This window comes from Mya arenaria, chromosome 12 (genome assembly GCF_026914265.1).
Source record: "Mya arenaria isolate MELC-2E11 chromosome 12, ASM2691426v1".
Lineage (NCBI taxonomy): Eukaryota > Metazoa > Mollusca > Bivalvia > Myida > Myidae > Mya > Mya arenaria.
The window spans coordinates 22,834,382-22,938,647 of record NC_069133.1 but is presented as its reverse complement, the minus strand read 5'-3'; the positions used below and the strand labels follow the sequence as shown (position 1 = coordinate 22,938,647).

Sequence of the window (104,266 nt, the reverse complement as noted above, 5' to 3'; positions counted from 1 at the left end):
TTTAAACACGCGCGAAAGTTGAAATTCTTAATGATTAAGTCTACTACCTAATGGTTGCCTATCTGCAATATTATTGGCTGAAAATGTAGGTTGTATTCTAAATATGAATAAATAACGTTTGTTATTTGAGCCTATTAGTATATGACTCGGGCGGAGCGAGCGAAGTGAGCCACACAGCATTTCATAGAAATTAAACAATAACATTATATGCGTGTGTGTGGTTGGAGGAGGTGTGATGTATGTTTGTTTGAAAACTCCACTAGTGTTTTCATTGGCGTCGGTAACAGTGAGAGACTTAGTCATGTATGGCTGTACATACAGAATGATTAAAGCAACCCTGCTGGTTGTTTAACGTCCATCAATGTATAGCGCACGGGAACTCATTTTATCAAAACGCAGCACTAAGAACTGTTATAATATGTATACATTACATGTATAAATCACTATAAGGACACATTTTTTATTATAAATTTCATTTCTTTGTCGCACAATCTTGTTTCATGACGTCATGTTAACATCGCGCAATGATACTTGTAATGATGTGTCGTCAGCAGAGTTGAATATTGCCTTATTGCACTATGTAGAATACGGGCAAATGTATTTTCAAGTTTATTTGGCTTGCAGTTTTATACTGCCTATATAATGAAGCAAGTAATCTTAATAAATCCATATCAATCTTATGCCGTTTTCTGCTTCCTTCATGCTAGTTTATGCGAAGTGGCGTGGCGAAGATACACCAGTTGGGGCCAAAATGCAAAATTATAATCGCCCGGCCTCTTTGCACATTTTCTGCCCGCTACTTGGGGGCTTTTCGACCTGCCACTTGTCGTATATTTTTGCATTTTCAACCTTATGCCTTCGGCAAATCTTACCATTGCATTTTCATGCTTACCAGAAGAAGAAAATGTAGTTGCGAAAATTCGCTTAGAAGCGGGGGAAATGCGCCCCATTTTATTCAGAGTTTTGTCCCGCTACTCGGCGCATTTTCGCAGCGCCATATGATGCATTCGCCGGCAAAATAGCGTAAACAGGTCGAAATGGCAGAAACCACCATGTGACAATATATAACAGCGTATACATTAAAATATAAGAAAAAAAAAAAACAGTTAAAAATAACGTATTTCAATTCGTTAATGGATTAATTATATTCGTTAATTGATAAATTATACTTAAAGTGAACATGAAGTACATATTAATAAACACGTTCTATTACGTGGTTCTAATGCAATTCTGAGCATCTACTCACGTTTAAGTGCCCTAATAATCGCATCACGCATTATCATGCCCATCTGAAGGCAAAAATGCACCAAAGAGGGGCCAAAAATGCGCCAAGCTGTGAGGCAAAAATGTGCCCTATTTTTATTTCGCACTTTCGCCGCTAACTTGAAAAAAACACACGAAAAGACATGTATCAACCACCATGCCACATTACAGCTAATACAACAAAATTATGTAAAAGAAACTCAACTTACAATAACATTATTCAAATTGAAAATAATTCAATATTCGTTAGTGAACATGCAATGATCGATAGGCCGTATGACGTAGTTCTCGTATGGTTCACAATGCAGTTCTGAGCAGTGCTCTTATACTTAATTGTAGCCATTGTATTATAGATGAGCCAAGTAAATGGACTTACCACGGGAATTTTCTATCAATATCATAGTTCGTTATGTGCACGTATACCTTGATAGTCGTACGTCTGGTAAGAGTCGAGCTTGGCCAAATTCGGAGCCGAGGCCGTGTACGTTGCAAGAGATATACTTGAAGGTTGCTGTTACTCCAAATATTGTTGTTTTCCATTTAAACAAGAATCTTAACTTATACAATATTAAAGAAAGAGTAATGGTCTATGCTATACATGTGCGTATTGTGTCTGGCAACGTGTCTTCCAAGATTTAATTGAATATCTTGAATTGTTTTTGAATTAAGGCCAATGTTGTTCTTTGCTGGACGTCGCCGACGTATACAAGGACACAAAGGCTATTACCACACTTCGATTCTAATCCCATACGAACAGACGAGTTAAAGTAATAACTTCTTTCTCCGCAACCCAATTTATTGAAACAATACCCTAGATCGGAGTACGAGTTTTATCATTTTACGGTAATAAGTAGGCGGAGCTTAATCTGCGAAATAACTAGCGTACAGACTATGTGTAACACTATTAACTTAGAACATACTCTAGTTATTGAACGATTTTGACAACATGGTACAAAACAGTTAGGTCACCAACTATACTGAAGCGCGTGGTATTTTTTTAATTACTCGTTTTGCTGATACATTACCTATTACCTATTTCAATGCACGTTTGTCCACATTTGTCAGTCTGTTTACCGTCTCCTGGAGGGTATTTGATGCTTTAAAGGAAAAGGCCGTCGTTCGAGTTGCCGGTTTTGAGATAAATAACACGGTTAGAAATACACATTCTAAAAAAAGTACGTCAAGTAACGAATAAAAAATAGATGCTTAAAAATAGCTCTGCTAAAATATGTAATTCCCGTTTAGCAGTAGGAATGGGACTACTGTAATAGTCTTGGACTTGCCATTTAGCGATCCTTGTAAGTTCCCGGCTACGGCTTTTTAGCCATATGTATATTTCACAGGACTTGTCTCCTTAACATTTGTGTATACTAGCAGAGCTGTCATTGAAACGAAGCAGAAATCTTTTGAAAAGACAATACCGAACATTTATTCGATTGTAGACATAAGTTTTGATAACATTTTATTGAAATCACAGTAACAAAGATAATCCCATTTCTATCAATATGTTAAAATACACTTAGTGCATCTTTGACCACACGTTTGAGGTGTTTCAATGATTACTGTACGTATATTTATAAGTTAAAATAATATCTTCTTTTTACACAAGATTTGAGTCACACAATGGCCCTCGCCAATATAAATTCACATCCGTTAATGTTATCTCTCCTATCGTGGTCGAACGCCATAGCGTTTATTTTCATAGGAGCTTTATTATTACCATTTCCGGCAGGTGTCGATTAGATATTCTGAGAGGATAGGTGAAAAAGTTCATGGCTTTAGTCTATGTTTAGGATGGCCCTAAGACTAGAATAATAATTATAAAAGGACGTGCCTTTTGCTAAACTCATATCTTACATGATACCACCGAAGATCAATCGACTTCGGCCCAGGGTAACCGCTTATGGCAAATTTAGATACTGCAAAGAAAATATTTTAATGACCTTGTTTACTAAAACTCTGACAAAAGAATGTTCCGTCACTAAAACTATTGATTAACATGTTTTTTTTGTGACGATAGCCAGTAAAATCCTTTCATTTTTCCACGATAGGTTAAAGGTATCCCATGAAGTCATTAAACTATTAAGGGGGAATAAGACACATAAAGCAGTCTGTCTGGTTGAGATATGAGAGTTAGCTTTTTCAAGATTAATATAACAAAACAATTGGCAGCTATGAAATAAAAAAATGCTAACAATAAAACTTGTATCATTGGGAATGGTTGTTTTGACTTTATAAATATACGATTGGATTGAACGGCTTAGTATATTAGAACGCGGATTTGTGCGAGGGTGCTACAGCAGTAAACGTCGTTATGAAGCAATGGGGATCTTGGTCGGAAAGGAGTAAAGAAGGGTGCGTAAATTATACCCAAACAAGAACGAGATTATTAAGTGAAAACAATGTCGCCATGCAAAATGAAACTCAGCGACGGCCGTGTAACGCTGTGCAACGTAGTAACTTGTGGCCACAGCTTAGGATCTTGTGGCCATAATATAAATGAAGTGTTGCGGATGTCACCTCTGTGACTCCGTCGCTTGGATCATTTCTATCCCGCCACTTGGTGCTTCCTCAACCAGCCATGTGACAGTCCTATAGCGCTTGTCCTTTACCCGCTATAATCACGTTAAAGTGGCAGAAATCAGCCACCGTATAATAAAGCTAAAAAACACAATCATTTCAAAACCACAATCGAAAATTACGTTATTTAACTCGTTTATTGGTTAAATTTGCTAAACGTGGACATGCAATGATTGATAGACTGTATAACGTAGTTCTCTTATGTTTTACAAAGCAGTTCGGGCTATCTGCTCAGACGTTACCGTGCTTTATATTTAACAGTAGCCATTTTTTTAAAGTACATTCTTTTAACATGAAGATTGTTTTGAAAGCCGGATGTGAGCTGAACACTGCGTTTTCATAAGCGCAAACCATAATTATCAGAGCTCGTTAAGAGGACGTTGATAGTTTTGGGGGTTTAATGTAAGAGTTGAGCTAGATAAACTTTCTCCATCCACGCCACTAGCCTAGTATTCTATTCATCCTGTTTATTAAAACACTATCAATTACCTTAAAATTGTTTGACAGATGTTCAATGGATTAAATTCATTTTGATAATAAAGATTAAATGTTGGATGTTCAGAACTGCACCGGCAAAAAGAGAATTCATTTCTTTTGTAAGTGATATTTTGTCATTCACCATTGAAATGGAATTCACTATCGTTGAATGCTGCACATTTTCCAGCATTTGCGGATGGGGTAAGCGCACATGACTTTTGTACATCAGGTTGATTTTCTAGCCGATTTTCGTTGCCAGTGTTTCATCCTGCAGAGTGATGCAATTTTCTGGGTGAGTTGTTGTTGAGGTCGGTTGTTCACGGATTATTGATAAGATACTGAAGCAGTATTTGTGCTTTTCCTCTGACATTTCAGAACAGGAAAGAAGTTGTTATCGAGATCATATGACCACCTGTCTGTAGATAAACCTCACGTAGTCTACTATCCTTATAAACTAAAATATACACGGCGCCTTGTTATTGAGCCGATTTGTATGCAAGTGACAGGATAATACAATTTTATTTACAGAAAGATCTTGTAACATTGTGATAATGCATATTTAAAATCTGTCAGGGCCTATAAAATTTGAATACTTTCTTTGTATATAATACCCTTTCAAATGAAACCAAAATAACATGGGGTCACCAGGCATCTGTAATCCACATAGTTTTGTAACGGATACCTTATCTTGATATCTCTAAACAAATGAACAGAAACACGTACCAAATACGAAAAAAATGGCATTGAATAGTGGCCACTTTGTAATTTCTGAAATCACGCCACATGTTGTAAAGTGTTTCTTCCTCTTCTTCATCTTTTAAAAACGCAAGTCGAACGAGCTGATATTTACATTAGGTACAGTGGTAGCATCGTAACATCGGCTCGTATTGGTGATGAAACGATAATCGAGTACAATCGATAAATCGTAGCTGACAGTGCTTTGTCGGTGACAAACGATAGTGGTTGCCCAAAATCGATATCGCTAATGTTACTGCCGGCAACTACGTATTTTTTGTTGAGGTAAAAGTCGAGTTAATGTCAATATTTGTGTCCGGTAAATTCTCGTTGAAGTCATTTTAACATGGAAGGTCACCCTCTTACACAAATGCGGTGACTGTAAACACTTTTGCTTAATAACTTATAAACTTTCCCAAAATTACAAATTGTTTTTATTTGTTTATATATTTCACAAAACCTTCTTCAATAACCTGTTTCTATGGTGTAGTGAGTCCGGTCTTACCTGGAAATACCGTTGATCCCGGCTCGATGCATTCTGTTTTTAAAACCTTTTTTTTGGTATCGTTTGTAATTAACTAATTTACTTTTTGTGAAAGTTTTATGAAATAATGATATTCTAATGAAATGTTCAATATAACAGTTTATTGAATGTTAAGCTGGTTCACAAATATTTAATATGTTTTTACATGGATAACATGCTAAGATAACTTACTTGATGCGGTGTGCATCATTTTGCAATTAATGTGCAATTATTAAGCATGTGTTGTGTTGTTATGTTTTTTCGTTAAGATATTAAAGACAGAAAAGGTTATGGATATTTACTTGCTGTTGCAAATCACACTTACTGATTCCAGGTTTAACCATTTAAATGATCATGATGATAATATTGATAAAGAATGTATTGCTTACTGATATTATGAACTTTCGATTATTGTCCGATAGTAAATCGAAATGCTTGGTCCGATTCGATTCGATTATTGATAGCAAATGGAGTCCGATTTTCAAACACTAGAGCCTCGTATGCTAAGGTATCTTAATTCTTGCATCGATGATCAGGTTTTTTGACTTATGAAATATATTTTTAAAGGAAACTATTACCTAGTTTATATATCCAACATTTGCCCCTGGGATTAATTTGTCACTGGAGTGGTACAATATGGATTTATGCCAAACCTACTTTTTCATTTCAATGAGTTGTTATGTTTAACTCGCTTGAATTGAATGATAAAAAAAAAAAAAAAATAGAGCAAAAGTAAAAAAAAAAATCAGACGTATTTTTTTTGTATTAAATGTATGCGTTGCGTTATATAGAAATGCAGAGGATTTTTGACAAAGTTTTTAATAGATTATAGAATAATTTCTTTCATGCTTTACGATGAAATATGGGCTTTAAACAGTGAAATAACAACAGTGAAAATATCAATTTTGATATTTTCACTGCAAAATAAGGAGTGAAAATATCAACTTTCAGGACTACTTTTAAATTCCTTTGTAGTTACTTGCCTTGATCAAAACAGAACACTGAACCAAATGTTAAAAATTATAGAAATGTTTTATAAATTTAAATATATATATATTTGGAAATTAACAACTTACCGTTTATTACCGGTTATCCCGTTTTTAAAACATTTTCCTGATCTTTGAAGCTGAATGTTCGAACATTTGCTTTCTTATCAAACAAATTACAGACAAAAACAACTGTTCGAACATAAATATAATTTTATATCATCGTTCAAATGTATTTTGAACTGTTTGCCGATGTAATACGTAAAATGAGCTTCCTGGGAAATTCACACAACAATTTACAGATAATTCGATATTTTTTACCCCACCCACATCTCAAAATTTGTCAACAAACTAGCGTGGCATTCACTTTTTATCTGGAAAACGAACCTGTTTTCAAGCGAAACAGACTGGTCTCTGACAGTAAGATGACTGAATATTAATTTACTATGAAACACATGCAGTCTTAAAACTAAGAAGAATGTTTAAAATCTAATGAGTATGTTTTGCTAACACATTTGACCTTCCAAATGTTCATTCTTTAAATAGCGGCGTAGTAATTTGGTTATATATTCATGTCCAACTTAAAGTAAAAGTGTTTTAATTATTTTTTGGAACATATGTGCACTTACAAAACTTCATTGTTTACTGTTCATAAAAACTCTGCACTAAAAACGAGCGAATAATAAGCTATAAGAATGAATAGCAGAGAACTATTTCTCAGCAAACCGAAAATAGAAATGTTGACAGCTATAATTTTGCATGAGGGGCACCCCACGAGTAGCGGCGTAAAAACCGACCTTTTCAAAAAAGGGGGTAATTCAGAAATAAATAAAAAAAAACTAATAAAACTCCGAAAATAAGCATAAAAGAAACAGAAAATTTGTTTATTTCAGTGTAAGATCGTATTTAATTTCACTCGTGAAATATAATTTTCTATGACACTCGTCATAAATGCTACGTCAGAAGGCAATATTTTAATTAAACAGATTAAACTTAGATTGACATTGTTGTACATTGTAAATGAACTGTATATGCATTGTGTTATGTGTTTATAACGACAAAATAAAATTTGATGCAATCATATCACTTAAATGCTGTGTACTTCTACACGAGTTTTAGTAATTGTCATACCACACAGTTGTCCGCGGATTGAGTTTAAAGGGATTCATTCATATTTTTCAGAGCCAAATAACAAAAAAAACCACAACACTACTGGTGAAATGTGAACAAAAATCTTGTCTCAAAACCAGAAGTCAAAATTAGAGCTGTATTATTAATAATTTCGTGTACATCTGATAAAAAATACTTTAGTTTGTCAAACAGAGGTAGTAACGCTATTAAAAGTTGAACGATTTTAAGTCTGCTACTCAACTTTTTGACGCCGTTGGGAAACAAAAAGTAATGTAAAAAATACATTTTAAAAAGTAAGTAAGACGAAAGTCAATACCATAATATAAAAAACAAGCAAATGAAAACATTCATTCTTTTTATTTCATTCTTACATTATTTGGTAATAACAAGTATATATTTAATAGTATTTTATTATTAACGGAATCAAAACATTTTAATGAGATGATGGATCTGGTACGTATAAGAATGACGGAATAGGTTGTGAACCCTAGAGGGTAAAGAATCAAAATTGTTGACCTAAAATACAAGGCAGCACTTCGTATTACGAAAAAGAAATGGCATTTGGTAACAGCAGACCTATCTTATGATAAGATGAAGGTTTCTAGGTGAAGCTACATGATTTATACTTTTTTTTTTCAACTTATTCTTCTGTTTACAAACAATAATGCCACCTAGCGATATTTGATTCCGAGATTACATAATCGATTATTGGTGACTTCAACCGTAAACGAGCGATTTTTGCCAATACTCTATCATCGTTAAGTACCAAGGTAAAGTCGGAAAGCTTTGAAATATTTATGTAAACTGACATTATATACTTGAATGGACTTGGCATGAAAAGGTATTGGATGCAATGTATGACTGTCACGAGGATGTAGGTAATTAATCAGAGCTCATCCTCTAGTCCTTATATGTTTACAAACTTAGCTAGTACAACTTTTTAAACATGTTTAATACATGACAACATAGTTCGCCCTTCTTAAACGTACGAACAATCTCGTCGAAAAACCTTAAGCGTTTAGATTATTATAATCGATTTTACAAAACATTAATTTTATAGCAAGACATCGACAACGGCTGTAAATCGCTCACATGGTTAATTTCCCTTCCATAACATTCATTCATATTTAACAATTTTAAGATGAATCTCAATATCATCAAACTCATAAATATCTAGCAAACTTTAAGGTTAATATCTTTGCCATCACACTTATTCGTATCTTAGTAACTTTAAGATAAATATCCCTTATATCACCCTCATTCAAAGCTTACAAATTTAACCATTAATATCCCTTAAATCACAAGTATTCATTTATGTTAAATCGTGTATTTTGTTTTTCTCACGGGCTATGTGGCTTATTGAACATGTTTTCAAAATAAACTATCTATCTATCATATTAAGCAAACCCTTTTACTTAATCCGCCTTCATCACATTGTTATTTAACAAATTCTACTTTTTACAACTTGTCTCTCCTCCATCACAACTATTTAAATTGAACAAATTTCCACTATCAACATTTATTCTATGGAACAACATTTAAAATGATTTTAAACAAAGTTTACTATTCTTCTCTCAAACATCACAATGACTCATGATTATATGCAATCGTTTAACCATCACACTAATTTCTATTCCACAGTGTTTAGTACAGAACAAAACAGACATTTTATTCAGACTTGTATAATGCACACATCGTCTACATATACATAGAGAATACTAAGTTAGTGCCGTGGATGGAGGAAGTTTATCTGGCAAGGCGGAGGAATTTATCGGGTGAGGCGAAGGCTTACACGATAAAATCCGTAGCCGAGCCAGATAAACTTTCACCGTCCGCGGCACTTACCTAGTATTCTATTTATCCGGTTACTTTGTTTAATTACACTCTATAAATAAAAACTACGGGGGGCAACTGTGTATTCCCTGTTGACGTTATCACTCACTCATCACACTCGGTATCCATGTTTAAATCGCCTCCAAAATAGTTCTCAAAATTATTCAACTTTTTTCTCTACGTTTTTATTCAAAGTCATTGCATTTTTATACGTCAATATCAATTCAAAACATAAAAATGCTTTTAAAAGAGCACAAACATGGATCAGTCTCCAAACAATATCTGATGATGTAACAATTATTCCGCAAGTCACAGAGTACAGTACACAGGTCATGATTCAAGATCACGAGTGTTTACAAACAATCGCCACATGTTAAATGGATTTAATTCATGTTGATAATGTTGGATGTTTATAACTGCACCAGCAAAGAGATCATTCATTTCTGTTGTAAGTGAGATTTTGTTATACATCACAGAAATTGACTAAACTATCGACGGGTATCGTTGAATGCTGTTTCACAGTTTCCAGCAGTTGCGGGTGGGTTAAGATTTTCCCATCACATATAATTTTTCAGGTCCATTGTTTTGCACGTGTCATTATTATGCAGATTGGTGGGAGTTTATGGGCGAGTGATTGTTGAGTTTGGTTGGTGGCGGTATATTGATAAGATACTGAAACACTATGTGTGCGTTTCCTATGCTATTGCAGAATGTAGAAAAGAAGTTCGTTTTTGCGGTCACATGACTGTAGATAAACAGCACGTGGTCTGCTATCTTAATAAACTTAAGTTTACACGGCACCTTGTTATTGGACCGTTTTGTATGCAAGTGACAGGATAAATACATGTTTTCATATATAATGTCAACATGTGAATTAAATACTATTACAATAAGTACAATTACGATTTTCATAAACATCAAGATTTATCTGCACTCTCTCACGTCGATTCATTCTTTCGTAAATAATATAATTATCGTTACTATTACAAACAGGTATTATCGTAAAGTATACAATACAAATCGTATATACATATACATGTGTATAACATGTCCAATTTCAACGAATATGACGTGCGTAGCACGTTAAGTGGACATGTGGTTATGAGCAGGTTATATATACTATAATGATTATACGAAGTCTGTCGCCTATCCATACGAAATCAACATTTACTACTTTAATAATACATTGCTAGACAGATATTGGTATCAGCTTTGAGATAGATATGAATGATACTAAGCGACGCTAAGTTATAAAGTACTTTATTTATCAACTATTACGTATTTGACGAGATACAGAGACAATTGCTGTACCAATACCAGACAATTGAAGACAATATATGCCAGAACTCGCTTAATATCGACCAAACTCGGCCAATATCAACCAAACTCGCCTTATATGAGTTTCCTCCGTTTTGATTGGCTACAAAACTCGCCTAATATAGGATTTGAGAAATGGGCCATTTTCATTGGCTGTCGAAACTCGCCTAATATGAGAAATATGCTGGAAATTATTTTTAAAGGTAGCCATTTTGTTTTCCGTTTTCTGACTGTTTTGAAATTCTTGTGCTTCGTATAACTCTATTTGGAATGATTATGTAGTCGATAGTAGTCCGAGGTAAGCTGTATTTGGCTTCGCCCTTTCGGGCTCAGGCAAATACAGCTAACCTCTGACAAATAACTAGGCCAATATGAAATCACCTAATTAATAACATTATATTCTTACATTCCGACATTAAACTTACGTTATTTCAATGTACAATTCCGTGAATGAGTACACAATTACAGTTTTGATATTATTTTCTTCTGTATATTGTTGTATGGTGAAATGGCATATAAGCAAATGGTATGAACAAACAGAAATGACACACAACGGATGCCTGAAGGGCTGAAACTGGTATGCTGCAAATACACCCATTAATGCATGACACGTGCCTAATTTTTTAATGCATGCATACCAACTGTATCAACACGAGACAGGGTTTGTGCGCAAAATATAGCAATAATAATACAATAGCAAATACAGGATCAAGCCTAGTAGTTACCAATTTAAACAAAACATGCAGCTGAACATATGTTTGTTTTGTCATATACACATTAACGGCATGCTCTCTCTCTCTCCCCCCCCCCCCTCTCTCTCTCTCTCTCTCTCTCTCTCTCTCTCTCGACTACATAATTATTAATATTAGATTCATGTACCATCTACTCAGTTCAATAAAAGAACAATTTAATTATCAACATGGGAAAAGTAAATGAATTGCAGACACCATTTACCTAAGTTCATGTACCATCTACTTAGTTCAATAAATGAACAATATAATCATTAACATTGGAAAATTAAATGAATTGCAGACACCATTTACCTAAGTTCATGTACCATCTACTTAGTTCAATAAATGAACAATATAATCATTAACATTGGAAAATTAAATGAATTGCAGACACCATTAACTTAAGTTCATGTACCATCTACTTAGTTCATTAAATGATCAATATAATCATTTACATGGGAAAAGTAAATGAATTGCAGACACCATTAACGTAAGTTCATGTACCATCTACTTAGTTCAATGAATGAATAATATAATACACCATAACAGTAACAATAAACTATAGAATTAATGTACATGCATGATACAAAAACACAATTATTGTATTCTGGTGCAATTTGTATTAAACCGATGAAGTTTTTGTTTGGTCAAAGTTTTCCAAAATGTTTATTGATTGGTCATTATTTATCCAACAATAACTACTAACCAATTAAACCGTTTAAATGAGTCAACTAGTCAAATAACCTGTTGACAACTTTTAAAAGTGATGCAATTGGCTTCTGATGTCTAACCCTATTAATCGTGAACGAGTTCCTTTCAAATGTCTTCATCATACAAAGCATACATGTGTGTGTAATAAATGAAACTCTATTTACAAAAAAAAATCTGCTCTGAAATAACTACAACTTGCTTGGCATATACAAACAGATCCAAACTATACATACAACAACAAAATCATTATGACTCTGTTAAGAAATGAAACTCTATTTTCAGTAATAATCTACTCTGAAATCACAACAACTTGATAGGCATATACAAACAAATCAAACTCTTTAAACAACAACAGCATACTTTATAATCATTATGACTATGTAAATAAATGAAACCATATTTACAGAAAAACTACTCTGTTAAGAAATGCAACTCTATTTACAGTATTAATCTCCCCTGAAATCACTACAATTTGCCGGACATATATATACAAACAGATAATTTTTTTACACACAACCACAGCACACTTTATAATGAGTATAACTTATAAGACAATAAGATGGTACTTGTTTGGTTCAGTGTACGAAAGCAATATATTTTACCGAGTGAGCACCAAAAGCAAATTATTTACTTTGGTGTTCACGGAGTGAAGTATATTCCAATCTTACTCTGCAACAAACACCTTTCCTCTTTATGAAATGATTTTATCCATTAAAATTAATTATTCTTTACTTTAAAACTATCTCCAAATGTTAGCAAAATGATGATATACGGGAAGTGACGTCATTGATGTTTTCATCTCAGCACTATGTGCATTACCGTTTAATTTCTTACAGTAAATCGGACATTAATGGGAGATATAGTGATATTATCCAGCGATAGTTTTCTATAACAACTAACAAACATGAAATGAAAGGTTTGATTTCTATCAAAATATTTTGTCATTAATCATCAAAGTCAATCTCCTTTTATGAGCTTTCTATTCGAGAGCAGGTTTCTTCTTTTGTACAACTTGTACAAACCTATAAGAAACACATCAGTCATTCACTCTGATCATAGGCGTTGGGTCGTCAACGATGACCCTATGTATAACACGTTGGAATTAAAGTTCCTTTGAAACTCATTTCACTTCGATTTCTTCCTTCCACAGAATATAAAAAACCTTCGTACTTTCTGAAAACGCGTCACCTTAGCTTTCTTCACATTGTCGAAACCTGGAACAAAACTTTCTACATTCACACATGCATTTAATTAGGCAATAATTCTGGTGAACATGGTTATTAAAAATAGTACTCACATAATAGTAGTAAAAAAATAAATAAATGTAATAAGTCATACAAGAAAAAGTAACTAATACTGCACTTTTCTCAAAATAATTCGAATAATAAAAGTATGCATCAATTTAAGGTTTTTATATCATTTGGCATAAACACAATTATTGTAAACGTAAAGAAAGTAAAATCATTCAAACAGAATTAAAGGAGAGAAAAAACAGTCAGACAATTTTCGTCATTATCATCATCATCATCATTATCATCATCATCATCATTATCATCATCATCATCATCATCATCATCATCATCATCATCATCATCATCATCATCATCATCATCATCATTATCATCATCATCATCATCATCATCATCATCATCATCATCATGATTATCATCAGTTTAAAATCCAATCAATTAATGTTTTGTTTAAATCAAGTACGGCCACTTACTGGTAGAGGAAGGTTCATAACTTCCATCTGAAAAATGGAACATATACATGTGCGTTTATTTAAAATAAACTTGATATACGAAAATTAAATTTTACGTCTTAAGCATAGATTATGAATAAAGGGTTTCTGTACCATTAACGAGTTTTTCCTTGTCTCTGATTTCACGGCCAAACAGATAACGGGTAGGTCGGAATTTATTTAAGTAAAGTTGTGCCCAACATCATTTTCACACAAAACAACGCCAAGATTTGATCTGAATACATTAACGCTTCTGTCACGAACAAGGAACTAAAACAATGTATCCCTAAGAAAAAATAGGAGAGAAACTAGCTGGAGTGCTATTTCAATTAATGGTGATTTATTATTTTTTATTCTCGTTTTTGTTTAAAAATCCGATCCAGCAATGTTTTATTAAAATCAACCCAAAACCACTCACCGATTACTTGAACAAAGCAAGGAGCACTTTGGGACCTTTGGTAACTTAAATTAGCACAAATCTCACGTCTGTAAGTATCAATTTCATCATCTTCACTATTATCTGAAAATGGAATATATGCATGTGCTTTTATTTCAAATAGACTCTATATATCAAAACTAAACAAGCAAGTCTTAAACATGGGACCAACAAAAGAGGTAATAAACTAATTAATCATATGCTATACTTGTACACAATTTGTTAAAATTATAGTGTCTTTGTTGAGATTCTACCTGGATATCGTCTCAGTATTTTATTTTACGGAATTAAAACGTTCGGATATATATCTCGTGTTATTCCGGATAGTACAAGGGCGGGAAGTGATATTGCTCTGACAGTGTGTGTCGTTTGGCACTTCGTATTTAAACTGGTAGATATGCAAGAAATAACACACCTAGAGTTGAACGATATTGTCAATGCTGTAATTCTTTGGATATCGAAGACGAATTTCAATTTATATGCATATGTTCTTATTTTGATCCTCTTAGAAGGAAATATATAAAGAAATACTATTTTGTAAAGCCGTCAGTATTTAAATATATCCAGTTAATGAATTCAACTAACAGAACGGAACTTTTAAAACTATGTATCTTTGTTAAAGAATCTCTTAAAATAAGATCAAGCTTACTAAATGTCAATACTTAATTATATATAAGTAACATGTATGTTCACTCTCTCATTTAATATTTATTGATATATATATATATATATATATATATTTTTCCCCTACATATTTGTATGTTTTAATGTGTATTTATTTAAGGATTAAAATTCGACATGTTGCATTTTATTGGGGTATGGTATGCAATGGCGCAGTTCAAAATGCTGGTGGAGTCCTTCGGACTCCACCCATTTTGAACAGCCCCATTGCATACCATACCCCAATAAAATGCAACATGTCGAATTTTAATACTTATATTTACATTTATTTAAATCTACATTTCTGCTAAAATGATTCAAGAGCATTTTCTCTTTTTTCTTTCTCTCGTTGTTTTCAACGGTGGGTAAATTAGAACAGCTATCGTAACCTAATTTAATACAACAATGAATGCGCAGATAAAATAGTTCCTTATTTATATGTTTATTTTCTATATTTTCAAGGTCAAGTATATTATAAATACGTACTATCACTGTATTACAACTAGAAATGTACAGCTTGAGTTATGAAAAAATAACATAACAAGAAATCAACAAAAATACCGCCACCTACAAAGTTCTCATTATATCTCACGTGATACGCGATTATCAGCGTTTGTTATATCACGAGTTTTTAAATTGGAGAGAAATTCCAGTCAATTTACTTGTTAAGCGTTATTTTGAAGAATCAGTTGGCGTATGAATCATGTTGGAATACGGTGTTGGACAAATCAGCAAGTGCATTGTCATTTCTTTAACATTAAATGAGGATAAAACGTCACTGTGGAAACGACAGTGGCGGTGGGTGGGGTAACGTGAACTTTCGCGGAAGGAAAGCCAGAGGACGCAAAAAGACTTAGTGTTGAACTGAGCTCTTTCTTCTGAACGTTGCTTGGTGCACTACAATATGTTATTGTTTCATTTCCTCGATTACTACGATCTATGACCCAGCTCAACCGATTCATATTTCCGTTTTATTGTCGATCTACGATTTATGATCTAGGTCAACAATGCATTGTCGATCTTCGATCTACGATCCAGGTCAACAATATGTTTGATATTGTTTTACTTTTATTGTCGATCTACGAGTTATGATCTAGGTCGACAATGCATTGTCGATCTGTGATCTACGATTCAGGTCAACGTTATTTTTGATGTTGTTTTACTTTTATTGTCGATCTACGATTGATGATCTAGGTCGACAATGCATTGTCGATATACGATCTACGATCCAGGTCAACAATATGTTTGATGTTGTTTGACTTTTATTGTTGATCTACGAATTATGATCAAGGTCGACAATGCATTGTCGATCTGCGATCTACGATCCAGAACAACATTATTTTTGATGTTGTTTTACTTTTATTGTCGATCTACGATTGATGATCTAGGTCGACAATGCATTGTCGATATACGATCTACGATCCAGGTCAACAATATGTTTGATGTTGTTTGACTTTTATTGTCGATCTACGAGTTATGATCTAGGTCGACAATGCATTATCGATCTACGATCTGCGATCCAGGTCAACAATATGTCTGATATTGTTTTACTTTCATTGTCGATCTACGAGTTATGATCTAGGTCGACAATGCATTGTCGATCTGCGATCTACGATCCAGGTCAACATTATTTTTAATGTTGTTTTACTTTTATTGTCGATGTACGATTTATGATCTAGGTCAACAATGGATTGTCGATCTACGATCTACGATCCAGGTCAACATTATTTTTGATATTGTTTTACTTTTATTGTTGATCTGCGATTGATGATCTAGGTCAACAATGCATTGTCGAAATACGATCCAGGTCGACCAATTTATTTTTATTTTTATGTTGATGTATGATCTACGAGCTACGCGCCAACTTCACACACCTACAAACGCAGGCGATTTTGATGGGAAATGCCATACTTTGATTGTATTACTTTCTGCAATTTGGCCATCAAAGAGTAATATAATTATAAGATAAGTGTTTTCATATGCATTCTCGGGAAAACTAATTTTTGGTCCAAAACATGAGCGTGTTCCTTTACCAACCATTGGTAACTTTGTTCCCGAACAACCTATCAAATTATAGTTATTTCGTACTTATCGATCGGTAGGGTACAAGGTAGCCAACGGTAGATTTCGAAGTGACCGATGAAGGGTACAAAATGACAAGGCTACGAAATGCTTAGATCCATTCAAGCCTAAAATAATTTTGCAAAAGGGCTGTTTACTTTGGCCTTACGCGGGAAACACTAATTTTACAACTTAGTAATATATAGTGACTCGATAGAGCTCGATAGAGCTAGCAAATAATTTCTAGCCGAAATTTCGAAAAGCAGAATGAAACAAGCGGAGAATGACGGAAACCGTAATAACATATAACACGCGCAATTTGCACAGTCATTTTGGTGAGAGAAAACAAATCAAATCATTTTCACTCATAACAATTGAAATAGCATCACATTCATTTTAGGAAACTTAAATAACAGGAAGATCAAATGGAATTGCTCAAATCAGCAACTGGAGTTTAAATACGTAGATTTACGTTTGCACCTACGAGGAATAACGATTTTCAAAAATGCGTAAATTAAGAAATGACGTAAGCATAATTTCATTGTTTTCTGACATATAAAACCCCCCACAGTATTCGCAAAAGAAACGTCCAACAACATTTTTTGAAAATGGTGATTAGAAGTGAGTGGTTTTCAAATATTTTATAGTAATAATAAAATAATACATGCATGTACTAAGCCATACAAGAAAAAGAAACTAATAATGCATTTTTCGAATAAAAATCCGAATAAAAATGTTTGCATCAATTCTAGGTTTTTTCTTCATTTGGCAAATACACAATTATTGTAAACGAAAAGAAAGTACAATAATTCAAAAAAGAGTAAAGGAGAGAAAATCATCATAACACTATCATCGCCATTTCAATTAATGATGTTTTTAAACTTATTATTCTCATTTTAATTTTAAAATCCAATCCAGCAATGTTTTGTTTAAATCAAGAACAGCCACTCACTGGTAGGGCAAGTTGCATAACTTTCGGTTGAATCATCATCACCGTTATCATTAGCATCATCTGAAAAAAGGAACATATGCATATGATTTTATTTCAAATATAATTAATATATGACCATTAAATAAACAAGTCTTAAAGATTTGAATACAGGGTTTCTGCGTTTAGGCATTAGGCGTTAACAAGTTTTTCCTTGTTTCCGAGTTCACGGCCAAAAAGATATAGGGTAGGTCGAAATTTATTTTAGGTAAGTTGTGTCCAACATAATTTTCACACAAAACAAAAATTTGATCTGAATACATTAACGCTTCTTTCACGAACAAGGAACTAAAAACAATGTTTCCAACAAGAAAAAGAGGAGAGAAAAATATGCGTCAATGTTTCTGCATCATTTGGCATAAACCCAATTACTGTCTATCACAAGAACGAACAAGCATTCCATAAAAAAGAGATAAATCATCATCATCATCATCATCATCATCATCAACCGTTGCTGGAATGCTACTTCAATTAATGGTGTTTTATTATTTTTTATTCTCATTTTTGTTTAAAGATCCAATCGAATGGATCCAGTTTGTTAAAATAAAACCAAAGCCACTCACTAGCGAAGCAAGGTGCACGCTGGGACCTTGGGGACCTTCTATTAGCATAAATTTCACGTCTGTAAGTATCAACGTCATCATCATCATTAGTTTCATTAGTATCTGAAAATGGAATATATGCATGTGCTTTTATTTCAAATAGAATCTTTATATAAAAAATAAACAAGCAAGTCTTTAACATGGGACCAACAAAAGTGGTAATAAACTAATGCATCATATGCTATACTTGTACACAATTTGTTAAAATTATAGTGTCTTTGTTGTGATTCTAACTGGATATCGTCTCAGTATTTTATTTTACGGAATTAAAACGATCGGATATATATCTCGTGTTAAGTTATTCCGTGTACTTCAAGCGCGGGAAGTAGTATTGCTCTGTCAGTGTGTGTCGTTTGGCTCATCATAAGCGCATGTTAAACTGGGAGATCTATTTTGTTATGTTTAACTGGAAAAACAGCATGTAATAAAAAAGATCGCCATAAGCTCGCTTACTAACCCCTTTTTTAAACTCGTTGGATAAATTTGTGTACTATATGACAGCTCGCTACATACCCTATATTGATAACACAGAAGTGTCACATGATTCCAAGTATTCTTCCATAGAAATATTCATTACATAGAAGTGCCACATTTTTGCAAGTAATCTTCAATAGTTATACATATTAAACAGAAGCGCCACATGTTTTGCTTGTTTGAATAATACCATACCAAATTGATTCATTGTTGAGCGTCAGGGTCTACAAATATCAAAGTCTACATTTCCGATAGGAGTAAACTACGGAATGCGGTTAGGGCCATCGCCTGTAAATGTGTTGATCTGACACGCGATACGCGATAGTACGATTATGAAAACGCGAAATCACGAAACTACAGTGGTGAAAACGCGACAGTACGATGATGAAAACTCGATAGTACGATGATGAAAACGCGATTATATGACAGTACGATAATGATAATGCGATCAAGTATCGCGTTTTCATCATCGTGCTGTCGTGTTTTTATCATCGTACTGTCGTGGATAATGGATATTATATTTCAATTAGTTTTTTCCCAGTTTTTTTGTGCTTGGTGAACAGAAAATTCTAAATAAATTCAGGATGATGCGGAAAACTATCATACACGCTTCTAGCTTGGCTCTAATAATGTAATGTAAATAAATGCGTTTAAATGCGACTTGCTCTCGTTATTGTATATGCATTTACAATTTCAACAATATATGAGATAATATACTTTATTTATTTAGTACTATAAACTGGCGTGTGTTTACATACCTTAGCGACAGACCATAGAGTGCCGACCTCAGTTAAACTTATCAGTTGTTATACTACAATGGCGAAATATTTAAACACCGCTCCGCGAATGTGATTGATATAGTTATGAATGACTACAGTAAAGAGTTTAAATGCTTTGCAATGTTAAACAACTTGAAGGTAAAAATCGTCTGCTACAGAGTCTATCCCGCTATAATGGCGGATTAAAGGAAAGTTCCGATGACGGTATGAGGGATCAGCTTTAATAACTTAAAATGAAATTATCTTCCTGTGTTAGTTTAATTTTGAACAAAAAGCCTTTAACATAAGATTTCCAAAAATCATATGTAAAACACACACTTCTATGGTTGTTCAAATTAAATTGCCATGGAATAAATTGCAATTAAACGTACATCCTTTTTAATTTGTCTTAATATTTTAGATTTTGTTGTTGCCTAATTGTCATCATTATTACAAACTATTTTCTAAACAGGGTAGGATTTCCCGCAGAAACTTAGTTCTTGTATAAACTTTCTTCTTCTCCTTCATCTAATTTACCATTATGTAATAGTAGTCACTTAAGCCGGCACGTACTATTACATCATGTCGTATTCATAGGACTTATTATAAATGCGCGTAAAAAAATACGCCCATTTGTGACTACCAAAAATAACTGTGGTCGGGAAAGTTCCCGATATAAATTGCTATAGGAAATAAGACTAAGTTTTTAAGGGTCCTATGGTTGCCCTTATTATTATTATTATTATTATTATTATGAAAGTGACAGGTGCGCTCATCAGGTTAATATGACGTCACGTCATTTCAATTTGCTTTTGAACTGTAGTGCGTTCAGTAAGGAGCGTTTACAAAACGCTCGCAAACGTTCTGTTTTGTATCCCTGTTGCAACACATGGAAAGGTTTGACTAGGGGTGGAATTGTTTAAACACTCAGTGTTTGACTCGCTTCAAAATAGTCTGTTATATTTGCTTGTAAAACTTCAATAGTCCATACGCCGACGTGCTCAAAATTACGCCCAGATATGAAAGTAAAGGAGATATCGTTACCGAACTATTTTCGATGCAATGTATCTACCAGACAGATGTACGAATTTGAATGTAATACATATACTTCACTCTTTATATCAACGACTTAGTAGCAATTGCCAAAATGGTATTTTTATTACTATCATATTACAGATTTGTACTGTCTACTGCACGCAGACGATGTGGCAAATTGCGTGGATACAGTAAGCAATCGCCAGTAACAACTCAATGCAATTACTACCTTTTGTCAACATTCTTGTATGCAAGTAAATTTAAAGACGACAGGAATTACTGTCTTTATTAATGACGTACCTTCATGTCCATACAAAAAACTGTTCCAACACGTAAATACTGTATCCGTATAAAATGTATGGACTTAGTATTTAAGTCCTAACTATTATATTGGGTATTAAGCCGCTGTTAAAACTTAATTGGCAGCACAGGCGCGCAAATCTGCTCCCTCCATTAAACAAAACAATTTTTTTTTGATATATTTAAAGTTTTTGATTTAATAGTTCACGCCATAGTCGCATTTTGGTCTGAAATATGGAGCTCATATTGCAGAATTCGGCATTGTATATTACTCAAAATCCATTAAGTATTTGTGTAACTTATTTCAAATGCTAAATCATAGATACCAAATTAAAATACTGAAATCGTTGGGCGATATGGATAGGCGGACATCGGTAACTGGTGATAAAGATTTGCATTTGAGATTCGGGTTTGTATATGTTTTGTCTCTCAAGATGAATGGGATGTTAACATGTTTGTATACAGTTTCAAGCAGCTGGTTACTTATTGCATTACGCAAAACTGGCGCAACGGTATGAATATATTCTCTCGTTGTGACACGTATAATATATATACTGTAAATCACTGTAAATCCTTGATAAATATTTGATCAATCGTTTACGATAAGACGTGCACTGGCGCGTTTTGATGTTCAAATAACAGATTAAATATTTAACTTGGCAAACATTATAATGTGCAGCGCGATGCAAGAATTTGTTTGTTTTGTTAGACAGACTAGTTATTTCAAATGAGTATCAAGCCATTTTCGATTGACCCCAATCTGAGGAAATAAGAATTAACCATCTTTGATTCTTACGGTAGTCAGAGAAATCAAAAAAATAATGATAAACAATGCTTCATCTATAAAAAACCCAGACAGAACAAAAAGGTTTCTGCTATGATTATGAGTTCATGGACAAACAAGTTGATTCTGGATAAATGTTGTTATTAGGTTTAAACAATTCCAGTCTGACAATCTCTCTCTTTAGATGGTTAGTATACCAATACAGCTTCAAAACTTTTCCAAAACTTAGGTTAAATGTAGAATGCAGCAAGAAAGCATGCCATTTTATCATCTCTTATGGATGCTTTTTTGTTCTCTACATCATCATTTTCTATCTTCTCATCAAACACAATTTCTTCATCTTGATGCTTTACCAAGAGTAAGGGGTTGCGATGTAATGTTTGTTCCCTCCCTGAGGCTTCTATTATAACCTTAAGAACCTTTCTATTTTGCCTTGGTTCATAACTAAATATGATACTTCTTTTAATTTATCGATCATCTTTTGTTTTTCATCATATGCCATTGTCTTTCTTAACACTCTAGCGCACATCTCTACATTCTTAGGATTTTTTTTATCATTACATTTCTTTGGTTCTCTTCATATCGTTTGGTTTGGAGTTGGACAACCTGACGATTTTTCACAATCCTTTCATGTGAATTGTCAAGATACTCTTCAGCAATCGTGTCCACTGGCTCCTCACTAATCTGTTCAAACATTACATCAATGGCCTCCCTCTACGAGCATCGTATAAGGTGTCATTAAAGTCAGTTCATACGGCATGCAGTTCTACGAATATACATGACTGCTGACCTACTTCTTCCAGTCCGCCTTCTGATCTTCTTTCAATGAGCCCAACATCTCCATACAGCACGGTAAAACTGCTCAGGTCCTGCTTAACTCTGCGGGTGATAGGGTGTGGTGTGACTTTTCTAAATACCTGTCTAACGACAAAGTTCAGCATTGAGCTGTTTTCAAAATTGGCCCCATGATCGGAGTGCAACTGGTATTGGTGCCAAATGAACAAGGAACTCATTGTCAAGTGTTTCCGCTTTTATCTTCGCAGTCTGAGTCTTAGTTAAAGCAGCCTTAACGAACTGAGTGGTGTAATGGTTAGTTACAACAGTTTACTACTGACGTTGGCCTTCGATGGTTTTAAGGTACGGTAGTCGATGCGAAGGGTTTCTAGTGAGTAAGATGTGTTCACAAATGTGACCTGTCCCATACATCATTTTTTTCAGTCCTGGCCAGCAAATCATGTCCCTCTTTAGACGAATGCTTCGCTTCTGTCCTATGTGTCCTGACTAATCATATGTTCCAGTAATTATATCATGTCGGAATGCTTTCGGTATAACTAGCTGAAGTTCTTTGGCAGTGTTTTGTCGATGACCGCTCTTTTCCACTTCTTTATCAGTGGATCTTCCTTGTGTGCCCTTCTTATGTCCCCAATATAAGGTCAGCAACTCTAACTTAAAGGCACTGTTCTGCGTTCAGACTTGTTCAAGACCCTACTAGTGAATGAAATGACCCTCTTCTTACCATCCATCTAGTAATTGGTACAAAAGATTAAACAAGTTACATCGTTTCTAAATGAGTTGCCTTTATTATCACTGAATTGTTAAATATGTAACTCCCTCGGCCCCTATTTCCACCACGCCATTTCCCTTGGTATCTACCTCTTGGCTTACATGCTTGTCTGTGTTTAAATTCCTGTTGTTGTATGTGTTGCTGCTGTTTTTGTTAATTCTCCTACTGCTGTTGCTGCTATTGTTGCTAGTCCTTTCTATCTTTTTCAATCCGTTATCTGAGCTATCTGGGTAGTTTTAGTGTCTCACTGTATTCTTCCTGCTGTACATTTACAGGGCTTCTATTTGGACTTGCCTTCATGTCAATCTCAATCTTGATATGTTTCCACCTGAACTGGTCGTATTCAATGATATTAATGCATTGAAAAACAGACTTACGTCTTAGGTATTCCTAAGTTTGGAATGTAAAACTTCCTTTGGTACCTGTGTGTCGCTGAAACTGAAGCCGCCAAGTTCAACAGCTTTGTTGAAAAGATCTCCTAATTCACATGCAATGCATACCCGGATTTCAATACACATGTATATTTCGATACACATGTATATTTCGATATACATGTATATTTCGATACACATATATAAAACAGTTCCATGATAATCTTTATGTTGTCAACAATCCTATAGGAACTATCCAGTTTCTCAAATGCCTGAACTCTCACTTGTGTTCCTATTATTCCTATCGAATCAGCTACAGGACCCTTGGCTGCTCTTCTTCATACCAAACATGACCTGTTCATCTGCATGTGATCTAGCTTCTAAGGCACAATGCATTTCAAATTTAAAGGTACCCAAAGTCGCCTCCCACTTTCCCTACTTACCCAATAGAATATGGATAATTTTATATAGGATTCCCCATTTATGTTTGTGTGTCAGGTCTTCCATAATCCCTTACTATGGTCGGTTTCAGTTTGACTCCACTAAGGATCTCAAATTTGCAGCTGTCTATGGATCAGCACTTTATGAATATTTCACAAGTCCATTTCGTGTACTGTTCGTTCAATCGCTGTAGTTCACTTATTAAATTCAAAATCCTATATCAATTTAAAGGTTATAAAAAAACACCCAATGTTCCAGGAGAAATCAAAATGCTCAATATTATCAGCACACCAAAAATAAATCAGATGTCGCGCTTATTATTAATAATTCAATTTAAAATAGTAGCTGTGAAATTTTCCTTCATTGCCAATGTTAACAAAATAGTTATCTGGTATTCAAATTACATTAACCTTTTTCCTTCATTGAATTATATTATATAATATTATGTTTTTAAGTTTAGATACGTGACATGTTTACACACACACATGTATATATATATATATATATATATATATATATATATATATATATATATATATATATATATATATATATATATATATATATATATATATATATATATATATATATATTGTATTACGACGAAGTTTTGTTGTTTAAGTCGAATAAAATGTCTGTTCTGTTCTTATTCCCTTCACCAATAAAAAACACTATGTGCGCATCTATTATGTATCATAATAACGCAATCCTACAAGTTTCCTTTTGTCTTTAAATTCATTTTCATTTCGCACCATATGAAGAACCAGCATTGATTCTCCAATTTCAAGTGCAAGTACAATTACACTTCACTAACAATCACAAAGTCGCTCGATGAATGTCTCGATCAATGCCTAAAAACTTTGTAAGTGAAATAACTACTATGTAAATTATAATATCAAGCCACACAATGGTATTTTTGTTATGTTTTAAGATAATTTTGAAATTTGTTCACAAACAAAACCCGTGTTCGATACTATGCAAAGTATCAAAGTATTTAAATTATACAGACATATCTCTGAAAATATTTAACTTAAAGTGGCATATATATATCACGCAACTAGACACAAGTATTATCGGCTTTTTTTCAAGCAATGATTAAAAATTAAGTAATTAAATTACACTATTTCAAACAAAAATGACAAAGCACTGATTTTAATCAACTTTATCTCAAAACAACAAATTATGACAATAAATTTGAATAATTAAATGATATGTAAATAAAACAAGTAACACTATATGTATAGGTACGGTATATGTCTGTATAACCAAAATAATACATAAAGGCAAAAGCAATCAAATTCGATCAAATATTTGTTGTAAATTCAAATTCAAGAATTATATAACACCTATAAACCTATATAATAACGTCTAAATGGTTGTGCGTAGGCTAGAAACTGATATTTAAATTTAAATACTACAATTAGTTGCTCTCAAAAGCAGATTTCTCAAAATAATTTTCAATTTCGTCCAATATGTACATCGTAGCAGGTGTGCTGTCAATGTAAGTCAGAAGTCGCTAAGAAACGAGTGACATCACAGAACACATGAGTTTAGAACGACCAATCGGAATTAATTATTAAAATATTCAGAGCCTAATAACGCATTCATACAAAACAGTACAACAGCCAATTGAACTTAGCTTTTCGCATAAATATTGCAACTAATTACGCATTCATAAACCTCAAGAAAATGACAGAAAAGCTTAAAGTGTACACTGGCAATGAACCAGAATAACAGTATAAATATGGAAAACAATCATAAATAGATATTGCAAATATACAGCCTTAAAAAATTTGGAATCACCGGAATGATTATACCACAGGCGTGTTTGGCCGTACGTTCAATTAATAACCGGGGCTTGAAATTGGCAAAATGAAAACAAACAGATGGTATGTGTTTTTACCAAACAAAAGTAACGGTTCCTAGAAAATGAATTAAACAAAAGAGATATGGTAGTGGCCGAGAAGCAGTTGATCACCAAAAATTAAGTAGATTTTACCAGTCACCATGTTAGTTATCGAAAATTATAGTTTAATTGACTGAGAATGATACACAATAACCCTTACTTTTGTGATTGAAATCTCAGCCTGTCACCAGATTAACAAACTCTACCTCAAATTCGTCAAAAACATACTGTAGTTCATGAATCCCGCTTATTTGAGTGACAATGACACAATTAAATGTTAATTTACCGGAAAAGCTGAATTTTAGAGTTATTATAAGAATGTGTTTTTAAATGTAATAAAACGTTGTTTGAAATTAGCTATTCTGAACCCCCTCTTGACACTATCGATCGAAGCCCGCGACGGGAGATCCTCCGGAATTCTATTCAACGCGTGACAAAGACGACAGTGTATCTTGTCCGATTTCAAAACAGCATTTATAAGACATGAATTGTACCACTTTAGAACTCGTGTAACCATATCCCATCTATACCTGAGCGACTGGGAAAACGTCAACTATCTTGTTTCCTTTCATATTAGTTTTGTCAAAATTTAATATTTTATTGCTAAGCGACGCTTCCGTTTAGTTTCGTTCTTAATTTAAATACAATGTTTTTTTACTATACCGTATTATAGTTTATACATGTATGCTTGTTAATAAAGATATAACTGCTAATAGAAATTGAGCAAATAAAAAACACTTACGGCGTCAACGCGTTTGATACATTATAGTATTTCGTGTTTTGTTTTTCAAAGCAATATTCTTCTGTAAGAGCAGGGTTGTGTTCGAATCATGTCAGCTCACGTCTCATTCTTTGCCCTAATTTCATAAATCTCTTGTTTTCAGACACTCAACTCGGTTATCCGTTTAAATTGTATTTTGATATTTTATCTGTAGTCTTAAAATGACTCATTCTGAGTGTCTGATAAATATAGTTGCTATTGGGTTACAATCAACCAAATAATGAATTCATTCAACACATTTGAAAAAACCCGTTAATTTCAAAACCTTATATCGAGTAAAGGGGGGGGGTCTATAGTTTCGCCAAAACACTTCGTTATGGAACTAAAGAAAATTGTAGCTTAATAGTTCATGAACATTACCAGTATTTAATCACAAACAAGTTAATTCGCATTTTCAAATCTGAGGCATACAAACAAGTCGTAGCTTTAAGATCTCAAAAAATAATAAAGATGATCAAATATAATTTATTTTACATATTAAAAATCCTATGTAAGTGTTAGTGAATTATAAGACGTGATTGTTTTGAAAGGCATCTAGATCATATATATCTTACCGCCATGCTAGTATAAATTACATAACAGTTTGTAAAATTTGTTTTCGCATAACGTACTATATAAATTCAAAATTCATTTCAGAAGCGTGCATTCAATAATAGAAACTTTAACTTACACCTAAGCATTGGGGTTATAATAACCTACCTATGCAGTTCTACAAGGTTTTTTAATTTAACTATGGAGAGAAGTTTCCACATTTATTTAATTCATTATAAAACCAATATTTTTAGTTAAAATCAATTAAATTTACATAAATTTAGCAGCATGTAAAGCAACCTTTGTCTGATAGTTCATGCACCCCAAATTTTAGCGCCCACCGCAGTTGTTAAGTTCTTTTAATTTGCTATACATGAATTAAGCCCGGCATGTAGCTTGAGCATTAATTTAGCATAATACTAGGAATGAACTATACTACAGTTGTATCGTTTGCGTATTATCTGTTTATCATAAATAGCGACCACCGCAATTGTTCTTTTAATTCGCTATACATGAATTAAGCCCGGCTTGAACATTAAGTTAGCATAATTCTAGGATTGAACTATAATACAGTTGTATCGTTTGCGTATTATATGTATATCATAATTATGCACCGTTTACCTTGTACTTCATCGTCATGCATTCATCTCTCCGTTTTAAATATGCTTTTGCACCGCTAAAGATTTTACTTTAGTCTGTTGCTGTGCTTTTAACGGTGCCATAGCTCTAACGGTGCGATACCGCTAACACTAACTTTAATGTCTCCCGCACATCCTTGTGTCTTTCATAATGGTTTTGACTATAACCTATTGTATAAAAGAACTTTGTAAGGCGTTAAGAGTAAGTGGAACCTTGGGCTAGCTGTTAATCATTGAATATGTGGCGAAATGTGTGATTATAATGGTTAGAAACATCTTGACATCTGGATTTAAATTAATAACTTACTGTATACTATTAAGGACATTAGCTGAGAATTGTTATGGGACTTAAATTAGTTTAAACTGTATAAAAAAGTAAAGAAAACAGGTAAAAATGATGTTTGAGCTTGTTTATAAAGATAAAGACGTTCAATCTAATGCGGCTAAAAGATAAATCCGCCACATGAAATGGTGTTTAAACCCGGGGGTTTTGGTTTATACTATTTCATTTTTGCTCGCTTGTAAAAATGAAGATGAAAGCTGAATCACTCTCGAGCCCATTTCCCGTACTGTATCCCTCTTGAGAAGCCATGAGAAAGTTCCCCTGGTGGGTCTCAAAACCACAACCTCTTGGGCGAAAGGCGGACACCTATACCAGTATAATACCACTAGATCACAAGACCACTCTCAATATGGAAGTAATACGAATTGAAACTATCAAAGTGTAAAGGTATTGTTCAAATGCACGATTGGAACTGTAAAAAATGTAACAGTTCTGTAAAGTGTCCTAGCGCAAAAGTTTTTAACGTGTGAAAAAGTGTCAAAATGTTTGTAAATAATTATGAATGAAGCAGTGGGCACGACAAACCCTTTTCTACGCTGGTAAAAGAGGTACGTAATGCAACAGCGTTTTTTATAATGACAATATGAGAGTGCCTGAACTAGATGATTCCGTTGGAATATTACAATCTAAAATTGATAAATTTGAAGCTCTGCCCGAAAAATTAAAAGCCGCTATCGGAGAAATTGACCTTGAATTAATCAATGAAATAGTTGAAGATGATTTACATGTGTTGAGTGTTGCTGAAAACCTACTTAAGCGTTTTAATATTTTTTGAAAAAAATAGTGCAGATAAGGAAGAAAATGTGTGAAACGAACACACTAGAGAGACTAAACATGAAAATATAGGTGTGATAAAGCATATATGTTTGAAGCTCAAATGAAATAACACCAATAATGTTTAGCAGCCCAATGTGACAAAAAGAAAAACGCAACATGTACAATCTGTCAAAATACCCGGCCTGGAGATATGTTCTTCACTGGTGATAACATTAAATAAATCAAATTCTGGGACAACTTTGAAAGCGCAGAGAAAAACAATACAAACATTATCAAATAATGAAACATTCAAATACTTAAGGAGTAAACATAGAGGTGAAGCTCGTAGGGCTAAACATACCTATTTTTTATATATATAATATGTATGCACTGTGCTGTTTGCGGAGTTTTGTGCTGTTTTTCTATGTTTCTTGTTTGTGATTTGTGTTCATTGTCTTTAGCGTTTGCCCAGTGCCACTAAACCGGGTTTATTTCTAAACGTTTTGCTACTGAGCTTGTTTCTGTAGCTTTTTTGCATAAATATTGTCGCCTTTGAACAAAAGTTAAAGGGTGGCAGTTAACATTCTCAAGAAGCGTATATGTGGCACATGTGAAGTAATAGATATCCACTACAACAAACTAATCAACATCAAGCAAGCTGGCTATATTGTCAAAAGCTTCTGAAAAATCCTAGGAACAATAGGTGAACACCTAAAAAGCCTTGGCATACTGGACAAAACATTGGACAACACATTGATCAAGATGTGTGTACCGATTTTGTTATATCAAAACTTCCTAGCAACATAATTCGACATTTTGATCACCAAAAATATTCTTGAGAAAAGTGGACAACAAAAGAAGCTTCAACATGTACTCTTTTTATACAGCGTGGGTGGTGAAAAAAACACAGAAAATACTACAAACCAAAACAGTTAAAGTACATTATTTTAGTCAAAGAAACGTGAACACCCAGTCAATACGCTCAGCGGAAGCGTTATCTGCCAAAGAAAACGGGCAAAGATAAAAAGCACCCGTTTGTGATAATACTGATTAAAGATGTCAAAAGTGGCCGTTCTGTTTGGCTGAAAAGGTTTAAAATCAAATTTGAACATTAAGTAATATTTATAAAAAAATGCTTCTTTGAATGTTTTTTATTGCTTCCACAACCATGCGTTGGGATTCATAGTGTGTACTTGTATAACTGTTTATCAGATCTTAATTTTGAAATATATTTCGAATGTCATGCACTACAAGTTTCCAAATATATTTCAACAAATAAAATATAGATATACATTATTTACTAAAACACAACCAGAACTTTCGTGTAAAATCATAACACAAGCGCTACAGAGCACTATAGAATTTTCGGGCATATAGTAAGTTTCTCTTCAGATGGAATTTGATTTTTAAAACTCATAAAAAATTAAAAAAATACATCAAAGCGGCAACCGCAGTAGAGTTCTACTTATATTTTCTTTAAAAGATTCGTATTAAAACATATGACTTACTTCCAGTGACAAAAAAATGACTACCACACTATTCGCATTTATTTCAAATGATTTGACTTTCATTATCTTTTGTCTTGGACAATCCCTTAACCAGGAACGTGTTCTCTATATGTGCTAAACAGAAAATTTAGTGGTCACTTTACAACTCCAATGTGCACCTATTAGCTATAGAAATTAAGCGTTGCTTCATTTGTATCAGATATAACTCTTCGATAGAATAAATTAAAACAACTGACCTGACATCAATTTGTTATGTTTAACATTCCAATACTCTTTAACACCTTCTCATACATTAGGTTATGTCTCACTACTGAACAATTTACTTCTGTGTTATAGGCAACTGTGAAGTATGTAAAATCCAGAACAAACAATATATATCGTCGAGTGAAAATTTTTATCACAGTTATTCACTGAACAAAGGCCATTTAAGCTTACATGAGCTCTTCGCTAAGGGGAAAACTTTTGAGACGTTTTGTCTACATTTGCTTCAAATATATTTTCATTCTTTATGGCTCAAGACCACAGTTATCTGCCCCCCGTTGACCAAGATCCGGATGTGAATACAGAAAAAAGAGTGCCTGTGTTCAAGTATCAATATTTTATTAAAATTGAATGAAAAAGAAGCAAAAAATGTTCTTTTTGCAGAGAACTTGACTGAATTTGACACTCTATTGCAGAAATTGATAGTTTTCAGTGTAAATATTGGAAAAATCATAGCTTGTGGAAGTCTGAAAAATAGTTGTTTGTAGCCGATTGACTCCTTGGCGGAAGGGTTATTTATTTGAACTCAATTTTGACAGTCGGTTCAATGGTCAACATGGTGTTTTCTTGTGATTATATTTTGTGTCTTGAATTGTTCTAGAGATACCATGTCCTTGTTTTTCAATTGGGATTTGTATAAAGTCAAAAGCCAGGTTAGTGTCTATATGAAACATATAGTAAAAATAACTGTGGTCTCACGCCTTATCGCAAGGAAATGTTCAGACAGCAATTAGGAAATTGACTTAAATGCTCTATGTTGTATTTTAAATAGACTGCTCATAGGTAACACTTTTTGCTTAGAACCTTACAGTGATAAATTCTAGATGTTTTAATTATTTGGAGTGTATTATCGTTATATTGCCCTTTAATAAATATTTCAAATTATTGCACAAGAAATGGGCACAAAAATGCCGAAAAAAATATCTCGGCTTCACCAATGTGTCAATAATTCGCTTTGATACCAAAGATCTTCCAACAATTACTCAATATTACGTCTTCAATTGGGAAGATCTTTACCTAGTTATAATTATCTTAACGTTGTTAGTTTCTATACACGTATTTACTTGCCTTTGAGCTTGAATGAATAGGAATAATTGTGTATTGAAATACTTGATTTGGCCTCGCAGTGCATTGTGAATCGTTCTATTGATATTGTACAACTATCCGCTGTTTAAATGCTCTAATTCAAAAGATTCATTACAATATATCAAGTATAATTTTCTTGTTTGCATGTCCTTAATTTGAATTTTAAAGTCACCATGCCATCACAGTGCCTTTTCGGTGCCTTTTCGGCTAGATTTAACTCATGATGCCAAAAATATAAAAAATGGCTTAAATGACGCATGTCGTAATCACTATTTCCTGATCATGAAAATAATCAAATAGCTATTTGATTACAGTTTAAACCCCTGTATTTAAATATCACTAATTCGAATCAATATATATTAATATATATTTCTCACTATCTATGTTTAGACTGCGTTTAATCCCGATCGATCGTAGCAATGTAAAGACTGGTGAGTCGGCTCTAATTGTATTTTCATACGGACAGCAACGGATGCTCAACGACGGAAAAATAAATACTGACGATGCTGTTATGACGTAAAGGAAGTATTTTGAAATTGTACTACGATACGTTACGAATATAAATTAATTGTGCATGCACTTTTGAAGTATTTTACCTCTTTTTAAAGGGATTCGCTCAATTGTTTTCCCTATAATGCTTCTGAAAACACTTATATCATAACTATTTCACTCCTCGATACCGAAACTGCAGAAACAAAAACACTGAAAGTATAAAACATTTCTTGTTTAAGCGGGAGCGAACCCACGCCGGCACAGTCAATGAAAATTCGAAAACTTAAAATTAAATTTTTGAACTTAAATATAAATCTCTGCGATCTAATTTTTTGTCAGCAGTTTTATATCACTGATTTCCATGGATTTTCGCAAAAATTGGCTCATTCCAAGACAAAAAATAAAAAAAAGTTGTCAAAACGTTCAATCTGTAAGAGTGCAGCTTTAACTACCTTATTTGCAACTCAAAGCAACAGGCTTTTAGCCGGATTGAAACACAAGGAGATGCTAGCGCCTCCTCCCTGACTCAAACCTTTTTCTCTAGCAGTCATACCACACCGCATATGCGTACTATACAGGTTATGTAAAGTCCATACATCTAGAAAGCCGATACGCGCCTGGGGTGTGGTATCAGAACAATAATGTCAAATGTTACAATTGGTTAAACTAAGTCGTGGCCACGATTTACTAAGTTGTGGCCAAGATTTAATAAGTTGAGTTAATTAATATTATGGCCACAACTTAGTACCTTGTGGCCACAACTTAGTATCTTGTGGCCAGAACGTTTATCTTAAGGTCATAAGTTACTAAGTAATGGCGAAACGTGACTAAGTTGTGGCCATAGTATTAATAAGTGTTGACGGTGTCACCTCTGTGCTACCGTAGTTTGGAGCATTTCCGCCCCGGCACTTCGTACATCTTAACCCAGCCAGGTGGCCATATTTTTTGCATTTTCGTCCTTTCCCGTGCATAAACACGCCAATCAGCAACTATCTATTACTGCTAATAAAGCAAATAAATCAAAACCACAATAACAAATTACCTTATTCAACTCGTTAAATAATGAATTATGCGAAAAGTGACATGTAAGAACATGTAATCATTGATAGACTGTATAACGTAGTTCTCTTATGTTTCACAAATCAGTTCTCACCGTCTGCTCAAACGTTACAGTGCCCTATACTTTATTGTTGCCATTGTTTTAAATATGAGTCAAGTACATAAACTTACACCGAAGAATATTTTGAAAGCCGGATTTACATGTGAACTCAAAACCTAGCTCATATTATTATTATTGTAGTTCGTAATGTGGACGAAAACGTTGATAGTTGTGGGACTTGTTTGAGTCTGACTAAGCCAAAATTTGGAGACGAGCTCGTGTACTAGGCACCAAACAAACTTGAAGGGAAGTTGTAATTACTACAATTCAAATAAAGGTATTATACTTTTTAACCCCAGGGGGGACTTTGATATAGCGTCCTTAATTACTTCCATCCACCCGGAGTACCTGGAAGTTGGTGAGCGTATTTATTGTGGAGGATGCATAACTATAGAAAATGTATGCACGAGCGCGTTTGCTTAATCCAGCCAATGATAGATAATATAGCTGACCTGACTATCATCAATAGTTCCATTGCTTGATTCGGGGTTTGATTATTCATTTCGAAAGATTTATTTTCTTTGATAGTCTTTTAACATTGACCTTACGCACGTTCACCTCATAGTCCAGGGGTCCGGTAAGAACTCACATAAAAAATAGCGCCTCGGAGCGAACCACTAAAGAGTCTGTTGCTGATGTTTCTTTTTTATTACTCCAGCTGTTGTTTTTTCTAGTCAAACAAAGACCTTTACTCAAAAAGTATTATTTTGATATGCTAAACATGTGTGTATTTAACAAGTTTTCCAAGTTTCATTATCTTGAAAGGTGTATGAGTTTCAGTCAAGGTTTTTTTTTTCGTTCCAGCTTAGGTTGTTTCAACTCCCTACATGTGTACACTCCCCGGATTTCAATACCATGTGGCGTTACTGGAAAGCAGAGTAGCCTCATGTACCGGTTAAACAGCTGTGCGGGATCCTGATCTTTGTGGAACGAATTTCTGTTGCTGCCGCGGGTAACCGAAACAGACTGGATCAACATTATACAAATATATTGACCATCAAAACATTTGATCGAGGCGATAGACGAGGATAATAATGAATTTCCATTCCATATGCACAGTTTATTTTTCAGTTTACAATTATATACCTGATTAATTATATGAATAATTTTTGCTTGTTATTTGAGCGAATTAGTCTATGACTCTCGAGGGCGCATCGGGCGGAGCGAGCGGAGTTGCCGGAGCTAGTAAGCCTTTCATAAAATATAAAAGTTAACATGATATATGTGTGTTTAGTAAGTGGAGGTGTGTGTTTGGGGGAAGGGAGGGTACGTTTGATTGAACGAAACCACTAGCCAATCCATGGGCGTCGGTACCAAAGGGAAACTCAGTCATTCAAAGTTTTGTATACAGAAGGTAACCCTGATTAGAGCCACTCTGGTTGTTAAAAGTGTGCCAGTGTATAGAACACGTGCGCTCCTATGATCAAAACGCAATATTAAGAAATGTTAGTATATACACTAATGGTTTTAATCACTTTAAAGGCATTATAAATTTTATTTCAATGACGCACACTTTTGTTTTATGACATCACATTTACACCGTGCAATGATATTTGTTATGACGTACCGTCAGCATATATAAATATTGCCATAATGCACTTGGTAGAATAAGAACAAATGGATTTATATGTTTATTTTGCTTGTAGATTACTGATGCATAGTTCCTTTATGCTAGTTTATGCGAAAATGCTGCAAGTGGCGAAGCGAATATACACCAAGTCGGAGACCAAAATGCAAAATAATAATGCGGTGTATTGTCGCTCAGCTATTTTACACATTTTCGGCCCATACTTGTCGCATTTTGCCCGGCCACTTGGCGCCCTTTTGCTTTCGACAAATCTTGATCTACCCTCTACTTTCCATGTTTTCCGGAAGAAAAAAATGTTGTGGCTAAAATAAATTTACCAAGAAGCGGGTGAAAATATGTAAAATATCGTACACACGCCGAATTGGCCATAATCAGCCACCCTGTAACAATATATCACAGCTTATACAGGAAACAAAGAAAAAAAAGAAGAAATGTAAATAGCGTATTTCCATTCGTCAATTAATAATTTATGCTGAAAGTAAACATGCAATGCTTATTCATACACATGTAAATTCACCAAGAAGCGGAGGGAAATACGCCCTATTTTTATTCCGATTTGCGTCCTGCCTCTTGGCGCATTTTTGCAGCGACATATGTCGCATCTTCATTCGCCGGCAAAATAGCGTATACACGTCGAAATGACAAAAATCAGCCGCCTTGTGACACTATTTCACAGCTTATAAATAAAAAATGAGTAAAAAACCATATGTTGAAAATAAAGTATTTCAATACGTAAACTGATAAATTATACCGCTAGAGAACGTACAATGCATATTGATAAACATATTGTATTACGTGGTTCTAATAAAATTATGAGCATCTACTCAGACGTTGAAGTGCTCTTATAACCACACCACGCATTTCCATGCCTACCGGCAGGCGAAAATGCTCTAAGGGCAGAGCGAAAATGCACCAAGTCGGAATAAAAATGCGCAAAGTTGAGAGGCAAAAATGAGCGCTATTTTTATTTCGCCATTTTGGCCCTAAAAATGCAAAAAAGAGAAAAAAAGGCATATATCAACCACCATGTCATATACCAGCTAATACAACAAAATTATGTAAAAAAAATAACTCAACGGCTAAAAACGTTAAATTGAAAATCTATTTAATATTGTTAGGAACATGCAATGATCGACCGGCCGTATGACGTAGTTCTCGTATGTTTCACAATGCTGTTCTAAGCAGTGCTCTTATACTTAACTGTAGCCATTGTGTTATTTATGAGTCAAGTACATGCACTAACCACGGGAATTTTCAATCAATATCATAGTTCGTTATGTGCAGGTATACGCTGACAGTCATGCGGCTGTGCCAAATTCGGATCCGGGCCCATGTACGTTACCGGAGCTATACTTGAAGGTAAGTTGATGTTACTCCAATTAGTGTTGTTTTCCATTCAAACAAGAAACGTACCTCAAATAATATAAAAGTAAGATTTATTTTCTATGTTATACAAGTGCAACGTGTCTACCAGATTTCATTTGAATATCTTGAATTGTAATTGAATTAAGGCCAATGTTGTTCTTTGTTGGACGTCGCCGACGTATACAAGGCCAGAAGGCTCTGACAAACACTTCGTTTCTAAACCCACACAAACAGACGAGTTAAAGTAATAAATACTTTCTCCGATATCCAATGTATTAAAAAAATACACGAGATCGGAGTACGGGTTTTATTATTATACGGTAATAAGTAGGCGGAACTTAACCTGCAAAATAACTTGTGTGCAGACAATTTACAACGCTGTTTACTTAAAACACGCACTAGTTACTGAACGGTTTCCTTGACAACATGGTGACAATCCGGGAGGGTATTCTATGCTTTAAGGGAACAGCTCGTTGTTCGAGTTGGCGGTTTTGAGAGAGATAATCCGGTTAGAACTACAAATTCTAAAAAGAGAACGTCAAGTAACGAATAAAAAAAGAGGTCTTAAAGCTGCACTCTCACAGATTGAACGTTTTGACAGCTTTTTTATTTTTAGTCTTGGAACGAGCCAATTTTTGCGAATATGCATGGAAACCAGTTTAATAAAGTTCAAAAATTGATGTATTTTCTATAATTTTCTTTAACCGTTAGTAACGGTTAAAGCCATAAAATATTAATTTTCTCACGGAAATATGAAAATCTGCGATCTGATCTTTTGTCAGTAATCTTTTATTATTGGTTTGCAGTTATTTACGCAAAAAGTTGCTCTGTCCAAGACAAAAAAAAGTTGTAAAAACGGTTTATCTGTGAGAGTGCAGCTTTAAAACAAACCCCGATTTCTCGAAACTTAAGTCCCTTATGACAGGATGAAGCTAAGCTCACTATTTTGGATTTTCAATAAATTGCATACTATTAACTTCTTTAAGAGTTGTTATACTTTAGATAGGAATTGTCATTATTATAATCACAATAAACCTTTTTTTATTTATCAAAATTCAGTTTAAGTATGTATTTTGGCTTTTTGAAATAAGCTACTTCAGCCTGTTAAGCTTAAGAAGTTTTGAGAAATTGGGGCGAGCTCTGCAAAAGTATATAATTCCCGTTCCCAGCAGTAGGAATGGGGCTGTTGTAATAGTCTAATGGAAACAGACTTGCCACCCAGCGACCCTGGTAAGGTCCCGGTTGCGGCTTTTTTGCCTTTGTATATTTCACAGGACTTGTCTCCTTCCAATTTGTGTATACTAGCTGAGCTGTCACTGAAACGAAGGATAACTCTTTTGAAAAGACATTTATTCGATTGTAAACAAAACTTTTAATAATATTTTGCTGAAACCACAGTAACAAGAAGAATCCCATTTCTATCAATATGTCGAAATACACTTTATTTATTTTTATAGTTAACATGGACAGTGCTTTTTATATCACACGTCTGAGATGTTTCAACGATAAGTGTAGGTGATTTTTCCAGTTAAAATAATAACTTCTTTTTACACCAGATTTGGTGTAACACAATGGCTCTCGCCGATATTTATTCATCTCTGTTTAGGTCATCATTCCTATCGGTAAAAATGCCATAGCATTTATTTTTATAGGAGCTTTATTATTAGTTACCGGCAGGTGTCGATTCTATATTCTGAGAATAGATGGAACAGTCAATCGCTTTAGCCTATGTTTAGGATGGCCCTAAGACCCGAATAATAATTATAAAAGGACGTGCCTTTTGCTAAACTCATATCTTACATGATACCATCGAAGATCAATCGACTTCGGCCCAGGGTAACCGCTTATGGCAAATTTAAATACTGTCAAGACAATATTTTAATGACCTTGTTTACTAAAATTCTGACAAAAGAGTTTGGCCTAGCACATTTTACGTCACTAAAACTATTGATTAACATGCTTTTTTGTGACGATAGCCAGTAAAATCCTTTCATTATTGCCACGATAGGTTAAAGGTATCCCATGAAGTCATTAAAATATTAAGGGGGAATAAGACACATAAAGCAGTCTGTCTGGTTGAGATATGAGAGTTAGCTTTCTTCACGATTAATATAACAAAACTTTTGGCAACTATGAAATAAAGAAAATGCTAACAATAAAACTTGTATCATCGAGGATGGTTGTTTTGACTTTATAAATATAAGATTGTATTGGACGGCTTAGTTTATAGAACGCGGATTTGTGCGAGGGTGCTACGTCGTTTTAAAGCAATGTGAAACTTGATCGGAAAGGAGCGGATGTGCATGTGTAAAGAATGGTGCGTCATTCGGAGCTCCTCGGCCATTATTTTCAAAAACAACCTCGGATGTATGCCGGTACATCTGTTGAAGTAGTCCGTATTTTTTTGAATAAAAGCATTAATTAAATGTAGTGTTTAAGAGTTGTATTCATTGCTCTCAGTTTAAATTGATTGCCAGTGAAGTGTATTATTGCAAACATAATTACGATTCCCAAGAGTTAAGTCATAAATTTTAACTACTAAATAAGATTACTACGCGATCTATTTGCAGCGGACTTAAACGTACCACTTTTTAAGTATGTAAACCGTCCATATACATCCGAGGTTGTTTTTGAAAATAATGGCCGAGGAGCTCCGAATGATGGTGCGTAAGTAATACTGAAACAAGAACGAGGTTATTAAGTGAAAACAATATCGCCATGCAAAATTTAACAGAGCGACGCCCCTGTAACCCTGTGCAACTTAGTAGCTTGTGGCCACATCTTAGTTTCTTGTGGCCATAGTATAAATAAAGTGTTGCAGATGTCACCTCTGTGACTCCGTAGTTTGAAGCATTGGCACCCCGCCACTTTGTGCTTCTTCAACCAGCCATGTGGCAGTCCTATAGCGCGTTCTTCGCATTTTTGTCCTTTCTCCGCTATAATCACGTCAAAGTGGCAGAACTCAGTCACCGTATAATAAAGCTAATAAAACAAAATTAAATCAAAACCACAATAGTGAATTACCTTATTTAACTCGTTGGCTGATAAATTATGCGAAACGTGAATATGCAATGATTTATATACTATATAACGTAGTTATCTAATGATTCACAAAGCAATTCGGACCAACTGCTCACACGTTACAGTGCATTATACTTAAGTATAGCCATTGTTTTCAATATGAGTCAAGTACATACACTTACAACGAATAGTATTTTTAAAGGCGGATTTACATGTAAGCTCATTACTACGTTTTCATTAGCGCAAGCCATAATAATCAGAGTTCGTAATGTGGACGTATACGTTGATATTTGTGGGGCTTGTAAGAGTGGGGCTTGGCCAAAGTTTGGAACCAAGCTCATGTACGTGGCACGAGACAAACATGAAGGTAAGGTGTATTTATTCCAATTCAAATAAAAGTAATATACTTTTTATCAACAGAGGGTGGAGGCTTTGTTTATTTCGTCATTAATTACTTCCATCCACCAGGAGTACCAAATGCATGGAATTTGGTGAACGTATTTATAATGGAGTGTGCATAACTATAGAACATTGATGCACGCGCGCTTTTTCCTTTTGGAATCGAGCCAAGGAAATATAAGATAGTTGACTTGATTATGAACAATAGTTCCATTGCTTAATGCGTGATTTGATAATTACTGTTGAATAAAAAAAAAACCTTTTATTTGATGGTAGTTTAACATTGACCCTACGCAAGAACTTACATCAAACAAGAGCGTCGCGGAGTAAACGACTTCGTAGTATGTTGTTGTTGGTGTTGCTTGTTCCAGTCTTACAAAGACCTTAACTCAGAAAGAATTTTTAAGCCAGATTTTTTATCCAAACATGAGTGTATTTAACTTGTTTTCCAAGTCAAAATATGTTTAAGTTTAGTCTAAGGTTTTTTTTGGCTCGTCGATGCCAACATTGACAATGACACCAAGGCTATGGCAATACTTTTTCACGAAAAAAACGCCAAACACAAACCGATCCATTTAAGTAATAATAGATGCAGCTATTTCCACAGTTACTGAAATTATACACGATCGTGGAGTGCGGATTTTGTCATTTTACGCGAATGAAGCGACCGAGTGAAATTTATTAATTCGGGAAGCGAGGGTAGTTACTATACCATTTATTTCCTTGGACGTTTCTCCTTATAAGTCTGTATATGATTGTCTCTGGAAGGGACTTTTATGCTAGGGACAGGTGATTGACCGAGTTGCCGGTAATGGGTTGGTAATAGAGCGTCGAAGTCTAACAATATAGTTAAATTGACGTAACAAGCTTAAAATAGATCCCTCTGCAATAACTCTGCAAAGGAATATTCTTCCTATTTAGCAGGCGAAATGACGTCATTGTGGTGATCTAATGGATTTGGTAATTGATTGACTATTTGTGGTTTGATGGTTATGGAAATTGATGAGCAATTTGTATTCTATTCCCGGTTGCGGCGCCTTATTTTTCTATGTGTAGTTCGTAAGATGTGTCTCCTTTGCATTTGCATATATATGGTTAACGTAAAATTCTGAAGATGTCCAATAACGTGCAATATGGGTTAATTGATACTTTATTTCTAACACAGGTAATTGAACGACTAGCCATCCTTGAAACTAAGCAGAAATACCTTGAAGAGACAATATCCAGACAACAACATTTCATTGACGGTAAACGTTACCTCCAACAACATTTTATTAAAATCACAGAAACAAAGCTTATTTAATTTCTATCAAAATGTGAAGATGAATTTATAACATTTAATTTTAAGTTCAAATGGACAGTGCATCTTTTTCTAGACTTTCGGGATGTGTATAATTTAGTGTGTAAGTAACCATTTAAGTTAAAATTATATCTACTTTTCACACCAGATTTGATTAACGTTGTTATGAAACAATGGGGATCTTGGTCAGAGTGGAGCGCATGCGCATTCAAGTGTAGTGGAAATGACGTAGATAATGGGCGCACCCAAACCAGAACGAGGTTACTTATGAAAGACAATGTCGCCATGCAAAATGAAACTGAGCGACGGCCGTGTAACGCTGTGCAATACGCAGGTACGTAAGGTTGAAGTGTCATATCTGAAATCGATGAAATAACTGTATCTAATTTAATAAATGTATCTTATTGTCTTCATCAAATTCCTTTTGTGAATTGGTGAACAATGTTTGTAATCAATGAAATGATGTTATATCAAGGCTTTTTTTACTGTGTTTGTTTTGAGCAATCGTTCAGGTTGAAAAAAATATATTTGTCAACTAAAGACGTTTTAGTCTTTTGCATTCACCCCATAAATGCTTAAGCTACAATCCGGAGCAAAAGCTTATATTTAAAAAAAACTTATATATATTCAGGATGTGAGGCGTCGACCGGTTCGGACGACCAGTACGGTGTTGCCTATGACTACCGTGACCAGATGGCACAGGCAACATGCACCGCGTTATTAGACACCGGTAGTACGGATGTGTACGCCGTTAGGCGCGTATGCTCCAACATGACCGTGTCGTGTGCAGAAGTCTGCTCAAGTCTAAGGTACGTTTTCAGTTTCTAGTATTTTTTATATGCTTGATGGGAATGTTTTATTGTTTAAAAAGCACAAACGGCAATTTAGGATTTTGGCTCAAAGGTACAGGAAATACATACTATTTTGTATACAGTGTCCTTGAATAGCAATTTGTTTTTGTTTTGTTCCCGCTTTACTTGTTTCAACTCCTTACATGTGTACAATATCGGAACTCCGCTACCATGGGGCGTTACTGGAAAGCATAATGGCCGGATGAACCGTTACAACAGCTGTGCTGGATCATATTGTGGACCGAACTTCTGCTGCTGCCGCGAATAACCGAAACAGACTGGATCAATATTATAAAAATATTTAATATAACCTATGAAGCATGCTGGTATAAAGATTATATAACGACGCGGTCTATAATGATTTCCAGGTCCATATCAACAACATAGTTTACATCTTACAATTAAATAACTGTTTTACCATATGATTTTCTTCTGTATGATATTTGGTCATATCGGTCTTTGACCTTTTTATAGGTACATAATCAGTTCTATTATTATATCATTGTTTTTGTAGCACATATAATGTAAACGGTTAAGAAGGGTGCAGCGGGCGGAGCGAGAAAGTTTTTCAAAGACACTAAAAGTTAACATATCATGCGGGATTGGTTGGCTGAGTGAGATGACGGCTTTTAATGACGTCATTAGCCTATCCATGGATGTCGGCTCCAGTCTCAGACTCAATCTTGTAAGTCATAATGCACAGAAAAAATGTAACCCTGATTGTAGCTACCCAAGTTATTAAACTTGCGCAAGTTTATGGGATTGTCACATCCGCTCCGCTTAAAGTCCCTCCGAAAAGGAGATTACTTTTGTTAGTGGTGAAGCGGAACTTGCGACCCCTTGGTAAACATTTAAATGTATTACTACAATACTGCGGGACCAAAAATGTCCTTGAGTATAACATTTTTTTTCATCAGGCGGGGAACCAACTTTTGACGCCAAGTATTGAAACTGAACTTCATAAGCGTGATTCTTTTTGAAGGCCGATTGATTGAAGACATTCATGTGATGTATAGACTAGTATACAAGTTATTTTCTAAAGAACATATTTTTAAACAAGTCAAGCTCAGAAAACCAAATAATAAAATGTTTGGATGTTTTAAATTAAACTATATATGTGTATCATTCTTTTTCTGTTTTATATCCAATAGCAGCAATACAATAGGGTTATTAGTACTGGTGTTGTATTCTGCAAAAGTCCATGAGAGCAAAAGACGACCTCCCGTATGAAGTTGTTATACTAAGAACTGTGTTATATACTTGTTATAATGTTTTAAATCACTTAAAAAATCTTTATTTAAAAAATCATTTAAAAGCACTTTTTTGTTTGTTTAATGACGTCATTTGACATCAAGCAATGATACTAGTTATGACGTGACGTATACAGAATTCAAAACTGCAGAATCGAATAAGGTTGAATACGGACAAAAGAATTTTTAATGTTTGTATTGCTTGCAGATTCATGATGCCAATATAAAAATGCTAGTTATCCTAAAAAAACATATCGCGAAAATGCCCTTTTCGGGTGGTATCACGCTAGTTTATGCGAAAATACCATAAGAATTGGGGGAGAGGCGAAAATGCACTATGTGATGGGCGAAATTCAAAATTATAATATATTTTCGCTCAGCCACTTGGCACTTTTTCATCCCGCTAATTGGCGCATTTTCGCGCCGCCCCTTGCCGCAGCTTTTTGGATTTACACCATGTCGCCTTCAAGCGACATGTGCAGAACGCTATCAAGATTTATCTTACCGCTGTATTTTCATGCCAAGTGACGGGGAAAAACCTGGCGCATTTTCGCCCGCCATGTGGCGGCGATGTGGCGGGTTTTCAAATGTGCACCCTTTCGTCGCCAAAATGTAAATACACATCGAAATCGCAGAAATCAACCATCCTGTGACAATATTTTACAACTTATACCACAAAAGTAATTATACAAGTGCAGTTGAAAAAAACCTCGTAAATTGATGATTTATGCTGCATGTCAATAGCATTGAATATTGTTAAACACCCTGCATTAAGTAGTTATCTTGTGTTTCAAAATGCTTTTCCGAGCATCTGCTCAGGCGTTTCAGTGCTCTTTTAATCACAAATCGCATTTTCATGCCTGCCGGAAGGGGAAATGCGCTTTAAAGCAGGGTGAAAAGGCACAAATAGCGGGGCAAAAATGCGCGAAAATTAAGGAGTGAATTGCGGGATTGATGTCATTATCGGGATATGAACGCAATTGGGCTGATCTAAGTGTGTGGAGTCCGAAGGAATGACGTCACAATAACGCGGGAAAAGATCAACCACTTGAAATCACCTTTAAACGTAAAATTGAAACACTTTGAGCAATAAAATGTTTAAAAGATAATAACTTATCAATTTCTAAAATGTTGATTTATATTTTACGGGACCTGCTGACACAATACAAACAATAATAAGATCAATAGTTTTCATTTATATTGTTATGCGATGAATTGCAATCCGAACATATCCGAAGATGTTGCGTTCATCGATTGATGAATGCAATTGCCGAGAGGCAGTTCATTTAAGGAATGGAAGTTGAGGTGTAAATATTAAGAAATGGCAGAAATTATACACTATATTTTACAGCTATTTAAACAAAATCAAGCTTATAACCACACATAACATTGTTTTAGTAAACATTGAATGATGGATAGGCTGTATAACGTAGTTCTCATATGTTTTGCAATGCAGTTCGGAGCATCTGCCCATGCGTAAAAGTGCCTTATACTAAACAGAAGCCGTTGTTTTACACATGAGTAAAATAAATGCAATAACCACAGGCATTATAATGAAAGCCGTATACATGTGCGCTCATCCTTTCGTTATAATAAGCGCATATAATAATTATCAGAGTTTGTAATGTGGACGTATACGCTCACAGTCGTGGGACTTTTTAGTGTCGGGCTTTGCCATACTTTGGAGCCGAGCACGTGTACGTTGCAGGAGACAAATTTGAAGGTAAGTTTTTACTACTTAAAATAGTGTTATACTTCTATCCCTAGAGGGTTATGGATTCACTTCTATCATTCCGTATATATGTCTGGAGTTAGAAATACAATAAATTTGCTGAAACTTGGTATCTTTTAGTGGCCAAATTTGGCGATCTACAGAAAATGGAGTCCGCGATCAGTCTACAGGCTGAGCAAACCAGCTCAAAATCTTGTAGATTGCAAAAATTGAACAATAACTGATTTATTGGGGGATGATATTGTGTACCCTTCCAATTGAAAGTCGTTCGCAGATGCAGTAGATGGACTTTTCATAACGCGCACCACCGCACTAGCTACCACGGAATGTATCCCCACGATTCACTGCGTAAATTAGTTGACACACACAGCATGCCAGTTTTGTAAAATTTATACGCCATCATCATTTTTAAGTACCGAGACTCTTTTCACTCATAGGTTTTTTCCATAAGACTCATCACTATTTTTTGTTAACGCTTGCGTCTCTCAGCAAAAAATCAGCATTGTGTTAACTTTCCATATGTTGTCTGCAATCTCCTTGATAAATGATAGTCTATGTATGCTAACCAGTGTTATTTAATGTCGTCAATTGGTCCTCGGCCTCTGGTTAGACAAAGTTATATGTAAGTAGTTGGAAAATTAGTATAATTTTACATTTGCCATCCCAATTCTGTGCAGCGTTTAAGCTCTGTTTTTCCTTAAAACATACCACGTTTTACACTTAATGCCAACCACTGGTATAAAAGATCCGACCATGTGAAATAAAAAATCGTTGTAACGGAGTATGGTTTGCACTTGTCTGCTTAGTTTTCGCTTGTATTGTTGTTCAATTATGGATTGTAAAGCATATCTTGTTATCTGATGATGTTTACCGAAATCCTTGCCCCGATTCATATTCATCAAGTTCATCGGAGTTTAGATAATTTAGGTCCAAACTCCTCTTGTCACAACATCACGTTATATTCATCCATTACAATGTCGAAAGTCTGCAAAACAAGGTTGAAGTACATGTCTTTGAACCGAATGGAATTTATATTATAGCTTTCTCTGAAACATGGCTTAATCGTTCAATCTCTTGCGAATTTATATCTTTCACTCGATCGAGAGACGTGATTGATCAGGAGACAGTCATGGTGGTGTTTGTATTTTTATCAAGAATAGTAATCACTTCTCTCGCCGTCCAGACGTAGAAGTCCAGTATCTAGAATGTCTTTGGGTCGAACTTACCATGAAGAGTCGTAAGCGCAGACATATTATTATATATACATCATTAATTACAATCCAGTGGTGTGATTGCTTAATACAAATTGTATACATTTCAATACTAATCCGCCATTTTTAACAAGTAAAAACTAAAAAGTGTCACTTGTCTAAGAACAAAACTGTTATTTGACTGTAGGAGTCTGTAAAAGGCATGTAGGTCATATCGACCCCTGTAACAGCTATATAAAAACTGTTATTTCTTACAGTAGAGAACCTCGGGCATATGAAAAACGCATGGAATCCATCTTCTTACATCTGTTCTCGTTGATTAAGCAGGACGCACATATTCTGTCATTTCTTTCTATGTTCTTATTCGCAAGCGTAAACGTTCCTATGAAATAGCTAAGAGTCATTGAACTCAACTTTGGGATAAGTTCCGAAGGTTTCGAAACGAAACAACAATAGCCAACCGGGACGCAGAGGAGCCGTGCTCTTCTATTTCAAAGTATTTTTTAATCCTCATTTTAATAAACGTATTAAATGTGTTTAAGTGATCCCTAACTGAGAACGCTGTGTATATGACGCTGGTAAAGCGTATATCCTCAACACCTATTTAAAAATCAGTCTTTATTAAACGATAGTGGTCATGTCGTTCCACCGGCTAACAACGTTTGCAGTACATCACAATCTTGAGTATTGTATTGCCATCAAGTGAAGCCACTTACATTTTAACTTCAGTCCCCATTAAAAAGCCTCAAGTACTAATGGCATAAGTAACTGAATCCTCAAAGATTGTTCGCACTCCTTAGCCCGCCCGCTGCGTTCCATTTGTAATACGTCTCATTCTTTTGGTAAGTTCACAAAACAGTGGATTGATGCCAATGTACGTGCATGTTTTCAAAACGAGAGATCAGATACCTCCTGTTAAATATTTTCCTATATATCACTACTAAGTACAATGAAAACTGTACTGGAACGGGCAGAACGTAAACACCATTTACACATTTTCGTGACATCTTTTAACCCATTTCAGTTATACTCTCGGCCTGGTGACTCCACTGTTAATCAACTGAATTTCCTTTACAACTCCTTCTGTAATGCGTTAGATAATAGTATTGAAGTTTGAACAGTATTTTATATCAGTAAGATGTTCGCTTAAGTTTGTCACAGTGGTTTGCTTGTGAAGCTACGAGAAACATAAGTCCATGACAACTCTTGTAGTTTTGTAATTATGTCTGTAATCGTAGACAGCGTGTAGTTCTCTATGGCTCCCTTTTTAGCTGGGTCCTACCTGAGGCTGATGTATCATAAGGTCTTTTCGTGGTCCCCTCTGTAATTCATAAATGGCATCGTTGTTGGAAGTAACGTTAGGTTATTTGCAGTACCAGTATATCAGTACAAGTATTAACATAATCGTCGACGAGCCCTAACGTGCCACTGAAATAATCCAGAGGGACATTGATAGCAGAAGTATCTGGGCCGTTAACTGGTTAGTAACATTTCACCCTGCAAACTCTATGTCAAGTTTATTCTCCTGGAAACGACAACCTCGTGTCTATCCATAGTTATCTATGTATGGTGAATACTTTTCAGACACTAATTAGCACCAACATATTTGTGTGGTCTTTTTGTGACTGTAAATGACATGAGCATTTTGAGTACTTTAGAAGTAAAGCCCTCCAACGAATATGCATAATGCGAATACCTGAATTACTCACTACGCAATGCATTTTATACAAGAAAGCTTTTGACACGTACTAGAGTTTTCTTTTCCTTATTCCTGTTTCCTTCTTTCTTCTATACGCACAGGGAATAAATATCCACAAAAAGTGCGGGATAGGCTTTCTACCTGTCAACCTTCATTCTGCCCCACGTTTGCAAATATTTCACACTCGGCTGCGTACGCAGTATTGTGCCCTTAACTAACACCTGTTTTGCAAAAACATTATAAAATATGCTCCTTGCGCCACACTTCTACCTGCATTGTCTCTTGTACACGAATATTGGATAAACTCTAATTCGTTATATGTCAAGAATCACAGAAATGAACATGATCCCACCCTTAACAACGAGAGCAACTCCAAAATATTCAGCATTGTACACTACTTCTTGAAAGACTCCAAACGATTCTGATCATGCCATGTCTCCTAACTTGACGAAGTTCCACCAAAGGATATTTGCACCCAGCCATCATCAATCTAACTATCATCAATCTTACATGCATTCTCACTCTCTCTGTTTTCACCCATGTTTTCATTGTCCATTCGTTCTCTTTATTTGTTTTTTTTATAAATCATCATGTTTATACACATAAACACGCGCAATCTTTAGTTTTGTATGTATAAACAAATTTTCATAAACACTATATATACACGTATAGCCTTCTCATTATTAAGCAAAACGTGTCATTTAATTCCCATGGAGAAAAACTATGATTTCGTTTCAATCAGATTTAGTAGATCATTTGTAAATGTTGCTGATGTATTTAATGTGAACGTTGATTAATATATGTATATCTACATGTTGAATATAATATGTTTAAACTAACGTTATTTTAACGCAGATAGTTGAACGACTAGCTGTCCTTGAAACGAAGGTGTCTAGACAACAAGATATAATCAATGGTAAACTTTACTTGCAATACGTCTTTAACAGTAACAAAGATACTTTTATTTCTTTTAATATGTCAAAACACATTATTTTTATTTATTTAGTTCACATTGACAGAACATCTTTAACTGCACTTTTCAATGTAAAGGGTGACGCAATTGAAGTTAATATCTACTTTTTACACCAGATTTGGTTAACATTGTTGTAAGGCAATGGGGATCTTGGTCGGAGTGGGGCGCATGCGCATTCAAGTGTAGTGGAAGTGACGTAGATAATGGACGCACCCAAACCAGAACGAGGCTTTTAGTGGATGACAATATCGTCTTGCAAAATGAAACCGAGCGACGACCGTGTAACGCTGTTTTATATATAGGTTCGTAAGATTACAGTTTTAATATACTTAACCAAAGACAAAAGTGAACCTATTTTAAAATTGTTTTGCCATCGTTGAATAATGTTTGATGAATATTGTATTGAACACCGAAATAATAATATAATACCAACACATATTGACTGTGCAAGTTTTCAACTATAAGGTGGGTTTCATTAATGCAATCTAAGTGCTAAAAGAGCGGAGAATCGATAAATAGTAATATGATATATATTCAGTTTATAGTTTTTTCCCAAATTTATCTAGACAAATACGCCCATGCGTTCACATGATGTAATAAAGAAACAAGTCCAAAACATAATGCATTCATATAAGCAACTGAACAAAATATAAATATAGCAACTCATGCGACAAAACGATATAGCATCAATATAATTTCATTTAGGCGTGAAGTAGTTAATGTTGACAATATTACCCGTAATACAATAAATATACCTCTCTCCATTATATTGCTTTATACACTACATGACAAAGTTCACGTTTATAATAACATTTTGCGATTTATAAGTAATGCAATACCTTTAGGTATTCGCTGTGGTATCATCATGTGTTTTCAAGTATTGCTTTCATAGATCTCTATACAAATGACAGTCAAGAATTAAATGAAGTTCATCGTCTGATAAATTACATTCAAGACATTTTAGATCACAGTGTGGTATTGCTACTGGTTTATGCTATCTACCGGTTTCTATGTGCAGATACCATAATACTCGACAAAGCAATCCTATATTTTGCTATGTTAACATCTGACAAATAAGACTGAACATGCAAACAAGTATGATCTAACTCTTGTGGACTCACTTAACTCGAATATCTGCGTTTGTATAAATATATCAGTTATTCGCTGATTAACTGAAGACATAAACTAATTACTATTTCTAACACTTTGGTGCATCCTCACATGATTAAAGCCTAAAGATTAGAGTGAATGACTCACCAAATATACCCTTGATTTGAACTTAAAATTTAAATTTTCATCTATATTACAATACATTTGATCATTGTTTTTACATTTTTTATCCAATATCTTATTACGTTTAAATACTGTTTAGCTAACAATGCTGTTCTTTCTCACTCTCAATATAGAAAGTTGTTCCGAGTCTGTCTTCTAACACAAAATATATCCTGACAAACATTCAGATGTACTACTTCTTATTGTTCACTGTTCTGTAATACCAATACTTTTTAACCGTAACTTAAAATTTGAAAAATCAGTTTAAGATTAAATCTGGGCTTAATGACAAAGTAGGATATTCAGTAAGAAATCTATTCAGTTTAAAATTCGCTTGTAGAGCGTGTCCTGATAATGTATTAAACGTGGTAGAAAATGGGGAATCCCCAGGTGTAAAAAATACACACATAAGTAAATTTATTTTCTATTTCCAACTCATGACCATTATAAAAGAAATCTTAAATTTCTTCTCAATTTTTGTTCTTTTTAAAAAATCAAAACTTTTGTTTTAAAAGAATTTATACATGCATCTATCGCAATAATCTTCTTATACTAATTATATAAAAATGCTAACATTCAGGTTGTGAGACGTCGACCGGTCCGGACGACCAGTACGGTATTGCTTATGACTACCGTGACCAGATGGCTCAGGCGACATGCACCGCGCTATTGGACACCACCAGTGCGCATGTGTACGCCGTCAGACGCACCTGCTCCAACTTGACCGTGCCGTGTGCAGAAGTCTGTTCAAGTCTAAGGTACGTTTTCAGTATCAAGTTTTGTTTTATTTTTAATTGTTTTGTATAATTGTACAGAAATCACAAAAGGCTTTTTTATTCGGCTCAAAGGTAAAGGTAAGACAAGGTATATTACTTAAAAAAGTGGTTGCCCTTTTGCAAGCCTCTAATATGTCTTTTTCGCCGACAAAACATTATGCATGATACATTCATCGCTATTAAACAATGCCTCCCTTGATTGAACTTCTTTCCCCCTTGACAACGACCTCCCATAAAAGAAGACCAATTGCAGACCTGAAGCTTTAAGACAAGACTAGTAGGATTGCAAAAATGCTTTTGATACAAGGGCCATTCAGTATATAGGCTCGAGTTGTTGTATTACATTGCCTTGTTCGACATATCTCATAAGTATTCCATTAAAAGGCTTGCTGAGTACTAACTAGAGGTTGTTGTTTTTTTTTTATATAAAACGTCTTATCAAGTATATCACCTATAAAAGTCCCTTGCACTTCTAGGTCTACAACTAGAATTAAAACATGACAACAAAGTTTATCACGTAAGGAAGTGAAACTGTTCTTGGTCAAGCCTTATTTTGTTTTTCATATACTGTAAGTGTACACTTGCACTCACACTTGTTTGACTTTGCGACTTTCCTTAAAAAAGGGAGTTAAAAAGCGACGATATAGAGGATATTTTCTTATTATTATATGCTTCTGTAATGAAATAAAAATTATTTTTCCACAAAATGTTTGCATCAACCCCCCCCCTTTAAAACTTTTTGTTTTAATGTAGCGCTAACAAAATAGTGCAACTCTTGAATAAAACTATTCAAATATATTGTAACTTATCGCTTAACACAAATTTATTATGTCAAATTAAGCATTTTCATTTATCTTTTATAAATAAATTACAAAATACAAGACATTAAAATCAAACAACCATATGTGGCGTAGTTATTTGAAAAAACACGAGATCGCAGGTGCTCTTTTTATCATTGAGAATATTCTAATCACACAAACCATAGTACACGCCATGTTTGCAAGTATCGAGAGAACACGTGTACCCAAAATGATAGCACAATGGATTTAACATGGAACTACGTACTGGAAAACACTAGATACACTTGAAAGCTTTTAGCTGTGTATGTAGAGCTTGAATCATTCACTGTCACTTTTTGAGATAAGTCTAATCACCTGTCGCATCAAGCCCGAGCAAAATGTCGCCTCCGGATAGTCCACCTAAATGGCCGTCAGCGAGTCTTTGACGATTTTGTTTTACTATGGCAGACTCGTGATACATAAGAAATGTCAAAATAATAAAAAGTATCCCTGATCGCTCATTATTGTAGCTAGCCTCCGGACAGCTATAAACCTCCTGACCGGTACGCGTGCCAAAGTATGAGCAACATCGAATAAACAAGGGTTCTTGTAAATGAAACACCTAAAGTGTCGGCTGCACCTTTTCTAGTTTTTCTGTTCATTAAAAGTACATCTGTTGTTGTTGTTTTCAGCTGTTTTGGGTTTGCTACCGAAACACTGCCTTTAAATAGATTTCTGCTTGTTTAAAAAACATCTCTAGCCTTCGCAAACTGAATATCATTAATATGGGACATTTTGGATTGGTTTGTCGAAGGTTGCGATCAATGGGCATAATGAGCCCCTGTTTATACTCACTACCATCCTTGTTTCAAAGAAAAGCATACATGCCAAATTCAAAACTTCAGGTGAAAGCAGTTCAATTTATGCGGAGAAGAAGCATGTTTCAAGTTATTTTTCGTTTTATTTTTGGTGTAAACATTTATCTTTTGTCTGGAAGTTATCCAAGTCAAGAATCATAAACTTGCGGCCACAATCTATGTGATGAAATTAAATTTAGATGGTCTAAGTGATGCGTCTAACACTCTTGGTGACACTGTAGATGATTATGTTGCTGTAGTATTTTCATTTGTTTCGAAATCACTTACATCAAATACATTTCTATAAAGAAGATGCAAATCATTTCCATTTAATTAATCCATTTCTGGTTTTGACTTTTGACATACGAACTTAAATTATAAAAAGGTACATGTATGTTAGGGAGTTAAATTTACGCAGTTTTCTCTTTATTTCATTGCAAAGGGAGAAAAATGCAACATTTTGTAATAAATTCATTGGAATTAATCGGCACATACTTTGAAAGGAGTACAAGTGGGGTAAAAACTTGGTTCCAACAATCGAAAATGTGATAAATACTTGAAACAGTGAAACTATCAATATATACTTTAATGATAAATCTCTATAAACCACCTCAAAGCATGTGCTAAATTATGATACTCATTTTATTGTAAAACAAACATCAGTAGTCAATATCATATATGAAGCAAAACTTTTACACCTTCGACATCAAAACCAAAGAGTTCAGATACGTAAGTGGTTAACGAGTGTTTTTTAACCATTGTTACAGCAAGATTGTTTTGTAAACAGTGTTCTTGAAAAACAATATGAACTTTTTTTGTTCCAGCTTGACTTGTTTTAACTCTCTACATGTGTACACTCCCCAAACTTCGCTACCATGGGGCGTTACTGGACAGCAAAGTGCCCATACGTATCGGTACAACGGCTGCGAAGGATCCTTCTGTGGACCGAACTTCTGCTGCTGCCGCTCGTAACTAAATAGGACTGCAACAATTTTATACAGTTTTTTACTTATTATCGTCCATATCATGATCAGCATATTTGACAACTAATTAATTATTAATAATTTGTAAAACCTGCTTAATTATATAATTATTGTATGTACGATACTTGTTGACATGAGTTATTTTGACTAATCAATGTATTTCTCATAATCTTTAAGATTTAACTTACTGTGTTCGCGTTTATTTTACAACGCCTTTTGCATCATCACGGGCATCCGCCTTGTTATGTTATGGCTCATAATGCGAATACAGAATCTAACCCTTTTAGAACTTCCGTTGTTATTTAACGTTCGACATTGTATGACACCGCCTCATGGGACGGACGTCCTTTACGGACGACGATTGCTATTGTTAATGCGAGGCGGGGAACGAGACCTTGGACAAACAGTCAAGTGCCTAACCAATAGACCACGGATCCATCAACTATCTTAGTCAGTTTGTTATGTGTTTTCAACAGGCGGATTATCAAATGATGACGTAATGTCTGTTCAGTTTCAAAACTGAAATTCTTTAAGATTTGTTTAAAGCATGCGATTTATAGAAGAACGAACGTTCTGCAAAAACAATCATGTGATATAACTACGTGAACGTCTACATTCCTTTCTAAAGATAATATAATTAGGCAAGTCATTCTCAATAAATCAATGAATGAAACATAGAGTTTATGTTTATGTTTAAAATGTTGGCTATTGAGCTTGTTTCTGTATTTTTTCATATACATACTTTTCTGAATTAGATCTATATGATTATAGAGCGAAGGTCTATAACTTTGCTAAAGTCGTCGTTGTTAACTCTCAAATCGTTACTGCCAAGGAAGGTTAATGGATACACTTGTGATCTACTGTATTTCTAACAGAATTTGAGACAAGTGTGTTAGCTCATCATCAAAGCTATCGTTATCCACGCTGTTACATTTTAAAGGACTAGACACCAGATGATAAAATTACATAAAAGAAAGTTGTCATAATATTACGTAAAATTTAAATCGTTGTGTAAAACGCATTGATGTATCACGTCGCTAACAACACATATATCTTTTGTAGTTTTTGCGTATTCTTCCATTTCGAACTAAACTGTTAAAAAAAGCATCACAATATGTATTTTTACTAATTATTTGATAATCACATGCTTAAATTTTAAACGGGTAAACTCAGCTTAGACAGCGACAAAATATTATTTTTAATCATTGTAAGTGATGTATTATCGGCCTCATACTAGATTATTATTTAGAATTCTAGGCTTGAGTTGTTAAAAAAAAGTATTTGTCGATTTTGGAACCAGTTAGTGTCTAACCCCTTTAAAATTTCTAAACAATCAGACCTATGTATAAACTTCCCTTTTATATTTGTTCTGCGTTTTGATACGGAAGAGGATATTCTGAAAAACAAATCCACGACAATGGATTACGAACCCAGGATAAAAAATCCTCCCTAAAAAACACTTTATTATACACATTACTCGTTTAAATTACTCAAAAACACATCAAATAATTAGTTTCACCTTTTTGACACACATTTTGGTTTTATAACGTCATTTTAACATGGTCTCATGATAAATGTTATGATTGTACATTAGCAAGGTAGATAATTATTCTAATGTATTCTGATACGCATGCAATGCTTGCAGATTTATAGTGTGTATGTATTAAAGCAAGTGTTCTCCCACCGAAGATAAGTAAATCCAAATATGTGGTCATGCTGGAAATCCTAACCTTGGCCGAGGGCAAGGATAAAAATGTACCCGTATGTAAAACATAAATTAAAATATAGTTTTACAATAGTTTGTTTAACAGGGAATCAAAAAGGATCACCCATGGCCGCTCGCTCAAACCCCGTTTCCGCAAAACACCCGACGCTCGGGTTGGGATGAACCTATATTACACGCTCGGCTTTGGAAAATACTTATAATCTCACGTTAATGCCGTTTTCTAGTGGTATCATATTAATTTATAAATATACCGCAACTGGGCGTCGAAAATGCAATATTAAAATGCGGTGCATTTTCGCTCCGCCAATTGGTGGATCTTTGCCCTGACATGTCGTGGATGTTCGCATATACCCTCTTTTTTGCGCCATACACGTCGTCAATGGCAGAAATCAGCCACCTCATATTGCAGCTTTAACTACGAAATAAAGTCTTATACCACAATTGAAAATAACATTATTCAACTCGTTAATTATTTAGTTATGCTTAAAGTGAGCATGCAATGATTGATAAGATGCGTTGTTTACTACTTTTGTGTTTCAAAATGCTGATCAGAGAACCTGCTTAGACATTGAAGTGTTCTAATACTTAACTGTTTTAAGGATGAGTAAAGTACATGCACTTACCACGGGACTTGTTTTTAAAGCCGGATATACATGATATATAATAAAACATATAAAAGTATATGCTAATCATATTACTAATTCATACACAAAATGCAATGACAATGGGCAGTGATCGGCATATATCAACTGAGACTTCGCGGTCTAATACATAAAGCATTCTAAGACAAATGAATAACAAATTTACCAAGCACGTCTAAATAATTATTACATAAACAAAACTTCATTATAACTGCTCAAAGATAAGAGCGAATATGCTTATGAAATAAATCAATAAGTAACTAATGTTACAAATGTAGTCGATGTCTTGCGTCGTTGAAGATTCAGAGTAGCATGATTTCTTTGTATATGTTAATAAGGGCTTGTGCAATGAAGCGGGAAAATGGGAGAATGGCATTATCATCCAATCAATCACTCTCATAAATATAGATTTACTCGCGTAACCAGTATTTACGCTCTGACAAACTGGACATCGACGGACATTGACGGACAGTTACGCATACAGGACAATAACAACGTAGCACGACACTAAACACGACGAATCAACTAATACACAAACAATACAAGACAATTTACGATACGGAACCATACCAAACATTAAAACTGATAAAATACGGAAATATGCACCTTGCTACATAAATAAAAATTCAATAGAAATTGTAAATGTCAAGAGCAAAGGCTTTGACAATACCTCAACTTTTTTTCTCCGAAAAGACGAGCTTAAGCTTCACGCAATTGTATTCTTTACTTTATATACGAGCGTGGATAATTTGCAGTTCGTCTTTATGTGACACTTTAACCATAATTGTAATATTCGTAAAAATGTAAATGAATTTAACACAGTCATGACAAATCACATTTAACACATTGCGCAATGATATTTTTTAAAATGAAAACTTAATTCCATTTTGTTGTAGTAATTTCGACACTTACAAGAACGTAAAATAATCTCTGTTCTTCCAAATTAGACGCATGAACAAAGAGAAGAGCAACTGGTACGAACTTTAGTGTGTAGGATACTCGCATAATATTACAAGAACAGTTATAAATGTATTGTAATAAGTAGTGTTACTCTTTTCTATTTTCAGGACGTGCTCGCTCTTATATTATATGGATTACGTTTATTGAAACTACATGTTCATGATAACTGAAACGGTGCAATAAAGATTCAAACGAAACCGTGCCTTTCTAACATTCTCATAAGAACTATTTCATTGGCGTGAAAAGTTTAGACTGGTAATACAATCACGGTAGAACGTTGTAGCAGCCACTTGAACGTCGTAGCAGCCTCGAGAACTTTGTGGCAGCTACGGGAGAACGGGAGTCGAGCACTATACCCGGTCCCAAATACACAAATCATGCACAAAACCTTATGGCTCCCTCGAGGTCATAATTTTATATTTTAGCCCAAACGCATGCTCCAAAATAAACAAACGATTGATATGTATTTTCGCAAGTTGTAAAAAATGCGATGACAGTTAAACGGAAATTTGATAAGGTGTGATAAATCGTTTATCACTGTTTACGCATGGCCAATGACAGTTGATAAGGGCATTTGAGAAGACAGTTATGTGTTTAAACACAATCTGACTTATGCTTTAATATGTATTGTCATATTTAAATGTTGCTTGTTTAGAAAATGTGCTTTTTTGTAAAATATAGACATAACTATTTATTCATTTATATTTTTTTCTTCTACATTTCGTATACGACAACCTTTGAACTTATGAGCGATTTCCACTATGCAACACATATTCGGTGTCGTAGTAAACACTCGGTTTGACGTCTTCAAACTTAACATACACTGACAAATATTTCATTACAGACTGGAAAATTGAAACTCGGGTCGTTCGAAACATTGGTTCCCTCGAGGTTTCAGCTCGGACCCAGGCGTCCTCGAGCGATCACAAATTTACTGTATTATCTTCAGAAACCATTGACACGATTTCAAATCCATTCACAGAAATGTTAAAAAGATGACCATATATCAAATAATTTTACCCATTGTGATTAAAAAACCTGGTCACCAGGGGCAGGGCTAGTCTTCACAATTTGTCTATTTGGAAAGCTTTGCAAATCTCCTCTTCAGAAACCGTTTGCCCGATTTCGGAATATTTTCGCACAAATGTTCCATCTGTGTTTCATTGAAAGTATTATTATAGTTTATTTGCTTTTTATGTCTGTTTAATTGATTAATTGTTTTACAATCATTAAGATATCAATCTTGATGAGTTTATTGACATTAATGAGCTATTTTGTGACAAGTTATGTAACTCCAAATTAACAAGAGCTAAGGCCCTTTGTACTTTTATAAGAAATACATTTTTTCTTTTTTTTTTATAATCCCGTTTAAAGTACATGCCATATTATAGTTTCACCTGCGGCGGACGAGTGTGCGGGCGTTTGGTCGGTATCCAGTATGTTGGCCGATCAATTACTTTAAGATAGTTTGACCTGAGCGATATAGAGCCAGCTTGACCCTTTTGTTTTTCATTTTGTTACATGTAAATTCCTCGACTAATGAAATTAGTTTAAATGTATCCAGCACAAAAGTGTTCAAAACACAGTATTTAAAAAGGATTATGCCTAGTAATACGTACTCGAATGCATTTAATGCATAAATTTCTTTCTAATATGAACAAATAAACAAAAACGATCCAGCGATATCCTGCAAATTATTTGGTAGAACATGCATACCATCAAATAGTCCTTTACAAGCTCATACACAATCATGTCATGTGTATCCATACATTCATGTATCCGCCATATCTTAAACATGAACATTACTTTCTAAGATTATTGCTTATTCAACACGTATTCATAACGGTCTGGTAAAAACAAACTATGTTTTAGTTTTCATTAATCTGATTATTTATATACATATATAAATAGATATATACAGGGACAATTTAAATTATTTAAACTTTTCACTCTAACCTCGAAGAATCAGTCGCATTAATTATCATCCTGTTCTTTAATGTCCGGTTTAATGGATTGATTATAATTATGATCACTATTTCAAACTCAATCACAATCTGGAAGTGCTACACACTCAAGAGTCATTGATGTTTGTGGATCAGAAGAGTTACACGACCCAATTGCTATGGGATGATGTTTCATTAAACAGATTGCCTTCAACTCTCCGATGCATGCATTGTGTGTCGTCTTGCATTCCCCAGAATTCTTCGAGAACACTGTAACGTTTTCCTTTGATGTAATATACAGATTTTGTTGGTCGAACACCATCTGATCAGGGACAAAACTGGCATCATTGCACGCGATTTTCCATCCAAACTTGTTTTTTGCAAACAAAAAGCATTTTATTGTCTTGTGTGATTTATTTAGTATGTATACACAATTTCTTTCAAAGTCATACTGTGTTATATACTCATCAGGGCTGCACGTATGCCGTACTGAATACACTTGGAATTTACGGATGACATAGTACCTTTCATTGTCTGTGGTGGTTATTAGAATCAATAAAACCTCATCTCTCTCAATCCAGTGTAAAACAAATTGTTTGCAATTGATATCATATGCAAATCCAAGCGCATGAAACGTTTTCGAAACAGGTATGAAAAAGTCCATATCCAGTGTCGCTGGATGTTTGTTTTCGACACAGAAGATTCGAATCGTAAAGTCATTACAATTCAATATCGCAAAGGAGTTTTGTTCATACTGTGTGATTTTCAGTGGAGCTTTTGAAAGTGTGTGTTTAATTATGATTTCTCCTGAAAAATTACAAACAATAAGTCCATGTGTGTATTGATCAAACAATACAAGCTCATTATGATCCGTTACTAAAACGTGAGTAAATGACGCTGTGGAAAGTTTGGCCTTTTCAGATCTCTCATGAATAACAATTTGATTGTTTTCCAACCAAACTAAACCAGAGAAAGAAGGGAACCCTAGCTCCTTGTTGGGAGCTTCTTGAGTTTTTGAAATGTCTTTTTCCCAAGAACTAGTGCAGTTTTGCCATTCCTTTTTATTTTTTCTGACTCTAGAAGTGATCTATTCTTATTATGATTTTCTTTTCCATTCGATGGCACTGTCATAACATATACGTCTTCTTCGGCGTTTAAATCAGTCGTTTCTTCAGATTCTAGGTTATATTCAAAAGGTTCTCTTTCAAATTTTTTTTTTGTTTGAACATCTTTTATATCTAGCATATTGTCTGGATCGAGTATTTCCACAGTTCCTAATTCATTTGTGTCTGAATAGGATAAAAAGTGTTTTAGTATATCTACTCAATACTGTATCGTCTTTCATAATCACAATATTTTCTAATTTGTCTTTTAAGCTTAAAACCTCTGATTGCTTTATGTTACCATCTTCCGCAGAGAAACACTTAGTAACTACAGAAATGCCATTTTCTAAATCTAGAATCTTTTCCATTACATCATCATCCGTGACAACCAGAAGCTTAGATTTATCGTTAAGATCCCTAATCGTGTTCGCTTCATGTTCTTGCACTTTCAGAATCAATTCCTAAGCGTGGTATTTGATTTTACTTTTCAATGTATCGAATTCTTCACGCACAGTTTCAGTGTGTCTCGTTACTAAACGTTTCCGTTCAGCGAGGCATTTCTCAATTTTCAACACCTCAATCATTTGATTCTCACTCGACGATAGCTTGTTTATACGTTTCAACTTACATTCCGATTGTTTCTTGTTAATTAAACAATCAACACAGAGAAGTTCTTGATGTACAAGACAGATGGGGGCGGCTGTTTTCGGTATTTCATGTTGTCCATCGCATAATTGTTCATCTTTCATTTCACATGACATTTTCATCCACTTTTAAAACGTCCAATCAGTTTAACGACAAAACCGACATTCTTCTTTTGTTCTGTTGAATTTAATAAAAAGAACTGATTTGTCAAATAAACATGACATGAACACACAGTAATACTGTATATCGGTTCATTCATTTAAGATAAGAATCATTTTGGGTATCATTTCGTTGTCAAGTTGACTAGAATTGCACGAAGTGCTCAAGGTGAGCTATTGTGATCGCCCTGTGTCCGTCGTCAATCGTCGTCCGTCGTCCGTCGTCAACAAGTTGACTTTTAACACTCTAGAGGTCACAATTTAGGCGCAATCTTAATGAAACTTGGTCAGAATTTTACACCCAATAAAATCTTGGAGGAGTTCGATATTGGGTCATCCGGAGTTAAAACTAGGTCACCAGGTCAAATTAAAGGAAAAGTTTGTTAACACTATAGAGGTAACATTTATGATTGTATCTTCATACAACTTGGTCAGAATGTTAATATTAATAATCAATAGGTCAAATTCGAATCTGGGTCAAAAACTAGGTCGCAAGGTCAAATTTCAGGAAAAGCTTGTTAACACTCAAGAGGTCACATATATAACTGTATCTTCATGAAAGTTGGTTAGAATGTTAATATTTAAGTCAAGTTTGAATCCGGTTCATTAGAGGTCAACAACTAGGTCATTAGGTCAAATCATAGGAAAAGCTTTTTAGCACTCTAGAGGTCACATTTATAAGTGTATGTTCATGAAACTTAGTCAAAATGTGATTACTGATTAGCTCTAGGAAAAGTTCGAATCTGGGTCATGTGCGGTCAAAAACTAGGTCACCAGGTCAAATAATAGGAAAAGCATGTTAACACTCTAGAGGCCACATTTATGACCATATGTTCATGGAACTTGATCAGAATGTTATTCTAGTTGATCTTTAGGTACAGTTTGAAATTGGAAAATCAGGGGTCAAAAACCAGGCCACTAGGTCAAATCATAGAAAAACTTTGTAAACACTGTAAAGGTTACATTCTCTCTTTGATCACCATGAAACTATGTCAGAATGTTTGTGTTTATGAAGTCTATGTCAAGTTTGAAACTGAGTAACCTGAGTTCAAAACTAGGTCACGAAGTCAACTCATAGAAAACATTGTTCAAACACTGTTGAGGCTATATTTTCTACTTAATCTATATGAAATCTGGTCAGAGTGTACTTATTACAGAAAGGTAATTGAATTGGATCAGGTGAACGATCCAGGGCCTTCAGGACCCTCTTGTTTAATATAGAAGATAAATCAGTCCGTAACGGTTAAATATGCACATATGGGGGCCATTTATTTTCTGTTATGTTATTTCAAGCTATTCCTAATGGATTTTTGTTATTGGTATCGAGCTGTTATAAGTTAAAGTTTTCGTAGGACTTAGTCTGATGAATTGTTGTTGCCAATTACGTAAATGATTGCATCATTCTGATTGCTTATTTCGTACGCAGTATGTGGGTACATTTGTCAGGGATTTTTTCTAGCAGTTTATACCTTTACAAAATGTCAGATATAAGGGAAGTGCTTTATATAATATTGCTGTAATGTTAATTCATTTTGCAAGTATTTCAACCTGTTGTTTTAGCCTAATGTCCTATTTTTTATTTGCACGTTTTGAGTGAGTGAGTGAGTGAGTGAGTGAGTGAGTGAGTGAGTGAGTGAGTGAGTGAGTGAGTGAGTGAGTGAGTGAGTGAGTGAGTGAGTGAGTGAGTGAGTGAGTGAGTGAGTGAGTGAGTGAGTGAGTGAGTGAGTGAGTGAGTGAGTGAGTGAGTGAGTGAGTGAGTGAGTGAGTGAGTGAGTGAGTGAGTGAGTGGGTGGGTGGGTGGGTGGGTGGGTGGGTGGGTGGGTGGGTGGGTGGGTGGGTGGGTGGGTGGGTGGGTGGGTGGGTGGGTGGGTGGGTGGGTGGGTGGGTGGGTGGGTGAGTGAGTGAGTGAGTGAGTGAGTGAGTGAGTGAGTGAGTGAGTGAGTGAGTGAGTGAGTGAGTGAGTGAGTGAGTGAGTGAGTGAGTGAGTGAGTGAGTGAGTGAGTGAGTGAGTGAGTGAGTGAGTGAGTGAGTGAGTGAGTGAGTGAGTGAGTGAGTGAGTGAGTGAGTGAGTGAGTGAGTGAGTGAGTGAGTGAGTGAGTGAGTGAGTGAGTGAGTGAGTGAGTGAGTGAGTGAGTGAGTGAGTGAGTGAGTGAGTGAGTGAGTGAGTGAGTGAGTGAGTGAGTGAGTGAGTGAGTGAGTGAGTGAGTGAGTGAGTGAGTGAGTGAGTGAGTGAGTGAGTGAGTGAGTGAGTGAGTGAGTGAGTGAGTGAGTGAGTGAGTGAGTGAGTGAGTGAGTGAACGAGTGAGCGAGTGAACGAGTGAGCGAGTGAGCGAGTTTTGCGAGTGAGTGAGGTAGTGAGTGAGTGAGCGAGTGAGCGAGTGAGGGAGCGAGTGAGGGAGTGAGCGAGTAAGCGAGTAAGCGAGTCAGTCAGTGAGTCATCCAGTCAGTGAGTGAGTCAGTCAGTGATTGAGTCAGTCAGTGAGTGAGTGACTCAGTGAGTGAGTGTGTGCGTGAGTCAGTCAGTCAGTCAGTCAGTCAATCAGTCAGTCAGTCAGTCAGTCAGTCAGTCATGCAGTCAGTCAGTCAGTCAGTCAGTCAGTCAGTCAGTCAGTCAGTCAGTCAGTCAGTCAATGAGTCAGTAAGTGAGTCAGTAAGTGAGTTACTGAGTCAGTAAGTGTGTCAGTGAGTCAGTGGTTGTCGCATTATAGATTTTAAAATTAATCATATTATAGATGGTACAAATAATTCAACAAATTCGTCAAGCTGACGGACGAAATTTCCCCATATGACATTCAACTTCTTTTGCCATTTTGGCTGGTTATACACCATTCACAGTTTTCGAAGAAACGCAACAAAAACCAATTCACAACTGTTAGTAATATGAAACGTTTTCAGAGCACATCATAATATTACTAAGTTATGCATTAAATGCTACGTACTTTAATTCCAATCTTTATAAAACGCTGGCAAAATAACAGTTTCTATAAGAGGAGAATGCCCATTTTGGGTCGTGTTTCATCACCGAGTTAAGGAACGGTTAATATATCAACAATCATATTAATAAGTATACAGAGTAGCAAAACGGTGACCATAGGCTCCAAAAGAGAGATACTTAGACAAACAGTCATTGTTGTGCAATTCAATACCTATATCAGAAATGTGATATTGCCTCGTATCTTACATGTCCGTTGTAACTTTCAATTTACACCAAAGTCGTTGTGCTTGAAGAGTTTATATTCAAGTTATTTTCGTTATTAAAAATGCTTTTTGAAAATTTCCTTTTAATATCTTACGCTAGAATGTTTACTGGGGGCAACGGGATCTGAAAAATACCTTCACGTACATATATTGGTCTGCCTGTATTTTAGAACTAGCGTTGAACGATATTAATACCATTAATTCCCTATAGTATAGCAAGTACAGTAGACGGATGACAGCTCGCCTTTCTCTTGTTTTTTTCATGCTTCAATCTCGACTAATAAAAGGGTAATAATTTATCAAGAAGGAGAATGTTAAAACATGTATTTAACAGGAAATACATCTGTCAACATGCAGAACATACACAATATCAAACAGTATCTCGCAGTATCACACATCAACACTGCATTAAACTAATACATTGTATCCGACACGTTTTAATCATAAATATTATTTGCAAAGATACATTGACTAGAAATGCTAATGAACATCATGTCAATCAAAAGTAATACCTCCATCAAAAATAAGTAAGCATCGAGCACATTCTAATAAGTTTAAATCTATCTTTTTGTGGTACTAAGTATACATATACAGTGGTCATTCAACTACTTAAGGTGTTACAAGTTTTAATTTATTTAAAAATGATTGTGAAACAAGTCATTACAACATCATATTTATCACTTATTATTGCGCGTTAGAACATTAGATTGTGTTGTTGTGTTGTGCGGAAACCGGAGTACCCGGTGGAAACCCATTTGTCCGGATTGGTGCCACAAATCAAACTCCCATGCGCCCGGGCCGGCAATGCACTTAGATGCGACGCGAGTACTCTGACCACTGCGCTAACTGGACAACTAATAATAATAAACTAAAATCTAACTTAAGGGAAATAGTCTCTCTTTGAATGTCCGTTTATAGGACTTTATTTCAAATATGAGCACTCTTTCAAATTTAGCCACAAGCTAGAAGGGCTAAACATTCAAGGTCATTAATGATCCTGGATCAGTAGAGTCACGTAACACAAATGCTATGTGCTGATATTTGCAATATGTGTTGTCTTGGTTTATCCAGAGTGCGTCGGGGAGATAGTGACGTTATCCTTTGATGAAATATACAGATCATTTTCATCGAGAACTAGCCGATCAGGGACAAATTGGACACTATTGCACTCGCTTTTCCATTAATCTTTCTTCTCGTAAAAGATTAGCATTTGTTGTCTCATCATTCTTTTCAATATCATACAGAGTTTTATATAATCACCAGGGGTGAATTTCTTCCGCAATGAAGACACTTGGAATTCAGAATCAATAAACCTTCTCAAGGTTTCACAATGTCATTATTTGTAAATCCAAGCAAACCAGTTAATGTCGATCAATCTCGTGCCTTACTATCAATTTGTTTTCCATCAAGAGGTTTCGTTTAACATGTTCCGCATCATAAGCGGATTAATCGGTCGCTTCCTCAGTCGCAAGACTATATTCAGAAGTTTTGCGAGGCCTGAGCTTAAATAGTTGACGGTTTTGATCTAGAACTTGTGGAACTCTTCCTCGTTTGTTCATTCGCACATCATTTATCTCATGCACATCGTCATAAATGGTATTTTGATCGAGTATATCCACTGTACCCAATACATTCGTGTCCCCAGACAATAACAACAACTTTTCAGAATAACTAACCGATACTGTTTTGTCTTTAATAATCGCAATCTTTTCTAATTTTTCATGCATTGTTTTACCTCTATATTCTTTGAGATCATATTCTTCAGAGATGTATTTGGTATCTATTGATATGTCATCCTCCAAATCTTGTATCTTTTTCACATCATAAACATCCATGTTAAACAGAAACTTTGCTTTGGCCTCGAGATCATTTAACGTGTTCGCCTTATGTTCTTTTACTTCCTGTATCAATTCCTGAGAGTGACATTGAGTTTTAGTTTGTATTGTGTCATTTTCTTCACTTACACTGTTAGTATGGCTCATTACAAAGCTTTTCCGTTCAGTGAGGTATTTTATAACTTTTAAATATATATGCGAAAAACCACAAAAACGAGCTCAGTAGCAAAAAGGTTTAACCATAAACCCGGAGTAATGGCACTGGGTAAACGCGAAAGACATAGAACATAAAAACAAAAAATCATAAACAAAAAACATGGAAGAACAGCACAAATCTCCACAAACAGCACAGTAAATAATACTATATAATACTATACCGCCTTAAAACGGTCAGTTAAATGTAAATTTACTAGGGGTTTAAACCAGTTTAAGTGCACAAACCTCACTCTTATCCCAGCAATTCTAAATAAAGAAAAAACGCAAAAGGTAAATCTATCAAAGTATGCATTAACTTGAGGAAACTTAACAATAAAAAAAAAAAATATAGGTAAACCCCAAGTACTTCTATGATAAGAGATCCCAACTCTATCTACAGACGGAGAAATACAATTCAGAGCACCTAATGCAGAAAAAATTCAAAGACACGATGCAGTCATTGTTTAAAACTAAGAGCATCACACACAGTCTGCCTTATAAAATAAAAGGTTTAAAACTGTGTGATCATAGAGTTTCATAATAAAAAGCATCATTGAACTAAAACTGGGAACAAATAAAGAAAATATTATTTAAAAAAAGACATATATTAGCTAGTCTTTTCTTCCAATTGATTACCTATGTAAAATATTTGAAGAAAATGACGTCACATGCCAAAACACTTCAATATAGCCAAAAAAGGTTTTAAGGTATTAGCCATGTAATACAACTCGGGAAACATCGGGTAACATCGACATATATCGCCACTCGCCGTAACAGATCGCGACGAACATCGGGCGTATTCGGCCTGTACCGGATGTTGCTATTTTTAGAAACAGAAGGTATTTCCCGGCTATTCATAGGTCAATAATGGAATTTCTACATCGTAGGATTTGGAAACATTGTGATGTTTTTCTCATAAATATACGTTTAAAATAAATTAACACTAAAAGTACACGCTGAGAGTTGATTACGATACATCAAACAATTTGAGTCATTACAGTAAAACATGGATTATAAGTGAAATATACGCGTAAGAGAAGATTTTCTCTCGAAAAAACGAACTGTCAACAATCGGCATGGAACTGGGATATTTGGTTAAAGCTTTTAAAAAAGTGTGTATTACGCGGCTAATACCTTAAAGATAACATGAATTAGCAAAAGTTTTATAAAATCAAAGGACTGAAAGCTTAGTTATGTAAGAATGCTATATTCAACCCTTTATTTTATTTCAGGAATACATCTTCAAAAACTAGAAGGCAAGTACTCCTCAAAATATTACATTTATATCCACGGTTTAAATAAAATCCAAGTAATTCATTGAGTCTATCAGCCCAGCTACCTGCTTGAAACATTATAATTTTACGAATTTTTTTTAAAACATCACCAAAACAGTCGGGATGAGCGATACTATTAGCAATCAGCGATTTAAGACTACTATTGTACTTTGATAAAAGATTATAATGACCATTAACGAATTTTGAGAAAGTTTTCCTTAATTAATTATATCTGAAACCCAGTTTTAGAAGTTATTTTCGTCATAAGTTTACTGCGAGAGCTGATATTTTAGACATCTGTACATATTCTAGCAAATCATATCAACTTTGCAATAAAAACACCATATGATGGTGAACAAGGAACATCTCAATCTAAAGAAGGGTGATTAATTATATTAAAATTAAAATAACTTTCCAATCAATCGGTTTTCACTCGACGAAAGCATTCCTAAACGATCCACTTTGCATTCCGATTGTTTTTGTGAATTTAAAATCAATTCAAAGAAGATCATGATGTACAAGACTGCCGCGGCCTTTTCCGGACTTTCATGTCGTTTGTCGCATAACAACTCGTCATTCGTTTCCCACGACATTTTTATCTGCTGCAGCGGGATGACTAGTGTCCGAATGGTTTTAATGTTCGCCATTTAAAAGAGATTGCTTTTTTCCGGAGTCAGAGCAGGTTTTTGAATGGAATATTTTGAAACCATGCACAGTATTACTTGTTATTTTCCTATACAGTTAACACCATGTGCTATATTATTATATTTATTGTAGGACATCAATATTTACGACCAGCAGGAACTGAGTTCTTAAGAACTTTCGTTCGGACTATAATGTTTGACCATGAATGTACAAGGTAGTTAGCCGGTTTGCTTGTTGCTTTAAATTAAACGATTTTATAATATCAACTTTGAAAAAATATCATGATAAAATTAATATTTAACAAACCTGTTGTACATAATGAAACATAACTTAACTCTTATATGGGCTTGAAGTCCAACGTAGCTGGACGAATGTCCTTTTATGGCAACAACATGAAAGGGAATTTTTCAAAATGGAAACCAGAAAAGATTATCATTCATTGCTCAAATAAAGCGCGTGCAGACCGGCGAGCAATTTGTACATGTTTTAAGCAGTGTTTTATCTCTTTCAATCAATGAATACCAGTACAGAATTTCCGAGGTACACGTGCTTTTTTAGATCGGCACCTCCATATATTGACATGCGTTCAAAATAATTCTACATTTGATGGAAAAGTTTGTTTCATTACTGTGCAATACAGTACGTCGTAAACTGCTTATTGTCATTGAAGCAGTTATAACACCCGTGAAATTCACTACGTATTGTTAAAACATAATATTGATGGAATGAACTTTGCATATATTAGTCCGCATTGCACTTTACAATGAATTTGATGAAGATTTCAAGTGAACATTGGACGCCATTTTGTTTATATGGAACTGGGACTAATAGCAAATCCTACTCCCAATTTGGAAGCAGAGCAAAAAAGTCTGAGTAAATATTGTAAGGGGGGGGGGGTAACTGAAATGCATCATTATTATTTCTTCATTGAATGATACGTGATATGAACACTTTTCACTAGAAACTTCATGTTTAATCGACCTTGCGATCCAACCGAGAATCTGATAACTGGGTACGGGTTTTTCCCGATGTACGGAGACTTCGTACCAGTATAAATAACTACAATATCGTTCCAAAAGCATCCGTTACATTCGACGATGATTTGGCTTGAAAGAATTACCAAGAATGGTTAGATATAAAAGTGGTACGATATTGAGGTTGTACGAAATCTCTGACATCCGTCTTCCCACACGCGTTTGACTTAAATATTGGCATTTTAACTTTACATTCACATACTTTTCTTTAAGAATATACCTTAAAATTGAATTGATTGATCATTTGATGTTTGATACCATTAGTTAATCCGGTTAAGTATCGATTTACTGTTTTTGTTTAGGTTAATAAGCTGTTAAAATATATATAATTGATCAGTAGTTGTAATTATTGTTGATGTGATGCCGACGACCGCGTCTATTTCACAAATTCTGGACGATCTGCAATATGACACCAAAACAAAACAGTACTTAGTTTGTACTTTTAAACAATGTCAGTTACATTGCTGTACTTGAATGGAGGATATTGAATGAAATAGAGAATGAAATTTGATATAAAAGAATCATTGAGCTAGTTGCCACATGAATTTCATAAACTGAGGTAACATGTCTTACTTATTGATATTCATGTGTTTTACTGGTCTCGTCAAACAAGTACTAACTTGCTTGTGTTTTGTATATAAGGGCTTTAATGGTTGTAATATTTGGTTAGTACTATGTGGTTGTCTAAATTACCAAGCTTAACCCCTTAACGTCACCCCCCCCCCCCCACACACACACACATAATCACACTCAATGAGTTAGTAGACTCACTATCCATTATCAGCGCCAATTTTCGCTATTGCGGCCAACACAATGACTTTATCTATTCTGCTTTCATTGAGTATGGATTTTTGGCCCTCAGAGACCGAAGAAAAGAAAATACGAGTTCCTAGGAGGGGTAAACTATGCGATACTCCGCGGACACTTGGTAAGATTCTTCGCTTAGGTTGTTAGGATAAAAGTGTCAGTTTCAAATGTGTTTCTGCACTTTTTGAATGAATAATAGCTATTTTTTAAATTAAAATGATAAGGACAACTCAAATGTTGATATACAGTTTAATGTTAAACATATAATGATTAGAATATTATTGTAGATGTTTGTGTAAGTGTTACAAAAATCAAAAGCAGCAGAAGTGCTCGTTATTTAAAATGAGGCGAAAAACTTCCAATTTGTAAAAACATAATGAAAAACTAGTATATTTTAATTTTTCATTAAGATAACTTTAACCATAACATGCGCGCCAATAATACTACAGGCCCGTAGAGGCATCGCCTTAGTTCATATTACTACTTTCATTTCAATAGGTAATATAGCCTTTTCTATATTGGTCAGCAATTGGTCAGCAGTATTGCTCTATTTTAATATCGTCAGCTAATTGATACGCAGTTTACCACGAACCGAAATGTGTTTTTGATAAGAAGTTCACTGAATGCCACTCTATTATCTCCTGTAGAAGCAACAAAATCAATACTATTTCAATGTTACTATTTTGGAAGTCTCAGAGAAGCACTTGGTAAACCGATAAGTACATACAATATACACTTACAGCATGAGCAAAGTATGTCTTGGTAACAACATGCTTGACGAAAAATGGAGCTTACAGATGCGGATGACTGGCCGGGGGAAAAAAAGATAAAACCCTCCTTCTGGGGAAAACTCAGAAACCTCTGCCCGTTTGGCATCCAGTTATACAGGATTTATCTTGTAATACTTGGTGTCGGGCCTGATCACCCATAAGCTCCTTAACAATGATGTATAGAAAACATACCACTTTCATCAGTTATATGATTAATGTATACGTACTATATCAAGTTATGCAAGTGTATTTTACATCGCTATGTTCTTTGTAGACAAGTGAATATATAGGTTATTCACATACTTATATAAAAATGGAGAGACAAGCTCAGTAGCCAAAAGTTTAACATGATGAACAACATAATAACTACAATATTTTACCATAATCATTTGCTTGTCAAAAATAACAATAAATTGAATCGATGTGAATGTATCGGTTCCAAAATGCTAAATGCCTTGTCATTCTTAAGCGCACGAAATACTCGTGCGTATGAATCACTCGTGTTTTTAAAACGCCAACTGGCAGTTATTCCATTATAAACAAGGGAAATTATTTTTTGTTCTAATTCGTTTTCCGCAAACGAAGAAAATTAGAAGTGTCAATGCAAGGAAGGAAAATAAAAACAGAACCGTATTACAACACAAATAAGCATGTCGGGAACAAGAATGATTAGTGTTTAAAAACGGAAGTTTTTTGTTTTGTGTCTGGATCGTGGACCAAAAACCATTTCTCTTTGAATGTTTGTTTGTGGTTTGTATGCGGTATCGATAACTTTCCCTCGCATAATGTCCGATAAAAGCCCTAGAGTCTTGAATACTCATTTCCTTTTCATGTTCCTTCAGAAGGCTTAAATTCAGATGTAAAAAAACGCAGTGCACCTTGTGGTGGCCTTACTTTTATATCTCCGTAAGTTAGTTTTTGCCATACTTTAAGAGTGAGTGTTACCTTTGTGGTGCAGAAATGTTTAAACTATAAATTACAAAACACCTAAAATTACTCAATTTAATAACAAACATTTTGAGAAAAGGAGAGAAGAACACATATAAGTCTAACGAAACATGGCGACTTTTTGTCACTGTTTTATACGCAATTGACACCAGCTAAGTGACGAAATATTCAACTTATTGTATGACAGTTAATAAATGATTCGAGTAACTTATACGATTTTTTAATATTGAAACATTTCTTTGCTGACTTGTACACTTTCACTGGCGAAAAAAGGCACCGTTTCGAACTAAAACACCTGCCTTCATTTTGAGCCAAATCAATTCCGGTTCTGAGTGAAGGGCGCAGGTCAATTTATTCATCCTTTAACGTCAAATCATGGAGCTGCCCCTGACTTCAGTTATTAAAGCATACTTCTGGTTATTAGGCTCATATGCAGGGGTCGCGTTCTCATGATATCAAATAATTTTCAGAGTTTGCTTGTACACAGGACAACATGTATTTTTAAATGGCCCTTTTTCAATTATTTATGTATGACCCAAATATGTTTTTATTTATCATTAAACCGAGTAAAAGTGTTGGGTGGGTGGGTGGGTGGGTGGGTGGGTTTTGGGTGGGTGGGTGGGTGTTTGGTTGGGTGGATGGATGGATGGATGGATGGATGGATGGATGGATGGATTTATTTCAGCATAAAATGTACATAGCATGGAATTAAACACATGATAAATAATATCAGGAATAAAATATATCCATGATAACTACATTATATATCTAAGGATAACACAAAAAAGGGATTGATAATCCCTTATTTCCATTGTGGTCCTTATATAACAAACTAGTTGACATAGGAAGACATGCTATTAAGAAATTATAATTGAAAAAAAAATAGATTAAAAAATAAATAAAAAATATCACAGTAGAAGACTGATTATGTATTAATTGTATTGCATATTTAAATATAAATAATAATATGTTAGGTAAAATAAGAAGTATCACAGTGCATCACAATTGAAGTGCTGTTCAAATACTAGATTAACAGAATGTATTCAACAATGGACATAAAACAAGACATAAATATCCATGAATAATAGGTATGCTAAATTAAAAATGTAAGATTACCTTGGACATGAACCTATCTATTACAATATAAAATACATAATATATGAACAGCCCTAGTCCAACAAATATGTTTTAAGGGAAGATTTAAAAGACTTCAAAGACTTGCTGAACCTTATTTCCTTAGGGAGATCATTCCATAGTGAGCATCCTCGGTAAGCAAAGGATTTCTTACCAACACTATTGACCTTTGGATGTGAAAAACGCCTACTATCCATAAAATCAGTGCCCTGAGATGTAGCGGACATTCTGAATCTAGTTTTATAATTGTGTGCCACACTAACGGGGTTAAAATGTTCACTTAGATATGAATGGGCCAATTTGGAATGAATCTTAAAAACATGACAAAGAGTTATAAAATCAACCCTTTTGTCCACAGGTAACCAGTTAAGACAATTAAACTGAGATTTTCCAATGTGGGACCTAGATTCTAAATTTAAAACAAATCTCATTAGTTTGTTTTGTGTGACCTGAAGCTTATTACGCAAGTCTTGGTTAACAGAATAAAACCAGATGGTAGAGGCAAAGTCTAGATGGCACTGAAGAAGGGACATGACCAGTAACCTTTTTGTGTGCTGGGTAAGGTACTCACGCTTCCTAAATAAGAATTTTAACCTTGTATTTGCCTTTTTCATGACCGACCTAGCCATGTCCTCAAAAGACAAGCAATTATCAATGGTTGCGCCTAAATATTTTACTGAAGTTTTACATTCCATTGGCAAACCTTTGCAAGTCACGTTTAGATTGCCTTTAGATTTAAGCCTCTGTTTTGACCCGAATAAAATAGTTTCTGTTTTACCCAAATGCAGAGATAGCTTATTACAGATAAGCCACTCACTAACAAGTTCTAATTCTTCAGAAAGGCTAGACTCTTAATCTTCTGTACTTTTGCCTGACACTAAAATTGCGGAATCATCGGCGTTTAGGAGCAGCTTATTTCTGACAACAGCTGGCATATCATTCACGTAAATTAAAAATAAAAGTGGACCTAATATTGATCCTTGTGGGACACCACATGTGACCTTTGATTGAGAGGATAAAGTACCAGAGACTGAAACAAGTTGGTGACGGTCGGACAGGTATGAGGAAAACCATCGTGTTGTTGACTCGTTCAGACCAATGGCTTTAAGTTTCATTAGAAGAATATCATGGTTGACCGTATCAAACGCTTTCTGTAAGTCTATGAGCACCATGCCAACAAGATTTCCTTTATCCATATTAAAACGTAGGTAATCGGTCAAATGAATGAGGCATGTCTCAGTAGAATACTTGCGTCTAAAACCGGACTGTAAACTATACAGCAGTTCATTGTTTGTCAAATATTCCTCAACTTGGTCATAGATAAACTTTTCTAAGACCTTAGATATGATGTTTAAAATGGAGACTGGACGATAATTCCCAACTTCAGTTTTGTCGTTTTTCTTAAACAAAGGAACAACACGTGCAGACTTAAGGTCATCTGGTACGACTCCTTGAATGATGGATAGGTTAATTATATGTGCAAGGGGGTTTGCTAAAATGTTTGATGAGTCCTTAACAAACTTCGAGGGAATACCATCAAGACCAGTTGCCTTGTTGGAGCTAAGGCTGTCCAAGAATTTCGATACTTTACTTTCTGTAGGTGATAGTTCCTCGTCTGATGAAAAATGGTATAAATGTTTCAAGCACTAGAATGTTTAAAGCACGATATTTAAAAATGAATATTGTTAAATCGAATATATTTATTCAAGACAAGATACATGAACACATTTCTAATATTATAGAGTTATAAACAAACCAAGAATATCGAACACATTTTTATTTAAATAAAGATAAACATATGTCAAAACGAAGAACATACATATTATCTAACAGTCACTCACATGTCATTTATACATTCATGTATCCACCATATCTTAAGCATGAACATTTCTTCTAAGAATAATGCATTAAGCAGACGTATTCAAAAAAAGTATTGTGATAAAATGGATTCTGATTTCCTAGAACTAGGTACAAATAAACAGGCCCAATTCAATCTAACTTAACCGTTTAAATCTTACTTATATGAATCATTTTGTTTTTGTTATATCTAGTTATATGTCTTTATTTAAATACTTAGCACTTCTTCAAATGCTATCACAATCTGGAAGGGCTAAACATCGAAGGGTCATTGATGTTTGTGGATCAGTTGAGTCAGACGACACAATTGCTATGTGCGTATTTTTTATTAAACAAATTGCCTTCAACTTCCCAATGCATGCCATGCGTGTCCTCTTTGTATCACCAGAACGCTTCGAGAATATCGTGACGTTTCCCTTCGATGTTATGTACAGATTCTGATGGTCAAAAACCATCTGATCAGGGACGAAACTGACGTCAGTGCACTGTTTGTTCCATTTAAACGTTTTTTTTAATGAGAAGCATTTTATCGTTTTCTTAGATGTATTTAGTACGTATACAGCATTCCTTTCAAAATCATATAGTGTTCTTAAGTCACCAGGGTCACACTTTTGTTGTGATGAAGATACTTTGAATTTACGGCTGACATTAGACTCTTCTTTGTCTGCTGCGCTTTTCTGAATCAACAAACCTTCATCTCGGTCAAGCCCGCTTAACGCAAATTGTTTGTAATTGTTGTCGTATTCAAATCCAAGAACCTGGAATGTTTCTGAGACAGGAATTAACAAATCTACATCCGATATTGATATGTTTTTGTTCTTGACACCAAAGATTCGAATCTTAAAGTCTTTACAATTCAAAATTGCAAATGAATGTTCTTCATACTGCGTCATTTTGATTGGATCTTTTGATAGCGTGTGTTTAATGATGATTTCTCCAGAAAAATTAGAAACAATAATGTCATGTGTGTTTTGATCAAACAATACCAACGCATTTTGATCAGTTACTAAAATGTTAGTAATGGATGCTGTCGATTGTTTTGCCTTAGCAGAACTCCCATGAACAAGAATATGATTATTTGCCAATCCAATCAAACCAGGGAATAGATGAAACTCTGGGTCCGCCATGTTGTGGGTTTACTCGATCTTTGAAAGGCCTTTTCCCCGGGAACTATCGCAATTTTCATTTTCCTCTTTATGTGTGCTTGACTCTAACAAGTTAAGGCGTTTCTTAGTTTGTCTTTCACCTCCATCTAAATGCACCTTTTTACCATCAACCTCTTCTGAAACGTTCGATTCCGTGGACGACAGGCTATATTTAAGGGTTTTACGAGGCGTAGACGCTGGTTTAGATGCGGATTTAGATGGTTGAACTTGCGATACTTGTTCTCCTCCACATGTGTTCTTTGTTTCTTTTTTCTGTCCCGCCATATCATTTATAAGAATTGGGTTGAGTATTTCCACAGTACCTAATTCAATTATGTCGCCAGACGATAACAACAGTTTTTTAGTATAACAACTCGAAACGGTATTGTCTTTCATAATTGCAATATATTTTAACTTGTCTTCCAATTGTTCAACCTCATTTTGTTTTAGGTTATCATCTTGTGTAGAGAAGTGTTTGATTTCTTCAGATGTTTCATCTTCCAAATCTATAATCTTTTTCATTTGATTCTCATCTCTGTCAAACAGTACCTTCGCTTGGGCTTCAAGATCCTTCAGCGTGTTCGCCTCATTTTCTTCCACTTTGTGTATCAATTCCTGAGCCTTGTAATGTATTTTAGTTTTCAAAGAATTGATTTCTTCGCGAACAGTTTTAGTGTGCCTCATAAGAACACGTTTCCGATCAGCGAGGCATTTCTTAACTTTCAACACCTCAACCAAGCGTCTCTCACTAGGCAAAAGCTTATCTATATGTTTTACATAACATTCCGGTTGTCTGATGTTAATTTTTTTATCAATCAAACAATCAAGACAAAGAAGATACTTGTGTCTAAGACAGATTGCCAAGGCTTTCTCTGGAATGTCATGTTGTTCGTCGCAAAACAGTTCATCTTTTGTTTCACATTACATGTTTATTCACTGTTTAAATGTCCAATCAGTTTCCTTTTTAAACCGACATCATTCTTTTGTTCTGAATTAAACGAATAGTTCAGATTTGAAGCAACTGGACATGTAAACATATTAAGTGTTTATAAAACATTTAAAAACTAAAAAATCTTAATCCGAACAAAATATTGTGAACTAAGAAATTAGAAATACATATATTTACCGACACACTTGTTTTTAGTTTTATTATCCTTGAAATCTCTCGCTTTAATACATCTGCATAAAGCATTATATCGCCGTCATAAATGTCTTTAATCTTTGCAATGCAGGGTATGATTTTCGTAGAATCGATTTAATTGTAACCTGAGTGTTTAAGCTAACGATTGACAAAGGGTTTTGTCGTTCCGTTTAAATAATAAATGCGCCTGCCAAATTTTGTGATTGATGTTCTGCAAGTCTTTGTTTTCCAAAAATTCGCAAATATTAATATGTTATACTTTATTTATAGACAGTGTGTCACATCTTTTCTAAAGTATGACACAAAAAAACACAAAACTGGTTGCTCAGATCATTTCTAAAGAATAATCATTCATGACAAAACTTCGTTACTTTCATGTATTTTTTAATTTACATTTTTTTGACATTTAAACAGAATGGTGGCTTTATGTGTGCTCTTATCGTGACAGCTTTAAGAACTTGGATATAGAAACAGAAACGATAATGACTTATAACAGTTTGGGTTCCGTTAGAATATGACCATCCGCCATTTTATTGCGATTGTCTATTTCGTCAGATAGTAAATCACCATTATCTCAGTAGAAATTGTTTATCACCACATAAGTAAATATGTCAAACTCATTTCTGGGTCATTTCAGAGAAGACTATTTTGGGTTATCATTCTGTGCGCATGTCAACCAGAATTTAACATGGCATGCAATTTATGGTTTTGATTGTGGAACATACATTTTTTTAAATATATGGAAAATATGTGCATTGTTTTGAATTCTGTAACAAAATGCGCAACAAATTTTTTCATCATCATGATTAATACGTTATTCATTGTGTACTGTCTTATGTTATATTATGGTTATTTTTCTGTCACTTGCATCGCTCCTGCATTGTTTGCATAAGTACACTTTTATTACTAAAAGTAAAAATTATATATTATGAGTTTAATGACTGTATGAAATGAACGTGCTTTCATTAAATTATATACTTAAGAGCGAAATAGTAAATCGTGTTTTAGGAAAAATATATTTTAAAACCACACATTCAAAGTGTTCCGGACACTTGACGTTCAATCATTATTGAAGTCATTTTACATCGTCATGTAAATGTACACACGTAACGCCATTACTCTTGAAAACAATAAAAGTATATTAAAGGCTTCAAACACAGTGCTGCTTTAAACAATCTTCTGATTGACCACTGAGTTCAAGATAACATGATTATGCGTTTCAATACAATCCATTGACATCATTTCTTTAAGTATACAGTACTTTCAGTGCGGTTGTCAATTTACCATTCAAACAGCTTTATCTACCCAGGATAAATATTTACTTTGGTTTAAATATCGAATAACGCAGACGACAAGCGTATTCATTTCAAACAAAACACAGTGGAAGATCCTAATTTAAACGGTAATTTTTGCAAAACAGGTGATTAAACAAAATAACATAAGACCACTGTTTGTCCTTGATTCCTATTAACTAGCTGAAATAAAGCGGTGCCTAAGTTTCGATTACTTACATATTTTCTGAACTCGTTAAATAAAATTGTGTATGTTTGACGGCTGTATATTTATCATTTTGAAATACCGAGGGAAATTTGATTTCTATAAGGAACGCATGCCATTTGGAACAAGGTCAATGTCAGAGAAAAGTAGAATCAAACGGTAGCATACATTTTCAACATGGCAGACAATTGCATCTCGATTTGCACTTCTAAGCTTTTTACCATTGGTCAGCCTTAACAACAACTACATTTATTGCATGTGGCTGAATATTTAATAAAATGTTATTCCCAATTTTAGTGGTAAACACCCTTACTCAAATTATATTCTAAACATCTTGCACAAGGGATAATTGTAGGACAATAAACGTTTCGACGACAGTCATCCGCAAAGTCTTCAGCGAACAATAATTTTTAACTCATAAATGTTTGTTAGCATATACAGAACATAAATGATTCTGTTGATGTTGCATTTGTAGGCTTTTACTATAATGGACGTACTAATGTACAATCATAATAATATGATAATTGAATCATAAATAAATAAACTACGTAAATAGTCCGGGGGAGGGGTTCGTTTCGAACACTATGCACTCGGTCGCGCCTTCTTTTCACTATATAAAACCGCCCTTTTTTAAAAAAGTTGTTGTTTCGGGCTCTCTTTTGAGTAACGTAAGCGGATTCTGAACATACGCCATTTTTTAAAGCTGACAGAGTTATACCGACAATGAGCGGTCAGCAAGCATGTCACGCTACGTATTCTTCAAATGCCGCTAGTTGTCAATCCGTTCGGCGATAGTGTTTTATCGATATGATTTACAAAATCCTCTTTAACATTTCCGACAGCTTTAAATTTCGACTAATAGGTGTAGAAATAATTCAGTTGTTTATCTAGATTTGTATCTATTAACAAGATTGCAAAAAAAGAATCCTTAAAACCGCCCTTTTATAAAAATAATAACTGGTTCGGGCTATCTTTTGCGTAACTTAATCGGATTCTTAACAGACGTCATTTTAAAAGCGGACCGAATTAGGCCGACAATGAGCGGTCAGCAAGCATGTCACGCTATGTATTTTACAAATGCCGCTTGTTGTTAATCCGTTCGCGCGATAGTGTTTTATCGATATGATTTACAAACTCCTCTTTAACATTCCGACAGCTTTAAAGTTCGACTTATAGGTGTTAAAATAAAGTTGTTTATCTAGATGTGTATATAGTTACCTATCAGATTGCAAAACTAAATCACATTTGTGTATTGTCTTAAAGAAGGAGCCTCCTTTTTGAAACCTTGCTTCGACGGATTTCATTAATTCAAATGGATCAGTGATGAAATTGCCTAATATACAAATAATTAAGTTGTTTACCTAAATCTGTATCTATTTCCCTATCAGATGACAAAACTCTTTATTAGCTGTTCATAATTGGGGTTTTATTCAACGGCCTTTAGAGAGTAAGTATCGATACATTTCATGGTTTAGATTGTTTACAGACAAAGAGCTACTATGATATTAATTTAAATGAAGTGTGAAAAACATTTGGTTTAATGTTCATTTCATACCTGGTACCCTCGTCACATATCAGGTGCACTCATTAAATTGTTTTGAGAAGACCGTGTTTCACATGTCTATAAAAAGAATGCACAATTTAAATAATTTGACACTACATGGGTATGTTTGAACAGCTATCACAATGGGTAACCAAACATTAAAGCATGATCAGTTAAATACTGTACATTATCACTGAAGTGTACTCAAATATATATATGGGTGAGTGAGTGAATGAGTGAGTGAGTGAGTGAGTGAGTGAGTGAGTGAGTGAGTGAGTGAGTGAGTGAGTGAGTGAGTGAGTGAGTGAGTGAGTGAGTGAGTGAGTGAGTGAGTGAGTGAGTGAGTGAGTGAGTGAGTGAGTGAGTGAGTGAGTGAGTGAGTGAGTGAGTGAGTGAGTGAGTGAGTGAGTGAGTGAGTGAGTGAGTGAGTGAGTGAGTGAGTGAGTGAGTGAGTGAGTGAGTGAGTGAGTGAGTGAGTGAGTGAGTGAGTGAGTGAGTGAGTGAGTGAGTGAGTGAGTGAGTGAGTGAGTGAGTGAGTGAGTGAGTGAGTGAGTGAGTGAGTGAGTGAGTGAGTGAGTGAGTGAGTGAGTGAGTGAGTGAGTGAGTGAGTGAGTGAGTGAGTGAGTGAGTGAGTGAGTGAGTGAGTGAGTGAGTGAGTGAGTGAGTGAGTGAGTGAGTGAGTGAGTGAGTGAGTGAGTGAGTGAGTGAGTGAGTGAGTGAGTGAGTGAGTGAGTGAGTGAGTGAGTGAGTGAGTGAGTGAGTGAGTGAGTGAGTGAGTGAGTGAGTGAGTGAGTGAGTGAGTGAGTGAGTGAGTGAGTGAGTGAGTGAGTGAGTGAGTGAGTGAGTGAGTGAGTGAGTGAGTGAGTGAGTGAGTGAGTGAGTGAGTGAGTGAGTGAGTGAGTGAGTGAGTGAGTGAGTGAGTGAGTGAGTGAGTGAGTGAGTGAGTGAGTGAGTGAGTGAGTGAGTGAGTGAGTGAGTGAGTTAATGTTTTATCGATATGATTTCAAGCAGATTAAGCAGACGACTGTGTATACGCTGGTGCGTTTCATAAACCTTTGTGTTATTTGTTAGCGTTAGCGTCAATTTCTCATTAAAAAAGAAAACAGGCTTAGGTTAAGGCTTCTTTTAATTAATTTAAACAATGTATTGACAAGTGCAAATACATACAATATATTTTATCTTTCTACTGTAAAGGAAATACATTATATAATTCTATATATATCGTACAGTATTATAAATATAAATGCAATAAAAATATAACTTGTCGTCAGTGCGAATCTTTTCAATATTGTATCGAGGAGGAGGGGGAGAAGGATAAGGAGAAGGATGAGGAGAAGGAGGAGGAGGAAGAAGAAGATGATGAGGAGGAGGAAGAGGAGCAGAGCATGTTTTTGCCGATCATGCTTTATTTATTGTTCATCCCCTTAACATAGATATTTGGCGTTTTTTTTGTCCGGGGCGTTGGTAATGGCGGTTCCGCACCTTGTTATAATTATAACCTGATGTGTTCATGATCTCGTTCCTGACAACATCTATTAGAAGAATCCTTTGTGTCTCATCTATAGCTCTATGTATGGAAAAGTGAGTTGCATTTATACAAATTGATAATATTTTACATTATTTTATTGTTAGTCATACAACTGATAACATGTTATTGTCAAAGAAATACAACCCAAAGAATTATCCAAATGTTTTACTTAATATAAGACATGCTGTTCAAGTGCAAGGCAAATAGCGGAACCTCTCATAAACGATGGTTTGTTGATGACGCTGCCTCATTTTGATTCAATTTCTTTGTCAACACACGCATTTGTGTATTGTCTTAAAGAAGACTTTTTTGAAACCTTGCTTCAAAAGATTTCCCATTACAGGCATACCATTTGCATACAAACAAATTGATGTGCTGATTTAGTTCATAAAACTAAATGGATCAGTGACGAAATTACCGAACGTACTTGCAGAATTTTCAAATGTATAACAACGTTGATGGGTATGTATCCTTAAATCATGTTTTCTTAGTGAAAGGTTGTGCTTCCAGGGGGATTAGTTTGAAAACGCGAGTTCTTTTTCAAGTAGTAGTATTTGGCATTTGTGTGCTGTAACGATTCATTGTGTGAACAAATCACTTTTTGGCTCTTATTCACTTTTCTTGCTAGCAAATAAATGTTTAATTATTATTTTTTTCAAGCTGAAGTAGCTTTATCAGGATAATGACACTTGACGGTGTTGGTCTGTGAAGTTTTAGTTTCACATTCACTTTCCACACTATATTTTCTCTAGGAGAACTACTGAACTCGATTCAAGTAAACTTCGCCTACTTAACTCGCGTGAGAACATGAACAAGTCAGAACACGGGTTGGATTGCAGGTAAACTGTAAAAAGAATCCTTCAAATTTACGGAATAAAAAAAAAACCCATATGTAATAAAGAGTTAAATACACGGCTACGTCTTGGATCATTATGAGTCACTCGGGCCAATTATCACTCAACGCCCCGGCTACGCCGTGTATTAACCTCTTATTATTATTCTGGAGTCCAGTTGCATACCTAGAATAATGTTATTGCCACTGTTTTCCAGCAAAATATTATAAACCTTCGCATCTTTATTTTTATTTAAAGATTAGAATAGCAACGCGACGTTAGTTTGACCTATCACAAGTTCAATAACACGGACATTTCCAATGGGAGTACAGTTGTTTAGGTATTATGTGACAAAATGTATATCCTGCTGGCAGTATGCAACAGCTGATTTATTCTTAACAATCAGAACATCTCTTCGATGTTTAGGGTCATTAAAACTTCGGTAGTTATAAGACAATATATTAACAGTACTTATCACTGAAAATATGTGTGTGTTGGTAACATAAAAGAGATCCAATGTATATACATGTTAACTATAATACTTACACTAATACTGGTAATACATTTATTTTAAAAGCTAAACAATTCGATTTATACTGGTAGATTAAGAATATTATAGAAAAAGTTCAAGCTCTAACAGTTTTACGGGTTAGATAGATGTAGTTTACGTGTTGTTGTTAAGCTGCATATTAACTAATTTTCTACATTTTTTTTTATTGCTTTCAACGTGTGGAGATAAGACCTTCATCGACATAAACACATATAAATACATTTATTCCTCCCAGCTCTTCAAAACCTGGGGGTGGGGAAACACGGGCGAGTGAAACCCCCAGTTTTTCTGTGTGTGTTTTTGCGAAATCACACTGGGCGCCGGAATTCGCGGGTCAATATGAGTTACTTTCAAAATCATTTCGCAAACAAATTACACCAAATTATATCTTAATTAAGCCGTCTAGCTACAATATAAGCCAGTATTCGATTGCGTCGTAATTAACGGCACTTGAGATTGCGAAATCCGGGATTCGTGATAAGTGGATGTCAATTATTATCAACATCAAGATTTACTCCATCAGTGGCAGTTATTTATATACTGTTTTGCGATATTTATAGGCGTATCTGTTGTAATTGTTTCTATTCTGGCCGTTTTAGCCACATAAAAACTTGCAGACGATTTGCTGTCACTATATTGGTCAATGTCATTTCTACAAATTGACAAAAAAAATCTCGAAACACATGTGTGGCAGATAAATCCCATAATATAAAAACACTTACATTCTGAAAACATCAGCATCCGTTTTTTAGAATATTTACAATGTAATACATTGAGGCGTGTTTTGTCAAAATTCAAAATGCTGAAAGATCCATTCTTAATTTAACATTTAGACGGGAAATAAGAAGGTGCAAACAAAAACAATATTCGAACATTGAAGACATACAGTTATATCCAACACCAGTTAAACTATAAGTTGTCGTTCGTTCGGTTGAGGGCTTAGTCTAGGTAATACACAATATATTCAAATGATGCTTAATACACACACTGTAATTATGTATTGTTGTTAACAATAGAGTATTATGGGAGATATTAAAATAAAAAAAGACAAAACTATTTTACCATTTGTTTTTACTTACAAAAACATCTGTAGTAAAGGGAACGTGCTTGGTTTAGACTTAACCTTTATACAGACAGCACAGTTTAAGGTGACTTTGTCAAGTTTTAACCAAAATGCATTACTAGTGTGTTTCCATAACAGTAGGATAATTAAGGGCCTTCCCTAGTGCAAAAGTCGTTTGAAGGACCAAAACATTTCCTTAGTGTTGAAGATTAGAGTGAGGTTGTGCACATATACTGGTTAAAACCCCCAGTAAATTTATATTTTACTGACCGTTCCAAGGTGGTACCTAACAATCCCTGATAAACACACCTAGTTTTCTATATAGTATATGTGTACTATGTTGTTTGTGGAGTTTTGTGCTATTGTTCCATGTTTCTGGTTTGTGATTGTTGTTTTTTGTTCTATGTCTTTGGCATTTACCCTATGTCAATCAATTGGGTTTGCTTCCGTAGTTTTTCATATAAATATCAATATCAAGCAAGCATGATACATATATCCATTGCAACATGTGTAGCTCAATATAACTGAACTTGAATTTACCAAAAAATATTTTTATCATATTTCTCATAAAAAGGCATTTGCATAATCTGGAAATGTTTTTTTTTTAAAAAGATCTGTCGAAAAGGGCAGAATTACACAATCAACAATTCATTTCGGCTTTGTGGTGATTTGTAGCTATTTTTTGAAACAGAATTGCATTTTGGTAACCAGGAAATAAATATATTATATAATTATCCACTTATTTTCATTATTTTTTTGAATGTCTTTCCTTTTTGAAAGGATATCACCAGTATCACCACAATACACTGTTGATTCTGGAGTCTGGGACATTTTATACAACGACATTGTCTGTAGACTTTTTCGAAAAATTGCAAATGCTTTTTGAACCCAAATGTGATAAAATTTTATTTCTAAAAATTTAGTCTACTCCTTACTTTACCAGTTGCAACATGTCGCAAATAATGAATGTTTTAGTCTGAAAAAAACTTTTCGATTTACTGCACTGTGAATAATGTGATTTAAAGGCAGGTAAAACATTACATATTTCAGTTGTTATGTCGTTTTTCTCTGTTTTTATATTGAGATCAATGTATTTAAATCAGAAGGGATATTTATGTCAACCGAGATCTTGCAGTTGATTTACATAAAGTAACCTTAAAATTATCCCTGAAAATTTGTAAAACGTTATCGCTAAACACCATGCAAAACGTAAGTTCTTTAGTACGTTGAACTTCACAGTACTTAGTAGTAAGTTTTAACTAAAGATATCATCACAACATACCATTGAGATTCAAAACAGGATGTTTGTTTGCTCTTTACATCAGCTACAAACGACAGGACAACGATGTTTTTGATTGTAATAGTGGGCTGTTAAGATTTATCGGTTAAACACTTTGTAACATTGTAATCTCCAACTGACACATCTTGACACTTTGATCAAGTGTCAGTTTTACGAATAATCTCTTTATTTCAACAATGCATTAATATGTACTAAATGTTTGTCGTTATCAATTTTGAGTGCATTTACGACAGTCCTATGTTTACTCATATATAGAAAGAGAAATATAGCATTAAATTAGTGTTCAATATACCAGTAAAGATTTTTATATCACTGTGAAGTAGTCATGCTTGTGTATATCACATACCATATATACACAAATACATGTACACACACCACAAACATATCACACACACACTTCGGAAATGCTCTAGCCATAAATGAAGGAATCATCACCCATACATTATTGTCATTGAACACAAATTACTTCCATTTAATGAAATACAAATAGTAGTGTTGTTATAAACTCTTAATACTCCATAATGTTGGTATACGTGAAGTTAAGTCAATTATGGCATAAGCTAGAGTGTGTGTTCTTGTAAGCTTTGACATTGTTCGTCGCAATTATGGTATTGGTACCATACAACTTTCTTTGGTCATAACTCGAACCTTTCCCTCATTATTAGTCCGTAATTAATATGCGTAAACATTTACTTAATAACTTGTTTGTACCTTTACAGACAATTAACGAATTAAATATTAAGTTTCTTTTATATAAAACAGTCAATTTTCTTTCGGACAATTGGAACACTTCTTGTGGCACTTTCTCAGCTCATATACTAATTGACGAAGTTATAGTTGATAGCACATACCATACCATTTTATTGGAAACTAACAATAATGTTCAGGAATGTAAAACGTCGCTTATCTCATAGGCCAAAAAAGGTCAAATCGAATTAGTAATCGTTCAAATGCGAATACAATGAACCATTCAGCAAAATTAAGGCTGATTGTAATCATATTGTGAGTACAAACTTATCTTTACAAGTAGTAAAGGTATCTGAGGTACAAGTAGTATGTGTTGTGTGTGTCTGGATACTTCATATTATTGTGACATCATTTGAAAGGGTTTTATAAGTAGAGTAAGACAGTTTAAATGTTTTCTTGCCTTCAAATATTGCCAAAATGTGTTATTTTGTGTCCGCATTTACGTGACATTATAAACTAAAGATAAACAGCAATACTTATATATATATATAGTAATTACCAAGCAAAACTCTTCAAATGATACCAAAATTATATTTGGTCATCAACATTTATCATTGTGGCCAACGGAAAAAAACAACAAATGCTTCTTTATACATCGGACGCCTTTAGCTTAATGATAGCTTTAACAGTATACTATTGTCACTCCATTGATATCCTTTTAATCTATATCCTTAACAGAATACTTAGCAATTGAACTTATCTTTTCCGTTTGCATGTTCGACTACTTGCCAGCAACATTACTTAAATGAGATGACATCTCATTACATTGCCTTTTCCTCATTGCCCGTTGATCTCCCAGACAGCAAGGATGCCGTTTGTTTTTCCAGACAGCACTATTAGTAAAGATTATTTTACGGACAACAATGCTTCCGGCGGTGAAGGTGGTGCTCAGTTTGACTTTGTTAAATTAGACAAAGGAGCTGTATTGACAAAAATAAAAGCTTGGAAAGATGATTGGCTTATTTCGGGCGTTGAGGTTTGGATGAGTGACGGCAGCAGCAAATTAGTTGGCAAGCGCGGGGGAACGCCCGGTGAATTCACTTTCCGAGCCGGGGAACTGATAACGAAGCTAAATGTCCAAGCCAGTGGACCGTACTCATCGGTGTTATCGCGTCGGCGACTGGGTGCGATTTGGATAGAGACTGACAAACAACGATCCTGGGGAATATTTTCTCGCAATCTAACGGAAGACGGTCGTTATTGGCCAGACGTGGGTTCCGGTATCTGCTGTGGAATATTTGGAGGAGCAGGCGATGCTGTTGACCGATTGGGGTTTGCAATGCTTCAACCAATTTCTCGAGCGACTTTGATGAACGTGAAATATCCTAAGTTGGATATGGAGATTGTTGCAAGTACGCCGACAACGGTGGCCCACCAGGTGTTTAGCAACGGCACAGATCGTGAGCAGACTTTCGAGCTGAGTGGGTCAAGGAGCGTGACAATAAAGAGAGAATGGAGCATGACCGCGACCCTTTCTATGACCATTAGCGTAGAGGTGACCGCCGGAATACCGGCAGTTGCTTCAACAACGGATGGTTTCAGCTGGACCGTGTCGTCATCGGCCACACACTCAGTTTCAACATCCCATACGGAAACGAAGTCCTGGAAGTGGCCGCTGGTATGCCCACCGCATACGAAAATTCTCGGGGATGCAACGATGTACGCAGACGACATTGACACAGAGTACGAGGCCGAGATGGAGCTTAAATTGAAAAATGGAAAAACCTATCGCTACCATGCGAACGGCGTTTACAACGGCCTGAATGCCAGATCCGGCAACGTCACCGTTCAAAACTTGGGACCATATACACAATAGAAGTGTGAAAATCAATGCTGATTTTTTAAAAAAGAACGCAAAATGTTATGTAACACACTTTCTAAACATGCTTTGAATGGTGTATGCTTCAATTTCTAATGTGTATCTTTTAATTATTTCGACCAAATATTTCTTAATTGTACATTTATATTTAATGTGCACATATTATTGTTTGACCTCTTAAAATAAGTATTATACTGTATGATTTTATATAAACACAACGAAATAAATACCTGTGTAAACGACCAACTTGTTTTTTGCATTTGTTATGGATTCAATTACAAGTTTCTAAAGAAGAAATACACATTGCAATGGAAAAACCCATATATGGTTTATCTCTCAAAGCCCGTTCATCAAATCGAAAACTGCAATTAGATCACTTCACGCCAACAGGTGTTATTAATGTAGCCACGCCCACATCGTATTTAAAACTGGCACAACCAACATGTTCTAACACTAACCACGCCCGCAACTTATTTGAAACTAGCCACCCATCAGGTTATATAAGACTAGCTACATCCAAACATTATTTAAAACGAAAACTGGTTATATGAAACTAGCCACGCCCACAGGTTATATGAAACTAGCCACACCAACAGGTTCTTTAAAACAAGCCACACCAACAGGTTCCATAAAACAAGAAGAGCAAATAGGGCATATGGTACTAACCACGCTCACAGGTTCTATAAAACTAGCCACGCCTACAGGTTATATGAAACTAGCCACACCAACAGGTTCCATAAAACAAGAAACGCCAAAAGTTCATATGGTACTAGCCACGCCCACAGGTTCTAGAGAACTAGCCACACCAACAGGTTCTATAAAACAATAAACGCCAACATGTTATGATACTAGCCACGCCCATAGGTTCTTTAAAACTACCCACGCCTACATAATTATATGAAAATAGCCACGCCTACAGGTTATATGATACTAGCCACGCCCATAGGTTCTTTAAAACTACCCACGCCTACAGGTTATATAATACTAGCCTACCCACCAGGTTCTATAAAACTAGCCACGCCTACATGCTATATGAGACTAGCCTCGACCACAGGTTTTATATAATTAGCCATGTCTTCATTTATAGGTTATATAAAACAAGAAACGCCAAAAGATTATATGAAACTAGCCACGCCCACAGGTTCTAAACAACAATAAACACCAGAAGGTTAAATAAAAATTAGCAACGCCTAGAGGTTCTATAAAACTAACCACGCCTACAGGTTCTATAAAACAAGAAACGCCAAAAGGTTATATAAAACTAGCCACGCCCATAGGTTCAATAAAACGACCCACGCCTACAGGTTCTATAAAACAAGCCACGCCTACAGGTTCTATAAAACTAGCCCCGCCTACAGGTTCTATAAAACAAGAAACGCCAAAAGTTTATATGAAACTAGCCACGCCCACAGGTTCTATAAAACTAGCCACACCTACAGGTTTTATAAAACTAGCTAGTCACGCCTACAGGTTCTATAAAACAAGAAACGCCAAAAGGTTATTTAAAACTAGCGACTCCTACAGGTTACATGAAATTTGTCACGCCCAGAGATTTTATAAAACTAGCCACACCATCAGGTTCTATTAAACAAGATACGCCACCAGGTTCTATGGAACTTAACACCAACAGGTTATATAAAACTATAATTACAGAAACTAGCATTGCACACAATGTAATATAAAACTAGACACACCCACAGGTTATATGAAACTAGCCACGTTAACAGCTTCTATACAAATGTCGACTCCAAAAGTGTATTGAAACAAGCCACCCACAGGCTCATAAAAGACCACACACATAGGCTATATGTCAAAGGATGAGAAAAATAAGCAGTCATAACGGGGCTCGACCCCGGGACCCCTATCAGGGCGATTGCTCTACCAACTGAGCTACCGGACCTACTCAACACCTGTATAGGTAAGTACACCGTGACATATATAAAACTCAGGTTATATAAACCAGCCAAAACCATAGGTTATATAAACTAGCCACACTCACAGGTTATATAAACTAGCCACACTCACAGGTTATATATCCCAGCCACTTCCACAGGTAATATAAACCAGCCACTTCCAAAAGTTATATAAACCAGCCACTCCCACAGGTTATATTAATCAGCCACACTCACAGGTTATATAACCTAGCCACTTCCACAGGTTATATAAACCAGCCACTCCAACAGGTTATATAAACCAGCCACTCCCACAGGTTATATCAGCCTTTCATAACCACAGGTTATATAAACCAGCCAGACCAACAGGTTATATAAACCAGCCACAACCACAGTTTATATAAATCTTTCACACCCACAGGTGATATAAACCAGCCACACCCATATGTTACATAAATTGCCACACCCACAGACTATATAACCCAGCCACTCCCACAGGTTATTTAAACCAGCCACTCCCACAGGTTCTATAAACCAGCCACTCCCACAGATTATATAAAGCGGCCACTCCCACAAGTTTTGTAAACCAGCCACTCCAACAGGTTATGTAAACCAGCCACACCAACAATTTATTTAAACCAGACACACCCACAGGTTATTTAAACCAGACACACCCTGATGTTATATAACCCAGCCACTCCCACAGGTTATATAAACCACCAACGTCCTAAGGTAACATAAACCAACCACACCCATATGTTATATATCCCAGCCACTCCCACAGGTTTAATATAACAAGCCATGTCCAAAGGTGTATAAAACTAACCACACCCATAGGTTACATATAACATGCCATGTCCAAAGATTGTTTAAAAACTAACCACACCCACCTGCTATATAAGCCAGCCACATACACAGATTGCATCAAACTAACCACTCCCACAGGTTATATATAACTAGCCACGTCTACAGATCGCATAAAACTAACCACTCCAACAGGTTATATATAACCAGCCACGTCCACATATTGTATAAAACTAACCACACCCACGTGTTATATAAGCCAGCCACGTCCACAGATTGTATAAAACTAACCACACCCACGTGTTATATAAGCCAGCCACGTCCACAGATATATCAAACCAAGTCACGCCTCAAGGCTTTTCAAACCAATTTTTAACAACCTGTGGCATGTCTGCTAGTCTAAGAGATGATGAAACTTTGCCAATGTCATTTGGCTGCATTATGGTTTGATCCACCGTGACGCAATCACGACTTAAATCGTGCTTAAATGTCATTAGTGACATGAGTTAAAAGTGGCTTTATTTCCAGTTATGCAGATATAAACAGATTTAAGATGTGTTTCAGATACTAAGAGGTCAGGATGTGACACCCTAGCTATTTGCTAATCCTTTGGATCATTTACATGTTCGCTGCAAAACACCGATCCACGGGTTACCACTTCCCTGCATCGCCCTAGGGGAGAACGAACAATAGACCAGTCCACACGCTCATACATGTTCCGGAATGTCAACCTGAAATTTACTAACGAGATAATGACTCATCAATTTGTATGCTTGTGCTTTCCCTCCACTCAATGCAAGCCATCGAGAAAGAAAATGCCAGGGAAATCTTCTCCGAAGAAGAACCAGGAGGTATTGAAGCGATCGATAATCGATCTTATAAGGATCACTGCATAAAATAGACTTTGCTAAAAGTTTTCAAGGCCTTTTAGAGCTCTGCATGCATGTACATTATATTCCTGAAAGGTTCAGTAATCATCTATTTGCTTCAATACAGGTAATTAAAGACCCCTTATTTCCTTAGTTTCTGTTTATTGTCACTTGAAAGCCACTGTATGTCTAAAATTCTCATGACAACTTATTCTAATTTGTGTAAGTTTTAATCACATATTAAACACAATTTACATTTTCAATACCTGACCACATGGATATACCAATTACTCCATCCGTCAGTTTGTTGCTCTTTTCCTGACAATGAAGCACACTTTGACACCTGTATTACAACTATTCTGACGCTGGGAAGACCTTAAAGGCCGTCAAAAGTGTACACCATATTACATGTTAAAATAACAAAAAAATGTGTAACAAGTAAATAGTACATAACAGCGGTCAACACATTACAACAGTTCAATTATTATACCATGCTGATGTTTATAGCACGCGAAAATGACTTTGAGCAAACGAAACCCAAATAATGGGCCAGTTGTAGGTACAATCGCTAAACATATAGCGATGAAGATTATCGCTATTTTGACGCGTTTCGCTAAATATTTCGCTAAGGCACTCGCTAAATTATTTAAGGGTTGTTGGTACATATAGCGATAACGATATCGCTATATAATGGCATGTTTAACGAAAAAATATAGCGGTGCATAAGAGCTTCTCTAAACACACATAACAAAATGGCTGCCGTTGTTGCTGCATTAAACAGAGTACGAAAAGAAAAAAAATATTTCAGGGCGCATAACTTATATCTTAGTTTCACAGAAGATGAACTCAGAGAAAGGTATGGCTTTGGCATGGATGGGGTTAGATTTTTATGTGAATTATTGGGCGAGGACATTTGAAGAACAACCTCCAGGAATTGCAGTATGTCTGTTGAGGAGCAAGTGTGTATAACACTGCGATACCTTGCCTCCGGTGCATTTATGCAAGTTGTAGGCGATACTTTTGGACGGGACAGGGCCATTAAGTCAGAAATGTTTATTCGATGGCCTGACCAAGCTGAGTAAGATAGGACGAAAGCGGCGTTCAGGGATGTGGCTGGATTTCCTTGTGTCATCGGACTCATTGATGGAACCCATGTCAGAGTGATGAAACCCAGTAAAGAGCAGGATAGGGGATTTATCAACCGTAAGGGGTTTCCATCGATCAATGTGATGGCAGTTTGTGATGAAACGGGTACTGTTAGTTTGTAATAAAATATCACAATAGTTGTTACTTTTGTAAAACTTATATCTTTTAAGTTTTATTCAAAATGTGACATTTGATTCCTCAGATAAACTCATGATTTCCTGTACTCAAAATGTAAAGATTAATTATGCAGTAATGCTTACCAATGCTGGTATGTCCAATTTACCACATGTTCCAAAGTTGAATTTTATCAGTTAGAACTTTTTACACCCGATTAATGTGTGAAAAAGCACTTACCATGCATTTTGTTATCCGGAAATATATTTTTTTGCTTAAACAAAGGTCAAGGTTACCATGGTTATAAAGACAAAACGGCTACATGGAAAACGGTGTATAATAGCTTACTGGTAACTTCTATGCATTTTTAGTGCTTAATTGGGAATCAATAACCAACGCGAAGGTATTTTTCTCGGAGATAGTGGGTGTGTATTCAATTTACGTCGGTTCAAAGAACATACCTTATTCGTTTGCATTTAGGAAGTGCATACAACACAAAGGTTAAATTTTTACAGTGTACCACTTATAGGCAAACAAAGCACAGTTTTATATGGAAGCACATCTTCATTGTATCAACGTTTGTAGACGCAATGCAATGCCTGTACAGTCAGCATAAGAACAACGCCATTAAATTGAATATTATTGACGAAGTCAAGTTTTAATCATTTGTGTAATTTCTTTTATCTGCGTTCCTTCCTTCCTCACATTATACGATCAGTGGCGTAGCTATATATATGCTTTGTAGGCTTGGGCCTACACATTTTTTGAAAAATGACAAAATTTAAATAAACCAAAACTGCAATGAAAAACTAATAGCTACTCAAACACTTGAAACAACTCAAAAGTTTGTTTTATTGCATGTAACCATGTATGGCTTGCTTTCATTGTATTCATTGCATATATAAAAGTGTGGATATAACATGGATGTAATTGTGCCTTCTTTCTCATGGAATGCTCCGAAATTGCACCATTTTGTTTCTTATTTAGAAAGAAATGTTTTATACGTGTGTGTGGAGGGGGTTTTATCCCCAAACTCACCTAGAACCATCGGACCTACAAGTTTCGTAAGGCCTGTCTACGCCCCTGGATCATATTATATGTCCGGTTGCGTAAATGCCCATCAGGGAAAATACTCAGTTTTGCAGGGTTTGGAAAAGACGTATTTTACACCTCTGAATTATTTTGCAGGTATGCATGTGCCAGATATCTTTTGACGCCATCGACAGCGGACACAGATAGAAAAGCTGCCTATAACAGAGAACACTGCCGAACTCGTGTCATTGTGGAATCCACATTTGGGAAATGGAAAAGGCGCTTCGGCACACTACATGGCGAGGTTTGTTGTTTCCATTTTTTATAATTGGGTGAACAAAAGACAAATAACTGAAATCGTTTATAATAATATACCTCTATATTAAGGTTTATTAGCAGTAATGTCATAACCAAGATGATGTATAAGTATAATAATTAAACTGATGATGATGTTGCTGATGATGATGATGATGATGATGATGATGATGATGATGATGATGATGATGATGATGATGATGATGATGATGATGATGATGATGATGAAGATGATGATGATGATGATGATGATGATGATGATGATGATGATGATGATGATGATGATGATGATGATGATGATGATGCCTATGATGATGATGATGATGATGATAATGATGGTGGTGTTGAGAATGATGAAGACATCGACGACAGCTACGACAGCGACCACGGCGACAACGATGATATCTCAGGTGGCTACTAATTCTGAAATACAGAAAATATGCACTTGAGTCTGAAGTATATATTTCGAAATAACAGAGGTTGGAGTCCCTTATTGGTCACTTTGACAGCTCTTTATCGTTATTTACTATATGCGTTGTGTTTTAAAATACAGTGAGCCCCAAACCGACCGTGTGAATCTAGTGACACCCAAAATAGCTTTCATTAGTAGTTTTTAAGAAACTGCTTACAAATTTATATTTTGAGTGCTCGAACCACATGAAATTGTAATACGCAATGTGTGCAATCTCTTGATGTACGTTTGTATTCTCAGGTACGACTAGTCCCTGAAGAGGCATCAAAGAATATCATGGCATGCGCTGTTCTGCACAACATCACGATTATTCTTGGGGAACCTGAGGTAGAAGGAGATGGAGTTGGGCTGGATGGAAATGTTGGACAACAGTTCATCGGACGAGAGACTGGCTTTCACACTAGAGAATACAATGTGCAACAATACTTTTAAATGTTGGAAATATGATACATTATTAAGAGTTATAACACTTACCTCACTCATCACTGAGGATTTGCAGGAAACTGCTTGCTTCTTTTTGGTAACCTTCTCAAAAAGCGTCGCTTTGCTTTTAATGTTGCAATCTCTTCTAGTATGAGTTGCTTTTGCAGTTTCACTTTTTCTGTTTGTTCTTTGAAATAGTTAAGTTGTGCATCTTGGAGCTTCAGAAATAGACCTGCAAAATATATAACATATCTGTATACCAAATTGTTTTATCACTTTCATGCCACCTGAGCACAATGTTCAGCGTAAGCTAATAATTATTGGGTGAATGATCTTCGTAGTCGTCCGTCCGTCCGTTCGTCAACATTTCCCGGCAAACAAGTTATCTTCTCTAACCCCTTGGTCAGATAGATAGCAAGTATATATTTACCATGTGTTCAGGGATTTCTTTTAAATATTAACAATACACTTCATTCGGCAGTGCGGTGAATATTAAACAATAGATCGAAATATAATTTATCCAACGTTCAATATCAATAACATAAGTAGTATTTAAAATGTGATCTCATACATATAGCAACTACGATTAGACCTGCATTGCTTCTTGTTTACTTGTTCACTGTCCTGAAATATATATGTTTTTTATGCATCGAGTCGCTTAAGGTAAATAAATAAATATGACAAAATCAATTACAACATAAAACCTCGGCTTTTGACGTTATCAGCCGAATGGCTTATTTAAACTTTACAACACATATTAAATTAAAACCCTCACTGGCTTGCATTCATATTGAACAAAAATGTTACCTTAATGCTTACTATGTTTATGCAAGTATTGGCACTGCTACAGCCAGGAACGATAAAAGGGGTGCTTGGCATCTCGTTTCTTTCAATCAGTACCTGGAATTGTTGAAGTGTTCATTAGTATTCATTTAAATGGTTACTGTTATAAATACATTATCCTTTTCAAACCTCGTAGAATGTGGGACATGGCGAGATTGAATTGAAATGGTGATAATATAGTTCGTTAACAGTTTGTATCAATGTGTGCGAACCTGATTGTGATAGCAGCTGAAAGGTTAAAGAAAAAAATAGCAAGTATTCTTAAGGTGTATATACCCGTATAAGCTAACTGTTCTAATTCAAGAACATTCTTTAAATAATTTTAATCCTTTACCGACAAGGTATTGTTTTACTATTTTTGGGGGAGGTAAGGGGTATGTGGGGTGGTATGATCATCGACTTACCCATAAGGGGGAAAGCCCACACATTTATCAAAACAAGTCTATTAATTTGTTACCTTGATTTGACATCATCAACCTCATCGGATGACCCAGAGCTGACGATATTAACATTCAGCAGTTCACTCTTCGTCGGGGCTGGTCCTGAAAAATGCCATAATGTTACACCGTTTTTTACGAGAGACGTTTTGACTACTACTGCATTATCAAGGATATTCGACCCATTTCAACCAAGACATTATTTCCTTATAGTGAATGCATTGAACACCTCCATTGCAGTGAACCCATTTCCACTAGCGGATCCATGGTGGTGGTGGTGGTGGTGGTGGTGAGAGTCCACCCTGCGGCCAGGCGCAGCCCCTTAAAATGATCTAAATATACCTTTATTTTCAATGAAGAAGTTGTTAAAATTATCTTGGAGGAGTACACCGGTCTTATCCCATTTACCAACACTTAAAAATTCAATAAAAATTAATGCAGTTCTCAACAAGGGGCGCAATTCAGTTACATCTAAGTACCCCCCCGCCCCCTTTACTGTGAAATCCTAGATCCCCTTGATTTCAATGACAATCCGTTTTGAATAAATGAAAGTGTATTATAACATAAACATGGGCACAGTTGGTGAACAATAGTTGATAAGCATATGGAGAGCTGAAGCATATAGAGAGCTGATTTTCATTCTTCTGTACAGGTATACTTGTTACAAACACGGAACTCTTATGATTGGTGCCGACGGGAATATAAGTCAAGTTTCCCAATATATGAAGCAATCTCTTGCCATAGTTGTTTATTTTTATCTATGCATACTTTTTCCGATGTAATGGATGTTGGTTCCACAATTCAATGATTAAACACACCTGATCGACATTCTTAATTGCTCTCTAATTGTTTCATTTCCTGACCTGATATTAATTTCGAAGCTGTCAAAAAGGAATGGGTTCAATGACTCAGTAGTAATGGGGCTGAATGGTTTACATTTATAAGGGGTTAAAATGACAGAGGATTTAAATTATTTATCACACCAGGGTTGGTGTATCGAGGATTGAAATGTCTATGGGTTGAAACGACCTAACATTGTAGTTAACTCCCCTGGATAAAATTGCGCATTTGAAATTGAAAAACGCGAACTTTTGATTGTTTCAACTGATTCAAGTTGGAATGTGATATACGTGGAGAGTGTTTTGAAATAGGGTAAGTGATGTAAACATGTTTAGCATTTTTAACTAATATATATTATGAATAGAACCCAAACAAACTTGAATAACCGGTACATGAATCTATTATCTATTTATAGTAACAATAATTTAGTTCAGAATTCCAGTTTTACAGTAATTCTTGCAGACGATCTATCTCATTCTCTTCATTTGTACATTTGAAACTACTTATAACTGCTTAACTCAATATATAAAGTTCATCATTCACTACTTATCTTACCCAAGCAGATCTTAGTTTCATATCCACCGGTTATCCCACGGAAGGACAGGTCATCTGAGCACAAGTCCACCACCCTCTGATACAGAGCTTCTTTCTTTTCGTTCAAAGGCAGTCCTTTTCCTCCTCCTGTCCCTTTCTTGTGGGCTTTCCTCAAGGCCTCCTCCATCTTCCCATGCCGTTGTAGGTTGTCCCATTTGTTTTTTACAATAATTCCAGTTCCTCTACAAACACCGAACATAGACAGCTGCTCAGCCATTCTGTCCCATATCATTCCTTTTACTTCCGGGGTTGTTTTACTTGACCGCAGCTTGTCTTTATTCTCTTCATACAGAGTCAACAACAAATCAATCTCCCCAGATGTAAAATATACGCTTTTTACCTTCTTTTTACTTTCAATTTTCAGGCACACATCTGCAGACGTCATCTTTGATAACAGGAAGTAACCAGTAAAACCACAACCCAACAGTAACAGGAAGTAATGTCAATTTAGCGATTTCGCTATATATTTAACGATTTCGTTATGTTGCGATGATCGCTAAATTGATACCAACAACTGAAAATTTAGCGACTCGTCATGTAACGGTAAGTCAGATATTTAGCGACCGTTAGAATAGCGAATCGCGAAATTTAGCGATTGTACCAACAACTGGGGCAATAAGTATTTTGATATTGATCAGTTATAATTTTTCGCGGCCAGTAGAAATAGAAAAGACACAATATTAATATTAAGAAGAAAATAAGCAACTCTCCAGCAGAAGAAGTGCTAACACTAAAATACATTTATTTTGGCGCACCTTTGATATATGCAATACTAATTCGTGACCATGACATATACTTATAAATATACTAACATTTTAATTATATGACTGTATACAGTATCCGTCATTTATCAAACCAGGGGCCCCTATTTATGTTTTTTAGCGTAAAAAGCTTTCTTACTTTCTTTTTTCCTTACTTAATTCTAGTTAAAAATTATATAATTTACAACGATTGTAAAAGTAATTACAACATTATATTAATCATTGACGTTGGCAGGGTTTTACTCGTCTTAAGTTGTTCTCATTTTAAACGACGAAAATTACATTGAGACGTATGTTATATCAATTTGTTATAATTACTACGAACTAGAACAAACTAAGAATACGTTTTATCAATGTGTACATTGAATACAAATTTGGCGCCGTTCATATTTGTGTGCATGCAGTCAATTTGATAAATATGAGTTGAAATACTATAACCCTTTTGGGGGGTAGGATCGCCAATACTTTTTATCAAATGAATTGCTTCTGAGGGAGAGGCTCAAGTCCAAAGCTTACACTCAAAAGTAACGCACCCTTTGTTGTCATATCCAGGATCCGCCCTGTTCATGCACTTTCATTTTGCATCATCATCATAATCATCATAATCATCATAATAATAATAATCATCATCATCATCAACATCATCATCATCATCATCATCATCATCATCATCATCATCATCATCATCATCATCATCATCATCATCATCATCATCATCATCATCATCATTTTCTTTGATAGTCTTTTAACATTGACCTTTCGCACGTTCACCTCATAGTCCAGGGGTCCGGTAAGAACTCACATAAAAAAATAGCGCCGCGGAGCGAACCACTAAGCAGTCTGTTGCTGATTTTTCTTTTTTCTTACTCCTGTTGTTGTTTTTTCTAGTCAAACAAAGACCTTTACTCAAAAAGTATTATTTTGATATGCTAAACATGTGTGTACTTAACTAGTTTTCCAAGTTTCATTATCTTGAAAGATGTATGAGTTTAAGCCAAGGTTGTTTTTTCGTTCCAGCTTAGCTTGTTTCAACTCCCTACATGTGTACACTCCCCGGATTTCACTACCATGTGGCGTTACTGGAAAGCAGAGAAGCCTGATGTACCGGTTAAACAGCTGTGCGGGATCCTGATCTTTGTGGAACGAATTTCTGTTGCTGCCGCGGGTAACCGAAACAGACTGGATCAACATTATACAAATATATTGACCATCAAAACATTTGATCGAGGCGATAGACGAGGACAATAATGAATTTCCATTCCATATGCACAGTTTATTTTTCAGTTTACAATTATATACCTGATTAATTATATGAATAATTGTTTCTTGTTATTTGAGCAAATTAGTCTTTGACTCTCGAGGGCGCATCGGGCGGAGCGAGCGGAGTTGCCGGAGCTAGTAAGCCTTTCATAGAATTTAAAAGTTAACATGACATATGTGTGTGTAGTTAGTGGAGGTGTGTGTTTGGGGCAATGGGAGGGTACGTTTGATCGAACGAAAACACTAGCCAATCCATGGGCGTCGGCACCAAAGGGAAACTCAGTCATTCAAAGTTTTGTATACAGAAGGTAACCCTGATTAGAGCCACTCTGGTTGTTAAAAGTGTGCCAGTGTATAGAACACGTGCGCTCCTATGATCAAAACGCAAAATTAAGAAATGTTAGTATATACACTAATGGTTTTAATCACTTTAAAGGCATTATAAATTTTATTTCAATGACGCACACTTTTGTTTCATGACATCACATTTACACCGTGCAATTATATTTGTTATGACGCACCGTCAGCATATATAAATATTGCCATAATGCACTTGGTAGAATAAGAACAAATGGATTTATATGTTTATTTTGCTTGTAGATTGCTGATGCATATTTCCTTTATGCTAGTTTATGCGAAAATGCTGCAAGTGGCGAAGCGAATATACACCAAGTCGGAGACCAAAATACAAAATAATAATGCGGTGCATTGTCGCTCAGCTATTTTGCACATTTTCGGCCCATACTTGTCGCATTTTGCCCGGCCACTTGGCGCCCTTTTGCTTTCGACAACTCTTGATCTACCCTCTACATTTCCATGTTTTCCGGAAGAAAAACATGTTGTGGCTAAAATAAATTTACCAAGAAGCGGGTGAAAATATGTAAAATACACACGCCGAATTGGCCGTAATCAGCCACCCTGTAACAATATATCACAGCTTATACAGGAAATAAAGAAAAAAAGAAGAATTGTAAATAGCGTATTTCCATTCGTCAATTAATAATTTATGCTGAAAATAAACATGCAATGCTTATTCATACACATGTAAATTCACCAAGAAACGGAGGGAAATACGTCCTATTTTTATTCCGATTTGCGTCCTGCCTCTTGGCGCATTTTTGCAGCGACATATGTCGCATCTTCATTCGCCGGCAAAATAGCGTATACACGTCGAAATGACAAAAATCAGCCGCCTTGTGACACTTTTTCACAGCTTATATATATAAAAAATGAGTAAAAAACCATATGTTGAAAATAAAGTATTTCAATACGTAAACTGATAAATTATACCGCTAGAGAACGTACAATGCATATTGATAAACACATTGTATTACGTGGTTCTAATAAAATTATGAGCATCTACTCAGACGTTGAAGTGCTCTTATAACCACACCACGCATTTCCATGCCTACCGGCAGGCGAAAATGCTCTAAGGGCAGAGCGAAAATGCACCAATTCGGAATAAAAATGCGCAAAGTTGAGAGGCAAAAATGAGCGCTATTTTTATTTCGCCATTTCGGCGCTAAAAATGCAAAAAAAGAGAAAAAAAGGCATATATCAACCACCATGTCATATACCAGCTAATACAACAAAATTATGTAAAAAAATAACTCAACGGCTAAAAACGTTAAATTGAAAATCTATTTAATATTGTTAGGGAACATGCAATGATCGACCGGCCGTATGACGTAGTTCTCGTATGTTTCACAATGCTGTTCTAAGCAGTGCTCTTATACTTAACTGTAGCCATTGTGTTATTTATGAGTCAAGTACATGCACTAACCACGGGAATTTTCAATCAATATCATAGTTCGTTATGTGCAGGTATACGCTGACAGTCATGCGGCTGTGCCAAATTCGGATCCGGGCCCTTGTACGTTACCGGAGCTATACTTGAAGGTAAGTTGATGTTACTCCAATTAGTGTTGTTTTCCATTCAAACAAGAAACGTACCTCAAATAATATAAAAGTAAGATTTATTTTCTATGTTATACAAGTGCAACGTGTCTACCAAATTTCATTTGAATATCTTGAATTGTAATTAAGGCCAATGTTGTTCTTTGCTGGACGTCGCCGACGTATACAAGGCCAGAAGGCTCTGACAAACTCTTCGTTTCTAAACCCACACAAACAGACGAGTTAAAGTAATAAATACTTTCTCCGATATCCAATGTATTCAAAAAATACACGAGATCGGAGTACGGGTTTTATTATTATACGGTAATAAGTAGGCGGAACTTAACCTGCAAAATAACTAGTGTGCAGACAATTTACAACGCTGTTTACTTAAAACACGTACTAGTTACTGAACGGTTTCCTTGACAACATGGTGACAATCCGGGAGGGTATTTTATGCTTTAAGGGAACAGCTCGTTGTTCGAGTTGGCGGTTTTGAGAGAGATAATCCGGTTAGAACTACAAATTCTAAAAAGAGAACGTCAAGTAACGAATAAAAAAAGAGGTCTTAAAGCTGCACTCTCACAGATTGAACGTTTTGACAGCTTTTTTATTTTTAGTCTTGGAACGAGCCAATTTTTGCGAATATGCATGGAAACCAGTTTAATAAAGTTCAAAAATTGATGTTTTTTCTATAATTTTCTTTAACCGTTAGTAACGGTTAAAGCCATAAAACATTAATTTTCTCACGGAAATATGAAAATCTGCGATCTGATCTTTTGTCAGTAATCTTTTATTATTGGTTTGCAGTTATTTACGCAAAAAAATGCTCTGTCCAAGACAAAAAAAAAAGTTGTAAAAACGGTATATCTGTGAGAGTGCAGCTTTAAAACAAACCCCGATTTCTCGAAACTTAAGTCCCTTATGACAGGATGAAGCTAAGCTCACTATTTTGGATTTTCAATAAATTGCATACTATTAACTTCTTTAAGAGTTTTTATACTTTAGATAGAAATTGTCATTATTATAATCACAATAAACCATTTTTTTTTATCAAAATTCACTTTAAGTATGTATTTTGGCTTATTGGAATAAGCTACTTAAGCCAGTTAAGCTTATGAAGTTTCCAGAAATTGGGGCCAGCTCTGCAAAAGTATATCATTCCCGTTTAGCAGTAGGAATGGGACTGTTGTAATAGTCTAATGGAAATAGACTTGCCACCCAGCGACCCTAGTAAGGTCCCGGTTGCGGCTTTTTTGCATTTGTATATTTCACAGGACTTGTCTCTTTTAAAAAGACAATACTAAGCATTTATTCGATTGTAAACAAACTTTGAATACTATTTTGCTGAAACCACAGTAACAAGAATAATCCCATTTCTATCAATATGTCGAAATACACTTTATTTATTTTTATAGTTAACATGGACAGTGCATTTTTTATCACACGTCCGAGATGTTTCAACGATAAGTGTAGGTGATTTTTCCAGTTAAAATAGTAACTTCTTTTTACACCAGATTTGGTGTAACACAATGTCCCTCGCCAATATTAATTCATCTCTGTTTAGGTCATCATTCCTATCGGTACAAATGCCATAGAATTTATTTTTATAGGAGCTTTATTGTTAGTTACCGGCAGGTGTCGATTCTATATTCTGAGAATAGATGGAACAGTCAATCGCTTTAGCCTATGTTTAGGATGGTCCTAAGACCCGAATAATAATTATAAAAGGACGTACCTTTTGCTAAACTCATATCTTCCATGATACCATCGAAGATCAATCGACTTCGGCCCAGGGTAACCGCTTATGGCAAATTTAAATACTGCCAAGAAAATATTTTAATGACCTTGTTTACTAAAATTCTGACAAAAGAGTTTGGCCTAGCAAATTTTACGTCACTAAAATTATTGATTTACATGCTTTTTTGTGACAATAGCCAGTACAATCCTTTCATTATTGCCACGATAGGAAAAAGGTATCCCATGAAGTCATTAACATATTAAGGGGGAATAAGACACATAAAGCAGTCTGTCTGGTTGAGATATGAGAGTTAGCATTTTTCACGATTAATATAACAAAACTATTGGCAACTATGAAATAAAGAAAATGCTAACAATAAAACTTGTATCATCGAGGATGGTTGTTTTGACTTTATAAATATACGATTGGATTGGACGGCTTAGTTTATAGAACGCGGATTTGTGCGAGGGTGCTACGTCGTTTTAAAGCAATGTGAAACTTGATCGGAAAGGAGCGGATGTGCATTCAAGTGTAAAGAAGGGTGCGTAAGTAATACTGAAACAAGAACGAGGTTATTAAGTGAAAACAATATCGCCATGCAAAATTTAACAGAGCGACGCCCCTGTAACCCTGTACAACTTAGTAGCTTGTGGCCACAGCTTAGTTTCTTGTGGCCATATTATAAATAAAGTGTTGCGGATCTCATCTCTTTGACTCCGTAGTTCGAAGCATTGTCACCCGCCACTTTGTGCTTCTTCAACCAGCCATG

The 104,266-nt window shown here is 35.2% G+C and overlaps 5 protein-coding genes across 6 annotated transcripts; 3 read left to right on the top strand and 2 right to left on the bottom strand.

Annotated features, from left to right (window-relative positions):
- Positions 1-13,276: 13,276 nt before the first annotated feature.
- On the bottom strand, positions 13,277-31,312 carry LOC128210341 (uncharacterized). The gene is made up of 6 exons (XM_052914629.1): positions 31,202-31,312; positions 18,737-18,838; positions 18,138-18,197; positions 14,447-14,548; positions 14,011-14,037; positions 13,277-13,501 (listed from the first exon to the last, which is right to left on the bottom strand). The coding sequence occupies exons 1-6, from the start codon at positions 31,206-31,208 to the stop codon at positions 13,413-13,415; spliced, it is 387 nt and encodes a 128-aa protein (XP_052770589.1). The 5' UTR covers positions 31,209-31,312; the 3' UTR covers positions 13,277-13,412.
- Positions 31,313-40,077: 8,765 nt separating this feature from the next.
- Positions 40,078-43,607, top strand: LOC128212303 (uncharacterized). 2 transcript variants are annotated; one of them, XR_008257422.1, is made up of 5 exons: positions 40,078-40,304; positions 41,502-41,583; positions 41,785-41,970; positions 42,268-43,172; positions 43,405-43,607. XR_008257422.1 is itself a non-coding variant. In XM_052917691.1 (4 exons), the coding sequence occupies exons 1-4, from the start codon at positions 40,206-40,208 to the stop codon at positions 42,462-42,464; spliced, it is 564 nt and encodes a 187-aa protein (XP_052773651.1). In that variant the 5' UTR covers positions 40,078-40,205; the 3' UTR covers positions 42,465-43,607. The 2 variants fall into 2 exon arrangements, 1 of the variants encoding a protein (XP_052773651.1); XM_052917691.1 differs by having other exon boundaries at positions 42,268-43,607.
- Positions 43,608-45,213: 1,606 nt separating this feature from the next.
- On the top strand, positions 45,214-54,302 carry LOC128212439 (uncharacterized). The gene is made up of 5 exons (XM_052917901.1): positions 45,214-45,460; positions 49,235-49,295; positions 49,469-49,654; positions 51,205-51,382; positions 53,861-54,302. Exons 1-5 carry the CDS (start codon positions 45,362-45,364, stop codon positions 54,006-54,008), a joined length of 672 nt encoding a protein of 223 aa, XP_052773861.1. The 5' UTR covers positions 45,214-45,361; the 3' UTR covers positions 54,009-54,302.
- A 20,522-nt stretch (positions 54,303-74,824) lies between these two features.
- LOC128210556 (uncharacterized) lies at positions 74,825-77,707 on the bottom strand. Its single transcript, XM_052914905.1, has 2 exons — positions 77,698-77,707; positions 74,825-76,945 (listed from the first exon to the last, which is right to left on the bottom strand). The coding sequence occupies exons 1-2, from the start codon at positions 77,705-77,707 to the stop codon at positions 76,029-76,031; spliced, it is 927 nt and encodes a 308-aa protein (XP_052770865.1). The 3' UTR covers positions 74,825-76,028.
- A 9,340-nt stretch (positions 77,708-87,047) lies between these two features.
- Positions 87,048-88,055, top strand: LOC128210555 (aerolysin-like protein). Its single transcript, XM_052914904.1, has one exon. It carries the CDS (start codon positions 87,048-87,050, stop codon positions 88,053-88,055), a length of 1,008 nt encoding a protein of 335 aa, XP_052770864.1.
- The last annotated feature ends 16,211 nt before the right edge of the window (positions 88,056-104,266 follow it).

Bases quoted from the DNA above. Each gene is read 5' to 3' on its own strand.
- LOC128210555 (XM_052914904.1), top strand. From the start codon at position 87,048: ATGCCGTTTGTTTTTCCAGACAGCACTATTAGTAAAGATTATTTTACG.
- LOC128210341 (XM_052914629.1), bottom strand. The intron at 14,038-14,446 runs GTGAGTGGTTTT...TCCATTTTTCAG, and splicing joins TTGCTTTGTTCAAGTAATCG to ATGGAAGTTATGAACCTTCC. The intron at 13,502-14,010 runs GTAAGTGGCCGT...GTTTTGTTCCAG, and splicing joins TTATGAACCTTCCTCTACCA to GTTTCGACAATGTGAAGAAA.
- LOC128212439 (XM_052917901.1), top strand. From the start codon at position 45,362: ATGTGGACGTATACGCTCACAGTCGTGGGACTTTTTAGTGTCGGGCTT. The intron at 49,296-49,468 runs GTAAACTTTACT...TTTTTACACCAG, and splicing joins ACAACAAGATATAATCAATG to ATTTGGTTAACATTGTTGTA. The intron at 49,655-51,204 runs GTTCGTAAGATT...GCTAACATTCAG, and splicing joins TAACGCTGTTTTATATATAG to GTTGTGAGACGTCGACCGGT.
- LOC128212303 (XM_052917691.1), top strand. From the start codon at position 40,206: ATGTGGACGTATACGTTGATATTTGTGGGGCTTGTAAGAGTGGGGCTT. The intron at 41,584-41,784 runs GTAAACGTTACC...TTTTCACACCAG, and splicing joins ACAACAACATTTCATTGACG to ATTTGATTAACGTTGTTATG. The intron at 41,971-42,267 runs GTACGTAAGGTT...ATATATATTCAG, and splicing joins TAACGCTGTGCAATACGCAG to GATGTGAGGCGTCGACCGGT.